This window comes from Saccostrea cucullata, unplaced genomic scaffold (assembly GCF_032062105.1).
Source record: "Saccostrea cucullata isolate Sc308-1 unplaced genomic scaffold, CSIRO_AGI_Scuc_v1 ctg354, whole genome shotgun sequence".
Classification (NCBI taxonomy): domain Eukaryota; kingdom Metazoa; phylum Mollusca; class Bivalvia; order Ostreida; family Ostreidae; genus Saccostrea; species Saccostrea cuccullata.
Window position 1 is genome coordinate 138,655 of NW_026940030.1, and position 111,166 is coordinate 249,820.

The 111,166-nt window shown below is 33.2% G+C and overlaps 8 protein-coding genes across 9 annotated transcripts; 4 read left to right on the top strand and 4 right to left on the bottom strand.

The window, feature by feature from the left end:
• Positions 1-7,549: 7,549 nt before the first annotated feature.
• On the top strand, positions 7,550-20,995 carry LOC134254595 (retrograde protein of 51 kDa-like). 2 transcript variants are annotated; one of them, XM_062737124.1, is made up of 12 exons: positions 7,550-8,180; positions 13,172-13,358; positions 13,521-13,616; positions 13,738-13,899; positions 13,993-14,118; positions 14,277-14,497; positions 14,776-14,855; positions 16,372-16,497; positions 17,658-17,791; positions 19,461-19,568; positions 19,661-19,774; positions 20,023-20,995. In XM_062737124.1, exons 1-12 carry the CDS (start codon positions 7,696-7,698, stop codon positions 20,056-20,058), a joined length of 1,875 nt encoding a protein of 624 aa, XP_062593108.1. In that variant the 5' UTR covers positions 7,550-7,695; the 3' UTR covers positions 20,059-20,995. The 2 variants fall into 2 exon arrangements, with proteins under 2 accessions (XP_062593108.1, XP_062593109.1); XM_062737125.1 differs by lacking the exon at positions 16,372-16,497 and having other exon boundaries at positions 7,551-8,180.
• A 312-nt stretch (positions 20,996-21,307) lies between these two features.
• On the bottom strand, positions 21,308-27,803 carry LOC134254572 (uncharacterized). The gene is made up of 17 exons (XM_062737099.1): positions 27,680-27,803; positions 26,934-27,247; positions 26,495-26,655; positions 25,991-26,225; positions 25,640-25,745; positions 25,183-25,279; positions 24,653-24,748; positions 24,476-24,526; positions 24,239-24,329; positions 24,080-24,142; positions 23,799-23,975; positions 23,239-23,377; positions 22,859-22,967; positions 22,668-22,740; positions 22,426-22,572; positions 22,111-22,253; positions 21,308-21,905 (listed from the first exon to the last, which is right to left on the bottom strand). The coding sequence occupies exons 1-17, from the start codon at positions 27,714-27,716 to the stop codon at positions 21,674-21,676; spliced, it is 2,271 nt and encodes a 756-aa protein (XP_062593083.1). The 5' UTR covers positions 27,717-27,803; the 3' UTR covers positions 21,308-21,673.
• A 3,967-nt stretch (positions 27,804-31,770) lies between these two features.
• LOC134254574 (uncharacterized) lies at positions 31,771-35,851 on the bottom strand. The gene is made up of 17 exons (XM_062737102.1): positions 35,802-35,851; positions 35,629-35,706; positions 35,389-35,472; positions 35,197-35,289; positions 34,990-35,100; positions 34,702-34,794; positions 34,450-34,566; positions 34,169-34,261; positions 33,864-33,977; positions 33,651-33,743; positions 33,360-33,473; positions 33,154-33,243; positions 32,886-32,957; positions 32,676-32,750; positions 32,453-32,569; positions 32,221-32,280; positions 31,771-32,000 (listed from the first exon to the last, which is right to left on the bottom strand). The coding sequence occupies exons 1-17, from the start codon at positions 35,802-35,804 to the stop codon at positions 31,941-31,943; spliced, it is 1,467 nt and encodes a 488-aa protein (XP_062593086.1). The 5' UTR covers positions 35,805-35,851; the 3' UTR covers positions 31,771-31,940.
• A 3,038-nt stretch (positions 35,852-38,889) lies between these two features.
• LOC134254562 (STING ER exit protein-like) lies at positions 38,890-41,996 on the bottom strand. The gene is made up of 7 exons (XM_062737089.1): positions 41,832-41,996; positions 41,125-41,239; positions 40,795-40,836; positions 40,454-40,577; positions 40,258-40,347; positions 39,778-39,867; positions 38,890-39,096 (listed from the first exon to the last, which is right to left on the bottom strand). Exons 1-7 carry the CDS (start codon positions 41,950-41,952, stop codon positions 39,046-39,048), a joined length of 633 nt encoding a protein of 210 aa, XP_062593073.1. The 5' UTR covers positions 41,953-41,996; the 3' UTR covers positions 38,890-39,045.
• A 180-nt stretch (positions 41,997-42,176) lies between these two features.
• LOC134254567 (cyclin-dependent kinase 9-like) lies at positions 42,177-46,769 on the top strand. The gene is made up of 4 exons (XM_062737095.1): positions 42,177-42,409; positions 43,278-43,359; positions 43,554-43,644; positions 45,706-46,769. Exons 1-4 carry the CDS (start codon positions 42,219-42,221, stop codon positions 46,548-46,550), a joined length of 1,209 nt encoding a protein of 402 aa, XP_062593079.1. The 5' UTR covers positions 42,177-42,218; the 3' UTR covers positions 46,551-46,769.
• Positions 46,770-51,031: 4,262 nt separating this feature from the next.
• LOC134254605 (carboxyl-terminal PDZ ligand of neuronal nitric oxide synthase protein-like) lies at positions 51,032-69,687 on the top strand. Its single transcript, XM_062737133.1, has 11 exons — positions 51,032-51,253; positions 53,533-53,860; positions 56,660-56,730; positions 56,973-57,045; positions 61,174-61,238; positions 61,702-61,810; positions 63,470-63,578; positions 65,824-65,879; positions 65,956-66,183; positions 68,003-68,155; positions 68,508-69,687. The coding sequence occupies exons 2-11, from the start codon at positions 53,753-53,755 to the stop codon at positions 69,537-69,539; spliced, it is 2,004 nt and encodes a 667-aa protein (XP_062593117.1). The 5' UTR covers positions 51,032-51,253; positions 53,533-53,752; the 3' UTR covers positions 69,540-69,687.
• A 6,288-nt stretch (positions 69,688-75,975) lies between these two features.
• On the bottom strand, positions 75,976-84,235 carry LOC134254613 (gem-associated protein 8-like). Its single transcript, XM_062737143.1, has 4 exons — positions 84,214-84,235; positions 76,883-77,685; positions 76,546-76,608; positions 75,976-76,223 (listed from the first exon to the last, which is right to left on the bottom strand). The coding sequence occupies exons 2-4, from the start codon at positions 77,682-77,684 to the stop codon at positions 76,015-76,017; spliced, it is 1,074 nt and encodes a 357-aa protein (XP_062593127.1). The 5' UTR covers position 77,685; positions 84,214-84,235; the 3' UTR covers positions 75,976-76,014.
• Positions 84,236-90,123: 5,888 nt separating this feature from the next.
• On the top strand, positions 90,124-104,132 carry LOC134254628 (WD repeat-containing protein 17-like). The gene is given in 26 exon segments (XM_062737166.1): positions 90,124-90,315; positions 90,858-91,275; positions 91,491-91,739; positions 91,872-92,167; positions 92,496-92,609; positions 92,739-92,885; positions 93,099-93,181; positions 93,311-93,397; positions 93,784-93,869; positions 93,988-94,066; positions 94,331-94,533; positions 94,839-94,988; positions 95,119-95,220; positions 95,380-95,537; positions 96,315-96,470; positions 97,282-97,346; positions 97,483-97,710; positions 99,130-99,229; positions 99,393-99,529; positions 99,835-99,946; positions 100,167-100,308; positions 100,633-100,735; positions 101,311-101,412; positions 101,533-101,634; positions 101,926-102,115; positions 102,614-104,132. Coding segments are annotated over 26 exon segments (3,846 nt in total). The 5' UTR covers positions 90,124-90,198; the 3' UTR covers positions 102,734-104,132.
• Positions 104,133-111,166: the final 7,034 nt, after the last annotated feature.

Consider the following 111,166-nt stretch of genomic DNA (forward strand, 5'->3'; position numbering starts at 1 on the left):
GACTCAGGGAAAGGACGGATTTTGTATCGTCTTTAAATATCTTAGATGTGTATTCAAAGCTTTATGGCAAAACACCATGTTTACAATTTTTTGTCAATGGAAAAATTATGTATTGGACTAACTGCAAAACATAGTGCTGACATTTTTTTTTTGTCAGTGGTGGCAGATTTCTTATCGCAAACATCTTAAACACTTGAGTTTATTGAAAAAGAGTTTTGTTAAATTGAAATGCGACCTGTTCGTGTGTGTGGTCAGAGAGACCAAATGATTAAATACCTTGATGAAAATATACGTGACAGTGCCTGCAAACTATGTTCCTTGATTCAAAAACATTTAGCACTAATTACATATGGTCAAATTGAAAGGACAACATTTTTTTTTTTAACCTTATGTTATACATATGTGATTATGGTGCGTGTCATTAATACAAGAATTGCGTGTGCTGTCATTCATTTTTCATCGGGTTATGGTTCCATTTATATTTTTATTGTTAAACTAAACCATTACTGCTACTCGACACTAAACCTTTGCTTCGTATGTAGATTGGATTAACATGATGAAGTAAAACATGTAGGCATTTTATTCGGGATATCATATTTTACCCTTGACATACACTACCTAACAAACAGATTTCAGTCAGGTAATCGTAATATCTAACGACTGCGTACATTTTAGGGTGGGTGGGGAAAAGGGTGGTTTTTTTCCATAAATTACTCTTGTTTACTATCAAGAACATAATTGCAAATCCTGTCATTTATTTCTTTGGCATTGCAACATCGAAATACAAAGTATAAATAGATTTTGTTATTTCAATGATAAAATACAACAGATTGGTCAAAACTACAAGAAAACACTAACTGTACACTAAAAAATCCATTTGATATTTTAATATTTGAAAAAACGTAATATAAGTTTTTTGGATGTTTCTCCTTTTACAAGTTAAATTCCTCGATTTTTGATACATTAGCGGACCCAACAGAAACCTGTTAATCGTGTTAAAAAGGTCCCTTTCCTTGGTTTTTCAAAAGGTTCCCACAACTTTATTTGACCTTCAAAGTTAAGCCCTCCAACGATGTTGGCTATTAAAACTGTCCTGTCGACTATTGTAGTCATATATTTGTTTTTCAGATGTTTTAGTTCTCCCCATCTGATTATTCATTTGACAGAAGATGTTAAATGTGTATGAGAGCTAACAGCTTACACTCTTATGCTTTTAAATCCACATTTAGTACAACAATTATAAGTTTTAAAACCCAGCAGTAAAGAGAACTTTTTTCTCTTAAAACAGGAGTTGAGAATTAATACAAAAGTGACATTTGCTTCTGTGTCTGAGTGGGGTGTTTTAAGGAGTTCAGGTGGTGTTCGTTTTTCCCCTGTCGTCGATGCATGTAGATTCTGTTGCAATATTTCGTGTTTATCTATTATTAGAATTTGGGATTTCCACCTCACTTACAATTATGCAATAATTGACAAATTCTTGATTTTATGCCCCGCGTACATATGTGGATGCATGAAAAATCTCATTCCTCTTGTTATAGTTATGTAAAGGATTGCCCATACTTGTACATGCACTGTGATTTTTAAGTCGCTTGATCTCCTTTTGACATCCTAATTAAGGCGTAATCTTACCACAGAAAGATTTTTATCGCCTCCATATACAGAAGATTTCCATTTTAACTATGGCCGATAAAAAACCGTTACTTAACTCCTTTACATTTTGGTCATTTTATAATAAAAGGACTGATTGGGTCCCCCGCTGTCGATGTGGTTCGCTACCCAATTACCCTCCGTGGAAAGTTTTAATGTGTCAAAGGCTGTAATTGAAAAGAAAAGAAGACCTTATTGTCATTTGTCGACTTCGACTCCCTGTTGTTTGATTGTTGGCCGTTTATTTGTGAAATGGCTACTTGCCTATTTTTATCCATTGACTGGGATATTAAAAGTTTTATACATGATTTACATTATACATGTTTTACAAGCATTCAAAAACAACGATTTTTTAAATAAAAAGTGTATGATTTTGTAATATATTTAATAGATAACTTTTATGTTTTAGAAAATGATGAAGAAAAAGTCTTCATTTTCCAAGTATAAATGTAAAATTTTCAGCCATGTTCCTTGGTTGTTTAGTAATATGCATTCATTGATAAATATAGTTATAATATATAACAAGATGAAGATCAATGTCAGTTTTTAAATGGTTCAAATTCCCATGCACCTATCAAAATTTTATGATCACTGAAATCATTTTATAGAACACTCACAAGAAAATTTAGTTCAAAGATAACTTATTGCCAGTAATTTTTGACAAATCAGGTGGGCGTTTGTCCCACTACTTCTAAATATGTGTTTTTCTGAATCAACGACCCAAGTGGCACGTCAAGAAATTCTTATATATTATCGCACCATATTTAGATATGTTAGATTTTTTACAGGGCGAATAATTAAGGGCATTTTTATTGCATGTTAAGGAAAACATATCGAATTGAGTGTCAGGACACAGGTGCTTCAAGAAACTGACACGCTGTCGATTTCGTTTTGCGTAGTTTGCACTTTTGTTTGGTGATTGAAACTTTATCCTACTTTGAGCAAATTTAAATATATGTAATCTTTCTTCATTATTTTCTTTAGACTACAATAATATTTGGCATTTGTAAATTAAAGTGCTCAACGAAGAAAAATAACAATGTTTCGTTAAAAGGGCATAATTATATCCATTGATATCATTACAATTATTAAAAGATTCAATTAAATCTTCTGCTATATTTTGTTAATAAATATATTTTGATACAGGAGTATAAAATATAATTAATGAAGAAATATTTTCAAAGGCTCACCAGAAGAGCTTTACGTGTGACATTTTCGCGCAGAGTCGCCAAAATAAATTCTAACCGATTATTATAAATGTCAACCGTTCTGTAACAAGTCTGTGATCTGAAGGCCATTAATGCCCCTCCAACCGTTTGTGTTGTCTAGACTGCCCGACACGAATGATATCCCACATCAAGTTCTATATAAGGCACCTTATTAAACTTCAATACATGCTTTGATGGACAAGGAAAGCCAATCTCTTCCATGTTAAGGTCGATGACTGACAATTCTGAAAAGTTGTGTATTACCCGACACAGACTGGCATGAATTTCATTAACCTTGGGTTTTCTTTGACTTCTTTTAAATGGTGTTTGATAAATTCTGATTTTTCTCACAGTTCGACGAACTTGGGATAAAAAAGGCTGTATTCAACGCTTCACAATCATGTAAAAGCTAGCTTAGGCACACCATCATTAAGCATGTTGGAAATTCTTAATTAATATTTTCTTAAATTAATGATCAAAATCAATATCATTTGTTTCAAAATTAATGAAATTGTTGGTGGTGAAACATTTTTTTTAAATGTATGTACTCTATGACCAAAATTCCCATGAATTCTGTTTCCATCCCTTTTTGCCCAGAATTCAACGTTGTGCAATATTTTTTCAGTATTGGGAATTTATGCTTCGCGCTTTCCACATTTTTGCCGTATTAATATTTTATATCTCTCCTCTAGTGGATTGGAGTATCGAATTTTTCACGCACTAAGTGTTGTATACCGTTGTTTTCAGCAAGAACAATTTAGTGACCTTAGGCGTCATCTTTCCTATTGTGAATTATAATGCAAATGAATGCAATGTTTCCCTATTAAGTGTATATTCTAATGATGCATACTTAATGCCATGTCATTCCTGATTTAGTCTTATCTGCAGCGATTTCTATAACGCCAGACAAGGCATTTTTTCATATGCAATTCGATTGCGTGGGTATAAATGCATGCAACATAAACGTGCATGTATTAGCACTATTTGCATTTCTCCAACATATAGCTGCTTTAATTCAAAATTTATCATACATTTCACTTGTATAGTAAAGCTGAATAACCCACCAAACTGGAATAAATATGGCAACATCAATATAAGGGCGTGAACATTTCGTTGAATTATGATTTGAAGTTCTTTTCTTGCTTGATTGGTTATTGGTAACTAATGCATGACCGCTCAAAGGTCGAACAATGTCAATTAACAGGCAATAATTAACACAAAAAGGTATTTATTGCTGATAACACAGCTATATTTACCACAAAGTTGGTTGTGGTCAGTATATTTGTAGAGGTATTACTAGTATCTGCTTTGATCTTTACACGGCCATTGGCGATTGCATGCCACAAAGTGTGAGAATAAGGTTGGAGTTTTTCCAGGTTATTTGCTATAAAAATATGTTTATTAAATAATAAATGCTGTTACTTTCAAATTATTTTGCCCTTCACCCCCACCCTTCCCCCTCTCTATATTCAATTTCAGCTTTATGTGCAAAAAATGTTTGTATAGTGTTAACATGCTTTCAAAAATTGTTTTCGTGAATCATATTTCAAAGCACGTACTTAAAAATTCAGAAGTGACGTGAATGTCTGAAGAATGAATAAGATGAGACGAAATCGATCAAGGGTTTAATTTATTCTTAGGAGTTCTAATTTATTCACAGGTAGTTCAAAGAGAATGTTACGCAATCAAATTGAATACACCTTTCTTTGTATGTATTGAAATAAACATGTATTACTTTTTATAGCATTGCCCTCCAAACAACATACTTATTACGATACTGTTAAGCTGTCAAATTATGATAATAAGATCTGAAATGAGTTTTCAATTAGATGAACGTCTTTTTTCCTAAATCATAAGATTTTGTTTCCATAAACGAAGTTGGATGCTATCGAGAAGAACCAGTTTTTCAGGTTTTAATGAATTCGTTCAAGAAGGCTAGATTTGAATCAATATATCATCCCTTTGATCGTCTTCTAATTTTGTTTAAACATCTGATATGGTCAAGTAAAGAAAACAACCAAAGTGGAATAAAACTAGCTCTTTACTATGGACATTTTACTCGTTGATGTGGGGATAAAATTGGTGTCCATTTGGATAGAAAAAAAACATGTTAATGCAAAATAAACTGGTGTATATGTGTCGCAATGTCCCAAAGAGACATATTCTTAAGGTCATCCTTCCAAAAAAATCACCTTCTGTGTTTTCATACCACAACGTGTCACCATTTCCCATATAATCAGGCAGGTGGTCAAAAAACCAAACATGATTAATGGCTAGACGTCTTCCAAGCAAGGTCCAAGGCCCCACGACAAATATTGACCATTTTTGACGACCTAACGCGCTCCCGATCAAGCTCAAATTGCTTATTATCCAGTAAGAAGATTTATTGCCATTGTTATCTAGGTAAATAATAGTAGGTATATTGCTTATTTACTTGCACTTCCTATTTTACTTCTGTGTTATTTTTGAAATGGCGTCAGATTAGAGTTTTAAATAAAAAAATTGCCCCATGGCTGGCCTGGATTTCTTTAAATACACCAGTACCAGACAAACTTTTTTTTATATTTGTTGGCGTACATGTACATGTCAAGAAGTATGCCGAAATTTATTCTTTTTCATGTTAGTACTGTAACTTATCGACTTAGATAATGGAGTTTGGTTTGGCTTTTATTTGTGGAAGCCGCCAGCCTTGACCGACAACGCTAATTTTACGGGTACTATGTAATGTAATTTAATACTCTCATGCTCCAACACGCGAAATTTGACTACTTTTAATCAAGCACGTCAACCTTTTCATGCCTTAAATTGTTGCATTTTAATTGTTGAGAGTTTAAAACGACCCCCGCGGAACAATTGAGAAAATCACTATGTTTAAGTTTTTCTTGAATAAGATGAAACTTGCCGACAGTTTCAACAATTAAATGTTTCTAATTAAACTTTATCCTTCTATAATAAAGGTATTATAACAAGGAATTGCTCAAAATACCTTGCCTTGTATTAAATGTCCAACTAATGGCAATATGCTGAGTCGTCGTTTTGATTTTCAATCAATAATTTAGGTCTTGGAGTACTACAGTCTTGTACATACCACAATTTTGCAAGCTGGTATAATTTTGCAAGCTGGTATAATTTTGCAGACTTCACAAATGTTAACCAATATTGTTTGCATTTCGGCAAAAATTTTTAACCAAGTTGTTTCTGCATAATTTTGTAAAATGTTGTGTTTCACTCACAATTAAATATTATTATTAAAGTTTGAATAAAAGTATAAAACTAAAAGTATATTATATATATTCTTTATGATGAAACATTAAAGTGAATCTTTGGCGAGGGAATTTTCTGCTTTTTTGTATGATATTACAATGTAGGTGCACTTGTTGCAAGAGGAAGCATATATACTGTACATAAGAATTGCAACGGTACCGTAGTATGGAAACACCACAGAAAAACCATTCCAAAAACATGGTGCAATGGATGTGGCTTCAGTGGTTGAGTACGATGCCTTCTTTGGTGCTGCAATGTTGTTTCATAGTTGTTATTTCAAAGTGACCTTCATATAGAGTTTATTAAGTGCATATTTTCGTAGTGCCAAAATGTTAACTGTAAACTGTATTACTGTAGTACAATAATATATAAATTTACTAGGTTAAAAATGTTGACATGCACAATTTCATATACGGGTTCATTGCGTATTATGGAAGTTAGATGCTGGCCATATTTGACATTTTGCAAAAGAGAGATAGGAATATATATCCTGAACTTTCAGATAACATATTTTCAGTCTCCAAATAATTGCGACGTGCCAAACATTTTACATATTTTTTTCTTCCATAGGGTAATCAAAATTTATTTTAAATTTCAAGATGACTGATGACATTTGCTTTTTCTAACAGTAGTTCAGCAGGGTGTGTATTCATTACGACCCTAATCTTCGCACCACCGGAATTTCTTTGCAATACAAAATCAACGCTACAATGAAAAACGAATTTTTAAAGATTGACTCTGTGACCGAAAGAAAAAATATTTTTCCTAAATCTAAATACCAGAGGGCACTTTTCATCAAGATTCTAATCATGTCTGAAAAACGTACATCGTAGCGTTGTCTTCTTGTGAACCTTAAAATACTTTGATTGATGTTTATCGTTTTATTTCTCTCTTTTTCATTTAACTGTCTGTTCAGTGAAATGCAGTTTTTGTCTATAAAGGTGACATTAATTACTGAAAGAATAAATTAAATTTGTTCGTTTAGTCTTTGGTGATTTTTGTTGCAATGTATGTTATATCTTTAAAAGTTAATCATTAATTTTTAGATATAAATTTTAATTGAATCTTTCGTGTGAAGAAATAAATATAAACAAGAATTATTCTGCACATATAGAGATCTAGTAAATTTTTAAGTCAAAATTCTTGCGAAGCAAGGTAGACCAAGCATGAGAACTTTTAAAGCTCTGATCTGATCAATACCACACAGAAAATATCACGATTACTAAACCGGACGATCTCATTGAAGAACATTGAATAATAATACTTAATGAACAACCCCCATGACTTCACTTTTCATAGACAAATAGTGATTTGTTACTTATAGTAAATTCCTGTTCTACAAGTTTGCAAATGAAGAGAGTAAGTAGGCAGCGAAATAGACCAATGACGTTTTAGCAGACGATATAGTCACACCTGACTAGTCCCGGCTTCCTATGTACCGGCGTCACTTCTAATTCCTCTATTGGATCGACCGGGAGGACTTCTAGCAGAAGAGCGAATCGGGGGAGAAAGTTTTCTGAGCCTGTGAATTTCTGATTTTCTCTTGGGGTGGTTGAAAATTTACCATCAGTGCAAAATGTCATCGGATAAAGTTGAATTTAGAAGGAGCGTGAAAACCGCACCTGTGGTCAACATGAGGACCACCGTTATCCAAAGGACCCCAGCTGGAGCCGGACATGTCGTGTCCAACAGAAGTTCCACCAGCCGATTGAGCATGGGTCCTGCATTCTCCGCAGGTACTCTGGCTGGACTTTCCCACAAGGGGGTTAATGATGTTATCCAAACAAGGGATAAGGAGAAGAAGGATATGCAAGGCTTGAACGAACGCTTTGCTAGCTACATAGAAAAAGTTAGATTTTTAGAGGCACAAAATAAAGCTCTTATTGCCGAAATTGATAGGTTAAAGAAATTGAAGGGATTTGACGTATCAGAAATTAAGGAACTCTATGAACAAGAAATTGCTGAATGTAGAAATGTTATCGATGATCTTTCTAAGGAGAAAGCCAAATTTGATTCAACCCTTGTAGGACTTCAAGATGCACTCGACGACGAAAAGAGAGAGTGAGTACAATTTATTTTTACTACTTGTTCTAGTTTTGCACATTTTTTATCTGTCCTTACTTTGCACAAGCCTGGTAGGACCTTGCAGCATGCAGAGGATCATTACGCATACAGCCGGCAAATAAGACACAGCCCATTTGAACTTCGAACTTTTTAATGCATGTAATATGACCACGTGACTTTTTTGACATTGAAATATTGTTTGTTTCAGGTAGAGAAATAAGAATGCAGATTATCAAATATTTTTACTGAATGCAATATATGCCCCTTGTCTAATTATAGTTTTCCTTTCTTGCGACATCGAATTCAGCTGAGATTGCACATTAGAGATTATAATTCATTGTCTGTCCAGATTATTTACTTTTGAGAGCTCTTTACTTCCAAAGAAGTTTAAGAATATAAGTATGCTTTAAATTTCATAGAGAGATTATAGACAAGCCACACCTGTTGGCTTAGACGTGTTTAAACAAAACCTTATATTTATAAGTCGGGGCACCCGACCTTTTTGACAAGGATCTGCTTTTTGGTTATTGTCTTCAATGTCATGCAACATGAACAGTGTCTACTCTTTAAAACAATTTATAATTTATTGTTTTTGTGTTTCTCGCTCAATGTATACAAACAAAATTAATTTTTTTCAAACAAATTTAATTAAATTGCATTTTACATAATTTTGGTTTTTAGGGACTTTTTCTGCCTTTATAGGTCTGTAGAGCTGTATATCTGAATGAAGCAAACATGTACATGTATCTGTATTTACACTTGACAAAGTAAATGGGGAACGTTTGGGAACAAAACACGGTCGCTAGAATTATTACAGCCTGTCATAACTCTCATTAACTTGACATGTTAATGAAAATTAAAATTTCATTCCATCGCGACATTTTTTAAAGGTAGTTAATCTTTTTTGATAAAACTACCTGTTGCATACATCTATAAATAAGACTTAACAATGATTGGCTTATGAACCGGCTTCTTTTCCATTTCATAACTTTGAATATTTTTTGGAGATTATGGAAGGCGGTGTTTCCTTACACAACTGGGTGATAAGGAAGGGTATAGGAAAATCGGTTCTTTAGGATTTTTAATATTACCGCAGTAACAGCGTTTTTAAAGTGGTCGTAAATCCCCCCTCTTTTCAGAAAAGGATTATAAAGTTTCGAAAACACATGTGTAGTGTTATGTAATTCCTAACTACTATAAAAGTATTTTATATTTGGAAGGTCTCACTGTTCACTTTGTATTGGCCATTTTAACTTAATTCCGTTTAAGCCGGCTCTTTTAAATTGTCGACTATACCTTAAAGAACTACGAACCCCTTTGCAGCATTCATAGTTGAATGGTATATAAAGTCGACATGTTTGGAGTGTATACATTCTTTAATAGAGTAAATCGTGAGAATATAAACTTATTTAAAGGGCGACTATATTTATACTCACAGAAAACATAAATATTATTTTTACAAGTTCTATCTGGAATAAATATGCTTTTGTCGTCGGTTGATTTACATAATCCCACATTGTCTCCATGTTAAATTTTAGCTGCATTCAAAAACACATTTGCTCTTTCGCTTAATCCCCTTTTACAAATTTGAATGGAATCGTATGGAATTTCTTTACATGCATATGTGTTGCTATAAAAAAGTCCTAAAAATCGCAAGGTAACACCAAGAAATAAAATATCTCCCAAACATTTGCACATCGACTTGCAGGTGTGCAGTTTTACCTATACCGCTCTGTTAGGTAAACCGCGCTACTTGGTAAGAAATGTCAATGGTATTGTCAACAATTTGACATCAGTGAATTGCTGATCCATGACTTTTTTCCCTTTGATGTATTATCAATGTTTTCCGTGTTGGCTTTTCCATCTCTGTCTCTCTCCTTCATTATGTTAACTTGATTAAATGTCAATACACGTATGGCACTATCGCATAAATCTTGAACCAGATGAAACTACCAGGTATTTTGACTATAACTTGTATTGTGATTTGTCGTGATTAATGTTTGTAAAGGATTGCAGATGATAGAAAATATTTTTTGTATTTATATATGGGATTAAGTTATACCTATTTTTGCAGGGTATCCAAATCGACATTGACCACCTGGATTTGAGCTGTCTGTAGGCAAAGTTCTTAAAATAATAGTTTTGGTCATAACTTGTTTGACTTGCGAAATCTAAATCTTTCCTAAATGCTTTATAAAACATTGGTTGCATAGTTGTCTTCTGTTCAGAGTTCGTCTCGTAAAACTATGTGGTTAAACAGTACATTGTAGTTGATTTGAATAGGGAATGTTCTTGCTTATTCGTCCTTTATGACGAGGCTACATTCACGGCTTCTTGTAATCGGGTTTATATTAATGTATTCGCTTCGTTTAGAGATCCGCAACTTCTCCCGTAGGCAATACCTAGGATTCAATTAAACTTGCATAATCTTCCAAGTCACCCTGAAATTTAAGCCTTATCAATAGAGGTATATGTATATTAGTACCCCCTTTAAATAGCGTGTTAAAATCTATGACATTTTTCATTTCTAAAATAGCTTTGGAAATATTCATTAAATGTTAATTTACCGTTTTAATATTTTATTACAGGTCTTAAATTTCCGAATAACAAACATTAATATACAGGTGTAATCTTACATACTATAAGGGAATCAAAATTGAGAAGAAAAAAAAATCTGACATCGAATCTCAGTTTATAGGTATCACTTGTTTATGGTTGGAAATTGTGACAAGTTATGAATTCATAAATTGTTTTAATTCATATCAACACATACATAATCGAATAATCTGAAATAAAAGAACCTTATCTGCCACGCCCATTTTTTATTTTATATACTTGACACTATACATAACACCCGGGTCGGTTAATATTTTCGTTGCTTTGATATACCTACCTGGGCATTCAAATTTAAATACTAGCATACCCACGTATTAAGTTTTAGTTAAATTTTGCACGATAAGCAACTAGATGAAAACTTGCAAACCCAGGGTATTAGATGGAGGTGCGAATGAGTCATTTTTCTCTATACGTATCTGAAATGTTCGTGAACAGAAAAATATCAACAGGAATCTAATGTGACGGATATGAACTAAAAGCCTAAGTAGTTTTTGCAAGTAAAAGCTATTTACAGATGAAAGACTTCAATAAACCTTCATTGAAACTGTTTGAACAAATCTTTCTCGTCTTAATGATTTATAGCTTCCAAATTCTATGTTCAGTCAACTGTCTCAGTAACTGCGACCAAATTGTCCACCCTCTGACACGCCCTCCAAAATACCGGTTCCTTTACGACCAAAGTGTTATCAAGCAAAATAAAATTCCTCGCCTCTCATTCGTGCACACATTTCGTCCGACATTATCATTTGACCCGGGTACTCAAAACTTTCTTGATGATTAGCTGTCATAATGCAAAAACAAATTTGGTTAAAGGGTTGAGACTTACAAGAATGCCAAGGGTATATAAAAATTATCACAGCTCTCCATACTTTTATACCTTATAAAAGTTCAAGCATGGACGTCCACTTGATCGGAGACGTTGTCGCCACGAGTCGTAAATCATTTGACCAATCTTTCTATATCTAGAACCTACGAGATCAGAGCTTAGTATATGAAAGCGAAATACGAAATATACATCCAAGGGGTTTCTCAATATTTGAACAGGGGAATTTTGAATGGGCCCATGGATGAAATCTCTATTTGGTATCCTTGAATGACCTTTATATGTAGTGTCACTTGTTTTCCCAGTAGCAGATAAAAATAGATTATATAGATGTACGTGTGGTAGTGTTCAATGGTATATTATGATTTGATCAAGGGACTGGTTCATGAAGCAGGCAGCTACATCAAGTCTTTGATATGCAAAGTGATGGACTGAAAATAATCAATACGTGCTTCTCGGGTTCTGAGACCTTTGGTAGACCATGCGTCTCGATTTTGATTGATTTCTTTACATCTTTTGCACGTACAATGTTGTTTTTCTTAAAATCTTAATTCCCAATTGTCAAGCAAAGATGCAATAAAATAAAGCACTATTTTTCTGTTTGAAAGCAAGACAGATAATGAACAGAGACCGATCTCCAAATAATCCTAAGTAATAAAATTCTCTGAAAAGAGTTTAAAACATGGACCCGGGGAAATTCCATACGTGGAATCAGGTACCCAGAACAAGTAAGCATCCCCGTGACGCCTGGTCGCAGGAATCAAGATTTATACTGTGCTGAAATAATGTCCTTAATCTGAGTTATTTTGCATAATATGGAAAAATGATTTTGTATTAAAAAGGCCTAGAAAAGATAGAAGTCACAATATCATAAAATAAGTAGTCATATTGCTAGCAGCAGATGAGATCGAAACGAGAGATATATTTTGCTGAGAACAGCAAAAAATCAAGATTTGCAAGAGTAAGGATCGAAGTAACGCTGAATTCGAGGCAGCGTAGGGACTTAGAAGCAGAACCGCTATCGATTACTACCAATCACTCAGTCTCCCAAGTCAGCTTCATCTTTTGATATTATCTACAAGCTATTGAGTAGAATTACATTGATTTTTCATTAGGCCTAAAGGTTACTGCAAACATTGCATTATTGCAGAAAGGAACGTCCGCAAATATGTGTGCATTCATTCACGTAAATAGATTTTAGGAAGTATGTCAGTCGGTATTCAGAAATAGGGTCTTTCTAAATTTAAATATTTTTTTATGAAAATATTATTTACACAGTTAATAAAGTGTTGACGACCTAGATAACTGTAGCCCATTCAGCCTTCTTGACATTGAAGTTTTGAGAGTCGCTTGTGGAGTTCCTGTTATCTATAGTACTTCTCTTTAAAGGACACCCTTGCTTAAAATAGCATGACTCCTTCCTTTCAAAACAAGTTATTTAATCCTTTAAATATTAATTTCAAAGATAATGATACAAATAGCAATATAAAGAAATGCACTCTTAAAACACCGATATTTGCTCATTCTGTCATATTACCTAATCTTTCAGACGTCTTGCCAGCGAGAAGGAGTGCGCTGAACTTAGAAACAAATTGGATCGCTTGAATGATCAAATCGGCGAGTACGAAGGGGAAATTGCCACCCTGAGAGGAAGAATCGGCGGTCTGGAAGACGAAGTCAGCAAACTTAGAGGCACCAACAAACGGCTTCAAGATGACATTGCCCGTCTCAGAGCTGTAAGCACAGACATATCATTACCCAACCATTTGCCTTAGCATGCAAAAATTGTCAATTTTTTTTTTTCTTGGTGTTTTTATTTTACTTATATATATGCAGTAAAATAGTATTCACTTATAAATGATATGAAAAGATGTTGCAGTACTGACATCTGCTTGTAGGATTTGGATGAAGAGACACGTAAACGTATCGAAGCTGAAATTAAAGCCCAGGCTATCGAAGAAGATCTCACTTTCAGACTGAATGTTGCCGATGCAGTAAGTTAATCCCAAATTTCATTCTCTACCTTAATAAGCAGATGACTGGTTTTATATCTTTACAAAGCAATGGCTGTGTAAGAAAACTTCATTTTAATTTATCCCCGTGTTTGTTGTGTAGGAGATCAAGGAGTTGCAGGCCCTGATCGACAGAGACAAGGGAATGGAGATGAGAGACATCTGGAAGGGAGAGATGTCCAAGGCCGTCAGCGAGCTCCAGAAGGAGTACGACAACCAGATCAACCAGATCAGAATGGACTGCGAGAACCGAATGGATGCACAGGTAAGTAGGCTGGGTTAATGCTGGTCTGGTACTAACGTGTTCCTGTGTTTGTTGAATGTTGGCTTGACAAGGATTTTGCTTTCAATCATTTAGCTTAGAGAGCTCCAGGCTGGCGTCAATAGAGACAACATGGAGGCTCTCCAAGCCAAGGAGGAGTCTAAGAAACTCAAGAGCAGACTTGGAGATCTCGGACCACGTGTCGCTGAACTCGAGGCTGAGGTAAAGTACACCTCATGTAGAATCGAATCCAATTTTTTACTTTATTTTCATTTTTTGAAAATATTTCTTACTTTACTGAAGATTATCAGATACAAAAACGTATTTTACCTATATAATATTACAAAAGTTGACCAATTTAAAATGGCAATTCTGTACAGAATGCAAAACTGCGCAACCAAATCATTGCCTTGGAGAATGAGATGTCTGACATGCAGAAGGAACATGACAGAGAGAACGATAAGAACGCCGAGAGAATCGCCGGTCTGGAGGCCAGTCTGGAAGAGGTCATCCGAGAGTTACAGGTTCTCCAGGACGCCAAACTGTCCCTGGAACTCGAGATCAGCTGCTACAGGAAGCTGCTGGAGTCGGAGGAAAATAGGTAATATCATTATCCATTGGTCATTTTTTGTCAGCTGATGAAGGAAAACACTCAACATACTACTCCAATGAAAATAAGGAAACTTAATGCAATTAAATTGGATCTTTTATGATGTAAAATCATGCATAGGGTAAACTCGTAAATTCACTCTGATATTTGGAATTACGTGTATCTTTGCAAATGGAACAAATATAAATGGAGTTTTTTTATGTTTTAATCAAATAACTTTATAAAGATATATGGGAAAATTTCATCAATATGTCATTTGTCTTTTGCAGCTTGAAAAATGTAGTAGAAAATTCAACTGGTGCCAGAAGCAAAGGAGCCAACCAGTTGGCCGACATTGTGCAAAAAAGCAGTTAGTACCCCTAATTAAACAAAAAAATTCGTGTTCCTGTGGCGTCAATGTGCATGCATACAGAAAATTGTAGCGATAATCGTTTAGCTATATAAATTGCTATATTTGGAGCTAAAAGGTCCTTTGCCATGTGTCTAAGTTTGAATTAGTGAGAATTATATATATATATATGACAGTGCTGATCGAAGAGATTTTCTATGGAACAGTCTTTACTCAATTAAAATTAACAATCCTTTCTAAGTATAAAAGTATGCCAATGTGTATAGTATCTTTTTAGTATGTTAGCCTTACTGCGCTAGAGAAGATTAGATGTAAAAAAAAAAAATTGACTTTTTTATATACCTTACATTTCAATTTGGCACCTGTAGGCTTTATAATGATTTGTTTTTATTAACGATTGCTAATAAAGCTTTTATCATAATTAATATGCATTGGTTTATATATATACATATTGATTTTATGTAGGTAGAAGTTGTATATATGATAACATTAAATGTACAAGTCTTCAATATGCATGTCAAGTTGATGTATTTCATTGCACAAAATAACAGGATTTCAGATAAAGCCATCTCTCCCCTCGACATCATTTCTATTTTTAACAACTTCCGGTATTTGAAATCATATGTTCAAAATTTTATTATATTTAAACGAAAAAATATCGTTTTCAATTTTCTGTATGTGCGCTGGTGTTCTCTTGATATAATAACATTTTTCAGAGTTTATTTTTTCTTTCTAATAGTCTAACCTAGTATTTAGGTAGCACTAAACGCTCTTTTTTTTCTGCTCTTAAACTCCATCTACCAATCAGAGAATGCACGTTAACTTAATAATTGCATGCCAAGGTTAGAGATGGCTTGAATTTGGTGTGAGAAAAATGACTTTGGTTTTAATGGCAAAGGAAACGTGATGCAGTGAAGAGGCTAATAAAGAAAATTATGCAAAAATGGGTGATGAAGTACACTTTGAGATATTTTACAATAGCAAAAAATATTATTTCAGTTAATTGTATTTTAAGTCAAAATGAAAGTCAATATACCTATACTGTATATCAATAGATAGATTTTAAAGATTATATTTAATATTCTTTTATTCCAAAATCCCTCTTTTATAAATGTAAATTGTAACTGTAATTTTCATATTTGTATCTTAAACACCCTTTACTAACTTGCAAAAATTATTCAATAATAGAAAGAATTTGCCAAGGTTTTGATTTGCATGTTGATAAATTTATTTACTTAGTAAAAACTGTCCCTTCAAGCTAGTGCAAGGAACTTTGCTAGTATCTTGTGAGGGAAGCTTGTAAAGTAATGCCAAAATAAGACTTGGTATATAATACTTACAAAATTGGGTCAAACTGGGATGACAGGAATGGGTATTGTACTATTGCATGCAGAATGTTACAAAAAAAGAGCTGCTATTCTGAAGAGCGGGAAGGAATAACACTGATTCAGATTATGGCTTCTACAACAAACATGAAATGGTTTGATTCACATTGACATGAGATTTAATCGCACAGGTTCGTCCTACAGTTCAAGTTACGGATCACGCTATTCACAAGAGGAACTCCTTGGACAGACCAGCACAAGCTTGTCCAGTGGTAGTTATTATGACCAATCAGGTGGTCAGAGAGGAACCGGAAGTGGTATTTTTCACTTACGTCACGACTTGCTCTTGGTTGTCGCAAAATGCATGAATGATCACTTTGCAGATGTTTAATAACTCTGATTGGAAAAGAAGGGTGCTGAAGAATCAGTTTTCATACTCATTAACACAAAATTCTGTTTTCAGTTCATCTTTTCTACGTGGTTTGGTGTTGGTGGTTTAATTTTTCTGAGTTTTCTAACAATTGGTTTGAAAATAAATCGAGTGTGCTGAATTTCTTTTAATGCTATTTACGGAAAGAGCTGTACTAATATGAAGTTTTTATAGCATCAAAGATGCTTCTGGTATGTTTTAATGGGTAAATATAAAGCCAGGAATTGGTCTCAAAGATGCTTCTGATATGTTTCTTTGGTGAATTTTAAGTCAATATTGGATCTCAACTAAAGGCATCATATAAAATAAGGAACTATTGAAGTGAATGAAATATTCATGCCCAATAAATAAAGTAGATTAGATTTCATATTAAAAATTATAAACATGTTTAAACATTGTTCAAATGTAACATATTACGCATGATTTCAAGAACTATGGATTCCCCTGCCTCTTAAAGAAGGATTTTATCTTAAATATTGTGGCAAATACTATTATACAACACAAATATATAGAAAATATATTTCTTCCACAAATGTTTTATTCCTTAATAACACACCTACACTTTATAATCTCCTAAATACCCTAACAAAAAGTACTATGGAAAACTATAGTTTTTTTTTATAGTATCAAAGTTTTTACCATAGTAAATCAAAGTTTTTGCTACAGTTAATCAAAGAAAATTTAAAATAAAATTTCTGATCGTTGTTTTTATTTTTTTAAAATATTCCTACAAACAATTTTCTTAGATTTAGATAAAATATTGCATGTATTTTTTTCAAATTATTTAAAAATTTACAGTCATTTTTGTTAAGTAAAGTAAGAAACGTTTAAGCAAAAAAAGATTTAGAGTAAATTCTCATAGAATTTCAAAGTATTCGCTAATGTAATTTTAGGGTAAACTATAGTTAACTATAGAAAATTTTTGTTAGGGTTTTTAGGGTATTTTCATTCACTCTAAAAAGTATTAACAATTATGACATCAAAATCAGGTCGACCAATTTCCCTTCAAGAATTAGAGAGTGGATAGTTTTGTTGTTTCTTTTCAAGATCTGAAATCCAGCGAATCAACTGGTAAGCTAACAGTTCATAGATCTTGCCGCGGGAACATTGCCTTCTCCGACGCAGCCCCAGACGGAAGTAGTGTTGGTATCGAGAATAACACATCCGGTGCTAAAGGAAAGGTAACTCGTCTTTAACCATATTTGTCTATATGTACTTTGGTTTCGCTGTCACCATCTCACACACACAATACACAATAAGAAAATATAAATCCATATCAGTGTTTTAAACAGGACTAAATATAGGTTACCACATAACCAAGAAATTCGATTGGTATGTCTCGGAGAAACTAACAGCTTAATTGTCCCCTCTGTTGCAAACGATCTCTCTTGTTGCTATACTATATGACTGAAACTGGCGTATATTTTCTTAATGTTTAGAGCAATCTTGTATTTTTGTTCCTCAGTTCCAAATAGTGAAAACAGACTTTTGCAACGCATATACTGTGCATATGTATTGCACTCACGACAAATGACATAAAACATTCTATAACATGGCCTTTGAAGTTTCAGTCTGTGGTATTCGTTATATTTTCTATACTAAGCATTTTTTTTATATTAGAGCTAGTGTTCTCTTGAATCCATCTTTATAATATTGTTTGTTCTTTTTTTCACAATTTTACAGTTTATTTAAATTTAATGAGTTTTTCTAGATAGTTTTCTACTTTGCATGACGAGTTGTCTTCCGTTTGAGGCAGCCATTTTTAATGCTCAATTTGCAAGCCTTGCACACAATTTGAACTAGAAATTTTTCAGGAATGTATGAATATAACAAACAATAATGACAAGAGTTTTACACGTAAAATGAATATTGTAATAATTAGGCTATTAGTAATTCATGAAAAAAAATTGTCGGTCAGAGAATGGCATATATTATATATTTTTGTAAACAAGGAGGGTGCAGGACGAACAATAATTGTTTTTCATATCTACGAAAAAGTCAAATTTTCAAAGTTATTCTCTGTTAGATTCAATTAATTTAAAAAAAATGCATACAAAATGACAATTAAAACATACAATATTCACGTTCAAATATTTGCTGATTAAGATTGATACTATGTTTTTAAAAGCAATGGTCGAATATATAAAAAGTAAGTTGAATATTTAATTTACGAATTTGTTTCATACACGTACTAATATCGTTCAAAAATTGCACATTAAAGAGATCAATTTTTCTTTCGATTAATCTTGATAAAAAGCCTTCAGATATGTTAAAAATAACTTTTTAAAAATTATTTCCTACTACATGTACATGTATTACATGTAGTTTAACCACATTTTATTTAGATATAGAAATATACAGAATTTTAAATAAAGTCTGAAAACTTAAATTGTTTCGAATTATTTATCAGGGTATTCATTCAAAAGATAAGGTAAGAAATGGTAACCAATTCTAAAACAACAATGACTTCACCCTCAATGTATAATACACACTTACCTTTAGGATTAACTTTTATTTACATTGGAATAAGGTGCATTCTCTACCCTATCCTCCATTTTGTAGTTTTTTAGTAGGAGTGTTTGTTTTTATATTCAAAGTTTGATATTTTGTTACCCTTTCATTTAATTCGTAAAATGATTTTCTTTCTTATTTTTCTTTTTTGTGTTACCTTCACAGAGTTGAATGAATATTTTATTATCAACTGATGTTAATAATTTTCTTCAAACTTATTTCTAAAACATGATATTGAAACTGCAATACAAAATATTTATCCCAACTTTTTTCCTTTCAGTATTACATTACTTGTTTGTGAAACAAGAAATATAAATAAATAAATATAATTCTTTTCAGAGTGTGAATTTGAAAGGATGGAAAATCAGGCGCGAAATTGGAAATAAAACTAAGTGCACATATGAATTTAAGAATGACCTAACGCTGGGACCAGGACAAAAGATCAAGGTAAAATCGAACGTTTTTATTCTATTTACAAACTTCAAGAAAAAACGCTCATTTTATTGTGAAATATCTGACTTATTATTTTTTTTTTACAGCTATACAGTGGTGGCGCTGCGGACATGAAACAGTCGGATAATGACATCGTCTGCGACTTCTTCACTTGGCACGCGGGAGGCGGAAGTTACGTCCTCACAGACGAGTACAATAACGTAAGTCAGAATTCAAAGCGTTTGCATGAAAATGAATAATTAATATATCCTTTAAAGTATGAATTAAAGTTTAAATTGAAGAAGTAAATTTCAGTTATAATACAGTAAGTTTCTTTGACATATGTACCATAATTAAGAGTACAACGAGGTGTACTAACTTTTTTCTGAAAATCCAACAGAAATGTCTCGTAGAAATCTTTAACACAAGACAGTTTCATTAAGTCTTAAAACATTTTGCCTTGTTTTAGGAAAAGGCTTCACTCAAGATGACCATTACGAACTAAGAAGAAGCTGATATAATAGGTGTTGTGAGAATTCCAGTACAAAATCTGCTTATTTCGAATACATTCCATTAACATTTTTGTACGAAAAATGTTGACATTTACAATAAAACTCAATACATTGGTTGTGAAATTTGATTGTTTTTGTTGAAATGCTGGGTATTACAAAAAAGTGAGAATGATTTTATATTTTACAAAGTTTTAATCTTTTATAATTATTTGTTGTTTTTTGGATATACCCTAAATCTACATCAAACTTTCTATTTTATTTGGAAGTATTAACTGTGTGCTTCTATTATAAATGTGCCTTCACTGTGTGTTTGCTTTAGTCATTGTTACGTTATCATATTCATATATAGTTTGTTGTGCTTTTGCAGAGCTATTCTTATACAAATCTTCCTCAGATGTAAATGATATTATATTACATTTGATAATCAAACGGTAGGTGTATTGCAATCGTTTGTATATTTTGTAAACTACAAATATGTTTGAAGGAATATTACTGTGCGTTTTCTTTGGCAGCTTTTTTTCTCGTCAAAGAAAACTCCATAGTGACCTTCATACTTGCATGTTTCTTCATTTTTTATACAAGTAACAACAGAGAGACAGACTGTGAAATAAGGTACTTTGCTTCAGAATTTCGCTAGACGAAGCAATTAACTTCTAATTAATTAAGGAAATTAGGTTTATTTTTGAAAACCTGGAAAGGAGGATTATTGCAGTGTTGTGGGCAGCAATCAGAGATGTTCTTTTGTATATATTTATGGGTATATATTTATATACACCTGATATATTAAGTGTAGTTTGTGTGGTGCTTCATTCTCGTATCGTTTTTACATTACGTCAGATTTAGCATAGATAAAAAATATATTTTACAAATTCACAATGTTTAAATGTTCATGCATTAGAGATTATCAATAAATTTCACTTTTTTGGAATTGTCTTTTCTTTTACTGTTTTTATCCTTTAGAGACATTGATTTGGATTTTTGAACTTTAAATTTTAATTTTATATATAATTACAATGATCCGATAATATCAAGAAGGTGTGAAATGGAAAACTTACAAAACAAAATAAATTTTTGAGAATGTTACAGTATTTTACCATAAGCAATAAATTAAAGATATTTTTAAAATGAAGCAATTTTAATAATTTAATTCACAATTTATAAAAAGATAAAATTCCTATAATGAAGTATGCAATCTAAATAATGAATAACGTGTGTTATGATAAATGATACAGTATCATGTATCCTAACACGCGTTATTGCATGTAATCGTTTTAATCAATCTATTGTAATGCTCTTTCCAAACATTACTATTTTTCCATAAATGTTTATAAGTTTTATGACATTTTGATATTCAAATTACATACTCAGATATAAAACCCTAGCATTGTTTTTGGAATTTGTCGTTATCTTGATTATTATCAAAGAAAGAAAAAGTCACTGAATTGTATAAATTTTTAAGTGTTAGCATATCTTTATATAGCATTAGCACATTCCAAAATAGAATAATTCAAATTCACTTATGACATTCAAATAATTAGTCTTCAGCCAAAGAATATTTCAATATTTTGATTTTAAAAATGCACTAAAAGTATGCATTTTAAACGTTCATCAACACGTTTTGTCTGCAATTGACAACAAAAGAGAAGAACTAAGTTTGAAATGGCACTCCACATTCTGAAGAGTTCCATCAAGGAGGTAAGAAATGTATACAGACTCTCCCTGCCCGCCTTCTACAGTTAATACAAGGTCCGTATCCTGAATCGGCGTTATTGCACTTATTCGCTGCTGTGACACAGGTACCCATTTCCCCGTCTCTCCAAGCAAAAATACAGAGTGAGTTCTTGAACGGAAAATGAAATTGTAAAATTTCATGTACTTAAAAATATTTACAATTTCTTCTCTTAAAGAGTCATCATTCCTTGAATCCTTTTACAATTAATTGAAGTGTTTGTTCGATAATGTAATTGAATCATGTACCCCTGTATGAAAAACTATCTTTACAAACTTTTTCAGACAATTTTAAAAACATACAAATTGTTTCTTACCCAAATTTCATTTCGGGAATGAAGTGATAAAGACAGAAATCTGTTTTGGTGCACTTTGGCATGAGTAAGGATGTCGTGAATGACATCGTTTTCTGTGGAGAGCGATGTCCATATACAATATATTCCTCTCTCTGACCATTCGTCTGGAATTAAGGACTTTCAATTAATCAGCTATATTGCACGCATATAAATCAACAAATTAGAAACAGAGGTTCAAATCTTTGAAATGAAGGGAAATTTTTGACCCTCTAAGGATTATTTTAAAATTAATTTTTTAAGTGTTCAAAATACTAGAGTTTACATTGATAATCATACCATAAAATCTAAATCTGTATTCATCAGTTTAAATCCAGTGATCGTATCAACTCCCAGAACCGTTCCAAAATACTTGGTTTGACCCCCTACAGACATTTCAGTGTATGTGCTCCAGACTTCCATATCTCTGGTCACTCGAGAAGCAGTCTAATTAAAAGCGAAATTCATTGTAATTGGACTATAAAGATGCTGAGTACTGCAATTTTGTCTCTTTTTGTCTCTAAATTTTCAATTTATGTTACCAGTATCATTTGTCTGTCAATAGCTGTTGCTGGCTTTGAAGGCTTTAAAATCTTTCCATCTGTGTTGCAACATCTTGAATCAAATAATGTTATTCTTATATAGATAAATATTAAAAGGACATCATGGAAAATATCCGGTGAATACATACAGAAGTATTGATCAAAGAAATGTAATATCTATAACCCCGTACCTCATGAGCATCGAAACATTAGTTCCTCCTATCATATCTCCAGGTCCAACTGGTCCGGTACTTAGGGTAGATACCACCGCATTTAGACCAGGGAAGGGCTCCGTGGTTTCTGTATTTTGGAAATTCAAAAGCATTTTTTTACATATGCATTTCAAATTCATAACGTATAAAAACGAATATTCCTATATTGTTTCAACTGTGTCTCAATCTACAAATGAACATAAATGCATGCATACGTCTGAAAAAATTAAATGCATATTGGAAATAGCAGAATTTCTTTTAGAAAGAATTTTGTTTTCTTTATTTTGTGGCATTTACAAGAACATATTTTGTTTTTTCATTTAAATACTCGATTTTTAAAATTAAAACTAAAAGTTTACTATATTTGTTTCCGGGTTGGGTTGTCGTTGTCCAGAAAGTATCCTTGAAAGGCCGGATCCCAATAGCGTCAGCAAGCATTGAGGAGACCCCGATCTTCCACTGATCTTTCCCTGGATGATAATCACCACTCACCCTGGCCTACAATAAAGGCAAGTATTTATAAATTTATAAGCATCTCTTTCGAACACGCAACAAAATTGTTTCAGTATGTTGTCAAATTTTAGAAAACTAGATAGTGATATTAGAATGAAATATTTTAAATTATACGAATATTAATGGAAGCCTTTTTTTAGATTCTTTTAAAGGAATTTTTGAAAGGAAAAAAAAATGGTACGAAATACGACAGATATAGTAAACACTAGAAAAGATATATTAGTAGAACCCTCCTCAGAGCTTCACAGATCATTGTACATGTATACAATGTATACTATAGGCAACGAAAACAAGAATGGTATTTCTAGTCACCAAAAGGTAAAGTCCGATTGATTTTTTTTTGGTTGGAGGCAGATGTTTATTAAAGTTTATAACATTTCTTAGATTACATTATAATATGAATGACCTGTGTAACAATGTCCAATTCCAGGGCTTTCATGGCATGTCTGGTGTTTGACATGCAGTACTGAATCGGCATATTCAGCAACTTCGCTGCGTCAGCCATTTCTTCTAGCCATAAATTACCGAGACCTATAGAGCTCATAAAAGACGGAAGTCCAGCGAATTCCACATTCAACCAGTCCTAGGGTTTTCATAAAAATATTTTATATTAGATTTTTGTAACTATGTAACATACTAAACTAATTAATGAACTTATAGATTACTAGTATTGTATTGGTACCACACCTGTTCATAAAGAACTAATCCCCATTCGCCTTGAGCACGTCCCAACAAATAAATCCAAAAATCCTGAAAGTAAAATGAAGACTCTTTTAAAATTTTATAGCTATTACTAATTTAAAATCAAATGTTTTGAGTGGCAGTTTCTAAGTCCATTAGTACTACCGGCGATAAAGGAGCAGACACGGTTCCATTCTTATCAATCTGAAACAGATATCTTCCTTTATTCTGGACAGCATAAACTGTATCTTTGGACCTATGGAGTATACAAAACGGTTTCAGATTGTAAAATGAATCCAGCTAAAATGAATAGGATAATATATTTACGTTCACAATTTAGTTTAATACATTTTAAGATTTTTCTATTTTCTTAATTAAAAGATGTAAAGATTTTCCACTTACCAGAATCGGTTGTGTAGTGCAATTGGCAAACCAATCTTTTGAACCAATGATCTGCAGAAATACAAATGAGCAGTCAAATTTCCCCTAACTTATACTTCGCCAAAAAGAAAAAAAAACAACAATTCTTTAGCAAATATTTTATTTTCACTCTTATACAATAAATACTATCGTACTCACTTGGCACCTCCAGGGAATATGTCAGGTCGAGGCTCCCATTCTTTGACCCCGTCGTGGTCCCCTTTGAAGTACCACCAAGAATCGAACTGAAAATACCTTAAACAAGGGATTTCATGACAAATTATTCAAAAATTGTGTTTTTACATTTGAGAAAAAATCTGTTACGGAGAGAACTCTACATTTTGCTTTCAAAATGAAGCGATATAAACTTAGAAGCCAAACCAAAAAGGTAGGAAAGAAATAATTTATAAAGAATACTGATATTATATTTTCATGAAACTTAAATGAGATACATTTATAAAGAATACTGATATTATATTTTCATGAAACTTAAATGAGATACCAGTTTTTATTTCAGTAATCATGTAAACAACTGTAACTTCGAATAAGGTTGATGCTAGTTAAAAGAAGTAAAAATAAAATTTTTCTTAATGCTTTTTTTTTCAATTTTAGTTGACTTTTTGTTTTGCCTCATGGCTTTGATTGAGAAGCTGCTGTAGCTTATCTGTCTATTTCAGGACATGGTCTACCTGTAGGGAATATTCTGGCTATCAGCATACTTCTTGACGTCCAACATTGTGTCCTCGTAAGTCTTATTTTGTTCTGTTAAGTAATAGTAGTATGCTCCTGAAAAAAGTAAAGATCAAAGGACTAAATTTTCAAACTATTTATCCTGTTTTTGCCTAATAAATGAATTTAGGTACGGTGTTAATTTGGTGGAGAAAGAAAGCACATTATCTTTGCTCAACATCTGAAGCATCTAGAAGAAAATTACACTTTGACCATTAAAATGATTGCACAATTTTTTGTGTTATTCTAAGTCGTACAAGGTAACTTTTTGTAATGTTTTTATTCTGCTGAATAAGGGCAAAGGATATTTGAATTCGATATTTAAATCGCTTGGAATTATGTGATTTGAAACAGAACATTCTTCAAGTATCTCACACCATTGGCAAAAAGAAGAAAAGGTAGACGAAATTGGGATACCATTATCAGTCCAGTATCCAAGGTGACTAATGGTTATGTCTGTCTGTATGAAATTATCAGTTCTACCATACCATTTCCTCATCAGTTTTCCCCACCCTTGAAATGCCTGTTTAAACAAGTTTATATTATATTTTGCAAAGAAAATAATGTTATAGACGTTCTTTCAGGATTATCAATGAACACAAAGCGATTGTAGTAGTAGTAGTACTGTTTCAATTTTCAATACATGAAGTGAATTTGTATTGTATTCAGACCTTCAATTTTAAATGGTTTGATATAATAAACAACAATCTTCAAAATCACACGAAAATCTTTTCAACATCACACAAAAATACAAAACAGTGAACATACTTTGTTTATCCCTTTAGCATAATAGAGGATCGTGTCGTATTGGTAGTTAGGAGGGACCATTTGTACCCCTCCCATCACGCCCCACCCCACGCTGTTGTCAATGTCTGGATGTGTTATAGACGACGCCATAAACTGGGAGAAGGGGGAAATGATTACTGTATTGCCCTCCTCATCAAAGAGAGCCAGCGGACCGCCTGCTAATCCATACGCCATAGAGACATTTGTTTTGTTCCATCTGAAAAAGTTACATTCTGCAATCAAAAACTTTTTTAAAAGGGTTGAACTATACTACATATAGCTGTTTGTTTTCGCAGATTTGTAAATGACACATTTTTTTTTTATTATATGAAGTTGTCTTTTGGCAGAATGACTTCAATCCATAAGAGGAAGTAATATCTGATTATTGTGCTTCATTTGTGCAAATCGTTCATCCTGCAGAGGTCTACAATATTCATAATACACGTGCATGTTAACAGATCTTACACGCGTGTTAACTGATCTTACACGCCTATGCTTTTGCCCGTGTCCCCGACCATGATTCCTCCATAAGAGAGATAATACAAGTTGACATTCTTGTCCTGACTTCCGACATTAAAGGCGGGGAATCTTCCGATGATAGAACTCACATCAGCACGGTTGGTTCTCTGTGCACCGTTGTGGTAAGTCTAAAACATAGATATTATGATGTAGAAAAACAGCAGACGTGTATTCATGCTTTGAGTTTTATGTCCCTGGAAAAAAAAAGCTACAAGGAGAAACGTGTAAATATTTAATAATCAAAGTATTTTCAGACACATGTTAACTATAGATAATTTGATAAATTTCTTTGTTCTAGATATGGAATACTAGTATGCTTGCAGCTGGCAAAAGACTTTTGCAGGTTTTTCTTTCTCCAAATCAAGGTATTTATTTTATTAATAATGGACAAAAACATTAAACAAACCTGAGAAAATATTATGAAATCGTTCTCCAGTTCATATGGATACGTTTTGATTGAGGCAGTAATATTACTGCTCCCTGCAGCGTAGAAGAAATCGGTCGTTTGCCATTCCCCGATTTTGTCATATCCGCTCCTCGCAGACGACTGCAGCAGAGAAAGGTTCCCATTGGTTCCACTCATGTACATGGAACCATCCGCCATAAAATAAGTTGGTGCACTGTTCAGCCATATTTTATCTTTCACACTGATGCTGTAGGTTCCATCCGTTACTACAGATATCCGAAGACCGGGGATTTGAGATTCCACACATTGTGCAACTGTAAATATAAAGAATATGACATTGTTTTGCATGCTGTACCTTAATTCGACAACTTTATGAAAACTCTCCGATTTCAACAAGGAAGTAAATTCAAGGTACAATTTCCAGATCATTATGCAAAAAAGCATATATACATGTATCTCCATGTATCACTCTTACACATTTATTTAAATTTCCCTCGACAACGTAAATATATATTACAGGTTAATGTATCTTCACAACCCAAGAGTTTTCGATCAGCTTAACTTTTACAAATTGCGAAGATGAAAATGTTGCACACTATAACCGTGATTTGTCCTAAAACAATTTCTATTCTGGTTTATCATAAAATAACGTATTTTATTATTTTAGAGCTTGAGATAAGTATTGCGATTGTAATGACCAAAATTAATATACACAATTCTTGCGATAATTTTTTTTATTAACCTACCTAATACTGCTGAGATCACAAAGTTTAAAAGCGTCATCTTGTTTGCAAGGACAGATACCCTCTAATATTGTCAAAACACACCTTATATAGTATTACACAATGAGCTGATGATAGAACTTATCAATTTTAAGATAATATAACGGAATGATGTGACCTTTACCAACATAATAAATGTAAACAGTAAGTTGATAACAATATTTATTTCTTAATACAATAAGATAGCCGAAATTTGTCATGTGACGCCCAGCATGTGCTAGTGTGTGTGATATTTCGAAATATAGATATGAAAAAGACATACAGCTTTTTAGATCATGAGTCCCTATATAAGGTGACCTAGCACCATTTGTATTCGTCCATCGTCCTCCGATAACATTTGATCATTTTCAGATTCTTCTTTGAAACTATTTTAAACGTCAGACGAAGAGGAGTTGTTTTTTTTTCATTTTCGTTTAAAAATGTTTTGACAAGGGAACGGAGGTGATTTTTTTTTTTTACCAATGTATAATATTTACAATCATCATGGGTAGAATTGTCTAGCATTGGGGAGAGTATAGTGTATGTAGCTTGCTAACTTTTTCTTCGGATCGGCCTAGGGTGAATCCGTTCCACTATCAATATAGACGGATTACTCCTCCGAGGTACCCGATCTCCCATCTTCTGGCGGATCCAAAAAATTTAAGGATCATTTCGTCGTCTCTAACTTTTTTATTGTACAGACAAAATTAAAATCAGATAAAGATTTCAAATAAAAGAATTTATTCATGATTTACATAAACAGCTTCTAATAAATTAATAGGTGATCCAGCGAGAAATGTCTTTTAAAAGCGAAACTGTGATCCATTATGGCAATATCTTGGAAAAGTTTAAAGAACCATCTTGGTGAACATCATTGAAAAAATCGGGCAAAGAAACCTGGCCTTTTTTTCTTCTCTTCTTTTTCCTTCTTCTAAAAAATAAATTAAAAACAATTAAAAATAAAAATAATAATAATTTTTCTAAGTACGCAAACAGAAAGTAGTCCAAGATAACCGAGTTACTGAGTACTAGTCATACTTTTGATAAACTATTGTCAAAAAGACCACTGTCTAAAACGATGTTGGACTTTGTATTAGGTCTAAATGAATATACATTGTACATGTATAAGTTAATCGAAGTTGAACAATGCAGATTTAACTTACATTTCTGTTTAGGAACTTGAAAGAAAAATTTCGTCTAAATCAAAATCAATATGGATACCGGTAGGTTCTGAAATAAATTGCAGAAAAACTCCATGTAATGAAACAGGACTTCAGTGGACAGTGGAACCTTTTTCAATTCTTGGCATTACATATACTGGTGACCTAAAAAAAATATGGAGCAACTTAATTTTGAGAAATGTCTTCAAAACATTAAAAAGGAAACCACTTCATGGTCAAAAAGAAATTTAACCCCACTAGGGAAAGTTACAGTAAAAAAAAAATCTATTCTTATCCGAACTAAAACATTTATTTACTGTTCTCCCAAAGCCGGATAAAAAGTGGATAAGGAATTGGAAAAACTTTTTTATGAATTCATCTGGAATAACAAAACAGAGAAAACCTCAAGAAAAACAATGCAACTTTTCAAAGAGAATGGAGGAACTCGTAAGTTGAAAGAACTTGTTTCCAGTCCTTTTGTTTATACAATAAAATATGTTTTTAAAAAAGTGGGCTTAAAATGACAAATATTGACTATTTTATTAAATCTCTAAAATTAACTTGGATCAAAAGATTATTATTTACAAAATCTGATTGGATTCCACTGTTCACTGAAATAACAAAATGTAATATTGTACACCTGGCCCATTTTGGACCAGAATATACAAAAGTTAAAGCAAAGAAGACACAAAATAGCTTTTGGAAAGAAGTATTGCATATATTTTCAGAATTTTTAAGTTTGATAACATGTAACTTGAACCAGGGAGATATTTTGTTAGAACCTCTCTGGTATAAGAATAAAATTATGGTTCAAAATAAGTATGTTTTTTCAAGACCATTGTATGAAAAGGGATTTATTGTAGTAGGTGATTTATTTGATAATAATCGTAATTTTTTCTGCTTTGATGATCTTGTCCAAGAATATTCCTTAAAGATCCCTTTTACTTTATACGAAGGTATAAAAAGAGCAATTTTGCATTCTTGGTCTAATATTAGAAATATAGGCATAAAATCTATCATAAGACCTTGTCTGCCAAAATTTGTGGAAATTCTCAACAAAGATAAAAAAGGTTCTAAAACAATGTATGATACATACATAACTTTGTGTATATATACTTCACCAAAGTGTGAATCAAAATGGGCTAAAGAACTGCAGTTACACCGGGAACTTAATTGGAAATTGATTCATAAAAAATATTATTCAAAAACAAATGACACAAGGCTTTTATGGTTTAATTTTAGAATTATACATAGGATTCTTGGTACAAATAAGTACTTAATTTTGTCTAAAATTAGAGAAAATGAGCTATGTTCTCTATCTCTCTACACATATTTTCTTTTATTGTTCCAAAGTAAAGCCAATTCGGTCTCTTTGAGAAGAATGGATACTTGAAAAAAAAAACTGGAAAAATAATAAAATTTGATGTATGTACAGTTATACTTGGTTCTTCAACAGAAGACACAGCTATCAATCTTATATTGCTACTTATTAAACAATACATATTTCAACAATCAAAAAAAAACCAAAATGCTAGTATAACTATCCAAAATGTCATTAAATACTTTTATGTGTATTATAAATTTGATATAAAAAAAACTGTATAAGGCTAACAATGAACTCCATGTGTATAAAAGATGAAATGACTTGAACCACATACACATGTATTTGAAAACATAAACATCTAGATATAATGTCATCTATTTTATCATATTTGTGTAATGTGTGTATTCATATCTTTTGTTTATCCATGATATTCCAAAACTGTCAATTTTTAACTTTTTGGTGTGTCTGTATCTTTGTATGTATGTTTGTGTTTGTCAATAATAAAAAAATTATATTCATATGAAGCAGATTTTGTGCAAAATCCCATGCGTGAAAAGAAGAAAACACTTTCTGTGGCATTCAACTCGACATTTAGATATATCGACGACGTATTGTCAATTAACAACAGTAATTTCCATTCCTACGTCGATACGATATATCCTCGTGAGCTTGAGATAAAAGATACCACAGAGTCTGACACATCTGTTTCATACTTGGATATTTTACTTGAAAAAGACATTAATGGTAATCTAACAACCAAGCTAGATGACTAAACTTTTCTATCGTCAACTTCAGCAGCAGCAATATACCTTCGTCACCTGCTTACGGAGTGTATACCCAGGTATATCTCAGCTGATTCGATACGCAAGAGCATGCTCTACGTATAAACAATTTCTAAAACGAGGTAAATTATTGACAAGCAAGTTGATGAAACAAGAATATCAGCAGTCACGTTTAAAGTCATCATCTTGTAAGTTCTATGGTCGATACAACGACCTTGTCAGCAAATACAGTTTATCATTAAGTGAAATGCTGTCTGACGTTTTTCATACTAATTGGTAGTCCATTATTTATAAATCACTGAATCGAAAACGGATTTTTCCGTTACGGACTTTGATATTGAATACTGTTCGTTATCTCCATATCCTTCATAAAACGGATGTGGACAAAGATCTCTGGACTGAAGCAGTGAATGACCTCTATCAAGCATACAAGCTGGCACAAGAAGAAGAAATAGCTGAACAGATCCAAGGTATTGAAACTGCATATGGAGAGCAAAGAAAATTGTTTCATTCAAAAATGCTTTGACAACGGAATGGGATGATTCTTTCTTTTTTTACCAATTCATATATTTACAATCATCATGGGTAGAATGTCTAGCGGTGGGGAGAGTGTAGTACTAGTATGTAACTTGCAAACTTTTTCTTCATATCAGCTAGGGGTGAATCCGTTCCACTATCAATATAGAGGGATTACTCCTCGAGATACCCGATCTCACATCTTCTGTTTCCAGTGATATCCAAAAACTTCAAGGATCATTTCGTCATCTTTAACTTTTTTATTGTACAGACAACATCAAAAGCAAATAAAGATTTTAAATAAAAGAATTTATTCATGACTAACAAATAATGCTTCTAATAAATGAATAGATGGTCCGGCCAGAAATGTCTTTACAAAGCAAAACTGTGATCCATTATGGCAATATCTGTAAACAGTTTATTGGATGAACTTCGAAAAGTTTTAAGAAGCATCTTGGTGAACATCAGTGAAAAAATCGGGCAAAGAAACCAGGACTTCTCTTCTTATCTTCTTTTTCCTTCTTCTAAAAATAAATCAAAAACAATTAAAAATAGAAATAATAATAATTTTTCTAAGTACGCAAACAGAAAACAGTCCAAAATAACGGAGTTACTGAGTACTTTTGATAAACTATTGTCAAAAAGACCACTGTCTAAAACTATGTTGGACATGTATTTGTATTAAATGAATATACATGTATAAGTTACTAGTAATCGAAATTGAACAAAGCAGATTTTACTTACATTTCTGTTTAGGAACTTGAAAGAAAAATTTCGTCTTCTTGCTTTCTTGCACACTAGATTCTGTTGAAAAAATTATTTATTCCAAATAATTAACTCCATATTTTAAGTAGCAAAAATGAGAGAGGAAGAAGTCACATAATTAAAAAGTAATAAGTAACAAAACATGGACATATCATTACTGAAATTATTTAATGTACAGTAAGAATTAAGATATTATATACTCTAGAAATACCTGTTCTATTTGTTGTTTTGTATCAAAGGGGTTTGTCTCATATTCAGGGTGACTAGCATCTGTTGTTAGCTCAGTAGGGATCATCTGGGTGCATATATTGACCAATGATGCTGGACTCTAAAAATAAAAGATGTACACTGTATATCACTTATATTACAACATTTTAAGATGCTCTCTCTCTCTCTTTGTAAATTTGAGTTCAAAATTTTAAATAATCCCGTACCTGTGTCACTAAGATCTCCATGCAGAATATGCTAGGCTGTAACATTAATTTAATGTAGGGATTCAATTCCTCATCCTAAAACAAAAGGATCAATGTAATGTTAGGTTTTTGCCACTTTTTGGTTTCAAAGTTTTATCAAAATCTTTGCAGTATCTAATTTCCATTTTTTTTCAAAAACATGTTCAATAAACCATCAGAATGTCTACTCACTTTTAACTCCCTTGCATCATTTACTTCAGAGCTGACTTTGTATTCATTATGCTCTTCATTCTCATTCTCCTCCTAAAAAAGAAAGAAAATGTCAATATTGAAACTTTAAAAAAATGACTTCTTATTATTTATAAATCAGGCCTTAAGCAATTGTACATGTCTTTGATATATACAGTAGGAAAATCTTACACGAAATATTTCTTTAAAGTAGAAAAAATATTGTAAACTTGAAAATGGATAGTTCACAAGAACAATCTATGAAACTTACAATCAAAGTGTCCAGTTTTGGAGCATAACCATTTCTCTTGCACCACTCGAATTCGTAGCAAGCATGAATTGTTCCATCTCCAACAAATGGCTGTCATATAGAATAATACATAATTTAATACTTATAAATATCTTAAATTTAGGATAAAAATTACATGTATATCTCATTGTAATGTTTAACTATGAGAAAGGGAAAAAGTACTTTACCTCAAGACATGGGAGCTGTCTGCCCAACCACCCAAGGTATTCCTCTCCGCTAATAAACTCTGGTTCTATGTCTTCATCATCTTCTTCTGTTAAATTTTCATCAGGTTCGTCTTCCTGTAAGAAAAAATTAAGAAATATTAGTAAAAAATATTTGAAGGAAGTGTTATTTTGAAAAATTGAATGAATCTGATGACAATGAAAAGTAATTTGTATTGATAAAGTAACATTTCATCATTTGAATTAGTCGTATCTTGTAACATTATGATTCATTTGTAAATGAAAATGACTCACAAAAACTGTCTCAAGACTGGAGAAGTAACTGAAATCATGACGACTCCATTCACGGAAGAAATACTCATGAACTTCATACTCTGGTAAAAATGGCTACAAGAAAAGGAAATGCGATTTTAAAATCAACAACAGAAACTAATGTCATTTTCTTAGGTTATGATCCCGAAATTTCTACGAAATTACGTTAAGAAAATAATCCTATCTTATACTTACTTCTAGGAAAGGGAGTTTTTGCTCCAACCAATCAAGATATTCCATCCCACTGGTAAATTCTGGCTTGACGTCTTTTTCAGTGTTTTCTTTGTATGCCTCTTCCTCTGTTTCCTCCTAAAAAATAAAGAAACCAAGTCTTAATTAATACCAATGTTGTTTTGTGATGAAAAGTTGGGGGGGGGGGGATTCGGTTTGGTATTATAAAAAATAAATAAATTATTAAATCTCGCATTTGTGTACAATCTAGGTTCACTTAAATATTGATAAACAAAAAAAGAGAATGTTATATAATAAAAATGACTCACATTAAGTGCCTCAAGACATGTTGTGAATTTGAAATCATCGCGACTCCATTGATGGAAGAAATGCTCATGATCTTCATCGTCTGGTAAAAATGGCTAAACAAAAAAGACAAATATTAAAACCTACAAATTAAATTAAAAATATATTCTATGATTCTAACATTTCTGTGAAATTTTTGGGGAAAATGAATAAACATGCGACTTGAAACAGAATCAATTTTTTTTTTCATTTTACAAACATCATTTCTGTTACATTGTAGTTAAATTATATTTTTTCTACTTACTTCGAAGAAAGGGAGTTGTTGCTCCAACCATCTGAGATAATCTGCCCCAGTGGCAAATTCTGGTTTGATGTCTTCTTTGTTATTTTCTGCTGTTGATTTTTCCTCAAGCTCTTCCTCCTGTAAAAAATACATAAAACGTAAGTAAAATATATTCTACAGCATTGTTTTTTCTAAATTGAATAAACTTGAATTGAATGCAATTAAAAGTAACATTTTATCGTTTAAATTAGCTTTTAACATAATTAGACTCACAATAAGTGTCTGAAGGCGAGGGGTGTATTTAAAATCATTGCGACTCCATTGATGGAAGAAAAGCTCATGATCTTCATCGTCTGGTAAGAATGGCTAGAAAAAAGGTTAACATCTTCTTAATTATATTCAGTTCTGCAACTTAAACATTTTTTCTTTCATCCTGTTTTTTAAACAAATTATTGGGAACATCTTAAATGTTTATATCATTGAAATAGTAATCATTCATTTTCTTTTTAATATAGAAACATATCTTACATTACATTATATTATTTTACTATTATTATTTACTTCAAGGAAAGGAAGTTGTTGCTGCAACCAAGCGAGATATTCCGTCCCACTGGTAAATTCTGGTTTGACGTCATCTGTGTTTTCTTTAAATAGTTCTTCCTCTGCTTCCTCCTTTAAAAACATTATACAACACTTAATACCGATGTTGTTTTGTCACTTTGAATAAAGTTTTAAAAAATTGTACACCTTGGAAGTTTTTTTTCTTACCTTAATTGTGTCCAAATCCTCTGCGTATTCTTGAATCCTCCACAGCTCTCTTGCAATGGTTTCATCGTCCGGAAGATAAATCTGTAAAATTATCTTTCAAATTGTCAAACAATTAAAAAGAGGATTGGTTTTTTTTTTAAATAATATACGCGAAATAGTCTTTTAGAAGATAAATAAATGAGCAAAAAGTACCTTCAAAAGATTTTCTGGGATCTCTGTGAAATCGTCTCCTCTCAAGCAGTACTGGGAAACGTTTTCAATTTCTTTCTTGGTTTCCTATAAAAAAATAAATGATTTTTACTGAGACTTCTATAATCATAAAACAATTCGTAAAGACAAAAATTCAAAGGGCAGTGATTAAAAGAATATTAATCAAAACCTTACATTGTAACTCTCGCTCTTAAAAAAGACTTCTAGACATTGTTGACTTACAATCATCTGGTGCATTTTGTTGTTCACGCTCATCAGAAATTCTCCACCACTTCTGTATTCTGTTTCACCTTTCTTATCCTAAATGGAAGAATATCAAGACATTTCACAGGCAAATGTTTATATTTTTTATTTAAATTAATTTATTATAAAAAAAAATATCAAATGTTATTTACCATCGTTTTTACTTTTGCTAACTTGTCTGCTTTGGCTGCGCGTCTTTGCATTTGTAACATTAAATCGATTATGACGTCATAATAGAAAACCCCCATCATAGAAACGCTGTTACCCTATGATTACGCACCCGATTAGAATTGTTTTGTTGTTCACATTTTTTTTTCAGATTCATAAATATTAGAATTACTATATCTTATGAATTACACTTACTACAAATATTGAAAATTATCAAGGATAAAATTACTTTTTTGCTTATTTCGTCAGCTTCGTCAGCTGATTTAAAAAAAAATGTTAACTGGTATTCTACATATATATATATTTACCATTGTCTTAGAAATATTTATATTTTTTTTAATTTTCATAGACAACTGAAATAGTTAATAAAGTTATCATTCAATATAAGTTAGTAAAATTATTTTACTTACCATAGTTTTAATTGAGAACTTTTCAAGTTAATGTTAAGCTTAGTCTCAGCTCCGCTGCTAAAAATCACAAGTCTTTGCGTTCTTCTACATAAGCAATTGTGACGTCACAATAGGCAACGTCATTGATAGAGATTCTCCCCATATCCTAACCCGATTTGAAATTGGTATTCTCTGTGACGTGTTCGTTTTCTTCAAAATAAAGAAACTAATTTCCTTCAAATGGGCTATACTTATTTTTTTCTTAAAAGTGATAATTTGGTGTTGTGCTTTGTTTTTGTTGTTTTTTTTTTTTTGGGGGGGGGGGGGGGGGGCGTGGGAGGGGGATCGTGAGATATACACATATTGCCTCGTTGTTAACATAAACGTTTGGTTTCAGGATGGTGTATTTTATGTATTATGTGTTTTTCTAGGTGTGTCTTAATACCTTCATTAATATAAAAATAAAAATTTGCTGAAATTAGCACGATTTGAAACATATTAATTACTGTATATAAAAAGAGCACTCTTTTTATATACAGTTCAAGTTCATTTTATACACCCAAACCAAGATGGATACATGGGGTTCACATAACATATATTCATCATATATGCACAAACTGCATGGTCAGAGGTACATAATTTTTATATAACAAAAAGATGACATATGAATAAAGGAGGAAAGAGTTCGATAAAATGAGAGGGAAAATACTGTATATTAAGGAGGAGAGACAGCATCGTAAATTTTTAGAATAAACATGCATAACTGTTTCAACATTTTCTCGCTTTTGGTTGACATTAGTTCCATGAATTTAATAAAATTTGGTCTGTGGGAATAATAATTGCCCAGGTAATTTTTTCTTACATAAGCTAAAGTTTTACATTCTAATAAATAATGAAACTCATCAACAGTTAGAGTACTGTTACAAAGTTTACATATTCTATCACACAGCGGTATTCAATGCCATCGTCCAGTCTCTACTGGTAAATCATAAAATTGATTTGCAGTACGAAATTTTATAAAAAAAAAAATCTAAATTTTGGAGATAACTTAATATCAATATAATGATCTAATCCAAAGTTTTATTTAAAGATTTTGTAGATTTGTCCTTTTGAAGAGTTATTTGCGTCACTAGACCACTTTTGAATCAATTGATCATGTAATATTTGTTTTACATTGGCATTTATCCATTTGCAATTCATTTTGACAGTCTGTTCGTACCATAACATTTGATAAACCACACATATTACATATTTTCTGTATACAATCTAACCATGGGTTTGTTAATTAAGTTTCCATCACAACACTGTTTAAACCTATATTTGTATAAACATTTGCAAAAATATATATGACATTTTTAAAACTTGATAATTTCAGCGAATTTTTATTTTCATTTGAATGAGGTTATTATGACACACCTAGAAAAACACATAATACATCATCCTGAAACCAAGCGCCTATGGTTGTTAACTTATCACCCGTGATCAGAAGATACTCGCAAGTATTCCATAGCAGTGACACATTTGTTCCACGACCTCCAAAACAAATTTGATTTTTTATTTGTACCATACAGTCATGATCTCAATAGTCGGTGAAAAGGCGTCTCCATGAGCGTGAAAAATTCTCTCGAGGGACGTTAAACAACAAACAATCGGTGAAAGAGAAAAGTTTATGTACTATTTTATAAAATTTACGTTTTACCATGCAATTAGAGAAAAATGAAGACATAGTGAAAACCTGTTTAGTATCTGAGATCTAGATATAATACTAAGGTGATATTATAACAATCTGTTACTTCTGGCTGATAAGCGATATTGGCACTGTCTGAGAATTTAAACTTAACAACAAGACAATATGTAAGCAAGTTTGGACTGTATAACGGTATGATCTATTGAACTGCCTGCCAAATAATAAAAGTTCCTCTTTTTCACTTACCCAATTAAATTGATTGCACATAACTAAAACTACAGTTTGAAATGTGCCCACATTTATCAAATGTCCCCCAATCTCTATCCTGTAATTCTGAGGTGAATGGAAATGACAACATACTTTCTTTACCAGGCGCGTAGCCAGGCGTACGTTTGTACGCCAAAACGTCCACATCATCTTAAGGAAAAAAGGAGAGAGGGAGAGGCAGGCGAAATTTTTAAGCTCTGAAATCATTCTGCAATAAATAAATACTTTTAAAAATAAAAGAAATGTTTAGAAACAATTTAATAAACCATAAATAATAACTGAAAAATTAACAGAATCAGTTGGGGGGGGGGGGGGGGGGGATATGATAGTAGACATCTCTATTTCTGAAATCATTAGATTTTCCTTGAATCCGGTTTACGTATTTCTGATTTTTTTCTAAGTGCATTACATTCTTACATACATGTACCACTCCAACCGATTAATTTATCATAAGTATTTTGTCTCTTCAAAAAACTAAAATTGTTTTAAGTGGGCTCTTCATATTACATGAACAACGATACAATGAATTGGGCATATCCTTTCTCATTTTAGAGTGTTTGTCCATATTTTGTACTAAAACAAAACAGACCTCAAAAACATGGGTGCATAACAAACTTAATATGCTCATCGAAATTCAATAGCTGTCGGGGCCATCGCCCTCTGGAAAACATTGGAAACCCCCTGCCTACTCTTGCGTCCACATCAAAAGAAGCCTGGCTACTGCCACTGTTAACATTTTAATTTTGGTTTTATTTTATATTTATTGCATATGCTTTCATTCATAACAGCTGAATCAAACACAAGCAAACATTTCAATGATATACAATGCCCATACACCTATCATTCATGTCAATCAATCCTCTCACTGGCTGTCATTTTGTCATTTCACTTGTCAATCAAGGTTCCCTTTACTTTCTTCTTCGCCTCTTCTGCAGCCTGAAATAACATTTAGAAAAAATTTACAAAAAGCAGAAAAATAAAAGAAAGATTTTTCCCCTTATAAGGATGATGAAATGAGTTGTTCAGAGGTCAAGTTAGATTCATTGTTGTTGCACAGATTTTAGTGCTGCTATGTTTATGTCTTGAATGCTGTTGCCATATGTTTCATTATAACAAATTATCCACTTTGTATATTGCCAAATAGTTAATAAATATTGACCACACTTTACTGCATTCATATACATGTACCATATATACTCGCTTATAAGTCGGTCTGCCTACAAGTCAGTTGTATTTTTTTTAGGTTATTTTAATGCCTATAATATTTGAATCAGATGATAATTTCAATAAATTCATTTCAATCAATATTTTTAGAAATTTAGTCGATATTTTACTTTAAATCATAAAAAAATAAATAATGCATTGTTAAGAAAAAAAAGAATAGATATATGTATTTAAATACTTGTACTTTACATTTAATCTTAGAATACATAAATCATAATGGTATGATATATCCAGACTTTATTCAACGATAACCATGTTCATAAAAGACTAAGTTTCGCCGACCAGAAATATACCAACCCTTTTATAACTCACCTATAAGTCGGACATAGACTTTTGGTAACTCCCAAAAAAAAAACAATATATCAACAAAAACAAATAATAAAAAGGCATTACCTCTTCCTGTCTTCGCTTGTTCATGCCTTTCCTGAAAAGTTGCTTTTCTATCACTTTAGCATTGGCTGCATATGAATCAGCTATTTCTTTCTGCAATACAAAGTTAAAATAGGTCAAGTTTAAAATTTGAATTAATAATCATGGATTTTCAACACAACTTCAATATACATTTTATAGATTTGTAACCCTTGATCAATTAAACCCCATCTGATTGGGTATGAATATTGGATTCTAGAGATAATAATTTTCACATGTTTGCTAGAGACCTTATTGCTTACTGGGGTATATTGTGATCATAAAACATTTTTTTTTATATGTCAAAAAATTTAAAGTTGCTTACTAGTACTAGCAAAAAAAGCAACATAGAGCTTATTCATTTTAACTCATACAGTAAGAGCGATTCCTCTTGTAGACTTGTATGTTATTTTTTGTAATTAATTTTCAAATATTTCCCTCGGTGTAAATGTGCCAATTACTCACAGCTTCAATTTCATCCTCTTCTTCATCAACTGTTGAGACTGTCACAGAACTGAATTTGCCCATGTTCTTTGTATGTTTGGTAAGTGTCACCTATTAGAAATTTAACAAAAACAAAATTATCAAAACTATACAACTGCAACAATCTCTTTTTAAAAGTTGAATTTCTTTGAATTTTCAGTTTATAAAACATTGCTACCTTTTTGGGTTCAGATATTTGACTATACACATCAGTCTTGGCCGAGTCCCTTTTGAGGGCCCCATCTACAACAAACATGACCCCACTGTTTCCTTGGTGATGGTAATATAACCATAATCCACATCTGTAACAAATTAAGAAAATAAAAGTTTATACCTGGTATCTGTTAATTTATGAAAACGGTTTATAGATGACAGAAAATATTATTTTTAGCACTTTACATATTTTACTTTTCCTTAAAAACTTTTACTTTGTATATACATATATTATTAAATTTGAAAATGCCTCATATTTTAACAAAATATATAGTTCCTTTTTATTTCAATAGAATACACCTGTACCTTTTGCATTTTTGTCTGTATTGTTTTTCAATTCCTTCAGGCCTGCAAGAGCAAATTAATATTTATGTAAAAATGTTTGAGAACCAGGCATAAAAATGTTTAAAAAATATTTTGAAGCTTTTATTTGCAAACTGAAACAGACATAATAGATATTGGAGAGTGTATTTGTATCTTGCATTATTTCTGTGAATTATAAATGTAATTTTTTTTTAAAGTTCTAATTTCTATCAATATCAAATTTATTTTCATCATTTTACTGAGTTGAGATTGAAGTCAATAAAATATGAATTAAATAGTTTAGAATACGTGTATATCAATTTCTTGGAATACCTTTTCAAGTAAACAATATCATCAGGATCACAGGTCAGCTTGTGAGCATGTTTCTGTCCATCAATAACTCTGGCATTATCTCGTCTCCTCATTGGAAGTTTGTCTATAGGACAATCTACAAAACACATGTAAATGCTTAAAAGAGAAATCAGAAAAATATGTATTATCAGATTAAATTCTTGAAATAAAATATTTTTAATGAAATAATATTTATTATTTAAATAAAATATTATTTAATGCGCTAGGGGAATTTAATGAGTTGGATTAATCTCTTTGTCGGGACAACCACTCACCACATAAACCTGATCCAGTAGAACAATTATGAGTATCTTTTTAAACGAAAGTAGGATCAGACACTTTAATATTCATTCTGTACAAGTACTAGATAGAATGTTCTATCGTTAAAATGATATTGTCCTACGAACCCGGTTTGAGGGCTTGTACCGAGACACAGTTAGATTATTCTAACTATACAAGTACATGTAGCTATTCTCTATATTGAATGGTTTACTATTTGGTATTTCATTGCCTCCCCCAGCACCATATCTAGACCCAGGCCTTTAATTTTTGTTATAAAAGTCCATGAATAAATATCGTCTTATTATGTTTATGAGATTGTTTTGAGAAAGATCGCAAAAGCTACAAACACTGAAACAGACACAGCAGTATTAGGAACAAATTTTCCAGAAAAACAGTTTGCTACAGACCTAAGATCAAAGATATTTGTCCACATATGCAGTAATACACATAGAGGGGTTTTTCACCCTGGTATTCTTCTTGATCTTTAACATCTGTGCACACAACGCTGCGAGAAACTACTTTTGGCATTTTCTTTTTCAGCAAGTTTTACAAGTACGTGTGTAAAACGTCACACAACTCTTACATCAATAAAAATAAAATAATGTTTATTAAAATGTAATGTTAATAACACTCAAGTGTGTATAAAAACAAAAGATAAATGTGTATTTTGAAGAAATATACATTCAATAAATAGCATATTAACTGTATTTTGAATGTTAATCATATTTTCAATGTTATAAGTACACGAGTTCTGGTGACGTAGAGCTCATGTGTAAGGAAGGAAAACTGTCAACATGCAGCATGGGCACGGTTCGACAAGTTCCTCACAAAACTATGGTAGTGGGGCAACTGGCAGTGGTAGTTCGCATTATTCAGGGAGTGGGTCTTCTAGCTACAGTAGTAAAGTAGAAGATATGGAATTTCCATACTGTCCAGATGCCAACAAATATGAAAAATTGGCCAAGATTGGTCAGGGAACTTTTGGGTAATTCTCAAGTTCCTTTTTTGAAAACTTGAGAGTCGTTCTGTTAATTATATTATTGGCATGTTCTTATCATAACTTGAAAAAAGATTTTATATATTTCATAAAATACCGGAGTACTTAATAATAGTATACTCCATTGTCTATACCCACTCCTAAACAGAATAAGTCATTTCTAAAAATAAACAGGTATGTTTGTGGCATACTTGTCTACATGCAGTTATAATTATCTAACTGTGTATTGGGACAAGCCCTCACCACAGTTACAATAATTCCCATAAGATAATTTCTTATTTTAATGTCATTATCTGATTGTTTAAAATCTAAGTAGTTTGTCAAAGAAGTCCAGTGACCTGTAGAATACTTGATATTCATATTGCCATTTTTTAACTCAGCTGAGCTCTTTCGCAGTGGAGGTAGGAAACGTCTATGGGATAGGGGCAAATGCGCTATGGAATGCAATCAATGCGAGATTAATCATTGTAGAATTTATGAGCCCATTTGTTGAACCAGCCTAATAAATTCTGTGAGAGGAGCTAGTCCTCATATGTAACATAATTTATGATCAAAATTTTCACTAAGTGGACTCTTCTCATTAAGTTCTCATTGTAAATTGTTACTTATAAAATACTGCAAACTTAAACAAAACATGTGCAGAATCTCAAATGGTCATTATGATCAGTATCCTAGCTAAAAAAAATTCTGTGTTAATGTCTTAGTATTTTGGACATTGAACCCTAATTGATGGCTATATAGTTTCAATAAAGAAAAATACAACACAAGTAAAAGTTTTCAACTCATTTTGATATGTTCCTTTTATTTTACCTAATTAACTTGATTAATACCTACATTTATATATGCTTTATTTCAGAGAAGTTTTTAAAGCCAGGGACCGCCAAACACGAAGGCTTGTAGCGATGAAGAAAGTGTTAATGGAAAATGAAAAGGAAGGGGTATGAATACTTTTCTTGGTACATGTAATGAGCAAGGAAAACAAAAGTTAATTTTCACTCCAATACATGTATAAATTAGTGTTTATATGTTTATAAAGACTTTGAGCTAAATTTTACAAAATGACTGTAATCCACCCTTGATGGGATTCAATAAAGTATATATATTATCTAAATACACACATGTATAATTTCAGTTTCCTATAACAGCATTACGAGAAATAAAAATACTGCAGTTGCTGAGACATGAAAATGTAGTGAATTTAATTGAAATTGCAAGAACAAGAGGTGAGAGATGTTTTGCCAATTTTAGTTTGTCTTGAAACAAAAATTTTAATGAATTTTTTCTTAATTTGTTTTTGTGTCTATAGGTTTCGAACTTATTATTTTTTTTAACTCTCCGACATTTGCCAGAACTGGTTTTTATGTCTCCTTAGCAGAGTTCTTGAAATCTTTTTTTCCACTGTCAGTCATTTGGACTGACTGCCATGTGAAGTTTGTCAGTCCAGTGAGATTTCTATCAGTCCAAAAAAAATTAGATAAAAAGATGAAAACGTTGTTTGATTTTATTATCAATACATTGTGCACCATATTTCGATAAACACTCCTTCTACAGTTTTGATTGTCTGATTTCAATATAACTCATGGCACACAAGTAGCTCACCTGAGCCACTAAGAGCTTTTCATAATTCTGTGTATCGGTTTTTCACATTTTCGACTTCTTCTCAAGAACCGGTGTGCCAATTTACTAAACTTGCCACAAATATCCTTGGGTGAAATTCTTTCAAAATGCTTACTCCTCCTGAGAACAGTGAAAATTTGGTCTGATTTAAAAATATAACTTGGCACACCACTGTGCCAGAAACTGAAACTTATGGGGAAACATAATTCTGTGTATCAAATTTGATTTTTGATTTCAATGTAACGGTGTTGCCGACCAAAGTTTTATATAAAATAGAGAATTTCTGTAAAAATTCTTCTCAAAATGCTACTCCTCCTACATTTATTTGGAAGCATCCTGATTAGTGTATAAGTTTGTTTGGCACACATGACCCCCGGGGGTAGGGCGGGTAGACTGGTCACAAAGTTTTACATAGAAATATATTGTGAAAATTCTTTAAAAATCTTCTTCGAAGAACAACAAAGCCATGATTGCTCATATTTATATGGAAAAAGGTAGTAAATTCAAATTTGTTAAAATCATGACCCCCGGGGGTAGGGCTAGGGCCAAAATCCTACAGTTTTATATAGAAATATATAGGAAAATTTTTAAAAAACTTGGCACACAAGTAGAATTACTCATATTTATAGAACATAATTCTGTGTAACGGTTTGTTGATTTCGATGACTGGTGTTGCTGTGGTTACTAAAAATAGAAATATATGGAAAATTCTTTCAAAATCTTCTTCTCAAGAACAGCAGATCATAATTTCATATTTATATGGCAAACAAGTAATGTACAATTAAGATACATAATTCTGTGTATCGACCAAAGTTTTATATGAAATATATAGGAAAATTCTTTGTTTCTTCGTCAAGAATAGCAAAAATAGCTCAAATTTATATGAAATTCTTTCAAAATGTGTAGATTCCTCCTACAGTTTTGGTCTGATTACAGTATAACTTGGCACACAAGTAGACTATACAATAAGTAAACCAATAACTATTTTGTATAGCCACAATCGGATTTTGATTTTGATGAATGATGTTTCGTGGTTACTTAAAAATAGAAATTTCTGTAACAAATTGTTTTATCAATTCTACCTATCATAGTTTGACAGTTGTGTTCTGATTTCAATTTAACTTGGCACACAGAGTTTAGATTACGATACACTAAGAATACATAATTTTGTGCATCGGTTTTTGCAAGTTCCACTGTCAACATTTAACGGTCATTTGGACTAAAAATAGAAATATCTTTGAAATTGTTTCAAAATGGTACTCCTGCCTACAGTTTTTGTCTGATTTCAGTATTGCTTGGATACACAAATGCATGTGACATTTTGTAATTAAAAGACTTTGAATGCTGATAAGATATATTTTTAAAAAAATACATATGATCATATTAAGATTTGTTGTACTGTAAATCACTTTTCAGCTGCTTAAGTACTTTCTCTTCCTTTGCTATATAGAATTCCAAGATTATATAGAGCAATGACCACAATTCGTGAAAAGACTTCTGGTTATAAGAAAAAGACTTTGAATGCTATTAAGAAAATATTTTTTAAAAAATACATATGATCATATTAAGATTATTTAAATTAATCCTATTTTATTGCATTTTACTTTCAAATAAAAAAAAAAATTGCTTCAGTTTGTTTCTAAGGCCATTAAATGCACTTTTTTCAGCAACTCCTTATAACAGAATGAAGAGCACCTTTTACCTTATATTCGAATTCTGTGAACATGATCTTGCTGGACTTCTGAGCAACGCAAATGTGAAATTTAATATTGGTGAAATTAAAAAGGTCATGCAGCAGTTGTTAAACGGATTGTACTTCATTCATAGCAACAAGATTTTACACAGAGACATGAAAGCTGCAAATATTCTAATCACAAAACATGGAGTTCTGAAACTAGCAGACTTTGGCTTAGCAAGGGCTTTTAGCACAGCTGGTAAAGACAAACAAAATAGGTATACAAACAGAGTGGTCACGCTGTGGTATCGACCCCCTGAACTCCTTCTAGGGGAGAGAAACTATGGGCCTCCGATTGACTTGTGGGGAGCGGGATGTATTATGGCAGAGATGTGGACAAGAACTCCAATAATGCAAGGAAAAACAGAACAACATCAGCTTCAGTTGATTAGTCAGTTGTGTGGATCTATAACCAAAGAAGTGTGGCCAAATGTGGTGAAACTTGATATGTATGGACAGATGGAACTTGCCCAAGGCCAAAAACGCAAAGTTAAAGACAGGCTGAAGGTCTATGTGAAGGACCAGTATGCTCTAGATTTGATTGACAAGCTGCTGACCCTTGACCCCTCAAAGAGGATAGACAGTGACACTGCTTTGAATCATGACTTTTTCTGGTCAGACCCAATGCCCTCTGAACTTGCTCATATGTTGTCACAGCATTCCACCTCCATGTTCGAATTTCTGGCTCCACCCAGGCGGCCCGGCCAGAGAATGCCTGCTGGTCAAGTTCAGAGACCAGCTCCCAACCCTGACCAACATTTTGAAAGGGTGTTTTGAATGATATACATGTACTATCTACTCAGTGATTAAGCACTCTGTTTCCTCATACAGTTATTTTATCCATCAGTTTAACTTGGTGATATGGAGGTGAACATGTATCTTTTCTAAAAGATGTCTTTGAAAAGAGTCATTCATTTGGATGTATGATCACATGTATGAACAAATTGTACTTGTATGTCTGAATAAATCAAATATCTTCAAAGGGAAAAGAATTGTATGCATTTTACCCAAATGCAAAGTTTAGAGTAAGGATCATTTCTAAAGGTTGCTACTATGAAAACAAGAAGTATGTGAAATGGTCACTATGGTCTGAAAAAATCCTTGATTTTGTACTCTATGAGAAAATAAATAAGATGCCCCCTTATGGTAGCTCAAGACCAGGTTGAAAGTCTTTCATACAAGAGTTCTAAAATGTTGATATTGGAAGAAAAGTTTTATTGCAAGAAATAATTGATATGTGAAAATATATGAAGGTCTTAACCATTTTAAAAAATTGATGAAGAGTTTTACAATTATAGTAAGCTATATCCCAAGGTCAAGGTCATGAGGTAAAAAATATTTGAACCAGAGGAAAGGTCTCATTACAAGGATTATTTCAATGAAATATAAAACCCTAGCAACCGTTTAAAAGTTGTATTGGAAATGCTGCAATTTTTTTAATAATGTAAGTTTAACTCCAAGGTCAAGGTCAGTAGGTAATATATGTTCATACCCAAGGAATGGTTTTGTTGCAAGAAATTCTTATGTAAAATATAAGGTCCTAACATCAACCATTAAGAAATATGGGCTGAAACGGTAGTAAGTAGATAGAGATCTGGCTTCATGTTCTGAAGGTTATGGGTTCGGAGCCTGGCAACTGACCGAGGTTGGTTAAAAAAGGAAGCAACTGTACCTTTGCCAAGCCTTCGGTACTATTAAGTGAAAGTTATGGGCCCTTCCTATGAAACCTTGCAACTGTAGCCCCGTTTCAGGGCAGGTGTTGGCATGATAAAGATCTCTTACCGCTCAATTACATTAAGTTCGAAGAAGAGGTTTTAATTTGAGACCCTTCGCCTTATATGAAGACATCGATCTCCATATGAGGAGTTTATCGAATTGCATTTGAAATAACATTCAATCAAAACATATGACTTAGACTGAATTTTTGTCGTAAGGTCTCGTGATATAAGCGATGTATAAAAACACGATCAGTAACCATTCAAAAGTTATAGAAAGATTTCAAGTTAAATTCCATGGTAAGGAGGTAAAAATTGTTGGTACCCAAAGGAAGGCATGTCAGAAGGAATATTCATGTGATATGTAAAAGCCTATGTGAAATATACATACTTCAGTAAAAGCCTTGAAACTTCTGTTCAATAAACAAAAGCTGTAATCAAGGTTAAATTTTGGTAAAGTTTAGCAAAAGTACTTCAATTTCTAAAGTCAAGGTCAGGGATGGGGTAATTGAATAAAGTAATTGTAATTAGACGTAATTAATTACATTTTTCAAAGTAATTGGAAGTAATTTGTATTTGAGCTTGCCTTCAATTACAAGTAATTGAATGTATTTAAATACATTTCAAAAAAGGTCATGTATTTTCAATTAGTTTTCAATTACATTTCAATTACTTTTTTCAAAATGAAAGTTTATAAAAAATGTGTTGTTTATACTGATACATAATTTTTATTATGGTTAGTTTATATTTAGTGCCTATTCCCACTTTTAAAAATCTCAATTCTACCTATTCCCAATTGCAAATAACAATGATTGTTTAGATAGTTAATATGTTTTACAGTAATTAGACTAACTACATCCCTTTTTAGATTTACCTATATTCTATTCATTTTAAGATAGAAAATTATGGATTTGTGAGAAATATTTATTTCTTTCAAAAATATGGATTTGAGAAAGTAACAAAAATGATCTTGCCATACACCATACTGGTGTAGCATGGGCTTGTGTTTGTACAATAATTAAATGTCTCATAATGTTAATTGTTTAAATTGTTTATACAGTGTGTCACACTGCCCAAGGCATTTGGTAAAGGTTTAATTTTGTACAGGTGTGAGCCCCTCTCATTCCAAAGAACAAAAAAATTGAAAAAAAAGTTCACTATAAAAAATTTAAATAAAATTTTTTTAAAAAATAAAACTCAAGTAATTGAAATGTATTTAATTACATTTGTCAAAGTAATTGAAAGTAATTAATTACATTTTAAAAAAATAATGTAATTGTAATTGCAAGTAATTGACAAAATTGTCAATGTATTTGAAAGTAATTAATTACATTTCAAAGTAATTGACCCCAAGCCTGGTCAAGGTTCCTACCAAAACATAGTTCAGGTCACAAGGAAAACTCAAGGAATATGAAGGGTCTTGACTCTTGAACCAACTATTTAATAATTATGTGCAAGATCAAAGTTTTTGCCAACAGGTAGATTAACAGACAGACGGACAGACCAAAACCTAATGCCCCGAAATTTTCAATTACGCATGAAAATAACATGCAATGAGGAGTACGCTTCTATATGCTCAGAGTAAATGTCGTTTAAGTAAGAGTCATTTTCTTTGATTACTGAACTCTTGTATGGTCGCAAAATCGCATACTTTTTTCAAACCCACGTCGCCCGCGTGGCGCAGTATTTAAAGCGTCTGGTCTAGAGTCGCGAATTAAGGAGTCGATCCTTACGTCGCGGGTTCGAATCCCACTTTGGGAGGTGGAGACCGGTCCTTCGGATGAGACCGCATAAACCGAGGCCCCGTGTCGCGGTAGGTGCTAGCACGAAAAAGATCCCTCGCTGCTTAATGGCCATGATTGCCGAGTATAGGACAAAATTTGCAGCTTTCCAACGTCAATATAAGTGAAAAAATCTCGAGAGGGACTTTAAACAATATACAATCATTTAATCTTCAAACCCAGTATGATAAAAGTATCTAATACCATAAACCAGACATGCGGCAGGCTAGTAAAAACAGTTACTATATGCCATATGTACCATATTACTGTAATTTAAAAGTTTAAGTTATAAAAAGGAAAAGAAAAAAAAGAAACTCTTTATACTAATTAAGACTTGACCAGGCGAAGTTGTTTTTAACAGATTTTTTTTTTATCCTTAGTTATCAAAATCACATGCAAAATTTTAAATTTGATTTTCTATTTTGATTTTCAACAATTTTAAGCATTTGTCTTGAAGTAAATAGTTGTATAATTTTTACTAGTGAAAAAAATTGGAATTGAAATTCAATTTTCATTAGTAAAAATATACACAATCTTGATATATTTTATTGAAGTACAATGAGAAAAAAATTCATTTTTTTAATGACATGTTTGTAATACAGATAATTATAATTAATTAATTATAATCAAGCTGAAATTGTTTGCATCGAAATGGCTCCCTCACTTTTAAGGTCAATTGGTTTTTTTTTTCAGAAGTCAAAGAATTTGATGGTGGCCACGCGTGTCAAGCAAGGTTTGAGATGTACACTTTTTTTTTTTTTGCTTGTCAAAGAATTTCAAGTACCCAATAATGGACCTTACTTTTATTTGATTGACAGGGGGATATAGACCATAAACTGTAATAAGGGTTTTAAGTTTTATTAAAAAGGACAATATCTGTGGCATCTTTGCAAGTGAAGGGTTTTTCGATCCACTTTCCTTCTCAACGAAGTGGACCGAAAACACTTGGTTAACGAAGACAGAGACCGCAGCGGGCACTCATTTTTTTCAACATAACCTCCTCTGTTTTTAAACCAAAACAGTTAATGCTTTAAATTTATGTATTGCATATACGAAATGCCGACTTATATGATGTTGTTGAGATCCTTGCATCATCAACGTATCTGTCAGTAGTCTGCTCGGTTTTAAGATTAATCGTACTCAGATCTAGATTATCGAATAAGCCGGAAGATGTTAACCCCATATTCACGTGATAAAGGAATATTATTTACTACATAAATAAGGGAAGTTGACGACGGAGAAGCTGTTTTATAGACAATCTCGTTTGTCATACATTTTAAAGTTATTACATGTAGTTGGTCCTTGTTGTATATATAGTCAGTAATTAAAACATTCAAATGTGAAACAGACTTAGCACGGTCTTGTCTTTCGAGTTGATTGGGATATATCGAGTCGACATATGAAAAAATCGGAAATAATTCTAATCGTCAAATTGAATTTTTAAAATGCAATAGACATCTCATTTACTTACACTTGTAATTATTATTAAATGAGATATAATTTTGTTTGAAAGATATTTAAAAGCGGTTTACATGTATTTATCTCAAGTACTTTGTGAGACATCTTTGTCTGTTTATTACTAAGAATATGATTTTTCAATTTTTTATTACTTTTCATGATATATACGCACTTGGCGATTTAGAAAGGTCAAAAGTTTGGAAATTTTGTAAGCAGCTAGAGTAATTTCCCTTTACGGTTCCAAGGCGCGTAAATTTCCCTGATTTTGTCCCGTACAACGAATGAATTCCCATTTGCGTTTTACGACTTGACAGAATAATTACCACGATCAATTAGCGGTAGGGACTGATAATTATTCCGATTACTGTCCAGGCTCTGAAAAGGATTCTGAGAGCCAATATTGGTATTTGCATATGTATTAATCTATACGAATACCGGGGGGATTTTATTTACATCGCTGTTCGGTGTGTATCAGGTTCTCACTGCGGACGCAGAAGTTTTCGCTCTCATGCATTTTTTACTGGGGGTAAGTGTGTATGTTTGATATCATAAACACCTGTAGGATGCCATGTGTTACGCTTTCTCTAGCATCTGTATGTAAGTATGGCACTTGCTGAAGTAATGTTAACGATTATTTACACTTTATGTCTTAAAAGCCTCTAATCCTTTGTGATTTAATTTTTGGATGCGTTTAAAATGCCATGCACCAATTTCAATAGATTTCTTTGTGTTATGGTTAACTAATTAATTTGAAATTGATAAAGAGAGATTTCAGATTTTCATTATTGATTATCCTTGGGGAAAAATGAATTTTTGAATGATTTTAATAGGACATAAAAGTTCAATTAGAGCTTGAGTTGTCAAATGCACGATTTTCATGCACACAAAAAAATGTATACATCTTTACAACTCCATGGGCGCCATAACCGAAGATACTTTATAGCGATAAAGGGTGGAATATCAAGTTTATCGTCCTTATCTCTTGTAGCCTATTTTTGTTAAGAGCCGAGGGGTTAAATGGGTTTAAAAATCAAATATTTTCAGTTTTTAAGAAAACATATCAAGATTAAGGATGTCAGTGGCGAAGTAAACTCGGCAAAGCCGAACTTCCTGATACAAGCTGCCAAAGCAAAGTATGTTCGAAAACCATCGGGTTTTATTTTTGACACGAGACAGGTGTGCAAGAATTTAGTGTGTTTAATTTTTTTCTGCATTTATATATTTTTAAAACGGAATAAAATCGAATTTTTTTTACATGCATGAAAATTATTGAGAAATATCAAATTTTAAATGTAAATCTGAAAAGTATCAATATTTTTCAACTTCACATTTCTTCTTGGGATATTTGGAATTCCGTTAAATTTAAAAAAAATTGAGTTTCTAACTTTACAACCGCTTAAGAGTGCTAGAAATCTTCCGCACCTCCCAAGTGCCAATTGTGACATAATATCTTGCTTAATGATACTGTATAACTTCTACAGCAGAGAGAATGGTAACACGGGGAATATTTTCGTACATGTACCAATAATTGGAAGAGAAAGAAACGCATTGTCATTAAAGAGTTTGAAGCGGTTCTAATCAATGTAATCCCCAAATACTCTTAGAGACAGTGTTATGCAATTAATTCTAAAAGAAAGAAAAGAGGAAAATTGTTTTTCTACTAGTGTTAAAAGTGTATGTTTAAAGCATTTGAATAGGGTCTTGGATTGCATTGCGCAGTTTTCTTTCGATTTTTTTATGGGCTATTTATTAAAGTATTGAAATATTTACAAATACATAAACATATTTCTAATTGAATTTCTTTTTAACCACAAAGCTTAAGGATTTGAAAACTTATTACAGAAACAAGTGCCTATGTGGTTCCAATGATATCTGAAATTCATTGAATATCCCTGTATTCTGCTTAAAATTATTTGTACGCGCTGTATGTCTTGCTTTCATTTTAGCCGTATGTTCGTTTCTTATTAATCAGTGCATCGATGAAAGAGATTACACCTTTGTAAATTACTGCAGACAAACAAATACATTCATTATTAATTATACGAATCATCACATGATACATTTGATATGGAATATACATGTACATATTCCAACTGATACCATTTATTAGTTTCTTCAAGTTTTCAAATAGCAGGAACTTTACACTTGAACATGATTGTCTTGTCTTTTAACGTTGATTTCCAGACAAAATATGATATTGAAATATATCAGGTCCATTCTCTACGTGAAGTGAAGCAGACGAGTTGAGATATACAAGTAAACAAGTGTTCCTTCCTGTAATTCACGTGATAAATTGCGCGCAGTGAGATATCTATGTGTAACACCTGTTGATGGAGCGCGTATTTTTGGCGCGCTCTCAGTGCGCTCTGTTGTGAGCATCATTCGAAGTCGCTATCTAAAATTTCCTGTAACAAAGTGCACTTTGATAACATCTATCTAAAACAACAAGGTTTATATGGGTTCTTTAATCAAATTTAATTCATAATTTTTACGCGTTCTTCTGTAAAAAAAAAATAATAAAAGGAATTATTTTCCGACATGGCAAATATTAAAAGTACAATCATGTATACATTAAAAAAAATAATAAATCCTGAATTTTCTGGGTCAAGATTTTTATATCCGTCCTAAGTTTTAGAAACAAGGAAACGGACAAAAATAATGCAGATATTATCTGCATTATGTATAGATGCTTCAAACAAAACATCTGCCTTCATTATACATGTTCGTTCTGTAATCGACAAAACGGACACAGATAATATAATTACAAGATACATTGGCAAAAATAGTCTCCTTTTGTCTTTACAGCCGACAGTAGTATCTCATTGGTGTAATCAAACTAAGACTATGTAGCGGGTCTATATTATTCCATGTCCGTCTTGGATACATCACATATAAAATGCCTGCTGTACTCTATCCAAGGCTTTGGACTCGCAGGATGAGGACAAGTTTGTACCATCAAATGAAGACTGCTGGAAATTTTCTTTAGTGACTGGTGTCGTACACACTTTGGCTTTAGAACAGTGAAATGTTGTCCAAGAAGCAATACGACCTTGTGTCGGAGGACGGATATGACGCCAGGATACCCCTACACAATGATGACGCCTTCCAACACGGAATACACTTCCAAACAAAGGTTATATTTCAAACAATTTTTGAAAAATTATAAAGATATCTATATGTTTTTGTCTTTGATAAATAGGAGTTGAGCTTTTGTCTATTTTAGAGCTTCTCTGCTTTCTAGAATTAAAAAATGATGTGAAAAATGGATCTGGGATATAATAATACTTCACAGATAACGCTTACGATTACGGAATATTTCACAATGCAACAGGGAAAGATTGATCCGTTTTTTATTTCCTTCAGAATATTTAATTCTGTTTCGAAAACTATATCAATCAAGATTTGTTTGAATGCAAGTTATCATTATACGGGTACTATAATTTATTCATGCTTTTTATTCGATCTAATTTAAAACAGATCCTTTGATCCGCTCATAAGGGTAGAGATCTATATGAGCGGATCAAAGGATCTGATTTTAATCAGATTGGCTTTTTTTTTGCTTTAACATTAATTATAATTTAATAATTTCTAATCGAAAGTTGAACATCTATTATATTAGCATTATTTTTATATACAAAAATATACAAAAATAATTAACGATCATTAAAATAGAAGTTGACGAATTTAATGCTACATATTTTCCTGCAATGACGCTTTTTCAAATCAACTCTTCATATTCGACAAAATACATCATGAAATGTCAGGTTTTTTTTTATTTAATTTTTTTTTTAATAATGTTAATGGACATTTCACTACAATATAAGTTTGTATAAGTTTGGTATATTTTTATTAAATAACAATACATAAGCTACATAGACGTAAATAGGCCATGAAGCACCTGATATTTTAGGAGACACTGTAAACTTGATGACTTGAAATGTTTTTATGGTGTAATGACCATTATCACCGAGAAATTAGATTCATATGTCTCCCTGTTGCTTTTAAAACAATGTGAATTTTTGTTTAACATTTTTTATACCGGGACAGACTACTGACAAATGAGTTAGTGATACAAGGGTATCCACAATTCCTTTTAATATCAATATTTGGCAAATCATTTTGTCGAAACATGCAATGGCCTTGTTTCAAGATGTTTGCATGTACAATCTGTCGTTAGGTTTAATGTTGGCTGATGCCTTTCATACATATTGTTATCGGTCTTTGTATAGGAAAAGCTACTACTTCATGGCACCTGATCTAAATTCAGATGTTTTCAGAGGTCCGTGTTGGCTCTGCTTACAGTTTGTATTATTTCAGCGGACGTCTTTGGTTATACATGTATTTACTATTCGTTGTCTTCATATTTCGTATTTTTTATCTGTTAGAAATTTGTTTTCGGAATAGTTTTATTCTACATTAATCACAAAAGTGTATGTTACTTTTCACACATGTGTGTTTTTATAAATACTAGCACTGACTACACCAATATTACATCAGGGACATCATCAGCAACAAATAAAAAATGAACAAAACAAATCAGAATTTTAAAAAAACATAAGAAATCGATGGGAGCAATTCAAATAATTATGCTCATGTCGTGGACAGTTAGTTTATTTTGTTAAAATTGTTGATTTTGTGGTATTTCATTCAGTAGCTCAAAACTGTTCCAATGGAGAGTTTTAGCTGGAGAATATACCCGATGCATCGATAATTTACTGAATGCATATTATACCCTGCTCTCTGTTTAAAATAATCGTTTACATTCCCCATTAATCACTTAATCACACAAAAATTAAGATATAGTCAGACTTCTTGGTCGTAATTACACCCATTATTCAAATTTTGGCCCCATATCGCGGGAACATTTCCGCCTAGTTACCTGGCCTTCTGCTCAAGTGTGAAATTCGTGGGCTTAAATGAAAATTGGAAAAGAAATACGAAAAAAATTGAGGAATGAATACGGTCAAGCAATCTTCAGATCTAGAGAAAAGGAGAGTTACCATCGATCACACTCCGCGGCTAAGCGAAAAGTCCAATTTGTCTTTCGTTTCTGATTTAATTTGTCTCGACCACTACGGTGAAATGTCATGCGTCAATTACACATCAACTTATCATGAAAAAATTCTTTTGTCTTATTTTTCTTTGCCTAACTGTACAATTAAGGGTTATCTGGAGAAATTGACGACCACAGTGGCGTTTGGGCGGTCAGTTAGTTTGTTTTTCTTGATCCCCAAATTGCTTAGAACTTTCATGATTATTGCAGCAAAGAGCTTAAAGGAAAAAAAGTCATTGAGAAATAGAAAAGTTTTTACTATAAAAAATTTAATAGGCTTAAAGCATATGATAACCAAACTTCATTTTTTACTCATTAAATTAAAAAAAAAATAATAAAACGTGATAACCAACATTCATATTTGCAATTTTTAAAAAATGAAAATATATAAAACGTGTGATAACAACAATTTTCTGGCTGCAATTTTTTTTTCGAAAATGCAGAGCTTGTATTTATTTATTTCCTGAAAATAAATATTTCCAGAGTTGCACTGGAAAACGATATATTAAAAAAAAATGATTTGTTTTTACATTGAAAATTGAAAAATCGAGTTCTGTGTGTGTTTGAGTGTACTTTATATTTACAAATTTGCCTCGAAATTTTCGAAAATGCAGACCTGTCAGAAGAATTTCTGATAAGCAGATGACGCCGTTTTCTTTGAATCCACCAATTTTGAATTTATTCATTTTTTGACGAAGGCGAAAACAAAAGGGGCGAAAATTTCCCCGAAAAATATAATTTCTGAGTCAAAATTATGATGTCACTTGAATGTTTTTTTCTGAGACAGGAAACAGCATACGAAACAAAATATTTTCTCTCGTTATATCATAGATTTTAACATATACACAATAGTATATAGTATTATTCTAATTGTTGTAGTATATTGGTACCATGGACGTGCCAAGACCCAGCAGTCGAGTTGAAATAGTAGCAGCCATGAGAAAATTAAGAGTAAGTCATGAAACGTTTTTATTTGAAACAGAAAAAAATTCAAAATAGTTTTGATATTGAAAAGTGATAGATTTTTTTCTTGTATGAAATATCTGTTTTAATAAATAATATAGTATTACATGTACATATAATATTGATATCATTGTACAAATCCCGCCATAGAAATGAATTCGCTTCATAATTTAATTTTACTGTTAGATGTAAGATTTGAAAACTGTGTTGTAAACTTTTTAATTTGTGTATATGACTTCAAAGTGAAACCTATATACATGTATAAAGTGTTTTATTTTGTCACACATTCCAGGAAACAACGGGTAAGCAAAATGTAAATAAAAGTCTGTGTTTGAAAACGACTGGTAAGCCCAAAGTGTGCGTTTTTATCCGACAGTTATGATAAGGTCTTTTTTTTTAGTCTGACGGGTAAGTCAAAGTGTGTGTTTTAATCCGACGTGTAGGATAGTTTGTTTTTATCTAACGGGTAAACAGAATGAATGTTTTTTTTTTGTCCTACGGAACTTGTTAAAGCCTGTATTTTAATCTAGTAAATAAATGTATGTGTTTGAATACGACGGGTAAGTCCAAAGTGTGCATTTTATCCGACAGTTATGATCAAAATGTGTGTTTTTTTTAGTTTGTTTTTATCTAACGGGTAAATCAAAGATTGTGTTTAAAGCCAACAGGTAAGCTAAAGTGTGTGTTTTAATCTGAAGGATAAGTCAAAATCTATGAACTGATTGTGATCAAATTTTACTCAGGTGACCTATTCCTATCTGTTTTCGTCCGTCATCGTGCGTCGTCTGTAAACATTTTAACGTGAGTGATTAATTTATCGATTGTATATTGTTTAACTTCCCTCTCGAAAATTTTTCACTCATATGGAGACGCAACCACTTACCAATGCAGAGCTGCAGATTTTGTCCTACACTCTGCAGTTAGGGCCATTGAGCAGTAAGGGATCTTTTTTGTGCCAGCACCTACTGCGACACGGGACCTTGGTTTATATGGTCTCATCCAAACGACCAGTCTCCACGCCCCACAGTGAGACTCAAACCCGCGACGTAAGGATCAACTCCTTACTTCGCGACTGTAGAGCAGGCGCTCTAACCACTGCGCCACGCGGGCGACGCTTCATCTTTGAAACAACTGAACTAATTCATCTTTGAATCCACTGAACTAACCTATATGACCCTTAAACTGTTAAACTTAGTTATTGATAAATAAGTTGATTTTTCAAAGATTTCAACAATTTCAGTTACAATCAAGCATTTTTCAAATCCTATGCTCGTTAAAATGTTTTGTTTTTGTTTTTGTTTTTTTGTATGTTGTCTGGCACGTTTTCTAGGAATTGCTGGATGATTGATTTTATACACTAAATTTGACTATGGAATACCTGATCAATACGCACGGCTCACGGTGGGTGAGGCCAGTCGACAGGGGATGTTTACTCCTCTTACGTACATGATCCCTCTTCTGGTGTGTCTAGAGGACTTTTATTCTGTTCTGTTCATAATCCATAGTCTTTGCCAGATTTAGTTCGCTATCTTAACCTTACTTATACACACATACTTTTAAAACCATATTTCAAAATAAAAGCATTCTAATTCTTATTAAACATTTTCTTTGTTTTTCATAATGTTAAATAATCTTCATTTAAGTTCATAAACTTGGCTTCTTTTAGTAAAACATGTTAACCTGGTAATCATTAATGCATTGAACTTAACTGATTTTTGCAACAAATGAATTCGTATATTAATATTCAATGAAACTGAATTTGTATTTCATAAAATCACTCATTCCTTCTTTGAAGCTAACACTGTGGTGTAGGGGAATCAAAGTACATGTACTCAAAAGTACAGAGAGCCGGGCTCTTTTACAGAGTAAAATGAATTTCTTACATGAATCACGTTTATATTCTGATGAAAAATTTTTTTTTTTAAACTATCAATATAAATGACAAGACACTGACAGTGAGTTTTCAATCCTAATACCACTGTCCGATTTTGTCAGAATCAGAATTAATCTGGTACCGCAGCTGAATGTAACAAACAGGCCAGTCTGGTTCCCTCTCCTGCTTTACCTCGTATGTGTAGAGAATTACGATAGCACTGATTATCAAAAATTCTTACGCTAATGAACCACTGCAGTATGTTCTTTGACTTATGACTGAAGTTTTCAAAGTTATTACTACTAATGTTTATTCATATAGATAAACTTCGTTTTATAACATTTTGTTGCTTATATAATTAATATATATATTTAGCGTTTGTATTATCTCAAAAGCGGTTGAGAGTAAGAACTATATTTTTGCACGTAACTTTAAAATGGCGACTATGGGGTTGCCAAAAGTCTATGTTCCTGCCTTGAACAGGATGACATAAGCCGGCAATTGCTCTTTGAGCAATAAGCCCGGCTAAAAATGGGAAAAATATATTTCCTTTCTGATCCATAGAAAAGAAAAACACATTTTAAAGAGAAATTTTGTCGAACGTAGAAGTAAATTAGCCATACTCAACGTATTGAATAAAAGTATTCTTGAAAAAAAAACTTCCTTAATGCGAGTGAAAATAATCTATGGAGAGCAAGAACGCTTGTAATTTTCTTAGCAATGAATATCTCCAAATTACATCTTGACGACTTTTAATCGACATTTCTAAAGCCAAATATTACAATTTCTCTGTCATTAGGGGTGGTATAAAGCTTTGTAATTAACGATATTCATGTTTGCATCTTTCTAGCAATTACTAATATACCCCCCCCCCCCCCCGCCTCCCCCTGGGTTAAGTCGCCCGCGTGGCACTGTGGTTACGGCGTTTAGAGTCACGAAGTATAGTGAACCACAGAGCTCCTCAAAATGCAATTTTTCTCATCATTAAGTGGTTCCCTGTCTACGTTTCGGTTTCATTTGTATCCAATTTTAGGTATATTCTAAGCTATGTTTTTCTCGTAATTTGGGATTCCTCCTAAGTGCTATACATTCGTCATTAGGTTTGATCAGAATCTGAAAGGTTTGTGTATTAGAGGAGGGGGACTTCTAAGTCAATTAATAACGCCGTCGACACTTGGTGCCCCGGGATTAAATTAGAATCCTTCTAACGAGCCCGGGTTTCCGTCACCCATCCATCGACGCAAACTAACGTCTTAAAAAGCTTTTATTTCCGGGAAATAAGAAGGGGTGATCAGAAATCAATAGCTGTGTGTTGTGTTTTAAAGAGGAGCTTTTTCCAGAGAGAATTTAAAAGCATTTATGAGATATTTTTTATCAAATAATTTACAAAAAGTCGCTGTTCTTCTTCAACTCTAAAATAAAATGATTTGAAATATAAGCCAGTAATTCTTTCTTCTTCTTTTCTTTTGTTTTTAATTTTACGACAACATCTTTAAATTAAAAAAAATTTTAAATTCATTGTTCTTTAAAATAAAAAAAAAAAGGATGAAGTGCTTTTTAAATTAACGTAATAAAAATGACAACATTTTAAAAACACTGAAATTTTGCAGCGCGTGGGTTTGACTGAATTTTCCTATAAAAAATTACTACTGTAAATCACTTTAAGAACTTATATAATTAATATATATAATCAATCAGTTTCTTTAAAGTCACATACATATCAAATAAGAAATATACCAATGCCAAGATGCAAAAAGAATTTTATGACAAGAACGTGTTTTGGCAATTCAAACGCCACTTTCTGTCAACGATAGGCGTGAGTTTTCATTAATTCAATTTACCCTACGTGTTCGAATGCACCAAGACATTGATGAAATCATTATTTTCCGGGAAATCCCCAAACAAAGTTTATTTGTTACTGGTATTGATTCATAATTCTTTTGTCACATACGATTCTTTCGCTAATTTCATTAAGTTCGAATTATTATGCAGTCTTGTTGTATTTCAAGTCATTATTCCTTGCAGCCCAGCACCAATGGGAACAGGTTTATGATCTGTTAACAGCGGCAAACACAATTGTTTTGTGATACGCATTCCAAATACACGTAGATCATTCCTCTGTAAACACTTTTTTACCTTGGGGAAATGATTTACAGGCATAGGAGTATCATAAAAGATTCATAATTTTGGAAGCCTTTTATTTGTATGAATAATGGTTGATACTAACAAGCAATTTCTCCCAATATCGAACAAAGAAGAGATATTAAAGCTGAAATATATCAAAATCTTAACGTTAACATAGACAATAAATATTATTTTAAGACGAGGGTATAATTTTAAGTTATTTTTTCTAAAGAAGGCAAATTGCTAGGCACTGAGTCCTAACGCATCAACAGAAAAACAATTTGGTGGGTTTAAAATGAACACAGAACGATACGGACCTTTTAAGAAAATTGGCCAGAGAGTCGATTTAATGAAGCAATACAGTGTAATAGTTAGCAGCGTATTGGCATCGCCTAAAGACAAACACTTAGCGGGGGTATTTTCTCAATTTCAGAGATCGCTGTCTGCTGCGCATACTGAGGAAAATAGAGAGTTGCTGCTTCAGCATCCCATATTTCGGTAAAGTTGGACTTTTATTTAGTCTAATCAAATGTCACTTAAATGGGAGTTCAATAAAATGTTTGGCTTGAAATAAGCAAAGAATGCAAACTGGTCTGCTCTTGGAAGAAATCAAAGGCAGCAGCTCTTATTTCTTGAGGTAATAAAACTGCTCAAAATTTAACAGTCTCTGTTCGTCCAAAAACATTTCTGCCAGCTTAAAAGGAGTATATCATAACGTATCGTAGAACTTTAAAAAAAAGTTGTATATCATAAAATAAAGACATTACAAAGCTCTATAATTACTCCTAAAATGTATTAATTCTGCTAGCCCTTTCACAGACAAAGATGTTCATACAAAATATTCTTAACTTGTTGTTAGGGAATAAAATTCTAGATAAGACCCGATTCAGATGAGTAAAAAAGGTGAAGGAACCCCCCCCCCCCCTACAATAAAAAGTGAAATTTCAGTTTTCAATTTCAGGATATTCTATGTCTCCCATGATTCTCAAGACTTAAAGATTTGGAGTTTCATTGCTAGAGATGGACCGACAAACTGCTTTAAATGCTCCGTATTTAAGGCCTTCAAAAAGGTAATTTTAGAATAATAAGCCTCCTTTGCAATATTTTTCCCCAGAGAAAATCATTATATGTCCATATCTCTACTTATTTTAAATGCGTTATTTGCTGATCAATTCTTTGGATTTTTTTTTCACTATTGCGTTCTCATTATTTTCATTTATTTATTTATTATTGATTTCAATATTGAGTAGAACTATGTACTTTATAAAACATAATAGTAAGAAATACGTAAAGTCGTAAACGATGCTCAAATTCTGTATTTAAAATTTAATTGACTTGAAATGAGCAATGCATATCAGATTTGTATTTCTTATATGAAAACAGAAAAATATAAAACTGGAAATAAAATATTGACATTCTCCAACTTAGCATTACATCCAATAACAATTAATTTCCTGGCCGCGTGTTTTATTGCAGAAAAAAGTATCTCTGCAATTTTTATCTTCTCTCTGGAAGATATACGGTTCCATTTATCATAAGGTTCAAAAGGTGAAGATCTTGCATAATTTATTGTAAAAGCCCCCTTCTCTCTCTCTCTCTTTTATTTATCTCTCTCTCTTTCCAAGTACAAAGAAAGTATATGTAGGTATTTCTTCAAAGATATCAACATGCCCCTTTCTTGAGGGGGATTCAGAGCTAAATAGCCTGTTACAGACAGCCATATCGGCCCTCCACTGCAATGCTTTTATTCTCATTGCGTAAGTCCTATCAATTCATCTTTACATGAAACATATGGGCTGGTGTTATTTAGTTTTTGGGATATTTAGCGAGACGTATAACATATTGTAAAATTTCTTCTTCTAGCGCTTCTTCTGTTGCCTCTATTAATTATCGTGTTTATTTCATTTAAACATTGTGTTATATGCTACAGACTTCATACTTGGAAGAGATAACATTTTCATATTCCCAGGACAATAAACAAAAAGAAGTTGATTTACATTCAATTTTGTTAATAATGTTCCAAAAACTATGCACATTTTGTGTCCCCTTGTCAGAAACAATTGAACGAATCTATGGTATCTGAAGTCATGCAACGTTTTAAAAATAATTTTTACAATTTCTTTTCAAATAATCAAATAAGCGTCAGCTATTTTATAGTTTTTCATACAAATGCAGATGGCATATTTTTATTATTGATAGGGGTGATATTGAGTTGGACAAAAAATACATGTATTTCAAATGCCTACTATTTAGTGTTGCTCGGATTTTTCTTTCATTTCCAGAGTACAACGAATGTTTCAATGTATTTTACATTAAAGAAAAAATATAAAATTTGAACAAATACATGGGACCATCTATATGTATTTGATTCAATTTAACATTTTCAAATGCTACTTTTTTTGTTTGACATTTGTTTTTGTTTGTTTTCTTTTTGCGAAGTTTATTATTACATGTATTATGATTTTTTTTTGCTTGTTTTTTGTTTGTTTTGACACTTTTTCTTATTTATATCCGTATTTTATTCTTTTAAATCAACTCAATAAAAGTTCACCGCGTGCAAGCGATTTCCAAAATTGTTAAGGTTCCTAGAACTTAGAATAAATCAAAAATGTCACCCAAAAAAGGATTCAATGTTGATGTATATTTTTTATCCTTTATATTTTTTACCAACAGGAAAATGCTTCTTTCATTTAACAACATATTACATATATGTTAACTTGTTGTTGTAGAATCAGGCAATGAGGATAGTAAGAACCATAGGACAAGCGTTTGAAGTCTGTCATAAACACGACCAACAATCCCAGGTAGCAATGAAAAACAACGAAGAGTCGTCATTCGGTAAGCTCTGTATATACATGTATATATCTGATACTTTCAATATATAATGATTTTTTATTTTGAAAAAAAATTCAGAGCATGAGGCTCGCATCTTTGATACATGAACATCAAATATGTGGTAAAAATACTAGTAATGAGCAAAAGCGTTCTTTCGTCGAGTCTACTCGTATGTTCAAATTGCTTCTAAAATTAAACAAACTACTTTGCATTTGCAAATTTTTGTACATGCATGACTACGATTACATACATCAGGGTGCTTGGTATTTTCCATTTGTTTTAATGATGCATTTTATTGATACATTGCTGCACTTTGTCAAAAATCGGTTAGGAAATCACGAACGAAAGTAGGTGATCATTTTTGATGGACGAACATATTCGGGAAGAAATAACTGTTGCTTGTTCTCCAAACTTGTAAAATGCTCCATGTTAATTCTTGCTTTTATTAATCCATTGAACTCGTTATTCGGCTATATTGGCATGCTTTTACACTTCCAAATGGCATTACTCTTGTGAAAACAAGAGCTTCCATTCTCATTCTTTTTTATAGAAATTGATTTGTCTTGTAACCAATCGTTTAAACTTTGGCTCCTGATAGAGTTTCTGTCGAGAACACAATTAATTTCTTGAAAAATTCCAGAGAGTCACAGAGAACAATTAAGTCTGCGACGTAATTTCAGTGTTAATTTCAGAAAGGTCTAGCTGTTGTTTACTTACGATAATACATTTCCATTTCTAAAATTGTGTAAATTACTAAAAACATTAAAAAGGTTGACTTCAGCAATGAAACAAGCAATTACTGGTTGAAGAGATTTCCTGTATGAAAATCTCTCATCTCCTCACCCTGTTTTCCAAGTCGTTGCATTCAATTTAGATTTACGAGACTATGGAAGACTAAATGATATATGGCGTTTGTAGTCGGAAAGGTGGAAAAAACTTTCGCAATTGATGGTATCCTAGGTGTTTAAAACTGACATTAGTATAACCCTAATCGGTATCTATAATTTGTTTTCCAAATCTGAGACTAATGAAGTATAGTAAACGGTAGAGAGTTTCTGATGTGCTAGTAAGTAGTTTCAAGCGATTTATTCCAACGTTCGATATGTTGATATAATTCTAATTTGTTTATTATGGAAAGAATTTTTATGAGTTTTCAGTGTAATTTCCAAATTATCTGTAGAGATAATTCACAGATTTCGTTGGATTTTAATATCTCATCTCTGAACTGATCGTAAAAAAAATTGTATATAGAGTACAGTATTCATAAGAAAGCAAAAAAATCGTTCTTCATTCTTGAATTAACCACACAGCTGCAGTATAAATGATGATTAACTTTAGTAAGACATTATCTCAGAATTTATCTGATTAGATATCAAAAGTCCGGCAGCAGCAAAGGAAATAAAGACTGAGAGAAAGAGACTGTTAATAAGTTATAAAATAAAACTATCTGCATTGACAGGTGCGCGTTAGAAATTACGCGTCCAATCTTGACTGAAAAATTTTGTTTTGATAAAACTTTCTGAAGGAGTAATTTTTTTCTTTGTTTAATCTTACAGTTATTAATTTTTTAATGTTTTCGAGGATATAGATACTATAACTTCAAATTATATTTGCTTGCCCTGAAACATTTGAGTTGCTAATTCGTTTAGTTTTAATGATAAAAGCATCCTCGTAACAGCGGGATAGATAAAAACAGAGGCTGGAATTCGCGATTTACATACATCTAAAGGTAGAGAGGGATGATAAAATATCCCCCCAAAACTCGCTTTGTTTCGGTTGGAAGTAAATTAAACGATCTCCTATAATTCAATAAATATGCGAATCTCATTAGATAGGAATAAACTTTAGTTTTGCCTACATAATATGGCTTAGATGAAGAGAATTTTTGAGTGAGGTGTGCGATTTCGATAGGTGCATACGCCGTACGATAAACAGTAATGTGTCTACCAGGGTTTGCTTCTTTGGGTTAGTAGCTGATATTCTGGATTTAACAAACATTTGACGCTATAATGTGGATTAAGTTCAATTGCATTTTCTGATATTTCTGGACTGTTTGGCAAGATAGCAACCCAAAAAATAAGATGTTTCAGAGAAGGAGAAAAGGTTTGTAACTTAAGGTTTGTTCCGTTTTGTTGCATCCTATAGCTCTTAATAAGCTTTGTGTAAAAGCAGAGCATGTGGAAAAAGTGCTGCATGTTGAATTATTTCCTCAATAACGCTTTAAATATAAAAAAATGTTTTATTTCAGGGAAATCTAAAGAGAAAATCAATGTCCCAACAGATAGTCCTCGTCCGCATCTTTTAGTAAGTCTCTTTCTTTGTCGGTCTGTCTCTCTCTCTCTCACTCATGTTCTTTGTAATAAATTTCTTTCTTTCATAGCCTTCTCCTGCGAAAAGCCCTAACAGCGCAAGGCCCTCCCCACTTCCTTCACCAGAAATTCCCAAGGTCAATAACCCGGATCCTGCACCAATCAGCACACACCAGCATGTCATGTTGCTAAGGCAACAGATAGAGCAACAGCAGCATCAAACGCAAATTGCCATTGGTCAAGTTCATCTGCTTAAAGACCAACTTACGTCAGAAACTGCCGCGCGAATAGAAGCACAGGTGAATATACTGTATATGAATTGAAAACCAAAATGGTATTTTAAATGAAATGGTCATTTTTTTCTGTTCTGTTGGGTATTTTTGAAAGAGATCTAAAAATATTGAATTTATTGAAGACGGAGACCAACATATTTTGGAAGTCCATCAAAGAAAACTTTTTATCAATTTAGAGATGACGTGTACAGCGTCTTTATAGAAACATAAATTGAGATTATAAGTTCTAAGTTCATCTCAGCAAGGACTAGCGATAGCTATTTGATCAAAGTTTGTACAGCGTTTTTTATTAACTCTTAAATTAAACGTTTATTTTTTACCCCTCAAGAACCAATTCGCAAATGTTGACGGAACTACAGAGCTTCATTTGCTTTAGAGGGGAGATAGTAAAGGAATCGTGAAGAAATGATGATTCATTTTTTTTTTTCTCCAGAAGTCAAAACATACTTGAAACTTTTATTACAATAAATGAACAAATACCCTGGTGTGTAGTTTAAAAGAGGTCGCGATAGTTATAAATTATAGGAGATGGATGTAGTCTTAAATGCAAATATCCTCGTATTGTATATAAATAAGTTTAAAAAATCAAGATCATCATGGTTTAAATGCAAACAGTGCAAAAGTACTGAAGAATACGCAAAAATAGAATTCAGGTGCAACAAACAGAGCCTAATGTCCGCTCAGCACAAGCTTCATTTTGTACCGGGCTTTTATGTAAATCATAAGTTTAAGTGTTGGACATATAGCTTATTGTTATACCTTTAAAAATTAAAGGTTTTCTAAACATTAAAAAATTGTTAATCATATTTAATGTTTATAAATTACGGGCATACAAAATATATTTACTTCCATAAAGTGGATCTGTAAAAATATATGAGTTTTTCATATCTAATATATAAAGTTGTTTATCATTTATTATCGAAAAAAACAGGTCCCTTTTTTTAGAACATCGAATTTTACTTCACGGAATAAAAACACTGTGCACAGTTCGTGTTTTATATTCTAAAATTGAAAATTAAATACATTTTTGAATATAGGTGATGCATGTGTATAACTAAAATTTGTAATTTATGCAGCCAACATTTACTCGAGGAATTGAAGTTTAAAATGGTATCGTTTTTGTTTAACATTTATCCGACTATAAGTTTTCCAAATATTCGCGACTATCGTCTCCATCAATTAGACGCATGCCTTTTCACTCATATCGAAGCGGTTTGATGATCAAGAGTCATTTCCATAGTTTACTTTATATATTTCCCGGGCGACAGTTGATGGTTACATCAGTGTTTTCTTGTTTTGTATTTTATGTAAATCATAGATTTTGAAACGGACATATAGCTTAATGTATCTTTCTGTCAGAGTTGGGTACCAGGACAGCAGAAAGTTTCTCATAGAAATATAGTAGCTCAGTATTCCTCAAAATACTACAAAGCTATTATTCATTGAACTGATAAAAAACATGTACATGTATATCTGCCTTTTGTTGCGTATACTTAGTAATTCCAGTAGGTGTATTTATACTTGATATCATTATTGTACTGAGAGTATACGTACGAAAAATAAACATTCTCATAGCTTTTATGACTCTTTTGTAAATTGATATTTTTTAATTACAACATGTAAGAGACCTGTGTGCTTACGGACATCAAAGCAGATTTTAAATGATATGAAAATGCTTGAGCACAGAGTACAAAAATTGATTTTGTGTAAAAGACAAAAAATTCATGGAGATTCTAAATATTCTATTACGTAATCATTAAACCTGCTTTAACTCTCTAACACTGTTAAACACAGAGTTAATCTGTTTTGCTTTCACTTTCTAAAGGCGAAATCTCATCAATTATTGATGCACAACCGAGATATGTTGGATCAGATGGCGCAGTTGGTGGCGCGATTGCAAGAATTGGAACTCAAAGTAAACGGCGCCATAAACACAGCCAATGTGCAGAATATTCTTCCCCCTCCTCCGACATTACAGGTATACTTGTAGAGGGATTTCGAACACGTAATTTCCATGTTATGTAATGTATTTAAATAAACAAATCATTCGCGCACGTGTTCGTAATGATTGCTTTATCATTTGAAAGAAAGTGAACGAAAAGATCTGTTTTCTACACACATAAACATGTTATAGGTGTGACATTGCTTGAGCATTCTGGGTTTCTTCCAAGTAAAGTTCTCCAAAAATGTTCAGTTCCAAATTCTTTGCAAAAAATTTAAAATTAACCACTATTTTTTCGATAAATTTTATGTAGTGGTATGTTACATGTATATACATATAAAAAATTTTAAAAATATATTTTTAGGATAGTTTGTCTTGCTCTTTGCAGATGTCTGTATTACCAGACCCCACAACACCACAAGTAGGCCCAGTGTATACTCCGGAATATTTCAAGGGCAATGCTTTCGAAAAGACCTTCGTAACGGACTTTGATACGGACTCGCCAGACAGTGGGCATAAAGAAATGTCGACAGAAAACCTTGTGCAGTTTCAAAAATCCAATACATCTTACTGGCAGAATGTTTTAAATGGAGAGCTGATTTCTCTCAGTTCGCCCACAGACTTTGCTCCGGGAACAATTTGCCAGGTAGTGGAAGATATAGCTGCCGTTACGGGAAATCCATTTGCTAGTGGATTCGATGAAAATTTTGATGGGCAGGGGTTTTTAAAAGACAATGGACATATAATTACCCCTTGTCCACCTCAAGACGCCAGTGGTAACAGGCTGGAGTTGAAACTTACAAGAGCGCCCAAGATCGCGCCTCCACCGGAGTTCCGGAACTCGAAGTCTTACCGAGATTCTCAATACTCCGTACAAAGCACGGAAAGCACATCTTCGCAAGATACGGCACTTTTCGTGAAAACACCAGACAGTGATTATTACTCAACAAACACAACTGGAAGCATGATCTCCCAAAGTAATTCCATGAGCGGGAATATTTTAAACTTGCCGACGACTCCCGGTCAAGTTGAAATGGATTCGAAAAAAGATTCGGACATTTCTCCAAGCAACTCGCTTACCTCTTCAAGTCATTCGAACTCCAGTACGAGATCAGAGCTCAGTCAAATTCAGAAACAGGGGAAGACTAGCGAAAGACCAACAAGATCTTCTCCAAAATCACCTTCAAAAGAAGGCTCGGGTGGTTCGCCATTTTCAGATTTCAAAACGATTGAACAGGTTGAAGTGTCTGCTTCTCCAGGCAGTATTAAACAAGGGGAGAAGAAAAGCCCCGTCAGTGATTATCAAAATATTGAAAAGTTTGAAGAATTGCCACGAAGAAAGCAAATACAGGGATATAGAGATTTAGTGATAAAGCCAGCACCCCCTCCACCCCCGCCTAGAACAGTTGATCGATTGTAATTATTACAGTTGTATATTTATTGTTTTCTCTTTCTAAAAATCCAGGACTATGGATTTAATGTTATTCTATATTTCATTGTATGCATGCTTTTTCAGGTACTGTTCAATCAAATGTAGACAAGCATTAATTAAAATTTTGCTCTCTATGTTTATTTGTCTTTTTGCTAATGAGTAGTTATAAATCCTCCTCTGTTTCTCTGTCACTCCGTCATTCATTTATTTATTACTTTACATATATTCATTTTTTCATTCAGCCTTAATACAAGCAATTACACACTCGTCAGCATAGATTATGAGCAAACTTTTTCTACTTAAAAATTCATATTTTGCAAAAATAAACTCCAAAACGCTTGAACCAGAGTTCATACTTATTCCACTAATAATACTGTAGGTGTACGATAACATCCATAACCTATATTAAGCCTTCACTTATATAGAAGTTATTATAAATTTGATTAAAAGTCTATTTTCGTTTTTGTTAAATAGTCGTAAAAAATAGCAAAATGGAGAAGACAGTGGTGGTAACGGTTGGCGGATCTAAGATACTGGGAATTTTTTATTGAAACTGACAACAATCTTTTAATAATTTGATAAAAGTGTTAAACGTCATTAACAAATAGTTATACATTGTAGTTCAATATTAACTTGATATCAGTGAAATAGAAAAAACATCAGTTTTGATAAATGATTTTAAAATCAAAGAATGCAATTCGTTTTTGTCAGTCCAAGGTCTTAGTCTTGATGGAAATTTATAAAACTTTGTATAACATTTGATGACATTGGGCATGGAAACAATGGTAAAGAAACAGTTGAGTTGTCGTGCTTATACATGTAGTAACAAGATGTGTTTGTGAAACACTGATACCCCCGTATGGCAGCTCGTGGCGAGTGCTGAATCTTCTCAAAATGAATGCAAGCCAAACTTCAAAGGTCAAAATCAAAAGTGTTGGTATCCAAAGGAAGGGGTTGTTATACAAGGATAGGTGTTATACACCTATGAAATAAGAAATCCCTACTTCCAACAGTTCATAAATTAAGCTCAAGGTTTTTTTTTTTTAAAGGATCAACCTTTAACGTCAAGTTAAAAAATATTTAAACCCACTGAAAGGTCTTGTCTCAGTCAATACACATGAGGAGAATGAAAGCCATAGCTTCAAAAGTTATGGCCAAGGTTTAAAATGTGGTATTTTCTTTGTAAAAAACTCCAAGGTCAAGGGGTCAAAGGTGGTACCCAAAGAAAGATTTTGTCACAAGGAGTACACCTGTGAAATATGACAGCCATACTCAAAATTTATGGTCAAGGTTAAAGTTTTTGCGGACAAACAGACAGACAGACGGACGGTCAGTACAAAAACTATATACCCCCGAAACTTCGTTGACAGGGGCATAATTATATACAAGGAAACTTCCTAGTGTAGAGTAGATTCACCTTTCTTAAAATCTCAAAGTCTCAAAGGATAGGATGGAGGAATCATGAGTGACCAAAGTACATGTATTACAATGGGAAAGTTGTTTATAAAATAATTTTCTTATTTAAGAACAGCAAACCTATAATTCATATTTACATGTATATGGTGCCATTCTCAGATTTTATGAGAGGACCAATGGCTTCAAGGGGGTGCAGCTACAACTGGAATAGAAAAGGAGGAGGAATCTGCTGCATAAAGAGCTTTATATAACTTAGTTGAGCGTTGTGGCAACGTACGAGCTTCTTGTTCCAATTCTAGTGTCTTGTATTTTCTGCAAAAAATATCTATATTGATATTTGAAATGATTAATATATTATGGTATTCTTAGGAAATGACACTGTAAACAGGGACAATTTTGCCCCGTCTTTTTTCGCCCTTTTAAAAAGTTTTGTAATATATTTGCAATTATTTGTGTAAAACGTACTCTGCAATAGGAAAAGAAAATACAATTCTCTGTCATCCTTGGACTTTCAGTAAGGCGTGACATTCTCGGCGCTACGTAATTAGCGTCTTTCAAATGGCGAATAGATTCTCATTGGTAAGAAATTAATAACATCGTGAACTTTTTAAAATTGGTGTTGTTGACAACGATGAGACGACTTCAGCCCCACCTCTTTGCCGTACGAGATGCTGTCATTGGACATTTCCTACACTTGTTGACATTCGCCCGAATTTATATCTTATGTATATTTCAACAGTGAATGCAAGCTGTGTAAATTTCAGACGCTAAGGCCAAAGTTATTTTATCTTTAGGTTTACGGATTTTTTCTACCAAAATGTCCATTGGGTGGCGACAAAATAAAAATAAAAATAATTTGAAACTTTTTTCAAACGGAACATCGCTGATTTCAAAAAACACAAAAACACAAAAACACCACCACCCTTCTTTTGAATTGATAAAAATTAGAAACATTTCCTGAAATTTGGAAAAATTATTTGTAGTAAAATGAGAATCAAATAAAAGGAACTACAAATGATTTTACTGAAGGTTTACTTCAGATCTTATTTGAAATCATTAAAAAAATCTCTTTTTAAATATTAAAGATGTTGATCATAGAATATTGGGAACATGATATATCGAAATATTCATTTATTTTATTTAATATTCATTTATTATTTTTTTTTTTACAAAAACAAACTAATTTAATTTGATTTAGATTCATAATCTTGTAAACTATATTATATTAATTATCAAGATGAAGTCACAGATTATCTTTTCTTCTTTTAGTGAAACCCTACACAGTTGCCTATCTCCTTTTATTAGCATGACCATATAGCTATGGTAAAAGTAAAATGTCAACAACAAGGCATATTGTATCTGGGACTTATAACCATGAAAACGATCTATTTATCTGGTTATATTGATATTTTTATTGTTTCATACACTTATCACACATAATTTAGCATGTGTCTGGGTTAGCCCGGAATAAATTAAAGTTTTAAAAAAACGTACATAGTCTTTGTGTGCAATTCTACAATTTTTGTCCTGTTTCAACATATTAATTCTTTACTTTTGAATTGGAAGAAAAATATTACCACTGGGAAAAAAAATAGCCAAGTTATGTCATTGAAACAGCTGATATTTGGTGGTTATTTTTATTTCCATAAAAATCATAGAAGATTACGTTTTTAACAGGACTCTGTGGGGAAAAGAAATATTGCATCTCCCATAGTTTGCTCTTCTTTCATTCTCTGGGAAAAGTTTCTGGACAATCTCCAAGACATTTTAACTGCACTTTAAAATAAAGACATGCTTGCCGCCATGTTTACACGTTTCTGTTTATAGTCACTGAAACGTTTGAAAGAATGGGACGTTTTATTACATGTTTAGGACTCAGACGCATTATAAATATTAAAACCCTGATGGTCAGGCATGATTTTTCCGGAAAATTATCAGAAGTGGTGATAAAATCCATTATTTTTATTTTCTAGAACCTGAAAAAATCGGGTCGGCGGATCCGTAAACCGAAAGATATAAAAACTGTGGCCTAATTAGGGAAAGTCGAAAACGCCACGCTACTGGAAATCCAAGGAAAACAGAAAATTGTACTAATTTCTTATTTTCAATTTTTTTCCGAAACATTATCGCAAGAATTGCAAGCATGTTAATCTCTCATTTCTTAAGTAAAAACTCAAGGTAATTTTTTAAAATATGTTTATATCGTTTCTATAACAAATTAAACAAACATTTTCAAAAACAAAAATTGCCAAGGAAATGTTACAGTGATGTCCATGTTCGTCCTTTGTTTCGACACCATAGCTTTTGTGTGTCTTCTATTTCGATCTACAGGAACTCCGGAGCTTCATGGAATGTGGCGTCAGTTCGATTGGTTCTTCCTTTTTGGGCTTTCGGAATGGCATGGATTTGAAATGGTGTCTTATAAACGCAGAACTCGAAGTGACAAGGCAGAACAGAATAACAAAGATGCGTACGACATTCATGAAGAAAATCAACGACTGGTATTCTACGAATTTGTGTGGTTTATTTGAAAACCATGTATTCTTGGCGTGATGATAAAATCCAAAGTACATCATATCTGCTGCAAATAAAGTCAAAAAGATTGTTCCAGCGTTCCATAGAAATTCCACACTGAGTTTTGATTTCAGGGTGGGTAGCAAGAACACCGCCCATAGGAAGTAGATGATTCCAGCGATGAATTTGTCGACAAAATCGGTCCTATCGTGGGCACTAATGAGAGCAAATGTAAATCCGAAAAAGCTGCAAAATACAAGCTTTTCTTTGGTAGATGTCTTCAGTAGTCTTTTAATTGCAGAGAGAATTTCATTCCAAACACTGCTTATTTCAGATGCCATGGTTGTTGCTTCCGTTATAGATTTGTTTTTTTTCCTTTATTATGACGTCACCAAGCATTTGTTTTTCAGTGTACGTCATCTTTGCAGTGTTACTCGCGTGCAATTTAATGGAAGCGTCAAAAAAAGTCAAGAAGACCTATAATATGGTAGAAAAATTATTAAAAGGATAACAATATAATTGTTAACAGGTCAAATTCTATACACTTATCATTTTACAAAGCATAATGGTAAGTTAATTGTATATACAATTTTGCATGTACATAGAAATACTAATGTTTCAGTCGATTTAATTGTTTCTGAATGTATCTATTAAAATAAAATTATGTGTGCGAAATAAGGATTCATAAAAGCATCCTTTTATAATTCTTGAATATCCAACATCGTTACATTTTTTAAAATTACGTGGCTGATTAATATTCATTTATTCATTTCATTGGTACATTTCAGCTCAATTTGAATTTTGCGACACGATAGCGGAGTTTTTCTTTGAACTTTCCATTTTTATAACGGGACTACGGTGGGCGGAGTTACTCTCTGTTCTATACTAGCCCTAGACCTAACTATTCTTTTCCTAAAATATAGCATGGTCTAAAAATACATTTGATTATTTTTTTTTCAAACTTAAAGCACATACAAATTATAGTAAATGCTGATTTTAACCTCAACTGAGGTGAAAGCTCATAAGAGCTTTTCTGATCACATTTTGTCTGTAGTACGTCTGTCTGTAAACTCTTCTAATTTTCATTTTCTAATCAAGAACCACTTGGCCAACATGCGCGGATGGATCCCCCCACTCCCGTAGAAAACGCAGACACCTCCTCGAAAACCTGGACGTATGTGAAATTGGTCATTAAAAGTTAAGGATACCCCCCCCCCCCCCCCCCGCCCGCACACACACACACGAAATAGATTTTTCACGTATGGGAAATGAGTTTACGTGTTGTTTTTTTTTTTTGTTTTTTTTTTTGTTTTGTTTTGTTTTTTGTTTTGCTTGTCAAGAAATTTCTGGGTTGTAAATTTTTTTGGCTGGGGTGGACCCCCCCCCCTTGGAAAAAATTCTGGATCCGCGCCTGGACAATTTCAACCAAACTTGCCACAAAGTATCATGGGGTGGCGAGGATTCAAGTTTGTTCAAATGTAGGGTCATGCCCTCTTCCAAGGGAAGATAGCTAAGAACTTACAACTAAGAAATATTCATGCGCGGATCCAGGAATTTTTTCCTGTGGGAGGGGTCCATTCCAGTCAAAAATATTTCAACTCCAGAAATTTCTTGAAGTCGCTGACTTTTAATTCTTCTTAAAGTTTGACACAATGTGTGTTTTTCATTAATTTCTTTCAATATAATAATATTTTTAGATTTTTTAAAAAATTTTTGTTTCAGCACGATACCTCAAGCCTTTCTGATTTTTTGTTTTCAATAAATTTTTACACAACCCCCTGTGGGCCAAAGAAGACCCCTATTGATTTGAGATTGAAAGATTAAGGTCATAAAATAAACTATGTCTTTTTACACTTACGTTTCCATGCGACATTCCGAGAAGCCTTTGAGCTTTTGCACTGAAATTTTATACATCTCTCTGTGGCCCAAGGAAGACCCCCATTGATTTTGGGGTCAAAAGATCAAAGGTCAAGGTCATAAATGCATACGTTCTGGTTCAAACTTTCATTTCCGAGCAATATTTCAAGAAGTTTTTGCTTCCTCTTAAAGTGCACCGCTCCCAACCCATCCATCCCTATCCCCTTTAGATTTGCACATGCTCTTTTTTTCCCTAATGCGATGGACACAGATTCTCTGAATTAGCTTGTTTTCTGTGTATCCTCAATGTATACCTGCTTAATTTTTTATCAGTTTTGAACTTGTTGTATCAAGATAATCTTACATATGATACCAGGTAAATATGGGCATGCAAATTTTCCAAACAAATTTAAAAGAGGTAAGCTAAGTTTTAACTGTCTTTTATCAAGTACCAGTTATCAACCTGACATAAATCGTTCTTTTAAATGGAAAGTGAATTAAGCTGTTATGATGCCCTTGTCCTTTAACAAACATAAACCTGCCAGTTCATATGAAACATATCGCAATTTTATCATACTCCCCTTCTGTACATAAGTGTATTTGGTAATCAAAACCAGCAAATGAAATAAAAGATAACTCTTCTACATCTCTTTAAATACTAAATGATTATGCAATGTTAAGAAAATACAATTTTAAGAGGCATATTTGGCCAGAATTTTGGTTGCTTAATGTCCATAGTCCTATCATAAGTCATCTGTATTGCAGTCTCCATTCCGTGAATCATTGCGGCACCCTTTCCATACAGCTTCATCATTTCTGCTGTCCGTCGAACTCCAGGTCTTTCTGAAGGGGCTTCTATGGTTGGAGCCTTTTTGTTTGCTTTAACTGAAAATGAGCATGGAAATGTATATGGTATATCCTTAAATAAAAGACTTATTAACACGTAAATATACATCGACACAAGCCAAGGGTTTTGTGTCCAATCTATTTCCACAAATAGATGTACAATTCAAAATTAGAAAAGCATTAAACAAAGTAAAGTTTTCAATTTAAAAGTTAACATTTTATGATCTCATTGAAATTTCAAATTTGCAAAAAAAGTTGTAAACTCTTTGAAAGACATCACACAAATTTTCAAAATAATTTACACTGGTAATCTTAATTATTTTCAATTTTAAATATACATGTATTCTGTTAGATGACAAACCTTCTTCTATTTGAATCCTTTTCTGGACAGTTCCATCTTCTCCAATAATTTCTTTTGAGGCATCTGTAAACAAAAGATTAACAGTGTTTACAAATCAAATTTCTTTCTCTTTCTTACTTTGTAAACATGACTTGTTTACATTCTAAACGAACAGACATGGCAAAAATCATTGGTTTTACACTTTAACATTTACACTGTATAATGATGAATTTGCTTTTCAAATCCACTGGTTACAAGAAGCACACATTTTTTAATGTCATCTTGTGTGTACATGTATAACAAATCATGGAAATTAAATTCAGTCAATTATAAAAACGCAATATCATACACAACTTACCTCTTTTTTTCCTATGCTCATGAGAATGAGCAAAGAACTGAACCATTTCTTTTGTCACCTCCATTTCATACACCTCACTATCGTCTGAGTCCACCCCTGCTAAGTCTGATTCTGTCTCCTGGGGTTGCTTCACAGGCTTGGTTTGGTTCGATAACCCATGCTGTTTGTGTCTGTTAGCTGCATTCTTATACTGACCTGTTCCCCTTCTCAAGCCACCTCTTGACCTCCCATGACCCCTTCCACGACCTTCACCTGGTGCCTTTTTGAACTGCTGCCCTCTTCCTAAATTTGGAGGAGTCATTGGATTTGGCATATTCATTTGATAAAAAGGATGAGAATAATTCATATTATAACTGGACATATGCTTCATGACATAAAAGTGTCTCTTGCACCAGGCCATAGACTGGTAATAATGTTTCCAGTATCTATTAAAACACTTGTTCATATGCCAATTTTGCGAAGAAAATTCTGGAACATTTTTGCTGCGTTTTTGAGGTGAGGATTCGTCTGTGCTTTCATCTGTAAAACAACTACTGGACATACAGGAAGTACAAGACTGATCTTCTTTACTGCCCTTGACCCCTGCCGAGTAATCAACATCAGTGTTACTTAAATCGGGGTCGGGGGTAAGGCTTGTTAAGGTGTTGTTCAAGTCGGTGGCGATTGTGTCGGAATCTGAGATGGTGATGTCACTGGACTGACCCTGCTCAGTCTCCACCAAGACTGTTTTACTTTGTGTCAATGATGGGTCACTTCTGGAGGAAGGATCTACACTGGTCATTGAGCTATCAGACTCCTCCATGCTAGAAAATGAAATTTCAACATGTAATACAGTAAAACACAGGTTTTGCTGTTTCACTCTATGAACATGCTTACTTTGAATTGATTCTTACAAAAAGTGATTCTTATTCCCCTAGGCTTATTTAACAATAAAATGCCTTTCTTTGGTTGTTATTACGGGAATGAATGTCGCATCTGTAGCATAAAAAATACATAACCCACGTAAGCGGGTTATGTAAATTTTTTCTGCAAAAGCTGCGACATTCATTCCTGTTCTAACAACCAAAGAAATGCATTTTATTGTTTATATTTATATCTGTTTAAATAATCATTTAAAGGAGGATTAAAAAGATTAATTATTGTATTAATGATACGTCCATCTTTATACATTTCATTGATGGAACAGCCACTGATCAAAAAATCAATACAGGTGATATGCCTAGTGTTGTTCATGCACTGATTAACAGCAATGGGTTTTCTTAAGAAATAAAGGAGAAACTATTCAGTGGATGTAAATATAACAGGTCCGGTACAATCCCTAGTCCATCCCGAGCACTTCGTTATGTAAAGCGGGTTTTACTGTATTTACAATCAGTGTAATTTTCTAGGGTAAGGTATGTCCAGTGCACAATGTTTTATCGATATATTTGACATCAATGTATATATCCTCCAAATTCTTCACACATATTTCTACACTGCTCCACATTCATTAGCTCACCTGAGCCGAAGGCTCGAGTGAGCTTTTCTGATCACATTTTGTCCGTCGTCCGTCCGTCCATCTGTCTGTCTGTCCGTCCGTCTGTCTGTCCGTCTGTAAACTTTTCACATTTTCGACTTCTTCTCAAGAACCAATGGGCCAATTTTGACCAAACTTTATATAAAGCATCCTTGGGTGAAGGGGAATTTAAATTGTGAAAATGAAGGGCCAAGTCCCCTCACAAGGGGAGATAATAAAGAAAAGACAAAAATAGGGTGGGGTCATTAAAAAATCTTCTTCTCAAGAACCACTGGGCCAGAAAAGCTGAAACTTATGTGGAAGCATCCTGGGGTAGTGTAGATTCTAAATTGTTCAAATCATGACCCCCAGGGATAGGGCGGGGCCACAATGGGGAATCAAAGTTTTACATAGAAATATATAGGAAAAATCTTTAAAAATCTTCTTCTCAAGAACCACTGGGCCAGAAAAGCTGAAACTTATTTGGAAGCATCCTTAGGTAGTGCAGATTCTAAATTGTTAACATCATGACCCCCAGGGATAGGGCGGGGCCACAATGAGGAATCAAAGTTTTACATAGAAATATATAGAAAAAATCTTTAAAAATCTTCTTCTCAAGAACCACTGGGCCAGAAAAGCTGAAACTTATGTGTAAGCATCCCTTAGGTAGTGCAGATTCTAAATTGTTAAAATCATGACCCCCGAGGATAGGGCGGGGCCACAATGGGGAATCAAAGTTTTACATAGAAATATATAGGAAAAATCTTTAAAAATCTTCTTCTCAAGAACCACTGGGCCAGAAAAGCTGAAACTTTTATGGAAGCATCCTTAGGTAGTGTAGATTGTAAATTGTTAAAATCATGACCCCCCGGGGGTTGGGCAGGGCCACAATGGGGAATCAAAGTTGTATATAGAAATATGAGGGAAAAATCTTTAAAAATCTTCTTCTCAAGAACCACTGGGCCAGAAAAGCTGAAACTTACATGGAAGCATCCTGGGGTAGTGCAGATTCTAAATTGTTCAAATCATGACCCCGGGGGTTGGGCGGGGCCACAATGGGGAATCAAAGTTTTACATAGAAATATATAGGAAAAATCTTTAAAAATCTTCTACTCAAGAACCACTGGGCCAGAAAAGCTGAAACTTCTGTGGAAGCAACCCAGGGTAGTGTAGATTCTAAATTGTTAAAGTCATGACCCCCCGGGGTTGGGCGGGGCCATAATGGGGAATCAAAGTTTTACATAGAAATATATAGGAAAAATCTTTGAAAATCTTCTTGTCAAGAACCACTGAGCCAGAAAAGCTGAAACTTATGTGGAAGCATCCCGGGGTAGTGTAGATTCTAAATTGTTCTAATCATGACCCCCAGGGGTAGGACGGGGACACAATGGGGAATCAAAGTTTTAAAATGTTGAATCAAAGCATCCTATGGTAGTATAGATTTCAGATCGTTTAAATTATGATCAGTGGGGTAAGGTGGGGTCACAATATGTATTACAAGGGGGAAATCTGGTAAAAAACGGAATGTTCAAAGCTTCTTAGGTGAGCGATGTGGCCCATGGGCCTCTTGTTTAGCATTGTTACTGTAACTATAGTAATAATTTGAACATTTTAACATTTACATTGACCAAGCACAATAAGTTGCACAATGGACAGGATTTCGTGAGAGCAAAGATGAAAGAAAAATGGCAGTTTTCAGTAAACATTTCAAAATAACGGTAAAAATTTTTCATTTTAATATCTTAATACCATGAATTTTGTCATACAGCTGTGGGTAAAAATATGTGACTTTTGTACATGCTGGTACATATCATGTGTTAGTTGAATAATCTAACTGTGTCTCAGGACAAGCCCTCACTACAGTTAGAATACATCCCATATAATGTAACAAATTGAAGCGGATCTGCTCGGAAATAATTTTGAAGAATACAAAAGGGGTTGAGCTGAAAATAACAACAATAAAGTTATTCAAAACAAACATTTTTGGAGATTATTTAAGCTGTTTATCCAAAAAATTAATCCATATCATAGAATGATATGAATATACTAATTTTCTTAACTTTTTTTCTCTCTTCAAATTTACCTGCCATGTTTACTTTTCGAACTCTCTGGATTGTTTGTAGTACATATGTAGCATAAAATGCACTGAGTTTGAGTTATCTCCTGTGTTTATTTTGATTTACTGCGAATACACGGAATGAATTCTATTATTACACCTGGTACATAGGACAATATCATTTTAACAATAGAACTTTCCATCGAATCATGTGTATGCTACACTTTACATGTTTTCCAGAACCATGAAGGCTTGTGAAGAGAAGTGGGTGTGGGCAAAAGCTGCTTTCCATATCTCTAAAGAGAGATTGTCTGAGATACAAAGAGATAATCAGTCCAAAATTTTCATCTTGAGAAAAATCACTGAGGTGCACCATTCAAGAAGAGTTTTAAATATAAAAGTTTTAAAGAGCTTATCTTAGCATTCAGCTCAGTCAGCTTAGGTAGAACATTGCATCATTAAAATGATATAATCCTACAGACCAAGTTTAAGCTAGTAAGGGCCCCGCTCTATAGTGATCAGTCTGTCCATCCGTCTAGCTGTCCTTCCATCTGTCTGTCCGTCCAAGATCTTTTGTCGGGAGCATATCTTCTCTCTCCTTGGCCCAATCTGGCTCATACTTCACCCACAGAGTGCCTTTGGGTAAAGGGTGTGCAGTGACTTTGAACCATCTTTCTAGGTCAAAAGTTAAGGTCATAGCAGAATTACATGAAAAATCCTTGTTCTGAGCATATCTTCTCTCCCCTTTGTCCAATTTGGCTCACACTTCACTCACAGAGTGCCAGTGGTCAATGAATGTGCAGTGACCTTGAGCAAAGTTTCTAGGTCAATGGTCGAGGTCAAAAATAGCCTTTCTGTTTAAATTCTTGTCTGAAGCATATCTTCTCTCCCCTTGTCCCAATCTGGCACATACTTCACCCACAGAGCGCTTTTGGGTAAAGGGTGTGCTGTGACCTTGAATCGTGTTTCTAGGTCAAAGGTTAAGGTCATAGCAGAACTATATGAAAAATCCTTGTTCTGAGCATATCTTCTCTCCCCTTTGTCCAAGTGGCTCATTCTTCACTCACAGAGTGCTGGTGGTCAGTGAATGTGCACTGACCTTGAACAAAGTTTCTAGGTCAAGATCAAAAATAGCCTTTCTGTTTTAATTCTTGTCTGGAGCATATTTTCTTTTTCCTTGGCCCAATCTGGCTAATACTTCACCCACAGAGTGCCTTTGGGTAATCGATGTGCAGTGACCTTGAACCATTTTTCTAGGTCAAAGGTTAAGGTTATAGCAGAATTACATAAAAAATCCTTGTCCAGAGCATGTCTTCTCTTGCCTTTGTCCAATGTGTATCATACTTAACTCACAGAGTGCCAGTGGTCAATGGATGTGCAGTGACCTTGAACAAAGTTTCTAGGTCAAGGTCAAAAATAGCCTCTCTGTTTAAAATCTTTGTTTGGTGCATAATTTCTTTCCCTTAAGTCCACTCAGCCTCAAACAAATTGACTGGGTACAGAACATTTGTGATTTTCCTTCCATATTTTAATAAAAGATATGCAACAATTTTCATAGAGGATACATTTCTTCAAGTTTTTTAATTGTACTATTTTTCAGGGAGTACTTACTTTTTGTCCCCTTTAATCTTAAACACCCTCAAAATAAATCCTTTTCAGCTACCTTACATTTTCATGTTCATTGCTAAAAGTGGGGCTCTTTGAGATGGCCACCATCTCAATGATATCTAGTATAATAATAAAATTTGTTCCATGTAACTACCGTATATACTCGCCTATAAGTCGGTCCGCCTATAAGTTGGTTGTATTTAATAAGCTTGTATACCAGATGGACTGACCTCATATAAAACCATACTTTTAATAGCTCGCCTATAAGTCGTTCAAAGAGTTTTAGACCAGAGATTAACTCCCAAAAAACCGACTTATAGGCGAGTATATACGGTATAATATGTAGCGAAAAAAAACAGGGCAATAACTGGCACTACCTGCATTTACTATAGACAATCCAGAGAGATTCATTGGAAACATGGCATGTAAATTTGAAGTGTGAAAAAGCACTGAGTAAATATGTTGGATATTCGTCTTTACAAGGATTATTTGTTAGGATAAAAAGACATAAACAATATCTTTAGAGGTTTGTTTTGATTGATTGATTGTATATTGTTTAACGTCCCTCTTGAGAATTTTTCACTCATATGGAGACGTCACCATTTGCCGATGGAGAGCTGCAAATTTTGTCCTATACTGTAAAACGAGAAAATTTGGCGCATACATATTTTAGCGCAAACGCAAGTGGGAATGCATTGGCGCAAAAAAATTTTAGCACTTGCACCTGTCAGTAAGATTTGTGTTTTGTTTATCCACACCCGTATTTGAATTTTTGGTTAGTCAAGCACCGAAATACATTAGTACTCCCGTATATCAGTAAACATTCGTTAACTTTACGGCGGTACGTGTTGCTATCACATGGACATGGCACAATGTTAAAATCTATTTTATTTCTATTTTCAATTAAAAGAAATGGAGTATTTACTCATTTAAAACATATATTAAAACAATGCACGCATCGACAGAAAATTACTTAGATAAAACGGTAATCCTAATCAGGTAATATTGTCTGCAAGCTCAATCGCCATGCTTGATTGCACTGTTTACCTTGAGGCGATAGATGATTGACACGCCGAGAAGTCAAACTTTGAAGGTGCTTATGAAAATAATCGGGTAACAACTACTGGGGTAACAATAGTTTAATTAAATTATAATTTGGCAGAACTTGCTGTCTTCCGAGCATGTGCAGTGCTAGTGTGTATATAAAATCCAATGACCTTCGACATTACGTAATCGCGCGTTCCGGTTTACATTTACTTATGTAAAAGCTTTGAACACACACAAAAAAAATGATATTTAGAAATCCTTTAGCACACAATAAATTTTAGCCCTCAGGGGCTCTTGCGCCAAAGGCGCTAAAATTAGTAGTGCGCCAAATATTCTCGTTTTACAGTACTCGGCACTCAAGGCCATTGAGCAGGGAGGATCTTTTTTGTGCCAGCACCTACTGCAACAACATGGGACCTCAGTTTGTATGGTCTCATCCAAAGGACCAGTCTCCACGTCCCACAGTGGGATTCGAACCTGCAATGTAAGGATCAACTACTTACTTCGCAACTCTAGAGCAGAAGCTCTAACCTCTGCACCATGTGGGCAACAGATTTCTTTTGAATAAGGTAGTTATTTTCAGTACAACCTCTTTTGTGTTTTTCAAAATCATTTCGGAGTGAATCCACTCCAATTTGCTGCATTCGAAGTAAATGGTATGTATTCTAACTGTGTTGAGGGCTTGGACCGAGAGACTTAGATTATTCTAACTACAGACAGGTGAGCTAAATACTAGAAATTTAGAACAGGTGAGCTAAATACTAGAAATTTAGAACAGGTGAGCTAAATACAAATGGATTTCAACTTTAAGTTGCATAGAGTAAATAGACTGGCATTGTCTGTCTCAGACAGCGAGACCAGTCTATGGAGTAGAGTGATAAGGCACTTACCTGAATCTTCTCTACTTTGTGTCAACAGACACTCTCTAACGTTGGAGATTCGTTTTGTATACCATATTCTGAAAACAAGTTGTTCTCTTACTATTCGAGTTCACGAATTTTAATGGAATAACAATTCTTATCAATTGTATTTTAGATATTGAATGATAATATATATCCATTAGTTGATTTAACGTTTTAACCATACGCCTGATGCTTTTTAATTGTCCTAAGAGGATTTTCCTACCCAATTTCCAGTCTCTCTGCAGAAAGTTTGATCACGTGACTAACATGGTGGCAAACAGCAGCAAAACAGAATTCGTCAAGATATTAAATAGAAAAAAAATTGGAATCCTTCAACAATCGGTAATTAGATGGAATTATGATAAGTTTTCTATGGAATTTCTGTATTTTTATTTGATCCTCAACCTGGCTGAGGACCGATTTCACAATTTCTATTGAACTCATTTCAAAATATCTTCTGACCGATATTAGAAGTCAAAGAACGATAACTCTTTACAAGCGGAGGTTATTGGTACTCAAGGATATACATTTTCCTATAGTATAGGTGACTGGTTTCAGTATGCTGTTTTGGGATTTTTGCATTTTATGAGTTTTTCTAGGCATGTCTAAATACACATTAATGAAAAATAGCTGATATTTTCATTTTTTTTTTAATGAAATGACAAAAAGGTAAACACTCTCTTTCTTGGATTCCAGTGGGTGATTTATTCTTTTTAGAGAAGTGGACAGGCTTTCACCTACATCTTCATGGATGTATGTGAAAACCTAACCACTTTTCTAAAGAAACAGGTACATGTCTTGTGGCTCATGATTACATGTAATATCTCTTTGCTCTACATTAAGACACGTCTTCACATTGTAAAATTATTTAATTCAGTAAACCATGGATCAAACATAGGTCAGGAAAAATATGTAAAATTGAACAATGTAATATATATGTTGTAACTGTTAAACTAGTTTTTACCTATTTGTAATATTTTTCCATATCAATGTCCAGTGAGATTGAGTGCTTTATAGCTAATGTTTTCACATATGAATAGATATTTGCCATACAATGCACTGGGTTGATAAAAAAAATCACGGTTTTATAGCTGCAGAACCTGTTAATATCTCTTCTCCGCCGCCAAAATTGTGCGGTTTTTCATAAAAAAAAATTACGATATATAAGTGTCTTAGGTAAGTAAAATTTAAGCATCTTTATAGTAGGAATGGCATAAAATTTAAATCAAGGGGACAAAAATTTAAGCTTGTGTAAAATTAATTCTTCCAAATTCTTACCAAATCAATTGCAAAAAAATTAGTCAATTTAATAAAATTCCCAAAAATTGAAATCCTCTTACTAAATAAGTACTTTCGTAGCCATTTTGACATCATGACACGAAGCGCGTTGGAGCCAAATTAGAAGTCAAAGAACAAACTCTTTACAAAAGACAAGGATATACATTTTCTATGATCTGGTTTCAGTATGTGTTTCAGGGCATTTTAGGAGGGCTATAAACAGCAACTGTAAGGTATGTTTTGTTGTGAAAACAGTGAAAGCTTTTGTTAAGAATACACGGCTGGCAATATTTTGAAATTATATTTTTAAAAACATGGAGAAATAAATCGATAAAACAGTCGCACATTGTAAAATTTTTGTGAGCAATAAATATAGTTTAAAATTTCATGTTCTAGTCCAAGTGGCAGTTTGTTATAGCTTTTCCTATCAATGTCTGTCAAATTATTATGCATTCTCCTAGAGATTTGCCATACAATGCACTGGGTTGATAGCAAACATTTTAAAGTAAGTTTTTGGCATCAGGTGACATAGTACTCTAGGACTTTTGTGTCACGTTGGGGCAAACATTCTGGTGTGTCAACGTCAATATACCGTGTAGCGGATTATTTTAGCTGGGTGCTAATTTTGGCATTTTGAAAGTAGCCCACCAAAATTTTAACCATGAAAATATTCACAACTCTTTTTAGTTTTCATCTGCAAAGAATTGAAACCCTGTGACCGCTAAAATAAATTACACCAAAATTATTGGCATACCTTTGAGCAGATAAAATGCCAAATTTTACACCCACCAAGAAAACCCGCTATACGGTATAATATGATACTAGAAATGTAACAATACAGTGAAAAATCGATCATATCGAATACTTGGATCACAATGCCTCACGATACACATACCGGTATTGTATCGCCATGTATGTATCAGGATACAGTATAAGTTAATGTTCATTGTCTTATTTGAAAATTCTACATCCAAGCTGAGAAATTTCAATGTTACAAATGTCGAAAACAAGGTAGCGATGAAAAAATATAATCAATGCTAAGACTATATGCCCACCTATAAATAACTTTGAGGGAGGGGGGGGGCAGATATTCTTTTTATATTTTCTTTAACTGTGAAGGTTAACAAGCAAGGATGTTTAAACATTTTACTGATGGCAGCTGTATCATGATACGTGTTGTATTGCATCGTGTCATTAGGTAGCTTGCGATACTCTGTCTTATATGATACATGCAAACTTTAAAGTATAAAAGCAGATCACCAACACTTCGTGAGAATGCAGCAGTAAATTTATTTTGTTGATCGATTTCGACCTGAGACGGTCGTCATCAGAACCTTATGTTCTATGATACATGTATATACATGTACTCCCCTAGTATGTAACAGCTACTTTTACCTTCATTAGTTTTGCCCTGATTATACCTGCATCCTGTTAGTAATAATGAGGGTATTACTAAGATTTTTTAATGTGTGCATTTTGACGGTTAACTATGATTTTTATCATATTTACTGTGATTTATTTTGGTGCAATTAAAAAACACTCTTTTTGAAAAAAAAAAAATAATGCATATGTTAGAAAGAAATTTGTCAGATTAACAGAAAATATTTGAAACATAATAACTGCCTCTTGCAAGTTCTATCTTTGATAAATGGTTTTTATCTGTATTGTAGCAGTGTTTTGTGTTCAGAAATTCAAATTGGACCATACTTTCTATGGATTATTAAATTGCATAGGTAGCAGACGATTATTAGGATCAATAGTTTGAAATTTAATTTTAGGTTAGATAAAGTTCACCATGAAATATACAGATATCCTTATGAATTAAAGTATTTCAAGACGAATCTTTCTGTCCAAATTCAGTTTATTTACTGTCTTATAGTTCATAAATTGGAATAATTGTCTGCCATTTGCAGGAAAACGTAAGCGGAACGACTTTGCTAAATAATAGATATAAAGTAGTTTATTTTTAAAAAAGTGACTATTGATTTTATGACTTCTATGGGCCAATTAAACATCTTAAATTGAAACAGATATAAAAAACAATTAATTATTGTAAATTGAATTTTAATTTCATGTTAAATCAATGTTTTTGAAGAAAGAGTGCAAGTATATCTTACAATATTAAGACAGTTTGAATTTATCTTTTTGATGCAGGTATGGATGATAATTACCCAGTAATTGTGGCAACAAGGTATTAAAAGTAATAAAATATTTTTAATAATTTACAAAATGGTTTTAGAGACCAATTTTTCAATCCATAGCATGATGAATCTAGACTTGATGGTGAAACTCTGATCCCCCTTGTTTGTAGTTACCCGTATATCAGAATAAACACATCAACACTTCACACTTAGATACTGCAGAAGTACTTTTTTCCGCATGGTATTAATTTACGCTATGTACGCGGTCACAAATTTTAAATTTTCCACGAAAATTTGTCCAAGTGTACTTAATATAAATGTCAGGCTTATCATGACAGTCGAAGAAATCCGCAGAATTATTACTGAATAATCTACCCACAGATTAAGCAGAAATTATGAATCCGCGGAATTATGACCCCATGGAAAAAAGTACGTCTACAGTATGCAAAATAATAATATAATAATAATAATAATAATAATAATAATACTTTATTTTAAGAGGGTGACCCGATTAGTGCAATGCACTAGTCTTCCTCGGGGCCCTATAAGCATGTTCACAATAATACAATAATGAAATCATTGTACAATAATAAATAATACAACATGACGTAAAAATACAAGTACATATAGATTTCAGGAGATTTTAGTTGTAAACAACAAAAAATCTGCAAAGGTCTTCAAAACGCAGAGCATTTGCAACCAACATTGTATACATATTATTATCTGTTAACTGATCTCCTGTATAACAAAATACATACTAGTATGTAGATATGTTTCTAAATGAAAGTCAAACAAGGATTTGTTAATTTTATGATTTGTATGATTTAAGCCTGTTATGAACAGAGAGTATTTAATACTTATTTCTAATATTGACATTTTATCATTTACCGGTACTAGCAATTGTTTTTTTTTATAGGACAGGTGATAATTGGTGTTGGAAATATTACATAAATGTTTGAGAATAACAAATTGTTTACATACATGGATTTACATCTTATGATCATCCTTTGGTATATAACCACTGCTTGGTAAATGCTCCATCTCGTCAGATCTACATGTTGTTTGTTTATATCTCTGTGCAGAATATTTTAACAATTTAATTGACTCAAAAATGTTAAGTAATTATCTATAAAGAATTTCATTCTTCTTTTAAGCTTCACTGGTCAGAGAAAAGAAGAGCTTATGCAATAGTAAGGTGTCTGTTGTCTGTCCGTCTGTCTATCTGTTTAGCCATGTTAGCTGTTTGCCTCTCTGTAAACACTTTTCAATACGCTACTCTAACAGTTTTCACTGTTTTGGTTTGATTTTAATATGACTTGGCAGTTGGCACACAAGTAGACTACACTATAATACAGAATCATTTTTACAGGTTTTGGATTGCGATGAATGGTGTTGCCATGGGAACAAAATTAGTAATTTCTGTGAAATAATTTTGAAATGCTAGTCCTCCTGTAGTTTTTTGTCTGATTTCAGTATAATTTGGCACACAAGTAGACTATACTAAGATACATAGATCTATTTATTGTTGTTGCATACTTTCAAAATCCAAGTGCTACTTTTCTCTTGCTTTGTTCGAAGTACAAAGTACTACAAACCATGGTCCAGTGGAGCTCTAGTCTCATCAGAAACTTTGGATTCCTTAAATGATGAAAAACAATTTTTGTAAAGTCAACTTGTTGGGAAAAAAGGGGTGTAATCACATATATTATTATTAACAATGAAACCACAGTTAGTGCATAGTTATGATGAACAAGGGCGCCTCTTCAAAAATTTTGAATTTTATTTTCAGATAAACCAACTGCACAGTTATGATGTTCAATAGATTCCAGTATTGTTAAATGTTAAATGTATGGCCCTGGGGTCAAAGTTTCTTTGGGATGCAGGAGTTGCTCCATTGATTATATAGTAAACATGCATTATTCCTGTTTGTGAATCCTTTTCTGCTACTGAAATTAAACCAAGTGCTTATGATGGAATTCTAGATTGGATTCTCTTGAAAATACATTCATTCTTAGAAAATCCTCTATGCTCCTGGGTTTTTCCAACAAAGTTTCATTCATCAACTTATTTTATTTTATACTACAGTTGTAATTTCAATTTATGGATCTTTACATTTAGTGTTACATAATACATGTACATTATACTCAGATGATAATTAGGGCCCCAGGGCCTCTTGTTAATTAGAAAGTGCACAATTGATTCAAAACTAAAAAAAAATTCCAATATTGTACTAAAATGTATTTATGTAATGATGATTTATTAAATTATTTTGTTAATAAAGTGACATTTTTGTGAGCATTTTCTGTTACTTTTATGACTGCTAATTAGCAAAACCTGAAGAATGTACCCTTAAACAAAATCAATGAAACTGCTTGTATTATCAGATTTAATTACATGTATTAGATGATACAGAATAATGCAGGATCTCCATAATGCATGACTAGCAAACATGAAATCTCCTCGTTAATTCTACCACATTTATTATTAATTTTCTTTTTTTCCCTCTGACATTCTAATTAAGTAAGGTACATGTACTAGTATGATAAAATACAGAGTTCAGTCTTTGTAGCATTGCTCTATTAATCAGTTTCTTTTTTTTTAAATTTGAAATGAACAGAAGTTTCTTCTACGAGGAATTTAATTGGCCTGTCTCTTAGTATTTAAAAGCATAATAAGATGTATTTCACACCTGCTGTATTTTGTCCACAGAAGATTCAGTTGAGCTGAATGTTGCCACACTAGACAGTTGTCTATACATTAGACAGTTGTCTAGACACTAGACAGTGAATATGGTGAGACAGGTGGGATTGTTGCCGGCCGGTTGTCAGCCGTGGAACAATGATGTGGTGGCAACCAGTGGGGACCGCTTTGTATACTGCGCCACTCTGGCTATGTACATCTATCAGGTAATGCCAGGATCATTCAATTTGGATGAGTTATTGCTAGCAATGTTAAAGTATACCATGTACTGTAGATCACTGAATTTTCATGACACCTTATTTTGGTGAGATACTTATTAACTCTTTATAACAAGAAAAAAATTTCACGAATTGTGGTTATTGCCTCATAAAATCTTATGGAATACTATTATGTGCAAGAATTTCATTTCCACAAGCGCTTTCTCTCGTGTTATGACACAAAAATAATTATAAAGTTCAAGCTAATAAAAAGTATTTTACAGTTGCTGTTCAATTATGTCGAAAGTTAATAATGGCAAAATTTTCTTTGCTCGTACGTTTATATTATTGAATATTAGTAGTATTACAATAATAATGAAATTGGAAATTTTTCTTGCTTGAAAATACAGTAAACATCTTACAAAAGCAAGGTGACATGGAATTTGGTGATCTAAAGAACATGTATATATATTATTTTGTCTTTTTTTTAAGATAGAGTTTGAGCTAAAGATTTAGTGATGACAACAACATTCACTACTTGTATTTTTCAGCTGGATAGAAAATTTAATGAATTTCGCTTAATCTCCATCATGTCTGAGCACACAAAGACCATCAACTGTGTCAAATTTCATCCAACAAATCCAGATTTGATTGTTACAACTGGCATGGATAAACAGGTCATTGTCTGGAATATTGCAAAACAGCAAGTGACAGCAAAAATGTCTGTGACCACTAGAGATGCACCAAAAGCTGTTGGATGGACGAATCTGAAGTTCAGCGATGTTGTGTGTTTTATTCAGGGAACGGGACCGTTCTATGTGTGGGACTATCAAAATGAACAAAAACTCCAGACATTCAAGGAGGCATCTGGATTCAGTTCTCATGTTTGTCAGTTTAGGTGGCATCCCAAAAATTCCAGTAGAATTGCTTTTGGTCATATGGATGGGAGTATATCAGTTTGCAATATAGGTAGGTTCACTAGCTAGGTTGTAGACATTTCTCTACTAAAACAGCTTGTATTCTTATTTTGGGTTTCATTATATTTCTTTCATTGCAAAAAGGAGAGGAGCAATTGAAAAAATAATAATCAATGAATATGTGTTCTTTTTGTAATAAAAGAAAAAGGGGGGAGCATTTTTAACAGACAAAAAGAACTTTTAGATATTTTGCGTTGAAATTTGCAGGAGGTAAAAGTCAGAAGGGAATATGTCGGCCCGAGAGTGTTGAGGAGGAAGAGGATGACCCAGTTACTGCCCTTGAGTGGGACCCCCTGTCAGCGGATTATCTAATCATGACAAACACGTATAATCCTGTGAGGCTGATAGACACTGTGTCAGGGACTATCATTACAGAGTTCAAAATGCCCAGTGTAGCAGCAAATGTCCACACCCTGGCCTGGATTTCTGGGGCTCCTGGGATGTTTGTAACAGGGGGTGAGTCCTCAAATTCAACGACCACTTTTTTTCCGGGGGGGGGGGGGGATTACAAAAGATTATATTTTGATTTACAATATTTGAGGTCTGTCAAATGTGTGCTTTTTATTAAAATTTTCACTTCCATTTCAGATGTCAAAAGTGGAATTCTGAGAATCTGGAATGTGTCAAAATCAACACCTGTGGAAAATATTAGAATTAAGAAGACAGGGATTCATGCCTTTCAGACCATAAGTGTTGAGCATCGAACAAAGAAAAAAGAAGTAAAGGATGGTCAGTTATCATCCAATAGCCCAGCTCTAGCTCCTGCTATCACTACAAGCTCCCAGTTTGCTCTCCCTCCAGCCAAAATTGTGTGTACATTCCTAGATGGGGGTGTAGGACTGTATGATTTAGGTGGAAGAAAGTGGGATTTCCTCAGGGAACAGGTTTCAACATCTATACCTTTAAATACTGTAGAAGTACTTTTTTCCGCGTGGTATTAATTTACGCTTTGTACACTGTCACAAATTTTCTGTGAAAATTTGTCCAATGAACCTAATATACGTGTTAGGCTATATGGATTTTGTGAATCAAATTAAGAGAACACAGAAATAGAGATTCCGTGGAAACACATAGAGAAAATATTTGACAGTAAATGCAGCTTGTATAAGTTATTTCATGGTTATTTAAACCAATTCAGTTGATACAAGCACATCACCTTTATGGATTTTGATGAATCAGATTAAGTTATTGCATCTTATTTTTTTGTCACAGGGACACATAGAGACAATATTTGACTGCAAATTCTGCCCATACGACAGAGATATACTGGCTACTGGTAGTTTCGATGGAACAATCAAACTTTGGGACGTAAATTCCTTAAATCCAGTTAGTACACATTATCATATAATTCTGAATTGATTCAGTTCTGAATTTATGTTTGTAAGCAGAAAGTATAGTGTCTAATTATCCTTTCTCCTCAGCTTGTGTTGCTGATATAATTGTATCATCTTTTAGGTAGACAGCTCTCCGGGAAATGAGGGTGTGGTTTACTCCCTGTCTTGGGCCCCAGGGGATTTGAACTGTATTGTGGCCAGTACCTCTAAACATGGCATGTTCATCTGGGACATTGGCAAGGGAAGGATCATACAAAGGTTTCAAGATGTAAGTGTCATTTACTGGTACATCATACATGTATTAAATCAATATCTTGTTATTTCATGAATGGTCATGATAAGCCAATGGTTTGCAAAGTGGATTAGAAATCCTTTGTTAGGGAAGGTGCATATCCCATTGAACTTGAATTTCATAAAGTTGATATAGTGTAAAAAGGTTTTTGACATTAATAATAACTGATTGATATTTTTTTCGTTGAAGGCAAATAAAACAGCCATATTTTGTGTTGCCTGGAACCAAAAAGATTCCAAGCGCATAATGTCAGCAGGAGCAGATGGATATTGGTAAGCCAATCAAACTTAACTCAAACAAGACAGGATTATTTAGTGAAAGATATCAAAGCATTTGTGTTGAAATTATTTGTCAGAATTTGTTAATGGATTTTAATTGTTCTTTTTGTTTTTATTCTGAAGTATTGTCAGACAAGTGAATGGGGATATCATTCAGAAGTACAAACACCCAGCGGCTGTGTATGGTTGTGACTGGAGCCCAGACAATAAGTATAAAACTTCTGAAAGTTTTTAATTTCCTAAACTGAAGTACATGTTTAATTAACATTTTTTCCTATGTAGCTTGTAACACTATCGGTTACAGAGTCGGGTGTAAATTTCCGTGCACAGGACTTGAGTCGGGGGTAAATAAAACATAATGTCTCAATGCATAGTTTTTCTATGATAAAAAGCAAATGACATGACATCACGATGCATTTTTGTGCACAGTAAATATTATCGATAGGTTAAGACACAGTTTATTAGACTCTGATGTTTACAAAGAACTGGATGTGAAAAAAAGTTATCCAAACTAGTGTAGGATTTACAGAGATAAATTTAGCCACTGTCACTGAATTTTACTGTAATGGTTACCCATTAAAGATTTTTCTTTCTAGAGATATGTTGGCCACTGGATGTGAGGATAAACTAGTTAGAATTTACTATTTAGCCACTGTCACTGATCAGCCATTAAAGATTTTCTAAATGCTAAATGCACAGTAAAAATGCTAGAGAGTAAAATTGTTTTAGCTTTGGAATGGGATTGAGGGGGGGGTTAGATTTTTTACAAGGCAAATTCAATTTAATTTTGCTTCTTTTTGCAGGTCATACTGCTAAAGTGTTCCACATTAAATGGTCTCCATTAAAAGAAGGCATGCTGGCTAGTGGCTCCGATGACTGGTAGAATATTTCTTTTGATGAAATTATTCCTGGCCAATTATTGTTACATCTGTTAATTGTAATACATTTTATAACTTAACTTACTGAATTTAGTTTCTTGATATTACATGTATATTAATAGGGTAGAGTAGTTATATTATGCAAGATATCTTTATGAAGATTACATGTTTATATTGTACATCAACATGTATCAGTTTGTATATACAAATTGTAGATTGCACATTGTAAGGATTTTTTATTTAAAGTAAACATTGAATTTTGCAGTACAATCCATGTATGGGATTACTCCCAGGAATCCTGCTTCCAAGTTTTGCGAGGGCACGAGGGGCCCGTTAGAGGGATCATGTGGAACTGGGAGATCCCTTACCTTCTGATGTCAGGGAGCTGGGATTACAAAATCAGGATCTGGGACATCAGGGATGGTGCTTGTGTGGAAACCCTGTTAGACCATGGTGCTGATGTCTATGGTAAGGTTTCTTCCCTTGTTGAAAACAAGTTGCCTTTGTTGAAAACAAGATGAAAACTAAATTTCTTTGCAAGATTTTTTTTCCTGATTTGTGGATAGGCTTTGCAATAAAATAAAGAATTTTATTTTCTGTCCCAAATTATGTTTTTATTAAATTTATCATTTGTTTATTGCTAAGCTTATTTTGACTAAACTTGGCCTTCTGGACAAAATAAGACAGCTTTCATGGGAAGAAAATCTTTTTTGCCAAATTTAAAGAGGATTTATTCAAGCTAGCTTTATGGCACAGTAATGTATATTTTACAGGATTAACAAGTCACCCTGAGAGACCGTTTCTGATGGCTTCCTCCTCCAGAGATTCCACTGTCAGGCTGTGGTCACTCAACTCTCTAGTCCAGCCCATAGAACTCAGCATTCTGGCCGGGAAACCCTGGACAAGTGTTCTAGGAACCACTGGTAAATGTCAACGTTGTAGATATAAAGTATGTGAAGGATTTATATCAGTTATGAAAGGTGTAACTTTTATAGCACCTTAAATAATAAGATGCATTGAAATAAGTTGAGTTTATTATTATTTTTATTTCAGATTCTGCAATGGCAATTGGAAATCCTCCTCTGTTATGTGGAAAAGGCAGTAGAGATATAAAAGCTGAGATGGAAGCAGGTCTTCCTTGTAATAACAGAGAGATCCACCTAAACTCTTAGTGTAAGTGATAAACATTACATGTAGGAGATATAAAATTGTCTAATAAATGTTAAAGATCTACTCCACCAGCCAAATGCAGTGAAAACTACTTGTAGTTTGAACAAGTGAGTATTTATTGTAGGTAATGTGGGTAAACAGCATAACTGTGAAAACAAAACATTTATTTCTTTTAGCCACCGACAGGGGCAGATAACCTGTGGGAGCTGGTCTCTGTGGTGAAGGGGTTAGATGATTCCCTGTTGTCTCAGAGATACAAGAAAGGCATCATGCATGTCAAGCATCTGACAAAATTCAAAGCAGTAAGTCAAATATTAGTTGATATTTAAAGTACTGGTACATGTTTGAAATCAGAATGCCATACTATTGATGTAAGTGTAGCAGGTCTGGTGTTCATATAGCCTGTACTTCGCGTTGTGTTTATTTTTTATTTTGAGACGACTTTCTGAATATAAGACCTCTTCATTAGATTACACCTTGGAAATATTTGTAAATTGTAATGAACTATAAAAGAAAATAAGATTAACACGCCTTTACAATTTATTACCAGTCTTACAGTTATAATAGTACACAATATGAAAACCTTATTTCCCCAACCCAAATATAGCATTACTTAACCCAAATATAGTCTAACCTAAAGTAATATAATTTAATTAAGACAGACGAACAAAGGACAATTCCAGTATATGAAGAGTGTAGCTAGCGAAGCCAGCTGTCTCCCTCCCTGATGTAATAGTTGCTTAGCTTTATATATAAAAAAAAGAACAAAAGAAACTGTCAAAAACCTTATTGGCCAAAAGATAAAAGTGGGCATTTCCAAATAAAACATCGGTAATTTACATCAGGATCAAAATGAAATAATTATGAAAATGTAAATAAACCTAATCTGCCACATAAGTAAAAAATCAAGACAATCACAAACATTTTCAAAATAAAGCATTTTCATTCTTAAAACTCTGAATTATAAAAACATATACATGTGTTTGATTTTGGAAATCTTTACAAAATACTAAAATTTAATCATGAACGTAGTGGCTTACTATTAATATAAGTATTAAATGTGCATATATATATTGTAGTCAGAAGCTCAAGAGCAAGAAATGGTGAAAATGTCATCATTTCGTGGTGGTGTTGGAAGTATTTCAAAAGAAGGAAAACTCCGAGAGGCTGCTAAAATTCACATCCGACTGGGAAATCTACAAAGATATTGTGAACTTATGGTGGAGTTGGGAGAAGTAACAATTTTTAACTCTACTGGTCAGAGATCAGAAGAGCTTATGTGATAGTAGTGCGTCCATCCGTCTGTGTAGCTGTCCATCTGTCTGTAAACAATTTTTTAAAATGCTATTCCTCCTACAGTTTTGGTCTGACTTCAGTATAACTTGGCACACAAGTAGACTACACTAAGATGCATGAATTAGTGCATCAGTTTGGATTACGATGAACGGTTTTGCCATGGTTACTAAAAATAGAAATTTCTGTGAAATTCATTTAAAACGGTACTCCTACTACAGTTTTGGTCTGATTTTAATATAAATTGGCACACAAATAGACTACACTAAGATACATAAATTAGTGCATCGATTTTGGATTATGATGAATGGTATTGCCATGGTTACTAAAAATAGAAATTTTGTGAAATTCCTTTAAAATGCTACTCCCCCTACAGTTTTTGTCTGATTTCAATTAAGTTGGCACACGAGTAAACTACACTTAGATACATAAATTAGTGCATCGGTTTTATTTCTATGAACGATGTTTAAAAATAGAAATTCTCTGTGTAAAATACTACAGTTTTGTTGATTTTAATATTTGGCACACAATAAACACTAAGATACATAATTTTATTTATTGCTGCCTGTTGCTAAGTTTCAATTTCAAGTGCTACTTTTCCTTTGTTATACGTACAGACCAGTAGAGCTACAGTCTTATCAGAGACTTCTGGTTGTTGTGTTTACATTGATTCTCCTTCAGTGTGGAAAAAAAACTCATAAGTATATGATTATCTTTTATGAACATTATCTACCAAAACATCAATTTTTGTAGTGGGAGAGGGCTATTGCAGTTTCCCCAGGAGTTTCCATAGAATATTGGAGATCTCTTACAAAAAGGTAAAAAGTCACATGGTTTATTGGTATTGAACATGATGAAAATAATACATGTAGTTCATTGATTGGTTGTTTCCCACTTATATTATTTTTTGAGACTTTCCATACCTTATTTTTCTTTAAATTAAAATCTTTTCAGGTATACCCAATTTTTATCCAAAGAAGACGATGAGAACATAATCCCCTTTTGTACAGCTATTGGAGACCCAGAGACCCTTGTTGAATTCTCTAGTTCTCGGGGTCAGCTCTCTGACGCTGTGTTAACAGCTCAAGTCGCCTGCGAGGGGACGTTTGATATAGCGTCCCAGACAGATCATCCTTCCAAGGGATTGTGCAATGGTGTAGAACCAAATAAATCTTACCAAAAGTTAGTTCTTAGGTTACAGCTGAAAAAGAACATTTTTAAAACAGTTGGTGTATCATGTTAGCATGTTAAGGATACACCAAAGGTTTCCAAAGGGCAAAATTTAATTTGCTTGTAATTCTTTCATTAACAAAGATAACATATTAAAAGTATATATCATTTGAAAGCTTGTTAAATTCACTATTTAATGATTTAAATTTAATCTTTAATTTTTATCTCATTAAAAAATTAATATTTTTTTAATGTAAATATTAGTGCATTTAAATTTTATAAATCAACTTTTTTGTATTCCACCTCTCAAAGTCAAAATCAATGTAATAAAGATTGAACTTTAAAAACTAGATTTTTGATAAATCTTCTTGTCAAAAGTTACATCCATTTGTCTTTCAATGTTACCAATTTATTAGCCTAATTCTACATTTCCCCCAATAATTAGAATGAGCAAGATATCAAAAATCTGAGATACGGTTTTGTGAACACACATTTGAGAGGCATTCTGGCCAGTTTTCAGAGAAATTGGTAATAATTTCCTTTCAAAGAGAGAGACCAACTGTCTGATATTACTTTACAGTAGGGCAAAAACCCATTACACATCAAAGTCTGCCAAAGCTAAATATATGACACCTTGGAGATTCAGCTTTGGAAACACTGTCACTTATAGAGATTTCCTATGCATATTCACAAGAATGGGAGGTTCTGTTCTTTTTTTGCTTTTAATGAAGTAAAAAAACTGAATCAGAAAGATTTAGGCAAAATGGCAAGAGCTAAGCTCCACCTCCTATTCCATGGTCATTAGTGACCTGTTAGATCTCCTTCCCTAAACCTAGAGTCCCTGTAGTTTAATTACTGATAACCTCTGTGTGGCTATTGAAGAATTCCCCAAGTGGTCACAGAGATTTATTGCTCCTTTCAGGAGCAGGCAGTCACAGATCAAATCAGAAGCTTCAATACATGTAACGGAATATTCACATGAGGTAGTGTTTATGTTTGATAATTGTTAGATAATTAGTAAACCATTTAATAATCAGCAAGAATTTTTCATGCATTATAAACCTGTGATTAGCCGAAAATCTCAAAATTGACAACATTCTTGAAAAAAGCCTTTGGTGTATCTTTAAATTTAAGTATTAATAACTTTTGGCAGTGAATTTGAAAGAGAGCAGGCATCTGATATGAAATACTCTAGATTAATTTTTTATTTTCGCGAGATAGTCATTGACTCTTTATTAGCGAGACAAAATTTTGAAATTGTGGTTATTGCTCTATATAATTAAGGAATACTATATATGAGAATTAAATTTTTTGTCTCGCGTAATTACGCCAAAATAAAGTTCTCGCGAATAAAAAGTGATTTACAGTACATGTATGTAAAATGACATGCATTTCTAAAAAAGATAATTCATTGACAAATCGTTATTATAGATTATTGACAGATGCTGTTCAGAAGCTGGCTGATTGGTATTTTTATAGAGGATCCCCGGTATTAGCTGCCTGTTGTCATCTCAGTGTGGACGATTGTCAGGTAGGTCATAACTTACATGTATATTAGTTTGTACTTAATTTCATGGGGGTTTTTTTTGTTTTGTTTTTTTAAATAATATTATTTGTAAGAAGTAGAATTATTTAATATCATGTATTATAAAAGAATTTATGAAATTTAATTGAAATTTTTAAATTCAAAACAGCAAGCAGTTCAGCGTTTGATCCAGGGCCATGAACTGGAGTTAGCAGCATCAGTGGGTGTGGTTCTGGGTAATGTGCCAAAACAGACTTACCAAGCCCTGGAGTATTTGTCTCGAAGATGTGAACACATAGGAAAATGGTGAAGATTTTTTTTAGTTTCTGTCAAAGCTGAATGCCAGAAATACTGCATTGTTATTTCAGTAAGGTGAATGAACTAACACTAAACATTGATTCCTCATTGCTTAATTCAAGAAAGAATGTCAACATTTTCTGGCATATTTTGATGATTTTTTTCCTTTGAAATGATACATATTTGGTTTACTGCCAATATTTGGCATTCATGTGTATTTCGATGAGTAGAATTTGATGAGTAATGTTTTTTTTTTCCAGAAGAAAATGTGTTTGTTTACTGATTTTTTTTCACAATACAATGTTTATGTACAGGGAGTTGGCTATAGACCTACTGAAGCTGATTCCTGACAACAGGGACCTGATGATCAAGTGTTGTGCCAAGTGCGCCGCTAGTTCTGATGAAATTAACTACCTCCATTCAAAGGTATTCAATAAAGTCCTTAAAAAAATACAATAGAGAAAAGGGAAGAGAATATTGGACATTGATGTATTTTTGGTTTTTTTCAAAGTATTAAATCCAAAGTGCATGTCCTGGGATTTGATTTATAGCTTTTGTGAAAGAAAATATTGTATTTTGTATTGTCATACTTTTTTATGTAGAACAGTACATAACTAATTAGTCATTATCCTTTTCTTGTTGGCAGGCAGATCTTCCACCCCTGGATAAATGTTTACATGAAGCAGAAACTCTGAAGAATCAGATAAAGCCAGTAGACTGTATCAGGTTCTATGTTGTGTCATCCACTCCAGAAACGGGGCTGGATATAGGACTAGAGTATATCAAAGGTATACAGAGTTGAACTTTTATAATGTATTGAATATTAATCTTCCCAAAGACCTTTGACCTTTCAATTCCTTCCCTTTATGATTACCTAAGCTAATGGTTGACAAAATATGAATGTTATTCCTATTTTCAAGAGTTTGATAATATTTTACCATTATCTCTGATGAAAGAAAGCAATGTATATTTAAATTATTTCATGTTGCAATACAAATACACCCCATGAATGAGACATTTTTGTCGTATGGACATATTTTAGCTATAAATCTTAGAATAAGTTCATTGTATTTGGTTCACACTATCTATAGAACAATCTCATCTTATTTCAGCTTCCATGAGTAAGGGAAGGTGGTCAGTGGATGACATCTACCCTATCTTACAGTTCCTGGCCTCCATCAGGGCAGACAAACTACAGCAACAAAAGCTAGACAAGTCAGTCTTACTACTTCTTCAATACTTTGAAACAATAATGCTTAAAATAAGTTTGAGATGAGGTCAACTATTTCTATCCCTATATCAATATTTTCAGAAATTTTTCCTTGACAGTCAATTCAGTTTCAATAAATTTTAGTGTATATAATCTAGAATGAACTTTATAGTCGAGCCATTTATAACAGATGCTGAAAGGTTCAGTAATTATTCAAAATGGACAAAAAGATAAATACATTTTGTGTAAATTGAAAATGTAGCAGGCAAATAAATTGCTTGCATCCTTTTAACCGTTACTGAAAAATGACTTTTAAGAACTGAAAAATTTGTGGCCCCTATGTGTTGAATGAGGCCTAAAAATTCATTGCAGTTTGTGACATCTTTTATTCTGCAGTGTGTACTTTACTAATGTAGAAAGCTGCCATTCAGATTCAGGTTTCAGTATTAGAGCAATGTATAAAAGATAACCAGCTGGATCATTAGGTTATGTTAAATGTTATCGGTCCTCCATTGGTCCTCAAAACTTTCTGGCTTCTTGAAATCAGTATTTGGAATGTACCATCTTATATTTTTGATAGGCAAAGAATGGAGCTGCTCTGCCTCACTGCTTATGTTGGTGCCTTAATGGCCATCAGATTTGGCTATGATGAAATAGTACAGCCATTGTTAAAACATGCCAGGTAAATGCTTGATGATGTAAAGCTTGAATATTGTTTTGTTTGCTTAATGCATGACAAAGATTTAATTTGGATCTATGGAAAGTATTGCATCAGTAACAGTGTAATCTGCTGACTTTATAGGGATATCATTAGCAAAGCTGGCTTGTGTCTACCAATAACAGAGGAAGTCATAGATAAGGAAATGGTGGCTTGGAATACTATATGCATGGCTAAAATTAATAGGTGAATATCCATCTCTGCTTATGTATGTCAACTTAATATTGTGTCAAATAATACCTAATCAGCAGAAATGCTATATGCAGCTATAGTTGGTCAATATCTACTACCTTAAAGCTTGCAGTGGAATACTTCCCTAGGATAATTTTAAATTCAGAAACATTTCAATAATGATAATGTTTGACTGTTCTTTTTTTCATGTTTTTAAGTGAAAATTGTTAAAACCTTGTTTACAACTTACAAATTCATTTTACTTTATTGTCTAAGACTAAGAAATACTTTTCTTTCTTGCTCCAGTTATCCAGACCCCATAGAGCTATCAAGAGTCATGGCTTCTCCAGATGTCCTACAGCGATACAAGGAGCTGGTACTGAAGTCAGGGGGAGATAATCACCCAGATCGAGTAGGACAGGACTGTGCCTCCAGTTCACATCTTCCTTCACATTCAGATGTCCATGTGTCATGTATATCACAGCAACGAGTACAGGTGTGTACTAAAGCCTACATTAACTGTAATCACAGCAATGTGTACAGGTTTGTATGAAAGTGTACATTGCACAATGTAACTGGATATATCTTCTAAAGCTTGCTTTGCCATACTGGTATATAACAGTAATTGATCAAAAAATGAAAGGTCAGGTTAGAGAGGCATGTATTATCAATACTGTAAATCACTTTTTATTTGGAAACACTGTATTTTTGCATAATAACTTGAGACAGTGTGCTTGCGAAAATTTCATTCTTACGTACATTAGTATTCCAAAAGATTATATAGAACAATTAACAGAATTCCTGAAAATTTTGTGTCGCCTAGAAAGAGTCAATGACAAACTCGAGAAAATAAGTTATGAAAATTAAATGATCTACAGTACATATGTAGTTACACTGATTTCTTACTTTTTCCAGTTTTTGTAAAATTAATGCACTACAGTGTACTATCCCAGAAAACTAAATATATTCAAGTATGTGTTGTTTTTTATTGCAGGGTTTGTCATATTTTCTAGAAGACGGTAAATCTGCCATTTCACCCAATGAAGCACTTATGTGGGCCAAAGTCAATCCATTTTCTCCATTAGCATCAGGACTCCGAATTAATCCTTTCTAAGAAAGAAACAATCCTTATGTCCAAAATGCCTGCTCTGTTGCAATATTTAAACAGTTAAATCAGTACCTCGTTTCTGCCTACTAGATAAGTTGTGGAAAGTTATTGATAGCTTAATTCTATCAGTTTAATACTGTGTTCAGAATAGTTTTGCAGTAGATGATGCTATTTTTTTTTTCAGTTACTTTTTTTTTTTTATATTGATGGGAAAGTAGTTCTTTCTACATTATATAACCTGTGATAATGGTATATTATACGAGCTTTATTTAGTTATGTGATTTATTTATTTATTTGTCTAGAACATTCAACGTCAATAATATGTATGCTTATGTGTATTAAGGTTCCTTAAAGTTGCAGTTCATTAGCAAAGATCTCATTCACCCTTGTGATGTAATAAACAGGATCTTATCAGGGTACCACATTATTTTGTTATAATGTTGATGCATAATATAGTATATTTAGTGTCTGTTGTTCTGTGCACTGTAGAGTTTTTGTATTTGATTTTATAATTTGATAAAATGTTAAAGAATTGTCAATGGAAATATAAATTCTGGTTGTTGCCATTTTATGATGAAATCCAATTTCATATAAAGTGCATAACTTCTTGAGATTTTTTATTAGTTTTTCATATACATTTAATCTGGAAATGTTTATGATTCAGGTATAAATTTGTCTTCTTGTCGGTGATGATGTAAAATAAAATGACGGTGTGTATTTCAAAAACTTAATAAATATAATAAATATATTGGTAAGAATGTAGTCAATATTCATGTAATATGACGAGTTACCAGTAATTTTTTTTTAAAGTATGTTTTTAAAAGCTTTTGGAAAGTTAACACTTTTCAGCACAATGTGTCATTTGATGTCTGCATGCATATATGCACCTGTAAGTGCCATTTACATTGTTCCTAGTTTTGAAGAAGAATTATTTTTGCCTGTTGAGCTTAGAAGAGTTGCACGGTATTTACATAGACAGTATTTATTAATGTTGGTCCTGTAATAATTTGGACTACTGATGAAATGGTGTTCATTGTTGAGAGAATATTTACATATTTTTTCCAATGCATTTTTTTTTCTGGCTGTCCAAAAATTTTGTAGGCAATGGCTTTTTGATCTTAGATATACAAATTGTATAAAATTCCAAGTTAGAGCAAATGAAAAGGTAAAAAAAAAATTAAAGGAATTTGTCTTTTAAAAACATTCAAAAATGCAGTGAACTATCTGAACGAACCAGCCTGCATCATAAAAATTGGCTGTCCATTTTGTGGAAATCATATTTAGACAATGTCTACGGGCACTGCAAATAAATTCATTACTTTTCTGTATTCATTTTGATAGCATTTAAGCTAATTTTCATCGAAGTCTTTTGAATGGCTCAAATTTTTATATATTTTCCCCATTGGTTAAACTTCTTGGACACCTCCATTTTGGTTGATTTTGCATTGTATCTGGAGCAGACAGTCTTTGAATATACCGTCCATGTTGTTGACTGTTTTTCTTGAGTTATATGTTACAATATTTGTTTTATGATAAATTAAATAATAATCAGAGAATGATGTTTTTCTGTTTTCTTTCAAAACAAATAATTTCTTTGTCAAGTGGAAATGTATTTTTCTCAATATTGTTGAAAAACTAAAAGTACTTAAACACCCAATTTTACGTTAACGCCCCCAAAATCTACCTGATTCAAGAACAATAATTTACCGCCTGTCAATCATTCAAAAAACAATAGCTTCTGATTTGATTGACAGGCCAGCTACCCGTGCTACCTGATAGTCTGAGTTTGTGTCTTTTGAAAACGATTGCCTGGTCGCGCGTCAAACACTTTCATGTAGCCGCCTTGTATACACGGGGGTTAATGTGGTATGCTGGAAAGCCACTACCCTTCTGTAGTTGTAACATGAATTTTGATTTTGATACACACACGCCCCTTGCTCCCCCTCCCTTAACCCCACACACACACTTTTTTTGCTACACAGTGAAACACCCCACACACACACTTTTTTTGCTACACAGTGAAACACTATAGGCTACCATCAATTAACTTGTCTTACAAAGGAAAGTCCCTTTACCAAGAAAAACTTGAACGAAAGATATAATCAGGGACCTATAAATTAACTTAAAATGCAAGACATGCTTAATCTGTCTGAATTTCATCTTTTTTTAGCTCACCTGAGCCAAAGGCTCAAGTGAGCTTTTCTGATCACATTTTGTCCGTCGTCCATCCGTCTGTCTGTCCAGCTGTCTGTCCGTCTGTAAACTTTTCACATTTTCGACTTCTTCTCAAGAACCAATGGGCCAATTTTAACCAAACTTGGTACAAAGCATCCTTGGGTGAAGGGGAGTTTAAATTGTTAAAATGAAGGGCCAAGTCCCCTTACAAGGGGAGATAATCAAGAAAAGACAAAAATAGGGTGGGGTCACTAAAAAATCTTCTTCTCAAGAACCACTGGGCCAGGAAAGCTGAAACTTATGTGGAAGCATCCTTGGGTAGTGTAGATATTAAATTGTTAAAATCATGACCCCCGGGGGTAGGGCGGGGCCACAATAGGGAATCCAAGTTTTACATAGAAATATATAGAACAAATCTTTAAAAATCTTCTTCTCAAGAACCACTGGGCCAGGAAAGCTGAAACTTATGTGGGAGCATCCTTGGGTAGTGTAGATATTAAATTGTTAAAATCATGACCCCCAGGGGTAAGGCGGGGCCACAATAGGGAATCCAAGTTTTACATAGAAATATATAGAACAAATCTTTAAAAATCTTCTCAAGAACCACTGGGCCAGAAAAGCTGAAACTTATGTGGAAGCATCCTTGGGTAGTGTAGATATTAAATTGTTAAAATCATGACCCCTGGGGTAGGGCGGGGCCACTGGGAATCCAAGTTTTACATAGAAATATATAGAACAAATCTTTAAAAATCTTCTTCTCAAGAACCACTGGGCCAGGAAAGCTGAAACTTATGTGGGAGCATCCTTGGGTAGTGTAGATATTAAATTGTTAAAATCATGACCCCCGGAGGTAGGGCGGGGCCACAATAGGGAATCCAAGTTTTACATAGAAATATATAGAACAAATCTTTAAAAATCTTCTTCTCAAGAACCACTGGGCCAGGAAAGATGAAACTCATGTGGAAGCATCCTTGGGTAGTGTAGATTCTAAAGTTGTATAATCTTAAAAGGGAAGGGGGTTGTTGGGCATGATAGTTATAGCAAGAGGGGGAATCTGGTGAAGATCTGCATCACCCAAGTTACTCAGGTGAGCGAAGTGGCCCATGGGCCTCTTGTTGTAATTTCTTTCTGATGAATTATTATCAAAAGAAAACTGTCAGTTCACTGGCGGTAATCTTCAAACTACCACCCGCTCTACCAAGCTTGAACGTTCTTGAACTGAAATACAGGATTTATAAACAATTTTTCAAAGTGTGTTAAAATTGGGACAAAATCAACGCACTTTGAAATTTTTTTTCAAAGTGCGTTAAGAGTGTACATCAACATTTTAACCAAGTGGACATTTAACTCACTTTGAAAAAAAAATATGTATAAAACAAAAATTCTAGACTTAGATTTCAGTAATTGAGAGAATCAATTTGTAATGATTATATCTTTCGAAAAAAGTTTTAATTTACATGTATTGATTAACCCTCAGGGAGAAGATGAGTATATAGAAGGTCTCTCAGACCAACTCTTTTTTACTTACGTAGCAAATTGAAAGTGGAACACCCCCGCCCCGGTAAGCCCCAATTTTTAATTCCTATATTATGATTGATTGTATATTGTTTAGCGTCCCTCTCGAGAATTTTTCACTCATGAGACTCCACCACTTGCCGGTGGGGAGCTGCAAATTTTGTCCTATAATAGGCACTGAGGGCCATTGAGCAGGGAGGGATCTTTTTCGTGTCATCACCTACTGCCACACGGGACAAGGTTTATACAGTTTCATCCGAAGGACCGGTCTCCACGTCCCACAGTGGGATTCGAACCCTATATTATGCATATCTTTGCAAAACATTTGTGTGACTACCCCCCCCCCCTCCCTCCCCATCCCCGGTTCCCATGCTACACCCAAATATATGTATTTGCATTACTGGCGTGACGTTGAAAACTTTCAATAAATTTTAGTTTACACTAAATGCATGCAAACTGGAAAAAAAATAAGTACAGTAAAACATTTAAGAGAGAAAGAATTTTCAGAGTATGGAAAAATCATAATCGCTCACTTTCACATCCTGAAGTGACATTATCACCGAAAAGTTATCCAACAGGTTCAATTATTTATCATACCTAAGATTTTGAAGAATAGTGACCAAGCCATACACATTTTTTCAAAGTGCGTTAATATGGTCGATATCAGCGCACTGTTACAACGCACTTTGAAAAATTACGCACTTTGAAAATTTTTTCAAAGTGCGTTAAATTTGGGACCAAGCTAACGCACTTTGAAAAAAAAATTAATTTCTTCTCAAAGTGCGTAAATATCGACCATATTAACGCACTTTGAAAAAAATGTAATGCTTGATCAATGTATTTAGAAATAATCGGTATAATAAATAATTGACCCTGGTTGGTTAGATAACTTTTTGGTGATAAGGTCACTTCAGGACCTGAGATATTGACATTTTAAATATTTTAGGTTTTGATAAATATTGTAAAAGGGAAATAGAGAGAGATGATTGTTTAATATCATTGTTTCGTTTCTTTTTTAAATTTATAGTCTTTAATTAGTAGATGTAGGGGGAGGGGGCTAAAAGTGAACGACTTAAGGAACAGCATTCATCTTAAGAAAAAGGGGCAATTTGATTTTCCAAGACTATGAAAATTCTTTCTCTCTTATATGTTTTACTGTTCTTATAAAGTTCTTGTTTTCAACTGTTTTGAGTTAATTCAACTATTGATAGTTTTCAACGTCATACCGGTAATGTAAATGCATATCCATTGTTTGGGTATAGCATAGGCATCATAACCGGGCAAGGGGACGGGGGCTTAGCCCTCCCCCCTCTCCACTTTTTTTGGAAAGATATGTATCATATAGGCATGGAAAACGCGGCTTACCCTTTTGTGGGTTTATTACTCCCCTCCCCCGTTTTATTGGTTACCGACGCCTTTGTATTGAAAGAGAATGAGTTAATCTGAGAGATCTTCTACCCGTCTTCTCGACGGGAGTAAAACAACTCATAAGTTTACTGAAAGATAAATTATAACACTGAAATAGAATCTTTCCATTACTAAAATCTAAAATCAGAATTTTTGTTTTTACATATTTTTTTTCAAAGTGCGTTAAGTGTATCCATAGTGAAATATATTGATGTAAACTCTTAACGCACTTTGAAAATTTTTTTCAAAGTGCGTTGGGTATGTCCCAAATTTAACGCACTTTGAAATTTTTTTCAAAGTGCGTAATTTTTCAAAGTGCGTTGTAACATGGCTGCCATAGGCTTAATTAAATTACAGCAAAGTGAAACAAAAACAAGTCAATACCTCCAGGTACATAGCTACGAAAGCCCAATGAGCTCATTTTCGAAGGTAAGAAAAATATTTTTTTTTTCGAGTTATAACGCGAAACATTCACGAATAAACGCGTAACTTTCGCGTTATAACGCGAAACTTTCGCGAATTAACGCGTAACTTTCGCGAATAAACGCGTAACTTTCGCGAATAAACGCGAAACTTTCGCGTTATAATGCGAAACTTTCGCCATATAACGCGTAATTTTCGCGTTATAACGCGAAAGTTTCGCGAATTAACGCGTAACTTTCGCGAATTAACGCGAAACTTTCGCGTTATAACGCGAAACTTTCGCGATATAACGCGTAACTTTCGCTTTATAACGCGAAACTTTCGTGATATAACGCGTAACTTTCGCGATATAACGCGTAACTTTCGCGAATAAACGCGTAACTTTCGCATTATAACGCGAAACTTTCGCAAATAAACGCGTAACTTTCGCGTTATTTCGCGAAAAAAAATATGATGCGAGAATAGGATTATTCATCAGAATATTTTATTTTATTTTAAAACCTTACTATTGAATTAATAAAATGGATTTTACTTTCTTGTACATGTTTTTCAATTGTTATTAGACTGTTTATTTCTTAAGGAAAATCTCCACTTGACATTTTTTCTAGCCGTTTTTTTTCAGTAACATTTACTACAACTGTACCACTAGTACATTAAGGAATCAATCATTTTGGGCAAAAAATTATACACTGTAGAAACATAACTTAAATGTGAATGAACAATGCATAATTTCATTGTCTCCAATATTTTTATATTGGGTTATAGAGAAGTTCGTGGACTAGCTATAAATAAAAAACTATGAAGGTATACAACAGGGTTTGTACACTTTGAATTGTCAATGTTTTCGTAATCAATGGAATGACAACGTGGTGCAACCTCAAAATAGAATATCTTATTTCCACAGTGAATTCAACGGAGACAAGTGAAAATCTGCTGTTCAATTTTCACAAATGCGGTGGGACACAATTGACAAATTTACCTTATTTTGTCAATTTTCTGAGATCTAGATCTCTATAGAATAAAATTATTTCAAATTCTCTAGAGAGTGCATAAAAAAACCGGTAAGGGGTGATTTTCCCCGAAATTAATAATCTTGAAGTTTAAGTTTTGGAAAACTTGTATAAACTTTGAATTGGTTGAGCAGCGTTGAGAAAGACAAATTGTGAGGCTTAAGATGGATTCAATAGCAAGAAAGCTTAAAATTTAACTTGTGATAGTCCAAGACCAAAAAAAGCCTCTTGATTATCATTGTAATAAATAAAATTGATGACAAAATCAAAAGAACGTTGAGACAAAAGCAAATGTCTGGTTAAACAGCAAAAGTTTCGCGTTATAACGCGAAAGTTACGCGTTATATCGCGAAAGTTTCGCGTTATAACGCGAAAGTTACGCGTTTATTCGCGAAAGTTTCGCGTTATAACGCGAAAAAAAATATTTTTCTTACCTACGAAAATGAGCTCATTGGTCTTTCTTACATAACAAATGTTTCGTCAGGTTTCAAAAAAAAATTGACAGTCCCCCCTTCCCCAAAGTAAAACTTTCCAAATTTCGAAAATCCAGTTCTGTAAGGTGAGGGGGGGGGGGGTCATCCCCACAAAGTCAGGGGTCCTTAATAAACACGTTGTCGTTTGATGCCAGGGGTAAAAAGGACAACATGTTGACAAAGGAATCCTGTGTCTGAAAGAGGGACGGAGAGGGGTGGGCAGCTAGGACTTAGATGAAGTATAGGTCAAATTACGACCGCTGAACTGAGGCCTCCATCGGGTCAAAGACAGAGGCATGTTAATGGGTTCTCCAACGGAAAATGGAGTTCACAATGTTGAGATTCTTGGATGATAAATTCTTGGCGTTTAAAACAAGCAATTTTTGTTCTCGATCTTTAAATGAAAATTAACGTAAATTCATAAATATATAGAAGCTAAACAAGGCCATTCAAAATGTTTTACCAGAGGACATTAGCCATGTTAGCTGGGAGAGTCTCACAGTTCATTTTAATTTTTCGGCATGCAATCAAATTTAGAACATGGAGAGGACATTCATTTAAAAGTATTCAAAACTAATCAGAAAATTAAATGTTTTAAAATGAATAATGAATATATCCAAAGAGGTTTATCGATATAGGGATAAGTAACACATAGCAACTTGTTCAGAAATCAAAAATATTTCTCATAGATTTATTTTAAACTGGTAACCTGAATAATGTTTACCAGATATAATGAAAGGATTTAAGACAACGCATGATATATCTTGTAAATGGCAAGGGAATTTTATATCTATTCATTGACTTGCATGAGAAAATTAAAAAAAGTTTAAAGAGTCCTGCAATGAAATAACAGGCACGTAGCATCGATTTTGAAAGTGTGTGGGGGGGGGGCAGCCAGAGAAATTTTTTTTACTTACCTGAAAAAGTTGACAAGCAAAAAGAAAAAAAAAAGAAAAGAAGGAAAATTGTCCAAAGTCGAAAATCCTATTTCGTGGGGGGGGGGGGGGGGGGGGGGGGGGATAGAGGCAAACTTTTCTTACAACCAATTCCTTTCAATACCCATTTTTAAACTTTACAATACTATATTTCCTTCATATTACTTTACTTTTGTATAAATTGGGGGGGGGGGGGGCAACCAGCCTTTTAATGAACATTTTCAATAGTAAACGTATTGTTGGCAAAAAAAGTATGGGGGGGGGGGGCTGCCCCCCCCCCCCCCCCCCGGTTGCTACGTGCCTGAATAAAGACTGTAAGCAGCATTTTAACGAGGATTTAATTTTGGCATTATTAGAGGGGATCGTTTAAATTGAATCTCCTATCAATTAATTGTGTATTTTTTATCAAGCCTTATAAAACTCGCCAAAATTACTTCTCGCTAAAAATACCAATTTTCAAGAATAAATCGCTTAATATGTATCTCGCTAAAAATTCTACTT

Coding starts and splice junctions, on each gene's coding strand:
- LOC134254595 (XM_062737124.1), top strand. CDS start 7,696: ATGTCATCGGATAAAGTTGAATTTAGAAGGAGCGTGAAAACCGCACCT. Junction 14,498..14,775: donor CTGGAGTCGGAGGAAAATAG/GTAATATCATTA, acceptor TGTCTTTTGCAG/CTTGAAAAATGTAGTAGAAA. Junction 19,569..19,660: donor GACCAGGACAAAAGATCAAG/GTAAAATCGAAC, acceptor TTTTTTTTACAG/CTATACAGTGGTGGCGCTGC.
- LOC134254572 (XM_062737099.1), bottom strand. CDS start 27,716: ATGACGCTTTTAAACTTTGTGATCTCAGCAGTATTAG. Junction 27,248..27,679: donor TGTGATCTCAGCAGTATTAG/GTAGGTTAATAA, acceptor TTATATTTACAG/TTGCACAATGTGTGGAATCT. Junction 22,968..23,238: donor CCAACCCGGAAACAAATATA/GTAAACTTTTAG, acceptor TCCAAAATACAG/AAACCACGGAGCCCTTCCCT.
- LOC134254574 (XM_062737102.1), bottom strand. Junction 34,567..34,701: donor CTCGCCTTCAGACACTTATT/GTGAGTCTAATT, acceptor TATTTTTTACAG/GAGGAAGAGCTTGAGGAAAA. Junction 32,958..33,153: donor CAAAACTGGACACTTTGATT/GTAAGTTTCATA, acceptor TTTCTTTTTTAG/GAGGAGAATGAGAATGAAGA.
- LOC134254562 (XM_062737089.1), bottom strand. CDS start 41,952: ATGCCAAAAGTAGTTTCTCGCAGCGTTGTGTGCACAGATGTTAAAGAT. Junction 40,348..40,453: donor AAATATCTGAACCCAAAAAG/GTAGCAATGTTT, acceptor AATTTCTAATAG/GTGACACTTACCAAACATAC. Junction 39,868..40,257: donor AAGAGGATGAAATTGAAGCT/GTGAGTAATTGG, acceptor TTTGTATTGCAG/AAAGAAATAGCTGATTCATA.
- LOC134254567 (XM_062737095.1), top strand. CDS start 42,219: ATGCAGCATGGGCACGGTTCGACAAGTTCCTCACAAAACTATGGTAGT. Junction 43,360..43,553: donor TGGAAAATGAAAAGGAAGGG/GTATGAATACTT, acceptor GTATAATTTCAG/TTTCCTATAACAGCATTACG. Junction 43,645..45,705: donor TGAAATTGCAAGAACAAGAG/GTGAGAGATGTT, acceptor CACTTTTTTCAG/CAACTCCTTATAACAGAATG.
- LOC134254605 (XM_062737133.1), top strand. CDS start 53,753: ATGTTGTCCAAGAAGCAATACGACCTTGTGTCGGAGGACGGATATGAC. Junction 63,579..65,823: donor CAACGAAGAGTCGTCATTCG/GTAAGCTCTGTA, acceptor GTTTTATTTCAG/GGAAATCTAAAGAGAAAATC. Junction 68,156..68,507: donor CCCCTCCTCCGACATTACAG/GTATACTTGTAG, acceptor TGCTCTTTGCAG/ATGTCTGTATTACCAGACCC.
- LOC134254613 (XM_062737143.1), bottom strand. CDS start 77,684: ATGGAGGAGTCTGATAGCTCAATGACCAGTGTAGATCCTTCCTCCAGA. Junction 76,609..76,882: donor TGAGCATAGGAAAAAAAGAG/GTAAGTTGTGTA, acceptor TTTTGTTTACAG/ATGCCTCAAAAGAAATTATT. Junction 76,224..76,545: donor AAGGATTCAAATAGAAGAAG/GTTTGTCATCTA, acceptor GCTCATTTTCAG/TTAAAGCAAACAAAAAGGCT.